At 35.8% G+C, this 141151-nt stretch overlaps 15 protein-coding genes and 2 pseudogenes across 19 annotated transcripts in view; 11 read left to right on the forward strand and 6 right to left on the reverse strand.

The window, feature by feature from the left end:
• Positions 1-10628: 10628 nt before the first annotated feature.
• LOC116110326 (protein FAR1-RELATED SEQUENCE 5-like) lies at positions 10629-14941 on the reverse strand. 2 transcript variants are annotated; one of them, XR_004124869.1, is made up of 5 exons: positions 14560-14941; positions 13928-14094; positions 11749-13801; positions 11539-11607; positions 10629-11004 (listed from the first exon to the last, which is right to left on the reverse strand). XR_004124869.1 is itself a non-coding variant. In XM_031396558.1 (4 exons), exons 2-3 carry the CDS (start codon positions 13985-13987, stop codon positions 11780-11782), a joined length of 2082 nt encoding a protein of 693 aa, XP_031252418.1. In that variant the 5' UTR covers positions 13988-14094; positions 14560-14941; the 3' UTR covers positions 10629-11607; positions 11749-11779. The 2 variants fall into 2 exon arrangements, 1 of the variants encoding a protein (XP_031252418.1); XM_031396558.1 differs by having other exon boundaries at positions 10629-11607.
• Positions 14540-18587, forward strand: LOC116110280 (annotated as a pseudogene).
• A 191-nt stretch (positions 18588-18778) lies between these two features.
• LOC116110304 lies at positions 18779-22099 on the reverse strand. Its single transcript, XM_031396522.1, has 5 exons — positions 21121-22099; positions 20881-20933; positions 19928-20094; positions 19709-19860; positions 18779-19596 (listed from the first exon to the last, which is right to left on the reverse strand). The coding sequence occupies exons 1-5, from the start codon at positions 21899-21901 to the stop codon at positions 19118-19120; spliced, it is 1632 nt and encodes a 543-aa protein (XP_031252382.1). The 5' UTR covers positions 21902-22099; the 3' UTR covers positions 18779-19117.
• A 92-nt stretch (positions 22100-22191) lies between these two features.
• On the forward strand, positions 22192-25271 carry LOC116110305. The gene is made up of 8 exons (XM_031396523.1): positions 22192-22281; positions 22391-22620; positions 22711-22821; positions 23091-23159; positions 23474-23605; positions 24666-24743; positions 24844-24972; positions 25063-25271. The coding sequence occupies exons 2-8, from the start codon at positions 22414-22416 to the stop codon at positions 25252-25254; spliced, it is 918 nt and encodes a 305-aa protein (XP_031252383.1). The 5' UTR covers positions 22192-22281; positions 22391-22413; the 3' UTR covers positions 25255-25271.
• A 2531-nt stretch (positions 25272-27802) lies between these two features.
• LOC116110281 (increased DNA methylation 1-like) lies at positions 27803-29499 on the forward strand. The gene is made up of 2 exons (XM_031396497.1): positions 27803-29258; positions 29309-29499. Exons 1-2 carry the CDS (start codon positions 27803-27805, stop codon positions 29497-29499), a joined length of 1647 nt encoding a protein of 548 aa, XP_031252357.1.
• A 3629-nt stretch (positions 29500-33128) lies between these two features.
• Positions 33129-34825, forward strand: LOC116110282 (increased DNA methylation 1-like). The gene is made up of 2 exons (XM_031396498.1): positions 33129-34584; positions 34635-34825. Exons 1-2 carry the CDS (start codon positions 33129-33131, stop codon positions 34823-34825), a joined length of 1647 nt encoding a protein of 548 aa, XP_031252358.1.
• Positions 34826-35984: 1159 nt separating this feature from the next.
• On the reverse strand, positions 35985-40049 carry LOC116110324 (probable protein arginine N-methyltransferase 1.2). The gene is made up of 9 exons (XM_031396555.1): positions 39649-40049; positions 39501-39511; positions 38676-38831; positions 38399-38462; positions 38168-38310; positions 37315-37402; positions 36999-37114; positions 36701-36851; positions 35985-36410 (listed from the first exon to the last, which is right to left on the reverse strand). The coding sequence occupies exons 1-9, from the start codon at positions 39887-39889 to the stop codon at positions 36205-36207; spliced, it is 1176 nt and encodes a 391-aa protein (XP_031252415.1). The 5' UTR covers positions 39890-40049; the 3' UTR covers positions 35985-36204.
• Positions 40050-43843: 3794 nt separating this feature from the next.
• LOC116110287 (xaa-Pro dipeptidase) lies at positions 43844-65879 on the reverse strand. The gene is made up of 16 exons (XM_031396502.1): positions 65712-65879; positions 65573-65622; positions 65357-65417; positions 63898-63993; positions 63663-63812; positions 63310-63441; positions 62723-62850; positions 61958-62000; positions 46392-46475; positions 46268-46309; positions 45978-46048; positions 45520-45573; positions 45316-45421; positions 45045-45113; positions 44304-44447; positions 43844-44158 (listed from the first exon to the last, which is right to left on the reverse strand). The coding sequence occupies exons 1-16, from the start codon at positions 65841-65843 to the stop codon at positions 44054-44056; spliced, it is 1467 nt and encodes a 488-aa protein (XP_031252362.1). The 5' UTR covers positions 65844-65879; the 3' UTR covers positions 43844-44053.
• On the reverse strand, positions 53175-57079 carry LOC116110288 (probable protein arginine N-methyltransferase 1.2). Its single transcript, XM_031396503.1, has 9 exons — positions 56751-57079; positions 56603-56613; positions 55778-55933; positions 55501-55564; positions 55270-55412; positions 54417-54504; positions 54101-54216; positions 53803-53953; positions 53175-53512 (listed from the first exon to the last, which is right to left on the reverse strand). The coding sequence occupies exons 1-9, from the start codon at positions 56989-56991 to the stop codon at positions 53307-53309; spliced, it is 1176 nt and encodes a 391-aa protein (XP_031252363.1). The 5' UTR covers positions 56992-57079; the 3' UTR covers positions 53175-53306.
• A 7979-nt stretch (positions 65880-73858) lies between the features above and the next one.
• On the forward strand, positions 73859-75739 carry LOC116110313 (1-aminocyclopropane-1-carboxylate synthase 7). The gene is made up of 3 exons (XM_031396539.1): positions 73859-74107; positions 74213-74502; positions 74620-75739. Exons 1-3 carry the CDS (start codon positions 73934-73936, stop codon positions 75494-75496), a joined length of 1341 nt encoding a protein of 446 aa, XP_031252399.1. The 5' UTR covers positions 73859-73933; the 3' UTR covers positions 75497-75739.
• Positions 75740-90407: 14668 nt separating this feature from the next.
• LOC116110283 (zinc finger BED domain-containing protein 6-like) lies at positions 90408-92661 on the forward strand. Its single transcript, XM_031396499.1, has 7 exons — positions 90408-90413; positions 90500-91174; positions 91279-91377; positions 91720-91903; positions 92290-92306; positions 92375-92513; positions 92597-92661. The coding sequence occupies exons 1-7, from the start codon at positions 90408-90410 to the stop codon at positions 92659-92661; spliced, it is 1185 nt and encodes a 394-aa protein (XP_031252359.1).
• A 14706-nt stretch (positions 92662-107367) lies between these two features.
• On the forward strand, positions 107368-109755 carry LOC116110316. The gene is made up of 3 exons (XM_031396543.1): positions 107368-107521; positions 107937-108134; positions 109189-109755. The coding sequence occupies exons 2-3, from the start codon at positions 107953-107955 to the stop codon at positions 109373-109375; spliced, it is 369 nt and encodes a 122-aa protein (XP_031252403.1). The 5' UTR covers positions 107368-107521; positions 107937-107952; the 3' UTR covers positions 109376-109755.
• An 83-nt stretch (positions 109756-109838) lies between these two features.
• LOC116110315 (probable phospholipase A2 homolog 1) lies at positions 109839-112094 on the forward strand. Its single transcript, XM_031396542.1, has 4 exons — positions 109839-110395; positions 110512-110551; positions 110636-110755; positions 111732-112094. The coding sequence occupies exons 1-4, from the start codon at positions 110288-110290 to the stop codon at positions 111908-111910; spliced, it is 447 nt and encodes a 148-aa protein (XP_031252402.1). The 5' UTR covers positions 109839-110287; the 3' UTR covers positions 111911-112094.
• A 9008-nt stretch (positions 112095-121102) lies between these two features.
• Positions 121103-133807, forward strand: LOC116110317. 4 transcript variants are annotated; one of them, XM_031396545.1, is made up of 8 exons: positions 121103-121358; positions 121496-121628; positions 122005-122108; positions 122590-122761; positions 122905-123045; positions 123205-123454; positions 123541-126024; positions 133666-133807. In XM_031396545.1, exons 1-8 carry the CDS (start codon positions 121327-121329, stop codon positions 133716-133718), a joined length of 3369 nt encoding a protein of 1122 aa, XP_031252405.1. In that variant the 5' UTR covers positions 121103-121326; the 3' UTR covers positions 133719-133807. The 4 variants fall into 4 exon arrangements, with proteins under 4 accessions (XP_031252405.1, XP_031252407.1, XP_031252404.1 ...); XM_031396547.1 differs by having other exon boundaries at positions 123544-126024; XM_031396544.1 differs by lacking the exons at positions 121103-121358; positions 121496-121628; positions 122005-122108; ... (2 more) ...; positions 123205-123454; positions 123541-126024 and adding exons at positions 128747-128999; positions 129137-129269; positions 129646-129749; ... (1 more) ...; positions 130546-130686; positions 130846-131095 and having other exon boundaries at positions 131182-133807.
• Positions 133808-135910: 2103 nt separating this feature from the next.
• On the forward strand, positions 135911-136964 carry LOC116110321 (annotated as a pseudogene).
• LOC116110320 (probable caffeoyl-CoA O-methyltransferase At4g26220) lies at positions 136965-139715 on the forward strand. Its single transcript, XM_031396552.1, has 6 exons — positions 136965-137063; positions 138261-138351; positions 138449-138528; positions 138899-139043; positions 139126-139257; positions 139335-139715. The coding sequence occupies exons 2-6, from the start codon at positions 138283-138285 to the stop codon at positions 139623-139625; spliced, it is 717 nt and encodes a 238-aa protein (XP_031252412.1). The 5' UTR covers positions 136965-137063; positions 138261-138282; the 3' UTR covers positions 139626-139715.
• Positions 139716-140023: 308 nt separating this feature from the next.
• Positions 140024-141151, reverse strand: part of LOC116110289 (deoxyhypusine synthase) — a 3499-nt gene continuing 2371 nt past the window's right edge. The window contains exons 5-7 of the mRNA XM_031396504.1: positions 140891-140996; positions 140557-140792; positions 140024-140379 (exon numbers count right to left, since the gene is read on the reverse strand). Of these exons, the coding sequence (XP_031252364.1) occupies positions 140290-140379; positions 140557-140792; positions 140891-140996 (432 nt within the window). The 3' untranslated portion in view covers positions 140024-140289. The remainder of the gene's footprint in view (positions 140380-140556; positions 140793-140890; positions 140997-141151) is intronic.

Raw genomic sequence — 141151 nt, forward strand, 5'->3', positions numbered from 1 at the left:
TTCCTTTGGAAGATTTCACTTTAGAGATCGACATATGTCCATTAGGTTGACTTTGCAAAAAATCAAATAAACCAAAAGTGTTTACCTCTTCGTTTCCTTCTCATTTGTCTCTAACTCTCTTAAAGAAGTTTTTGAACGAACCTATTGCCATTGTTTGGAGACTATCATCGACGACCAGTGAAACGGAAACCAACGACAGTGGAGGAGTTAAAACCAACGACAATGGTAGAGTAAGTTCACTGAACGGCAATGAATCCTAAACGAAGACGATAGATGACATCTAAGGGAGAGAATCGTGGAGTAACGACGATGGTGGAGGATGACTGAACTAAGGTCGACGACGGTATCACTTGAGCTTTTCACAAACTCTTGGCTTTTGGTCGCTCCAAACAAAATTTTCTGGTTTCTTTTATAATTTTTCTTGGTGTTGGTTAAAACAAAGAAAAACAGCTGCACAAGTGTCTGATCACCCTCGTCCATGCACCTTATCATATGTTTGGTTTAGGTGCTTAGCAAATACAAATACTGAAAAGACTACCAATAGGTGATAATTTTTGCCCATTTTAATCCGATGTCAGATCACAACCCATAAAATTAGAATTTGTTTTGTTTTCATGGGCGACCAGTTAAAGTGCTAATCGCTGTTGTGATTGCAGATAATAGATGGCTGCTGTGAAGCTGAGAAAGAGTTGCGTGATATTGTAGTGGATCATGCCTTAGTTTGCAAAATGGGGAAACCCCTTTCCCTCCTCTGGTCACCTTAGTTAATTCATTATATCTTTTGTTCATGAAGAGAACGTGAAATAGGTATTTCTCATGAGCTTTTTTCTCAAGTGTTTCTCTCTCTGCAGAGTCATTGATGCTAGTTTGCTACTACATTTTGCGATGTTAATGTTACGCAGCTAATAAGAACCTTTGTTTTACCAAGTCAAATATAAAGCGTCATAACACTTGCCAATATCAAATTTAAAGCCCAAACTAGTTGGTCCCCTGCTATTTGTCAATTATGTTTCTAGATTTTTCATTTCAATGAAGCTATGGCTACGTCTACTGGGTCACCTCCATTGACAATATATCCCACCTATTCATGAAATATATCACATTAATGGGATATATCAAAACCCAATAATTCTTATCTCATGTCAATTCTATTGGAAAATCCAAAACAAAACATTTCCATCTATAAAAAGTCCATGCCAACTGTAACGTTAACACCTCCAAATCAGGTAAAAAAATACAAATAAAAAGCTGCATTTCTTTTGGTTTTTTAATTGATTTGGTGACTGCTGAGTGCTGATGCTTTTTGAAGACTTCAACTCAGATTACATAATACTTCTACTGAACTCCAGATTTTGTTGTTAATCGTCTAAACCAAAGAAAAAGCATCAGCAAAATTCATTACATATGAGAATAAGATTGATTTTTTTTTTTTTTTTTTTTTTTTTTTTTTTTTTTTTAACAGAGTTGATTATATGATATCCTTCATTTGTGATGTTTGATATTACATTTTGTTAATGAGGTATGGTATATCGGCTGGAAAACTGGGTGTGCACTGCTATGGGCGGGAAAGAGTACTCTGTATGTACAGAGGCCTATAAGTTTAAAGGTTGACCACCCGGTTAACAACGCCACGTACCAATCTCATTGTATGTAGCAGTGTGTAATGAATGTTCTTGGTTTTGCATGTTTGGTTGTTTTAAGGTTTTTTGTTTGTTTGTTTGTTTGGTTTAGGGTTTGTTCTTAAAAGAGTTGATTATATGCTTGAGCGTGTAATGAATAAAATTCAGCCAAACAGTTGGGGTTGGTTTGCTTGAATTGATTATTGGGAGTGTGAATAGCCTGTCTTATATAGTTTGCGTTGCAGGATGAAGCCACAACTATTTAATTTGAAGGAGAGATTTTGAATGGGATAAAAAGGAGTTAGGGAGAATAGGGGAGGATATTCAGAAAAGTGAAGAGTGGAAAATAGGGGAGGATATTCGAAGTCTAGCATTGTTTTTATCTCTTTTTGTCTTAGTTTTGATTTGCTGCTCTTTATCTATGTCGTTGGGTTGCATTTTGTTTTTTATTATCCTTGTATTGGCTTGCTGGTTGGGTGATTTATTGGTTGCTATATTTTTCTAGGTTTCTTGGATGATTGCTCTGGTTTATTGGTTGCTAACTGCTATTATTGTGTGGGTTCTTGTCTAAAAGGGTTACTACTATTTCATTGTTTAGGGTTGAGTATTATAAGGGTATCACATCTGAATTTTTTTTTTAGTTTTTGTTTCTTTCAAAAAACATAAATTGTTGTCCTAAATCAAGAAGGTCTTCACCGTGAATACATGGAACTAAGGAAGGATTAGTCTCTCTATTCAGACCCTGCCATTGGTTTAACTGTGGTAGAATGCTGGAACATGATTTTATCTTTACCTAACTATTAGCCATCTTTGAAATAGGGGATGACTACTGGTTTCTTCAAATGATGAAAGCCCTCACAGGCCTGATGCATGCTCTTCTTTGATTTTTGATTTTATTTTGTTAGGTTTAATTCATATTTCATATGAGCATATTGTATACCTAATCAATAGAGTAAATCTAACTTCACATTTTCATTGATGGCTTGGAAAAATTTTCTGAAAATGTAAAATTTGTGCTTCATTATTCATTATAAATCAGTAGAACTACATCTAAGTTGATTCAAATATACATCTTGTGTTCCCTTTTCTTTTTCTATGTGTATAAAAATCAAGGATTGAGCAATCTTGGTTGAAATTTCCTTGAATAATTAGAAATATTATTGTTCTTAACAATGGTCCGCCCCTCAAAAGGTGTCTTCTGACAATTTTGTGCTTGTTTTTGTAGCTATAGATGTGCATTCGTGGATTTGCAGGATGGAGAAGAGGACAATTTTGTTTTGACGTTTCAGTTGTATATCACATTTTCATGTACTGAATTCATGGTTTCTGTTTAAACCATGAAGACTTAATTGATACTGCATATCATGTACTGAATTCATGTTAATTATGAATGCTTTCTTTTAAATTATGAAAAATTTCAATTTTCATGGTTTCTGTTTAAACTGCTTAAATCTTTTGTATGAATGGCTTCTTTTAAATTATGAAAAATTTCAATTTTCAGCCACAAATGAGTATGTTTATACCGCTTATACCAAAACATGGATAAATTGGTCACTTGTGTCTCATTTTTTACAAACTCATAAGGATAAAATGGTCATTTTACTAACTCATAATAACATGAGGGCATAATTTAAGTCACCATAATGATGTGGGTATTTATGTAATTGAATAAGTTGACTAGGGATAAATTAATAAAAAACTAAGATATCAAATTTCAAAGGGCATTCTAGTCATTTCACTATTACAAAACGAAAATCTATAACAGTATAGGACGGAAAGTATCTATTTGTCTTTCCCAAACCTTTTGGATACCAACTTGTCATTACGGAAAACCTTAGGTATGTCTAAGTCGTTCCCCCTTAAAAATAATAATAAAATATTTAACAAAACAAGAGAGTATATATTTTTAAAGGTCAACCAAATTTAACTAAATAATTTAACATTCAAAAATTCTTTTTTACTACATATTTAAATAATTGATAATTTACTCAATAACCCAACATTAATCGGATTAAATAATAAAATATATAATTTAATACAATATTTAAATGAACATGTCACATAAAGATCTTTTACTTAAGATTCAAGTTGGATCTTATGTTTTAATTTTTTTAATATGTAATTAATTAATAATACAAACTAATCAAAATTATATTAATTAAAATTTGTAGAGAGAATTTTGGGCTTATGAATTTGTATAATATAGTATTATATATTCTATAATATAGTTCAATTTAATATAATTCAATCTTGTTAATGTTTGATTTTGACACCAACCACTCGCACGTGTAAATGCTACAATGACTTAGAAGTCACACGTGATATGAGGAGATTGAATCAAATAAAAGGTGAAGAGCAATATTTAAAGTGGTTTGGATGCTCTAAAGCGAATCCTACGTCTACTACTATTGTATTAATAAGAGAGAGTGATCAGGTCGCGTTCAGGGAGCTGAGTTACAGTTTAGAGAGAGAGAGAGAGAGAGCTATTTCAACGCAAAATTAGCTAATCCCCACAAATGAGAGGGAAGTCCTCTATTTATAGTGGGAAAGTTCAAGGTAATGATTATGAAGGCTGTAAGTCTATACGTGCCGTGCAAATCCTTTATTTGCGTCCCATTGATCACCTGCTCGAGGGATTTCCTTGATTAAAGCAGCTTTGACACGTGGGCGATCTTCAGTCACTTGCTAGCCTAGCACTCACCTGCTGCACTAACAGAGGTCATGCCATTTGCGTTAGGCGCGATGTGGCCGCACCTGGACGGATCATAACACTTCTGAACTCTGACCATCCTTTACTGACGAGGCTCCACGTCAGCCCTACTTTTTCCGGCATAACAGAAGTCCCCCAGTTTTTAAGGTTTGAGGATTGAACCTTGAGAACTTCATAATTATGCTATGATTTGACATATCCAAATGACGTCTGGTCGAGCTAACCTGGCTACAAGGAGGTTGCAGAACATTTTTCTACGAGCGACCTGAGATGGTCTTCTTCCGCGAAGTCAACGAACTGGATTAGACCCTACTCAGTGTCGTACCATGCATCTCTTATCTTTTCGCTGATCATCATTAGCCTATCTGCGATCAACCTTTCTATCTTCCCCTCGGTTGGGAGCATTGCCTAACGGACCAAGGTCGTGGTGACTAAGAGCTACCATAGAACTTTCAATCTGGAGGTACTTTTCAGTAAGGTTGTAGAAGCAAGTGAGAGAAACATCATCCTCATATTGTAGTTCCTTCCATAAGTCTGTCTGTGGGTGAACTCCCGCAACGATGAGAATCCGAATAAACTCTTCGGGAGTATGAGCCACTTTGTGGAGCTCCCTGTGGAACCTGTCTATATAAGATTGGAGGGGTTCATCCCCTTCCTACCGTATATTGCTCAGGTAGCTTAGCGGCATTGAGAACTTCATGTTCATCTGGAAGTGCCTCAGAAATGTCGAGCTCATTTGAGGCCATGAGTCGATCGATCCTATTGGAAGCGACTTGAACCAGCGCTTGACATGGGCGGTAAGGGTTACTGCCAAGCAACGATATTTTGCCAAGTCAGAGACTTGGTGGAGTTCCATGAGGTCGTTGAACTCATATAAATGATCATGCAAATCAGAATTCTCATCGAATGCTCGAATGTCGGGCATTCTGAATCTCGATAGGAAAAAGGCAACTAACACTGCAGGAGAAAAAAGAGACGCTCCTGTGACCTGCCCTTGCTCATGCTGCTGAGCCTTAATCTGATCCAAAGCTCACTGTAGTTCCTCAATCTGAGGCAGCGGAGCTACCTGGGGATCACTTTCCACAACGTGGGTTCGACCCTCATAGTTGCGGTTAAGGAAAGACCACAAATCGGACTCTTTCTCACCTCGGCCAAAAGCTCTGGCCAATCTCGGCACACGCTGGCTAGAGCCATGTGATTGCATCTAGTGATTCGGGGAGTCTTCCCAACCTCTGTGGTAGTACGAACCGACCTGTGGATGATGGGAATCCCTTGCACGACGACAATCGAAGTCGTCATTTTGGCAATATTGGGAATCTCCCCGCCTTGCACTTTTGTGGGAGTGCCCGTGTGACGTGGCGCAGGACGGCTCATGCTACGACATGTCACCGATTGAAGCCCTTGGGTCTGTTGTGCGTCACTTGCTTTCCCTTTCTTTGACGCGCTGTAGTGCGCGCGGTATGGGCTTTCGCCTTTTCTGCACTTTTATGCGACCTGCAGGCGTTTTTGGCGGTGGCACTGCCTCATTAGATTCGGGTGGCATTACCCGATCCAATCGGTCTAGCCTTTGGCGAACCGTTTGAAGAGTATTATTGAACCTCTCTAGGTAACTCATGACGACTGGGTTGAGCCGCAAGCTTGAAGGAATATCCCTCGTGATATTCTACTAGACTGGCGGCATTTCGGGAGAAGTGTCTTCTTGGATCTGGAGGATTTCTTCATTGGCATGATTGGTTTGCTCATATTCAAAACCGCGAGCCATTTGCTGTTGTGGGACCAATTAGTTAGAGATTTTTCTAATGAAGAGTAGGTACTAAATCAAGCCCTTCTTCTAGCACCAAACTGTTGATGCTTGATTTTGACACCAACTACTCGCACGTGTAAAATGTTAAAATGACTTAGAAGTCACACGATGAGGGGATTGAATCAAATAAAAGGTGAAGAGCAATATTTAAAGTAGTTCAGATGCTCTAAAATGAATCCTACATCCACTGCTATTGTATTAATAAAAGAGAGTGATCAGGTTGCGTTCAGCGAGCTGAGTTACAATTTAGAGAGAGAGAGAGCTATTTCAGCGTAAAAGTAGCTAATCCTCACAAATGAGAGGGAAGTTCTCTATTTATAGTGGGAAAGTTTAAGGTAATGATTATGAGGGTTGCAAGTGGGTAGGTGTCATGCAAATCATTTCTTTACGTCCCATTGATCACTTGCCGGAGGGATTTCCCCGATTAAAGCAGGGCTTTGACATGTGGGCGATCTTCAGCCACTTGTTGGCTTTACACTCACCTGCTGCACTGACAGGGGTCATGCCACTTGCGCTAGGCACGACGTGGCCGCACCTGGACGACACATAACTCTTCTGAACTTTGACCATCTTTTACTGACGAGGCTCCACATCGACCCTACTTTTTCCGGCATAACAAATCTAATCCCAAATAATTAATACATTCAAGTATGATATACAAATACACCAATAATCAATTACTAATCAGCAAATTAAAAAAAAAAAAAAAACTAATAGTGCAGTATGCTGATAACTAAAATTAATAACGTAACATTATAATATACGACCTAATGTCTCAAATTTAAAATCATAATGAAAAAAAAAAGGACGTCGGTCTAATTAGAGAAATACACACACATATATATAAACCGACACAAAATAGAAAAATTCTTAAATTTAACTCTGTTACAAAAATATATACGAAAATTCACACAAAATATAGGCATCCTTAACTTGAGTGATGATTAATTGATTATTAACTTTTTAGTAACGTTTTGGTCCCTCAGACTTGTTAATGATAAGGACCAAAACATTACTGACACACAGTGACTAAAATGTTACTAAAAAAATGTACAAGACTAACATGTTATCTAAGCCAAACCCTAGGGATGAAACCAACTAGGAGTTAAACTTGGCCAAACCGTAAGGGTGAATTAAAATTTTCCCCTATTACAGAATTACGTAATACAAAAGTTCTAACCTAAGCCGGGTAGGGAGGTGACTGGGTTTTCTCTGAATATTAGGGTTTAATTGTTATTTCTTTAAACCTTTGGGAAGTCCGGAATTATACAAAAGGTATAGTTAATTTATGGCATGCATAATTGTTTCCATATTTATACTGATACATAGGTTAGTTTTATATGCATAATTTATTCGACGTTGAGGTTGTATTCCGGTATTTTGTACCGGTTCGATCTGAACTGCATGCTGTCGCTTCTCGTGGGTTGGCAATCATACGGTTTCCTGACTCAACTCATATTACGTGCTGGGGGTTGGTAGCGGTGTTCTATCGGCCGGTGCTTTGGCTTTTTGTCATTCCGCCTTGATTCATATCTAGAATGAGTTGCTCGGTTCATCTCATCTTCCTCCCATCTTATTTGGATCACTGCCCGGGCCAAAGTGTCCTCCATTGTGGTACAACCCAGCTTCGTAAGTTCTTTGTACAGTTCTCTGTCCGAGAGGAGGCCTTTCCTGAAGGCGTCCACAACTGTCTCGGGGTTACATGACGGGATAGAGATCTTTTCTTTGTTGAACCTGCTAACATACTCTCTCAGTGGCTCTCCCATTCTTTGGTATATTTGGCATAGGTCGGCCGACAATTTCTCTAGTTTCTTGTTGCTGGTGAATTGTTCCACGAAGGTGTCGGTAAGCTGGACGAATGAGTTGATGGATCCGTTCGGGAGGTTCTGTACCACTAGAGTGCCGGGCCGAATAAACTAGAACTGAAACTTTTGCACATGCAAGCTTCCCTAAGCGGTCGGGGTATTGAGACTGTGAACATCCGCTGCTTGTACGAGGCTATGTGGTCATCCAGGTCGGTGGTACCGTCGTATGGTTTCATGTTGGGGATGGTGAATTTCTGGGGCATGTCGGCCAGGGCGATCTCATCCACAAAGGGCGAATCTGCGTAACAGTGGGGCCTACTCTTCTTGGTTGGGACCGACATTCCTGGAATGCGCCTCATCACTGCCTCCACATCGGCCAGCCTCTTGGCCAGTACCTATTCCATAGGAGAAGGGGACGCCACTGGGTCATGCTGCATGACTAGGTCAGCCTTTGCAATTGTCTTTGATACATTCCGTTGGGTCATCCCTCGTGGGGTGGTCTGACGAGTTGTTCCTTCGTGCGTTCCCTGGTAGCATAGATCTTTGTTCATTCCTTCCGGTTGGATGACTCCCATGGTAACTGTTCTGGTGTTTCGCCCCACATGAATAGTTAGGGGAGTCCTTTGGTAGTCATTCAGTTGGTCAGGACAGATGGGCTCGGGTGTTGTGGTTTGTTTAGTTTGGCCGTTCATCCCGTGAGGATGAGCCGAGCCGAGTGGGGTATGTGTTGGGATGGTTGACTAGATGTAAGGTGGAATGGTCAGATTGGGCTGATCTTGTGGATGAGGGCTTTCTGCCACCGGATCGTCTTGATCTTGATGCTGGGATGAATTGGCTGAATGATGTTCTACAAACATATCTTTATCTCCATGAATCAAGACAGAATCGTCAACCGCATACGGGTTTAGCAGACGTGGCCTTTTTGTCGGAGATCGAGGGTCGGTGCTCTGGCGTAAGGAGAGGTTGCATGGACGAAACAGCGGTGCGGAACCAATTGGGGGGTGCCTGGCCAGGCAGGAACTTTAGATCGTAGAATTGACTAACCTTCTCCTTGAGAGACTGGTTTTCTGACCTGATGGATGCGTTTTCTGTCCGGATCGCATTGTTCTCAGCTTCCAATGTGGCTCCTTTTCCAAGTTTTGTTGCATGAGAGCGGTTAAAGCTTCCAGTTTGGCCTCGAGGCCGGGATTCGAGTTGTTAGCCATGGAAAGTTCCTCTATGTAGTAGGGTTCGTCGAGCCGAATGATTGCTAAAGGGCCCACGATGGGCGTCAAACTGTAGACATAAAAATCTACCTGTACGGAAGGGGGGTCTGATCCCGTGAGGTTGAGGCCACTAGCGATCCGCTGCACCTGCACACGTAGAGAAACAAACGCGTGAAACGAACGAGAAACACCAGGGTGGTGTTTGCCGTAGGCACTCCAACGCTCAAGTCAGCAAGGCTGAAAAGAGGCTAGTATAGTGAGGGCTAGGGAGTAAAGAGGTTACCGGAAGTCTAGTCGGGGACTGTGACTACGGCGGTGATGTGGAGCTCTCAAGTTAGAGCTTTCAGTGTGAAGGTGTAATGTAATCTCCCTTGTGAGAGGGCTAGCCTCTGCTTATATAGTGGCTGTCTGGTCTCTCCATCTTGGTAGAAGTAGGAGTCCTAGTGTGACTCTGATGCAAACTCTAGAAGAATTAGGGCCATGGTAAGCTGTCTTACCAGTGTCCGGATAGGAAGGTGATTCTGATTAGGAGAGTAACTTCGAGTAGGAAAGTGTTCTGAACAGGAAGGTGTCCTCGAATAGGAGATTGCTCAGGAATAGTAAAATATTCTGAGGGCCGTGGGCCTTGGATTCGCTCATGGACCTAGGAAATGGGTCGGGATTGGGAGACTTGTACCCAGGCGGTTTGGGCCGGCTGTATCTTGTCCCAAATGGACCTAATCCGGATTGGAATTGGGCTTGGCTTCTTCACTGTCAGACCCGTTTTCCTATTTGGGCCAACGACAATTTTTGACCCTAACATTGTGTTTGTCTGTGTATAGGAGGGATTTTATTTGAATTACATTTATTTTTTGATCTAACCAAATATAATATATTACAGATACTGAAAATACCAATCACATACATCCTTCACACAATACTTGTCTTTTACGTGGTGTTATGGGGAAAAGGCAGAGAGATGAAGAAGAAGACTGAAGAAGCTTTTGATTTAGGATTCAAAAGCTGCAGTTCCGGGGCATTTGAAATTCTGGACACTGTTAATATGACAGAGTTTAGTGATGATGATCATCAAGTTATTACTTGTAGTTCAGTGTTTGTGGTTCATAATGATCAAGGCGTTGAAGATAGGACGAGTTTTGAGGCTTCCATAGTTGCAGATAATAAATAATATTTAGAAGTGAGATTCAATTGTTCAATTTCACTTAACCGTGGAGCAATGATTCTGTAGTTAATTTTGGTAGCCTTATAATTGGAAAATGACCACCTGGTTATATTAATACTTAAATTTACATGGAAAATGACATGATTTTGTATTACCATTGAAAATTTTAAATTTTATGTTATGGGATCTACATGTTTAATCAACTCTTTTTTCTTTCTTTGGTTATGCTTTGTAATTTTCTGCCACATTTTGGCCATTCATTTCCAGAAAATTTTCTGCTGCAAATGCAATTTGGTGTGAGGCAAAGTTTGAAAAGACCAGAATTCAATTTGATGCTGCAAATGCAATTGTGTGTGTATTATAAGCAATCCAGTTGCAGCATATTGTTTATAAGCAATCCAATGGAAAAGAATAATACACATCTGGAAAATGTTTGTTGCTGATACATTAGATGATAATACACAAGCTTAATTAAGATCAAAGGCAGATTAACCCTCTCTGGTAGCTTACATCTTTCTGACATGAACTACAACTGACTCAACAACAATGAACAAAGAAAGAAAAAGTACTTTCTCCACAAAGCCAACTGATCCATACTAATCACTAGCTTATTTAATTTTTTCCGCAGATTGATCACAAATCTACTTCATTTCGTTGCATAGGAATAGTCCCACCAGCTTCCAGAATTTGTTTCTCAAGCTACAATCAACATAAGTAGAGAAATAAATCTAGAGAAGATGCAGTATTTTCAAAACAAAAACATACCCACAGGCTATAACCTGGAGCTGCTCAGAAACCACCCCCAAGCTAAAATATAAACACAAAATCAACTTGCAGCTGCCCAGAAACCACACCCAAGCAAAAATATACACAGTATCAACCTGCAGCTGCCCAGAAACTACCCCCAAGCAAAAATATAGACACAAATATCATCCTGCAGCTGCCCAAGAAACACACCCAAGCAAAAACACACACACAATATCAGCCTGCCGCTGCCAAGAAACCACCCCCAAGCAAAAATATACACACAATATCAACCTGCAGCTTCCCAGAAACCACCGCCAAGTAAAAATATACACACAATATCAACCTGCAGCTGTCCAGAAACCACCCCCAAGCAAAAATATAGCAAGCAGCAATGAAACCACACCCAAGCAGTTACATGATTTTGTGTGAGTTTCATGGGAAACAAATAAGGGTTAAAAGGAAAGAAAACTAAAGAACCATAAGCACCTGGAGCTGCTTCCCTTTAGCCGATGAACATGAGCATCCGACTTCCTGAAACTCATGTTCTTTCAATCCCTGTGCAAGATACAACAACTCAACCACATTAGTAGACTGAGAAATTTCCAAAATAGGGGTTAACAATCTAAAGCTGCATACATTTCAAGAATTCACATGTAAACATCAACTTAAACAAAGAAACATAAATAAATTACTTACCTGAGTTGCTAGATTAAATCCTACTCTGAGACTAGGATTCGACATCTTTGGAAGTACCAGCAATACTTTCACAATTCGTTCTACTATTAGCTGACATGTTTAGTCTTTTATCAATCCCACCAACACTTTCATTCGACATCAACTTGTTCTTCATATCATTCATCATTTCTATCACCATATTACAATCATCCTCATTGTTTGATGCCAAATTTGCTACAGTGCTGAATAAATTAGACAACTGATCAAATCGTTGTCCTTCAAGATTGGTGCTCCAACTATTATAACTTATCTTAACCTTGGTATAGCATCTGTTTATATTTTTCCTCCACCGCCTTAAAATATACTTTTCTGGTATGTTAGAAATTTGCTTACGAATCAACACTACAATTGCATGTCGACATAAAATTCCTCTAAACTCAAACAATCGACAATTGCAACGAACATCACAAGTTGCTTCATAAAAGCAAACCACAAAAGGAACACGACGATGAGTCTCTCCGACCATAACATCTTCTTCTATTATAAATTCCGTATAGGAATCAATTTCATTGAAAGAAGATAATTCACAATAGAGCTTAGCTGCAAGCTCTTGTTGAAACTCTTTGAATTTCGCAATGGTATATACATCTTGAAATTGTTTCTCAATAGCATAAGTGCTTATGCAAGGGATCCATGATTTGAAAGATTTAAAATCAGCCTCTCTTTCTTTTTCTACTTTATCACGCAATGCATTCTCATATTGTTCCATAAACTGTTTTATAGTGGTTTTTGAATTAACATATCCATCAAAAAATGCATGCATACTTTCACTGCGTTGAGTAGTAGACATACCTGCCCAAAAAGAATCTTTCACAAAAGCTGGCACCCAACGTTGTCTTTCATTATACAATCTAAGTAACCAATGATTGTCTTGAAGGTTGTGTTTATCACACAAACTATTCCAATGTTCTTCAAACTCCTCACGTGTCAATGAATCATACACGGCATTTTGCAAAGAAAACTTAATATATTCATATTCACTATAACCTCTTAACTTTTCAGGCAATTTCTTCATTATATGCCACAAACACCATCTGTGTCGTATACCAGGAAACACAATCTCGATTGCATTTTGCATTGTCTTATCTTGATCAGTGATTATTGCCTTAGGAGCACAATTCAACATACATGCAAGCCAAGATTGAAAAAGCCATACAAATGTCTCTGTGTCCTCATTGGAGATTAACCCACAACCAAACAATATTGAATGACCATGATGATCAACACCAACAAAAGCACAAAACGGCATATCATACTTGTTGGTCAAATATGTTGTGTCAAATGTTACAACGTCACCAAATTCTTTAAATGCGACCCTACTTCTTGCATCCACCCATAAAACATTCTTTAATAGGCCCTCTTCATCTAAATCCATTATGTAGAAGAAATTTGAATTCTCATTTTGCATTTTCAAAAAATATTTTTGGATTGCAGAAGCATCTCCAGCACCAAGTCGTAGCCTCCTGACTTTTTCAATGTAATTCTCACAATCTTTTTGTACTAAAGGCAAATCCTCAGCCTCAGCTGCTTCAACTAACAAGGAATTGAAATTTTTATTCGGTCTAGTCCTAGCCTTAGCCCTATCATTCACTTCAAACTTCCTTTTCAGGGACGGATGCATTATTCGATTACTCTTGAAATATCTAGTTTTGTCAGGACTGCAAAGCTCATGGTTATGATTAAAGACAACTGAACATATTTGCCATTTTCCATCAAAACGTACAGATGCACCAATCCGAGCCTTACAATCAGTTTTTGTCATTGGATGCATTTTAAAAGCATTTCTGGAGTTACTGCTCGACTTCCCAGTACAAGAACAAGTCAGTGTCGCGTATTTCACCTCTCCATCATCTCCTTTCTTTGAAGATCGTATAATAACTTCAAAACCCATTTTATTCCCATAGCTTCTGTAGAATTGGACGAGATTATCAAATGAATCAAAAACCATTCCAGTCTTAGGCTCCCATTCCTTCTTTGCACTTCTTGTATCTTCTATTTCTTCAAAATGATTATCCTAATTTATTGATATTATAATAGCCAAAATTAGAATATAATAATACAACAAAAACATAGAAACAATACCATAAAAAAATTAAAAATCATATTAATGAATAAAAAGATATTATAAACAAAAAATTACCTCCACAACATTGAAAGAAGAATAAGAGTCCTCTAATTTTTTTTTACTGCATTCTTCCATCCTTGGTACTTTGATGCAACACCAACTTCAAGTTCAGACTTACTGTATGTAGACTAATTAATACTGACAGTATCTTCCGTAACTACCCTCGCTAGTTAATTTGCTGCCTGAAAACAAAAAAACCTATATTAATAAATATCATGAACATCATTGAAAGATCCTAATTCTGCGCCAAAATTGCTTGCTGGTAGAGGACAGCCGGCAGTTCAGACGAAACGATGGATATTACTAACATAAATGGACAATAAACAATGTATATCTGCTAACATAAATGACTGTGAGTCTGTGACAATCGTATTGCCAAAGACACTAAACAATGTATATCTACTAACATAAATGGACAACAATATGAAAAGAGGAAACAATGAATAAGGAAAAAAGCCTCTATCTGTAAACCGCTGCTTCATACGTCATCATATTATACCTGAATTGGTTCGGTACGTATTACCATTTACCTCAAATAACATGCACACTAAGTAAACAAACAAAGTTCCACAAACCCAGCAAGCTTGTAGAGAATGTCTAAAGTACACAACTAATTCCAAATCATAAATGACACAAGAGTACCTCACCTGCCCATCGGATAGGAACCCGGCTACGGCAATCACTGGAGTGAATACTTCAAGAAGCAATTCTGGCTTGTTAACCCCAACTTTTGTCTTCAGGGTACAGTCTCATTGTTCAATATAACAATAACAAAAGCCTAAGGGAAGTAGACAGGCCAGTTGTAATAATACGCTTCTCCGAGCGCTTTGTACAGGATTGAACGGTGGTGGAAGAGGAAGAGCGATTGACGTTGAGTGGTGGTGCAAGACGATAGCCCGCGGTGGTGGAAGAGGAGTCGCGAATGACGGTGGCGAGTTCAATTTCAATTATAGGGTTTCAACTTGATTTGGGGAGAGAGAGCAATCTCAATTCTAGGGTTTCAATTTGATTTAGGGGAAAGAGATGCAGACTGATTTCTAGGATTTCAATTTCGGGGAGATTTTGAATTTTATTTTTAAGTTAGTGGGAACTGACGTGGCAGATATGTGACGTGGCAGATGAGGTGGCCTCTGTCATGTCGCCTCAGTTAGTACATGTAGTATTTTTGTTTGCAATGTCGCATTCAAGCAAGGAGATGCACCAAATAAGTGAGAACGTCGTGAGTACAGAAGGCGATAGAGAGCGGTTAGAGGGGAGGAAGAGAGCATGAAATTCTATATAAGTTTGGTCAGACGACAAGTGCTCTCTAATTACCATATATACATTTAGGCATGGAGATGTTGTGACTTCAATCTGTGAAGCCCGCATTTGTATAAATGAAACTACACTCAAACTCGCTGATGTTGAATTTCACTTACTTTTCTTCAATGCATCTTCACACCTTAACCCGAACCCCTTCTTTAAGCTTTCAAGAAATATGGAAAAGAAGCACCGCCTCCCTAAACCCACTAACAAATTTAGGTTCCCGTTACTGTTTTGGCCATATTACAGGTCTGGAAGTAGACCCAAATTTACCTGAACACCAGATTTTTGAAGCAAATGAGAAGCTAAGCTTATACTCTACTATCCTACGTGATTGTACTTCAAATGGGACTTTAAAAGAGGCCAGAGTGGTTCATGGGCACGTTATAAGAAATGGGATTGACCCTGATTTGCACTTGTGGAATTCGCTAGGGAATTTTTATGCAAAACGTGCGAGTTTTCGATGCGCACGTGCAGTTCTTGATAAAATGCCTAAAAGAGATGTCGTGTCGTGGCCTGCTTTGATTACGGGGTTAGTAGCTGAATGGTGTTAGCCCTAAGGGGCTTACATCGGTTACTGCTTTGAAAGCTTGTTCTACGCGCTTGGAGTTAGTTTTTGGGACAGAGTTGCAGGCAGAGCGGCAGAAGCGTTTAAATTGGGGGTGTTTTTGGATATATTTGTTGAGTCTGCTCTTGTTGACCTTTATGCTAAAAAGTAGTGTGATGGAACTTGCAGAGAGAGTGTTCTTTTACGTGCCTGTGAAGAATGCCGTGATGTAGAATGCATTGCTTCATGGATAAGTGCAGAATGGGGAGGGGGAAGAGGCACTGAAAATGCTTTCTGGAATGAAAGAAATAGAGTTGAACTTTAGTAAGTTCAATCTATCGACTCAAAAGTAGTGAGCTCCTGGGGAATTTGAGTGGAGGCAAGGTTGTGCATGCTCTTGCTGTTAAGATTGGTTATGAGCTTGATGAACTTTTCAGTTGTTGCCTTCTTGATATGTACTCTAATGATGCACTTAAAGTTTTCAGGAGGATGAAAGATCCCAATACTGTAGCTTGGAGTTGAATGATCAACTGCCTCCCTAAGCTTGGGAGAAGTCAAGAAGCAGCAGAGAGTTTTTGCTTAATGAGGTATAAAGGTGTAAGACCAAATCAGCATACTTTAGCTACTGTTGTTGGCACTACCACAAATCTGGGTGACTAAGGCTTCGTTTGGTTGCCAATTAGGAATACTATTTTTAGTATTCCCAAAAAAGTTACACATTAAAATACCCAAAAACTCACAATATTATTTAACTTTTTTTAAACCCCTAAATTTATTAATTTAATTAAATACCCTTAAATATTTTTTAAAAAATTGCAAAAACACCCCAATAATCCACATTTACCAGATTCCGGCCACCACCGCCAGAAAATGGCCGGAATCTAGTAGGATGACGCACTACCGGCTGAATCTGGCTGGTAGTGCACCGATCTAGTCTTTTCTGGTCAGATCTAAGGCCAAAGATCTGGTCGCTGACGACCAGATCTTTGGCCGTAACCAGTCGGTAACGATGACCAACAAACGGTCGTCGTTGACCATCAACGACGACCATTTGTTGGCCGTCATTGACGAGCAAATACGGCCAGATTTGGCCGTAGATCTGGCCTTTACCGACCAGATCCACCGTGAATCTGGTCGAAAAAGGCCATATTGGCACACGACCGGCAAGATCCAACCAGTCATGTGCCGATACGGCGACTCTGGCGACCCTCCGGCGGTGGTGGCCAGCTGTCCGTATTTGAGGGTGGGTTGGGGTGTTTTTGTTAACTTTTAATGTTTTATTATAGGGGGTATTTTGTAAAAAAAAACAAATATAGGAGGTATTTTATTAATTTGTAAATCCTACATCGTAATATCCGCCAAATTCAACTTTTTTTAAAATTTTTTTCTCAAAAACACAAAATTTCGAACAAAACGGAGGCTAACACTTCTGTGAAGGTATTCATTCTTGTGTATTTAAATATGGCTTTGACTCTGATAACTTTGTGTGCAATGCACTTATCACAATGTATATGTCTGTTCAAAATGGTCGGCGGGTGTTTAAGAGTATGAATTGTTTAAATTCAGCCGCTTGAAATGCCCTTTTGTTTGTAATTACATCTAACCAGGCACTGATAAAGTTCAATCAGATGCTTGTGGAAGGTTTCAAGCCTGACAATTACACATGTATTAGCATTCTAAGATCTTGTTCCAGCCTCTCCAATGTAGGTTTTGGTAGGCAAGTACATGCCCATATAGTGAAGAATGGCCTTGTAGATAATACTTTTGTAGGAACAGCTCTGATTGACTTGTTTGCCAAAAGCAGGTGCTTGGAAGATGCAGAAATACTTTTTAATAGATTTATGAAAGACTCCTCCACTAGGACTGTCATCATCACTGGTTATGCACAAAACTGTCAAGGGGAGAAGGCTGTTAAGTGCTTCAATGAGATGCTAAGGGAAGGTTTGAAACTCAATGAGTTCACACTCTCCGGTTTGAGTGGCTCCTCTGGTTTAATGACAGTAGAAACAGGGTGGCAGCTCCATTCCTTGACATTGAAGTCTAGACTGTTTAGTAATAATTATGTTGCTAGTGCACTTATGAGTTGTACATAAAATATCAGTGCGTAGAAGATGCCGGGGCTGTTTTCAAAGACATGGCTTCTCATAATAAAGCATCCTGGAACACAATCATATGTGGATACTTGCTGCATGGGTTAGGAAAGAAGGCTCTTGAAGCTTTTAGAAGTATGCTAAATGAAGGTGTCCTACCAAACGAGGTTACATTATAGGTGTTCTCTCTGCATGCAGCCATGAAGGTTTTATTGAAGAAGGTAAAAGGTATTTTAACCCATTGAGCGAAGTGTATGGAGTCAGTCCTACTATTGAACACTCTGCTTGTATGGTTAATATTCTTTGTCGAGCAGGGAAATTTAGCGAGGTTAAAACCTTTATTGAGGAGCAGAAGCTTATTGAGAATGCCTTGATATGGGAAACTGTTCTCTGGTCTTGTAAATTATATGGAAATATTGAACACAGTTTAAGGGCTGCAGAGAAGGTTTTTGAGCTAGAACCTGAAATCGATTACACTTATATATTGTTGTCTCATATTTTTGCAGTTAGAGGGAATTGTGATGATTTTGCTAAAGTTAGGGCATCAATGTTTGGTAGAGGAATTGAAAAGAGACCAGGTTGCAGCTGGTAGAATTGCATGATCACGTGGAAATGTTCTTTGCTCAAGATAATTCACGTCCACAGATCAAGGAGATCAATCTAGAGGTGGAGAGGCTGGCACGATGAAGGGTGAGGAAAAAAATTAAAAGTTTTAGTTCTAGGCTTTTTATCATGATTGGGTAATGTATTTGTGTATTATATGCCTTACAAAATCAATATTAATATTATATTTATTACATTCACATTATGGCCATATAATAAAATTACGATTCATGATCCATAATTTGGCTCAAGGCTGCATTATGTACCGATTGGAACTTTGTAAAGTGGACTTAAGCTGAGAGCTATGCCAGGCAATCATGTTTCAAACAACAGAAACTGCTTCTAAACCAAAATTTCCTTCATACGGATAAACTATCATACAACGAATTACCTGAATGGATCACTGAAAAGATTCATTACAGTGCTTTTCTCTAAATTACACAAAGATCACAGTATGGTCTATGCGAAGTTGCACTGAAGCAGTTTATCAGCTTCCTATTGATATCTCTAGAAGCCTTTTGGGTGTGGTTTCTCTCTCATAAGACAATTTTTACATATTGGTCAAACATTACTCGGAGAATCCATCAGATAGCAGCACGAGAAAGCCATAAAAATCACAGGTTGTGAAGGATAATGCAATCATCATAATTTACTACTATTAATCTATTGCTCATCTTTCTCCACATCTTCATCAGAACTCGTGGAAAGTTCGCGTACATCCACTTCACTACCATTACTCAAACCTTCCTTACTGACAGATGAGGTCCTCTCTTTAGTTGAATCAAAGTTGTCAGCGAGGTCAACTTTGAGATATTTAATCTTTTTGGTCTTGCCAGTAATTCCCTTTTCTTTCCGTTTTGTCCCTCCATTTTTGTTCATCTTCATTGAGTGAGCAGCAGCTACAAAAGCTGCACTCATGGAGTCGTTCATCTTGTTCTCTTCCTCTTCCTCATCGTCATCTTTCACTTCACCCTTATTATCAATGTAAAAGAGAAGATCAGAGTCTGCATCTTTACCTTCCAACTTTGATGGCTGAGGCTTATAGTCTGGTTTGGAATTATCAACAGCTAGTTTGGCACGAGACTTCAAGATTCTATCATCAAACACTCTTATCCCTTGATTCTCAAGACTTAGTAGCCACTCTGGAGAATGAAACCAAGTACAATTTAATATTGAAGAAAGTTATTCATAACCTACAAGATGCAAATATGCAATAGATGCTGCTATGGATGAATGATATCAGAGCAAACTTACTTAATAGAGTTTTAGGCGAAGATCCAAATGATCTAGTAGCTTTCTCATCCATGCAAATCTGAGTTGTGATCCATTTGATAATTTGAGAAGGTAATTTGGAACTAGAGAAGGCACTTGCATAAGATATAGCTCTTTTCTGATCTCCATTTTCCCTGTAGCGTCCCAATGAATTAAAATGAGGGCATTGCCAAAATAATTAACTTAAACATTCATTCATACCTTAAAAACTCTAAGGCTTCATGTGTAATTATCAATCTTGCCATGGCAAGACTTTTCATTTGTACAGCTGGTAGATGGACTGCTCTCTCAGGATTAAGGAAACAATACTCCACTAATATAACAGCATCATACAGAGCTTTCCTTAGCAATACTTCATCTTCAGAAGTCTGGCAAGCAATATTCCAACGATACTATTAGTTTTACATCCAAAAGCTTACTTCACATAATAAAGTAAATATTGGATCCATACAGCATTAACACAATGGTCTGAGTAAACACGTGACAAACAACTAAACAAGTGATCACTTTATCAGTTTAGATACTCAAAAAGCCTACAAAAGAACTAGTAAACTATATGCTGATTAAGAACCTGGCAAGTAGTTATTTCAGGGCTGAGTACAATCCCCAACAACTAACTTCAAATTATTAAGAGACAGATTCTATAATATATAAAACATTCAAACAAGGAACTTGCTAAGCCATGTTACAGTATGATGTCCCATGAGGATAATGTTTCATAATCCTTCCTGTGACAAACTATATCAACAGAAATTAGAATTAGAGTGAAAACCAAATTAATATAGATACAAATATGAACACGAATTTTCATTCCAAATTTCCAGAAAAAATCATCTATTTCATCCTGTTGATCATTTTATCAATCATTGGATTCTTTCATTGCCCAACATAATGGCTTCTGACATCACTCCCATCAACAGCACCTAATTAAAAAGTAGTTAATGATTGAAAGCCATGAACTGGGAGTGCATTTCTCTTGAATTTCTCCACAATCACACAGGTGCCTAAATCCTAATTGTTTTTATCTTGGAATGAAATCGTGGCTGTTCCTTTGTAAATTACATTCAAGAGAATTACAAAGTTTGGAGACATACTAGCAAACTAGATGCAATATTAATAATAACTAAACGCTCTAAGAAAATAGACACACTAACCAATAGAGAAGTCACAGGCAAAGTTGGCTCCAACAGCATCCTCACAAGGGTCTCTGGTCAGCACAAGGGAAAGATCAATCAGACTAAAAATCATACTAGAATCAATTTCACACTAAAAAGACAAAAATACAAATAAAGTTATCTCAGAAACTTAGTTGAACGGCCCGTCCAACAAAATATAAATATAAACTATGAAAATAAAAATAAAAATCACCATCAAAAACGAAAATTAACGCTAACCAAAGACGTATGCATTTCGAAACCCAGTTATGGAACTCACAACCCAACTCTTCAACTCTTTCTCCAACTGTGCTCCCGCAATCCCGACCCCAAAACTCAAGCACAATTTGATCAAAAACATCTCAAAAATAACCACCCCAGCCAGGCGATTCACGTCACACACTCCTTCACCAACCTCTCTACATATCTCAGCACTCACAAGCGGTAAAAATGACTCTAAACTACCATTCTTGTCCAACCACAAACTTACCAGATCCTTAAATGGCACAATTAAATTATCACATTGCTCTTCCAAATTCTTGATACAACACACACTTAGAAACCCAAGAATCACATCAACCAACGACCTGATCTCTCTAATCAGTTTCTGATTTCTCTTTGAAATCAAGTTTCTTCCTTTCGAATCAACAATCACTTTGTACAGCTCAAAAACAACCGGAGCTAGCAATGCGATACTTTTCAGAGAACTACAAGAAACTGAGCAAGCTGATATCAATTCAAAAAGGTCTTTTGTGACAGATAATCGATTTAAAGGTTCGTCGTTTGTGAAATTACGACTACGAACGGTCAAAGCAGAGTAGACCCAGATGGATTCCAGAGGTGGGTCAACCTTTGATTGCATTAATTCGTAGAATACATTCGTGTAATGGCTAAAATTTGGGGTTCCTTTTTGAGTTTCAGCTACAAGGTCTTGTATAGACTGGGCTAGCATGAGATTATAGTCGCCAATCAAAAGATTGATTTTTTGTTGGATTCTGGGTTCTGTTACAGTCAAAGACATGTTATTTATTGAAAAATCGGTGGTTTTGGGTGATTTAGTGAAAGAATCTGTAAAGAGAAACTACGCTAGAACTAAACCCTAATTTTGGAAGAGTTGAATGAAGGAGTCAACAACGTATATTAGGGTTTTAGGGGTTTGGTACAGTCAGCGTAATATATTTGCCACGTAAAGCATTACATGTCGGACTCTCTGTAACCATTACGGTCCGGTTCCGGTTCGCGCGGTTCCTAAGAATTTAAGTGAGGTTTTGTTTTGTTTTGTTTATTTATTTTTTATTGACCTTGCACAGATCCAATACGTGTTGTCTTGCTCCCTATTGGTTGGAAAAGTGGATCCATCTGAGGATCATCTACAACAACCAATCAGATCCTGCGAAACACGTAATGAAGCATCATTTTAACATCGATTATGTTAAAAGTAGTCCGTAATCCGTTTAACCGTTTCTATTAATATTTGGTATATAAAGCTTTGTATTCTTCAAATTTTCAGAGATCACTGACTCACTGAGAGAGATGGCGAAGACTCAGGCAGTATTGCTTGTTATAGCAACGATATTGGTGGTGTCATCATGGGTACCCCTCTCCTATTGTGCGAAGAAACCAGTTACAGTGGCCAGAAAAGAAGACATACCCTTCATCAAATGCCAAGTATGTGAAAAGCTGGCATCGCAGTTGTACCACCAAGTACAAAAGAAGCAGGCCCAGATCTCTCCCAAGAAGGTACTTTTATCATATGGGTTTCTGTTTGTCTCTAACGGGTTGATGAATTTTGACCTGGTGAGTTATACTTCTTTTTTGGGGGGGTTTCAGGTTTCAGAGTTTCAAATAATTGAGATTACGGAGAATGTTTGTAATTTGAAGAAGGAGGAAGCTGATTGGATTCTGCGGATTGATATTGTCGAAAAGGGAGATAAGTTGGAGGTAAGAGACTTTGTATTTTGGTTTCTTTTACATTTTAGATTTTGCGTTTTGTTGGATTTCATTGGTTGTATGAAGATATATTTATGTATCAGAGTCAGGGAGAGTTTGATTTCAATAGATGTGTTTTCTTCTTCTTCTTCTTCTTTTTCCTTAAATTATGGTAATAAACGAAGGTGAGTTCTTAATATATTTTTGTGCTAATGATAAATGCATCATTCTCTTTGTTCAACGCATGATCTGCTTACTCATTAAGTTTCATCTACTTTCAGCTGGTTGAGCAGGATGCTGAGGGACAATGCAATTCAGAATGCAAAACAATCGAGAAGGCTTGTCAGGAGGTGAATTTAGTTGCTTATTTGTACAATATTCTTTTGCTGCTAAGTAGTCTGGTTACTTGATCCATAAAGCCTACCTCCTTTTTTTTTTTTTTGAGTGTATTGTGTCCGGGAGTTGGACCATATGTGTTTAACATCATTTATGCATCCAGCTTTTGGATTGAATGGCTACTTAATGTTCCATGCTAAGATTGTGCTAGTACAAGAGTTGTCACTAAAAGTTTTTTTTTTTTTGTTTTAAGCTTTTTTTATTTTGGAGCATCGTTTTTGCAAGTATGAAGTATGTATAATTGGATCAATACTTGGGATTTTTGTAGGTCATGGGTTATTCTGATACCGATGTTGCTGAGTATGTATACACATCCAGGCCTGACATTGAATCATTGGTGAATTTTCTATGTAAAGACCTGACTAAAGCATGCAGCAGAAAGCCACCCCCAGTGCCCAAGGTAAATGCTTTCTGAATCTATCAATTGTGATTACCTCTTTATCTGTAATATATTCATTTCATTTGTTCTTACTCATTGTGATAACATATGGAACAAACTGAGAAGGCTATGTCTTTTCTTCTTGTTCTTTCTCTCCACAAGAATTGACATAGCACATTTTAGCCCTTGCAACAATATTCACATATTCTATCAATGTTCTCCTGGGTATTGTAGTATCTTGGTTTGGATATTAACAGATTTTTGCACCATCAGTATGAACTAAAACACCTTTCTTTGCTGGTGGTACCCTGCCACTTCAGGGTTTATGTTTGAAGCATTGCTTTTGGTTTGTTGATATCTGAATTTGCCGCTCTATTACTTTTTCTTTGCTGTTTCTCCTGGTTAAGCAATCTAGAATCTGGGGAAAGTCTAGATATTGATATGAGAAAGTTGAATATATGCCTTAGCTGGTAGGAAACTTAGTTGAGATCAGACTGTTTCTTCATTACCCAAAAACATTTTATGTGGATCATTTATTGAGACAACTACTCTGGCTTCTCAACTTTTTAAACTGCTTTAGCTTCAAGAACCTTCAACCATTAACCTTACAGTGTCAAGCTGTTTTTGTAAACAGTTCATCAGTCATCCTATAGTTACCTTTTCTTATACGGCATCTTTGATTCTGAAGGTTGTATTTTTTGTTTGTTTTTTGACTTTGAACTGGTGTGAGCAAAATAGTATCGTAGTCTTAATAATTGTCTTTGACTGTTATGAATATCTATTCTTTTTTTTTCTTTTTCCTTTCAGATGATAATGAATTTGATTTTTCTTTAAATATATGAGTCTACTTTTTCTTCATTTAATAGTTATCCGGTTTCTCTTACCTTAAAATAATCAGCTTCTTGTATACTTGCATTATATCAAAAGTATTGAGCCTGAGGTCCCCATATATCTGCATACAAGACTATCAAAATTTCTTGTTGGGCTTGACGATAGATGGCACTGATGAGATGCTTTGTTTATATGTTTGATAAGAGAAGTAGATAATTCAAGTCGCTAAACTGTCATTTTTGTGTATCAGAATAGGATACCAGGTGAACCTTTCGAGCCGAAACCTGCTAAAGAGGCTGAAATGGAAAGGATTATGAAATCCATGGAGGTACACATCCTTCCGATAGTTTTCACTGTATTTATTGGTACGATTTATATTGAATTCTGTTTTTGAGTATTTCTTTTGGGGGGCTGCAAATATGCTTCAGGGTATGCCAGGAGCACCTGGAATGAAAATGTACTCAAGAGAAGAGTTGATGAACATGAAAAATTTTGGTAATGAAGATGCTGATGATGACGAGGATGACGATGACGACAAAGACTTCCCCTCAAATTTGGTACGCACAACTTACTATCATCACAGATTAAAGTTCTTTTTCATGATAAATTTGGTTGTTTCATAACTGATTCAAATTCAACTAAAACAGGGCAAAGTTTTGAGAGGGAAAGAGAGTAAAAAAGTTGACTGGAAAGAAAAGATCAGCAAAGGAATAAAAAACAGTGGTGAGGTATTGAAGAGGCATGCAAACAAATACTCCAACCAGATACGACAGTGGTGGAGAAGAGCCAAAGCAGCTGCACGTTCTCAGAAATCAAAAGGTGGTAAGGCGGAGTTATAGGAAAGCCAAGACTAACTTTTTGGGTGTATGATTATGGTCTCAATTAGAGAAAAGTTTTGACAACGTTGGTAATTTGATGATAATACTATAGAGCTTTTACGAGGTTAGTTTGTGGAACCTGGTTGGGAAAATGTAATTTTGCTTCTCAGTAGCTTTTTCTCATCACGTGTTACTCTGTTTGCCTGAGGGATGGCAAATGCCCCCCGGATTTCGGTACTTGTAGGCATGGTTGTTAGTATCCTACGATACTCGATACGTATCATACGATACGATTCGATATAGGTCACTAACGATACGTATCAGAGAGTGTATCCTAAACTATTCGATACGTTGATATGTATCCTACGATACGATACGTATCCTTAAAAATATCGATATAAATCGATATGATTATATTAATTTGGGCCAAAGGTCCAAAAAAAAATTCGGGTCGAAACCGGGTTACCCAACCCGATTCACTAAAACCTGTCCAAATTTACCTATTTTACATGGAGAAAGTGAAGAGGAATATGTATTGCCCTATTTTACAGATAATAATATATAAGTGGAGATATAGATATTGACATTGATCTGGAATTTTGTGATTAATTTTGATATGTAATACCGTAATTTAAAGTCAATAATACCATAAAATTCTTTTATTAATTTTGGGGATTATATTAATTTTTAGAAAATTTTGATTATTTTATTAATTTTTTTGAAAAAAACGTACTTCGATACGATACGATACACGATACACATTAAAAAAATTAGGTTTTCGATACACGATACGATACACGATGATAACCATGCTGTAGGTAATTGTCTCTATTAGGATGGGGATGGGTTTAGTACTCCCCAACCCAAACCCGTTCAATTCCCCATCACAAAAATAAATATAAAATATTTTTATTATAGAAATATAAAAATTGTAATAAATTAAAATTAGTATATATTTTTTTATTACACATTTTATTGGAATGAAGTCTAATTGATTCTTAAGGAAGAGAAATGGAAAACACACTAGGAAATAAATGATGTTATGGCGTATTAGTCATTATTTTACAATTTAATTTAATTTTTTAAAGAAAAAATTGTTTTCGCTGACTTTTTTTTTTATTTCTTAATTTTTAATATTGTTACAATATTTTATGATTATTTTTATTTGAAACATTAATACTATATAGTATAATAGTAATGGTTTATTTATTTTTAATATGAGTATTTATATATAATAAATTGGGAAATGGAATGGATTTGGCATTTGGGGAAAACACTCCCCGTATGGGGATTCCCCATCCCTGTCCCACTTGATGGATATGCTGTAGTATTTTTAAAGCTCTAAAATTGGTGAATTTAGACCGGATGATTGTCCAATATGTGATTGGTGATGATGTGGAATTGGGATATTTGATTGCATGTGATTGGTGATGATGTGCGATAAGTGGATGAATATGATTTGTTGTTACATTGTTGCTTAATGTAATTGATGTTTGATATTTTTGGTATTAATAACGTTATTGATTGATGTTTGCTTAATGTGTTTAATCACATAAATACAAACATTTTACATTCACATTAAATGTTTTCATTTAGATAGAGAGAAATTTATGTATGTGTTTGATATTAATGTAAAAGGGTAGAGATATTCATGTGAATATAAATGGTTTAATAAGTTCTATTTTTTATATGTTGTATGTATTATCTAGTGCTATTTATGAGGGATTGATACATTGTATACTTCACGTTTAAATAATTTGGGGAGCGAGGTGGGGAATGGAGACCAAAATCCTAAATGGTGCGGGGAATGGAGGAGGTCTCCCAGTCCCCGCACTCGAGCCGTCTCATTGTCTTTGTGTCATACCTAGTTTGCCTAATTTTTTTCTTAAATACAATTTGTACCAAAAAAATAAAATACAATTACAACATTATTAGGGTCAATAATTAAGGGAAAGGGAAGTATATTTCCAATAATTCAGTAGGTATTCATTAATTTAAAATCAATATAGTTAATATTTGAAGTGAATGAATTATATTGTGAAGTGAATCTATAACTTAAATATATATTGATTGGATGAAATCCATTAAATATTGAATGAATTATTTAAACAAACTCTTTCAAAATATTATACTAGATCATTTGTTATCTACGAGAATTCGAATTTCAATAGAATATTTGCTCGGATCAACATTTATTTAGTGAAGTTTTAAAATTAGTGCAACTGGTTAAGTTTGGCAAATATTTAGGTCAAAAACATTAAAAAAGAAAATTAAATATATTTTATTTATAGTAAGTCTCACTTAATCATAATAAAAGACCATTTAAAATTAAATAATAAAAACTATAATTAATATTCTCATCAGGAAGTTACAATTAATAAGAGTGATTACACATGACTAATATTCTTAAAAAATTTTAATTACCTAATTTTAATTACTGATTAAATATAACTAACATTCTTATTTAAAATTTAACCTTTGATAAACTTCAACTACATTACAAATTTAAACTGCGGCAGAAGCCTCTGCAGGTAAAAGCCATTGTTAATTTCTCTAGTAATGTTTTGAGATGAATACGGCTAATCCATCTATTCCGGAAGCTATTCTGTACTGGTATGAACATGGAATTGAGATTAAACGCAGTGGGAAGAATAAAGATACATTAGAGGAAGTAAGAAATTATCTCAAGTCAGCGGGATGGACCTTTTGGTACAAAACAAAGGGATTAAGGGAAGAATTGCGATATACTTCTCCAACCGGAAGAAATTATCTCTCTCTTCGAATGGCCTGCAAAGGTTACATGGAGGAAAGAGGACTAGTTGTGGAAGACATCATAGCTGCAAGAAATAAAAAATTAAATCTTGCGTCTCAATCGCTTGACGGACCACCACCACCATTACACAGTAATGGAAACGACGCCATTGATGGAAAGACTTTGCTTTCAGATTCAAACAAAGTTAATAGCCGAAGTGTTGCTATTTCTTGGTTGATAGACAACAATTTGGTGTTGCCGAAGTCCAAGGCGCATTATTTAGGTGTGAATGGTCCATTGGCAAAAGGGCAGATAGATCGAGATGGGATCAAGTGTGATTGTTGTAATCAGGTGTTTACACTTTCGAAATTTGAAGCTCATGCAGGAAGCAAGAAACATAGACCGGCTGCCAACATTTTCTTGGATGATGGAAAATCTTTATCAGATTGTCAAAGGCAAATGTTCGAGAACAATGAGATCCGACGTTTTGAAAAGAAGCAACACAATGCTATTGAGAACGATAAGTTATGTTTTGAAAAGAAACAACACAAAGCTATGGAGAACGATAAGTTATGTTCGGTATGTCGTTCTGAAGGTGAGCTAATTTTCTGTTCTAATTGTCCTTCCTCATTTCACAAGAGGTGTCTTGGTTTGAAAGATATCGCAAATGGTAATTGGTTTTGTCCCTCCTGTTCTTGTGGGATCTGTAGCAAACGAAAATTTGAAGAAAACACTGGACATTCACATTCAAAGGGTGAAGAAATTATTTGCATTTGTGATCAATGTCAGCATAATTTTCACATGGGTTGCCTAAGGAAGAGCAGAGGAACAGTTAAGTCAAAAAATTCTCAAAATAAATGGTTTTGCAGTGATAGGTGTGAACGTGTTTCTTACCATCTTCATCAGCTTTTAGGGAGATTATTTCCACTGGGTAGAGATGGTTTAACTTGTAGATTGTTAAAACCCGGTTATCAAAATCCTAGTGATTCAGATAAGATGGGGTCTTTGATGGAGAATCAGAAAAAGTTGATTTTAGCTCTTAATGTGATGCATGAATGTTTTGAGCCTATTAAAGAAGCTTCAACAGGGAGAGATCTTTTTGAAGAAGTTATAATGAATCGAGGATCAGACCTGAAACGTCTGAATTTTCGAGGCTTCTATACGATGGTTTCAGAGAGAAACGAAGAAGTAATATCGGTGGCAAATTTCAGAGTTTCTGGAAAAGTGGCCGAGATACCAATTGTGGCTACAAGGCTTCAATATCGGAAAAATGGTATGTGTCGTCTTCTAATGAATGTGCTTGAAGGCTTCTGGTTGCATTAGGAGTGGAGAGGTTAGTGTTACCTGCAATTCCTGATAATCTAAACATGTGGATAAGTAAATTTGAGTTCTCGAAGATGACAGATTCTGAGAAATTACAGTACTTGAATTATGCTTTCCTGGATTTTCAAGATGCCATCATGTGTCAAAAATCGTTAATGAAGACCTCTCCAGTTAAATTCTGGAGTGTTTGATTTCATGGGAGCTCCCATCTATTATATCATTATATAGCTTGAGTTTGAATTTTTGTTGAGAGTATGAATATCTATCGTCTTTTATTTTACAGAATCTAATGAAATATTGTTTCTTTACTTTTTGTCATATATTTTTCTTTCCCAACTCTTATGACAATGTAATCCTATTCCTATGGTGGAGGGAGCTTTGTGAATTAAAACAAAAAGAGTAAACGACATTTTCCCACCAAAGGTTTGGCGAATCTACAGTTCCCACCCCTGGTTTCATAAATTGCAGATTCCCACCTATAAATTAACACCGTTATTTTTTTCTCAAAATAACCCCTATATCTCAAATTTCTCTCAAATAACCCCCAAAATGATCCCACCAAGCCAAGAATCTGGCCTGATTTCGGCACTATTGGACCTCCCCGATACCACCATCAACATCCCCTTATCCTCCTCACCAAAACTCCTAACTTTTTCACCCGATTGTACATCGGCGAGGTGTCGAAATTTGGCTGGAAAGGGGCAAAAAAATGTAAAAACCTAAGGGAGAGGTGGTGGCGATCGGCGGGCAATTGCAGTCGACAATGTTGGGGCTTTTGGTGGGGGGAAGCCGGCGATGCTATTGGTGGTCGTGGGGGTGGTTTTTGGTGTCGGGACTTGCCAGAATTTGAATGAAACACCGATTGACACTAAAAGCGACGACCGGTGATTAGGGGTTTTGATGTGAGGGTTGAGGGGATTATAATGGTAGTGTCAAGAGGGGTCGATTGTGACGAAAACAAGCCGAAATGGCCTGAAATCGCCGGTGGGGTGAATTAGAGAAGTGAAGGGTTATTTTGAAATTTTCATATTTGAAATGACCATTTTACCCTTTTAACTGTTAGATTAAACAGTGATCTGTTAATTTAAGGGTGGGAATCTGTAATTTATAAAACAAAGGGTGGGAACTTGTAGATTCGCCAAATCTTGGGTGAGAAAATGTCGTTTACTTATGCGAGGCAGAAGCCGGAGAAACTACTACAACCTTTAAAATAATAGATCAAATTCTTTTAATCACAAAACATGCATTTAAATCAAGACTTGGTCACTTGGATAGCCTCAGCTATCTTTATTGTATTATTAAGATTTCATAGGCCCGCAGTTAAATTAGAGAAAAGCTTTGATGGCAGGATGATCAGATCATCCTAAGCATTGTTTTAAAACCCAACCTTGGGTGAAACCTAGCAAAGTTGCTGGGTCCCGGGCTGGGTGAAAACTTTTAAAATTCAGCAAATACACCCCTAAAAATTAGGTAAGTCCTTATAAGTTTAAAATTTAGCAAACACACCCCAAATACAAATCGTCCGGCTACTAGTTGGTGGCGACGACACCCCAAATGCAATCTCAATCGTTTCTTGAGCCCATTTCCCTAAAAATCCTCCCAAAATCTAGTCGAAATCAGCATTCCAGGGCAAATCTCATTGACGCCGATGCTGACAATCATCCCCATCACCCAAAAAATACTCCCCTCTTCCTCCCGACCAAAACCCACCTCACCCCACCCTCGTTAGCCTCGCCAATCACCGGCAAAAGCTGATTGTTGCTGAGGCCAGTTTTTTCGATTTTCAATCGATTCACACATCGGAAATCAACTTTATCCCCATCATTGGACACACCAACACTTACTCTTCAAAAGCCCCAACATACCAATCTTCAATTGTTCGCCAATCATCATTCCAAATTCTCGGGTTTTGGAAATAGGAAAAATATCAATGTTTTAAAAGCCGGACAGGACTGGCTAGTCCAACTGGTTGGACCGTGAACCTGTCACGTGTCCGGTTCGAGTAAGCATAAAACCCGCCATTGCGCAATAAACCGTTTTAACCTGTCATTGGACCGCGTGAACAGTGTTGGACAGCCTATAAAAACCGGCCCAATCTGAAAAATGAAAAATTTCTCACTTTCTCCCTTTGTGTTGCGTAGTTTCTTCTTCCTCAGTTCCTTTACGCGCAAAAAAATCTGAAAAAAAATTTGAATGAAATCGTGAAAATCTGAAAAATATAACAAATCAAAACTCAATCTTGCTAAAATCGAAACCATCCATTGCTGAAATCACAACCATTCGTTGTTGAAATCGATCGCAACTCCAGTCTCTAAAATCGCGATGACGTGTTCCTCCCTCGCCGGAAATCGACGACGCGTTCCTCCCTCGTCGGAAATCGACGCATGAATGTCTTGACAATCCAATTTGATTCAAGGTGAGTTGTAATCTTCGGGACCTTTGCTGTGAAATCTGAAATGTGTGCTTTCTCTTTGTCCTTTTTTAATAGAGAGTAAGTTTGACTGTTTGAGCTACAATTTATTAACAAAATTTGCACCCCATTATCCGGGCAGTTCTGGATATTTTATTGTACAATTTTTAAGCTACCGTTTGTTTGGTGCTGTTGCTGTTTGGGTGGAAGTGATGTATGAGAAGTATATATTACAATCTTAGTACTTTCAGATTACCCTTTCTGAATGATGTGTTGTAGATAGTGGATTGTGTGTGAAATTTGAAACATGTGGAGAAGTAAATTTGAGTTCTCGAAGATGACAGATTTGAGAAATTACAGTACTTGAATTATGCTTTCCTGGATTTTCAAGATGCCATCATGTGTCAAAAATCGTTAATGAAGACCTCTCCAGTTAAATTCTGGAGTGTTTGATTTCATGGGAGCTCCCATCTATAAAGGGTAGAGATATTCATGTGAATATAAATGGTTTAATAAGTTCTATTTTTTATATGTTGTATGTATTATCTAGTGCTATTTATGAGGGATTGATACATTGTATACTTCACGTTTAAATAATTTGGGGAGCGAGGTGGGGAATGGAGACCAAAATCCTAAATGGTGCGGGGAATGGAGGAGGTCTCCCAGTCCCCGCACTCGAGCCGTCTCATTGTCTTTGTGTCATACCTAGTTTGCCTAATTTTTTTCTTAAATACAATTTGTACCAAAAAAATAAAATACAATTACAACATTATTAGGGTCAATAATTAAGGGAAAGGGAAGTATATTTCCAATAATTCAGTAGGTATTCATTAATTTAAAATCAATATAGTTAATATTTGAAGTGAATGAATTATATTGTGAAGTGAATCTATAACTTAAATATATATTGATTGGATGAAATCCATTAAATATTGAATGAATTATTTAAACAAACTCTTTCAAAATATTATACTAGATCATTTGTTATCTACGAGAATTCGAATTTCAATAGAATATTTGCTCGGATCAACATTTATTTAGTGAAGTTTTAAAATTAGTGCAACTGGTTAAGTTTGGCAAATATTTAGGTCAAAAACATTAAAAAAGAAAATTAAATATATTTTATTTATAGTAAGTCTCACTTAATCATAATAAAAGACCATTTAAAATTAAATAATAAAAACTATAATTAATATTCTCATCAGGAAGTTACAATTAATAAGAGTGATTACACATGACTAATATTCTTAAAAAATTTTAATTACCTAATTTTAATTACTGATTAAATATAACTAACATTCTTATTTAAAATTTAACCTTTGATAAACTTCAACTACATTACAAATTTAAACTGCGGCAGAAGCCTCTGCAGGTAAAAGCCATTGTTAATTTCTCTAGTAATGTTTTGAGATGAATACGGCTAATCCATCTATTCCGGAAGCTATTCTGTACTGGTATGAACATGGAATTGAGATTAAACGCAGTGGGAAGAATAAAGATACATTAGAGGAAGTAAGAAATTATCTCAAGTCAGCGGGATGGACCTTTTGGTACAAAACAAAGGGATTAAGGGAAGAATTGCGATATACTTCTCCAACCGGAAGAAATTATCTCTCTCTTCGAATGGCCTGCAAAGGTTACATGGAGGAAAGAGGACTAGTTGTGGAAGACATCATAGCTGCAAGAAATAAAAAATTAAATCTTGCGTCTCAATCGCTTGACGGACCACCACCACCATTACACAGTAATGGAAACGACGCCATTGATGGAAAGACTTTGCTTTCAGATTCAAACAAAGTTAATAGCCGAAGTGTTGCTATTTCTTGGTTGATAGACAACAATTTGGTGTTGCCGAAGTCCAAGGCGCATTATTTAGGTGTGAATGGTCCATTGGCAAAAGGGCAGATAGATCGAGATGGGATCAAGTGTGATTGTTGTAATCAGGTGTTTACACTTTCGAAATTTGAAGCTCATGCAGGAAGCAAGAAACATAGACCGGCTGCCAACATTTTCTTGGATGATGGAAAATCTTTATCAGATTGTCAAAGGCAAATGTTCGAGAACAATGAGATCCGACGTTTTGAAAAGAAGCAACACAATGCTATTGAGAACGATAAGTTATGTTTTGAAAAGAAACAACACAAAGCTATGGAGAACGATAAGTTATGTTCGGTATGTCGTTCTGAAGGTGAGCTAATTTTCTGTTCTAATTGTCCTTCCTCATTTCACAAGAGGTGTCTTGGTTTGAAAGATATCGCAAATGGTAATTGGTTTTGTCCCTCCTGTTCTTGTGGGATCTGTAGCAAACGAAAATTTGAAGAAAACACTGGACATTCACATTCAAAGGGTGAAAAAATTATTTGCATTTGTGATCAATGTCAGCATAATTTTCACATGGGTTGCCTAAGGAAGAGCAGAGGAACAGTTAAGTCCAAAAATTCTCAAAATAAATGGTTTTGCAGTGATAGGTGTGAACGTGTTTCTTACCATCTTCATCAGCTTTTAGGGAGATTATTTCCACTGGGAAGAGATGGTTTAACTTGTAGAATGTTAAAACCCGGTTATCAAAATCCTAGTGATTCAGATAAGATGGGGTCTTTGATGGAGAATCAGCAAAAGTTGATTGTAGCTCTTAATGTGATGCATGAATGTTTTGAGCCTATTAAAGAAGCTTCAACAGGGAGAGATCTTTTTGAAGAAGTTATAATGAATCGAGGATCAGACCTGAAACGTCTGAATTTTCGAGGCTTCTATACGATGGTTTCAGAGAGAAACGAAGAAGTAATATCGGTGGCAAATTTCAGAGTTTCTGGAAAAGTGGCCGAGATACCAATTGTGGCTACAAGGCTTCAATATCGGAAAAATGGTATGTGTCGTCTTCTAATGAATGTGCTTGAAGGCTTCTGGTTGCATTAGGAGTGGAGAGGTTAGTGTTACCTGCAATTCCTGATAATCTAAACATGTGGATAGGTAAATTTGAGTTCTCGAAGATGACAGATTCTGGGAAATTACAGTACTTGAATTATGCTTTCCTGGATTTTCAAGATGCCATCATGTGTCAAAAATGGTTAATGAAGACCTCTCCGGTTAAATTCTTGAGTGTTTGATTTCATGGGAGCTCCCATCTATTATATCATTATATAGCTTGAGTTCCAATTTTTGTTGAGAGTATGAATATCTATCGTCTTTTATTTTACAGAATCTAATGAAATATTTTTTCTCTACTTTTCGTCATATATTTTTCTTTCCCAACTCTTATGACAATGTAATCCTATGGTGGAGGGAGCTTTGTGAATTAAAACAAAAATCCCAATAATATGCGAGGCAGAAGCATCACTGGAGAAACTACTACAACCTTTAAAATAATAGATCAAATTCTTTTAATCACAAAACATGCATTTACATCAAGACTTGGATAGCCTTAGCTATCTTTACTGTATTATTATGATTTCACAGGCCCGCAGTTAATTAGAGAAAAGCTTTGACGGCAGGATGATCAGATCATCCTAATCAATGTTTTAAAACCCAACCCGAGTGAAACCCGGCAAAGTTGCTGGACCCCGGGACCGGGTGACAATTTTTAAAATTTAGCAAATACATCCTTAAAAATTGTTAAGTCCCTATACGTTTAAAATTTAGCAAACACACCCAAAATACAAATCGACCGGCGACTAATTGGCGGCGACGACACCCCAAATGCAACCTCAATCGTCCATTGAGCCCATTTCCCTAAAAATCTACCCAAGATCTAGTCGAAATCAACATTCCAGGCCAAATCTCATCGACAACCTTCCCCATCACCCCAAAAATACTCCCCTCTTCCTTCCGAACAAAACCCACCACACCCCACCCCCGTTAGTCTCGCCAATCGTCGACAAAAGCCGACTGTTGCCGAAGCCAGTTTTTTCGATTTTCGATCGATTCACTCATCGGAAATCAACTTTATCCCCATCAACCATCATTGGACGCACCAACACTTACTCTTCAAAAACCCCAACCTCCCAACCTTCAATTGTTCGCCGATCATCATTCCAAATTCTCGGGTTTGAGAATAGGAAAAATATAAACCCAGGCTGAGTTGGGTTTTAAAACAGTGATCCTAACGCTAAGATACAATCTAAATTGAGGTCGCCAAATAAGAAAAACCGAATAATGTAATTGATAATACAAGTTAATTAATAACCCACAAACAAATATTTATATTAATATATTTGAATTGATATTAAAGAATGTAATGATAAATGGATATAAAATACAACATCAAAATAAATATAAAAATGGTCAAACAAGCACAGCAAGGCTAGATTAAAAAGGCAAGTGAAGATATCAAAATTTGAAGCATTACATGTTATCAGCTGTTAAAAAGAATAAATAAGAAATACAGAATAAGTTACACTGATAAAAACCAACCAAGCTATTTGCCTATTTATCAGCGCCATAAGAATTACACTTGATAGCTTTGCTTTCTTAAATAGTGATTAACCAATCAGCGCATCTTGTAATTTTGAATCCTGGAGACTGAACAACGCCTACCATTCAACGAATATTTCAGCATTATATCAATATCTCGAGGATTCTTCTTGTTTGGTGCCACAGTCATGCTCCCAGTTATCTCCTCCCCTTCACATATTGTTAGCACGTCTTCTAAATATAGAACTGTTTGCTTCCAATGAGTAGCTCGTGATTTCGGCCCTGCATTATATTTCAATTTGTCAGAAACACTGTTGTAGCCCTGCCGAAGTTAACCTGGGCCAACTGGGTTTACGAAAACAACCACTATCAACAGAAATTCAATTGATTTTTGCCTTTAAAGTGATCCAGAAGTTGAAATGGCAAATAGCAAAGCTAACTGTCATCAATTTCACTGGCACAAGCATGGCCAAGAATATAAGAAAGGCTCAGCTTGACTTCTCATTTTGACTCATTGACCTTTATCAAGACAATATATAGGTGAACATATAGTAAAGAACATAGAGATTAACCTGTAGAGAAGCCCATCAGCTTATGACACTTGGTAAAAGACACATCAAAATGAGCTACAAGAGCATGGATGTAATCATTTCGTTGTGCCACAAGCTTAAAAGGAGCTGTAAAGGAAGCATCACCAGGAGTCATCTTAGAGATATCCATTATCTGTTGGAAAAAGAATTCACTTGTATAAGCCATAAGTAAATTGACAGCTAGGAAAGTTGGCTAAAAAAGACAGAGAAAAGAAGAGCTATATAGATCATATGAGAAAAAATATATATATATAAGTAGTTTTATGTTTATCACCATTACCTTAAGTAGCTGGCAGTTGGTAACAATTTGATTCTGATCGACTGTGTCAACAAGAGGTTCCATCATGGCTTGCTTCTTGATGCAGCTCATGTCAAAGCCATAAACATTATTCCAAACTGGTCTAGCAAGAAAATGACGGAAGGGAAAACATTTACGTAAGAACAAAAAAAAATTAGCTTGCATCAAAACAATGTATAATGATAAACACACTTCAAGAGCAGTTGAAACCTCAACCACACAATTGATACAAGTCAATGGGATCACATATGATCTTTGATTATCATTTCGTATTAACAGAATAGGTGAACAGGCTCACATTCAATCTTGTCGTCTTTGTACTCTGCATCCTCAATGGCTGTCAAAAAGAGAGAAGCTTTATCTGGTAGTACAACTCCATCATCAACCTGCAATCAACAAAAGCATAAGTATGAAATTGCCAAAGCTTGGTTGGGTAAGAACAAAACAATGCATTCCATAAATAAACCCGTTAAAAATACAACAAAGTCCACTAGTAGCAATAACAAAAGATAACTTGAGAGGAAGTAAGAATAAAGATATAGACTGTTGCTGGATCATGAGCCTCAGCATTAAAGTCCACAAACAACAAACTATAACTTGTCAAAGACGATGCAAGCATTGCAAAGACCAAAAACTCTTAGCCTTATAAAGGTTCCATAGATATAAAATAGCAAACTAAGGCTACATCTCGAGCTGAATATAACCCAGCTCAGTAAATGAATCCAATCCATCTAGGCAATGCAAAAATCATGCAAGTTGTAAGTCTAACTTTGTTCATAAATAAAAAACATCCTCTTCCAGATGAGTGACAGCCAGTCCTTGCTTTACAGGTCAAGTGACACAATTGATTTTGATAAAATCAGATTAAGTTTTCAATTAATAAATTGATGTTTACCACCTAAGATCTTAATATTAGCTCAGTCGCAGAGCTAAAGATCTGTGAACTTTAGAGTTCAAAGAGACTTTGATTACGTGGCTTGCATCCCCATAATAGCAACATGACTAAAGGACTTAGAGGCATACAATGAAATATTTTCATTATCCATGCACGAAGAAGATTAACCATGAGATTTTGGGTGGTCACTGCTCTACTTCAGTAGACCTAAAAATTTAAGTACATATAAGCAATGAGAGAGGCAAGTGCAACTTACAAGCCATTTATCACGGGCATATAAGACTGTATTTAGCATATTCTCAAACACCAGAAAATACCCCATCCACTCTGAAATAATTATATCCACTTTAGCAACTGGAAGCTCAATTTCCTCAATCTTTCCTTTCAAAACCGTTATAACTGTAACAAATCAAATTATAGTTAAGTAACCAGAAGGCTAAATTAACAAAGCCAAAAAAGAGAACATATGAAGGTAAAATAAAATCACCATCAGAAAATCCATTTGCTTCAACAATCTGTTTTGCCGTGTCGGCCATTTGGGAGCACTCGACCTGGAAATTTAAAAGTAACAACAATAATTAGCAAGCATAAAGAAACTCCTGACAATCTAGAGAAAATGCTAGATACTGTAAGCTATATATTGGCGTGAAAGATCTTAATAAAAAATAATATCAAAAGGAAAGCAAAGGAACTAGAGATTCTAGTTACAATAAGTAATAAACTGGTTGAGAAAGATATTAACAAAAGGAATGGAAAATACATACAGCATAAACATGGGCTGCCCCTGCTTTTGCACAAAACAAGGACAAGATTCCAGTCCCAGCTCCAACATCAAGAACTACTTTGTCCTTGAATAGAAACTTATTCTGATAAATAACATTTTGATATGTTTTAGTTCTCACAACATCCTTTAGCATTTCCTGCAATTTAAGAACAGTCAGAGAAATATCTAGTTAATATTTTAAGAAAAGATGAAATCAACTTTACTTCCACGAGGAAGTCAAACAAGCTAAGATTTGTATAAGACTTTATATCTTGACAACTTGTAAAAAATTACTAAACATAGGAAGACTAAAGTGAAGCGAACCTTGGCAGATAAGTATACAAGACTCAGACACACGAAGATGGAACCACACATATCACTCTAGTAAAATGTCAAATAGTCTAGCATGAATTCCAAAGACATATAAATAAGTAAATTTTCCAAAACACCAATAAATATACAGCAAGAAGATAATACTTAAGAGCACTAATACAGAAGTGGTTTCTGTGAGCTAAACAAAGCCACTAAAGCTAATTGATGTCTGATTTGTAGAATGGAGCTCACAACAGCTTTTTACATTGGAATTAAGGCCAATTGACATAAGCACATTGCACAAATGAAAAATAATAGAAGCTACCACCAGAAGCTTCTAATACAGAATAACAAATATAAACTGCCAACAAAATACAGCACATATAATCCGAGTCTTAAAACCATACTAAGTACAACGAAAAGATTCAAAACTGAACTGCTACAAACATATTAACAATCAAATGTTTCAAAACCAAACTTGACAGAGTTTAGCGTCCAAGTTCAGCACACTTACTTCATGAATACCTGCAAACACAAAAAATGAACAAAGCCAAGATTAGCTTGTGCAAGACAACGCTCACCAAAAAGCATAACTAATAATTAAAAAAAACTTAATAACAAAAATTTTCCAATTTTTTTCCCAAGTTATAAGAGAAAGATACCAAAGTGAGAATAAGAATCGAAATAGTAATCGGCACTGGTTTTATCATCTTCGCCGTCGACCAACGACACGCCAGCGTCACACATGGCCTCATCTTCGATGGCTATATCAGCCACAGAAACGGATTCTTCGAGATTGGAGCTCACAGTGGTCTCGACTTCTTCGTCTTCGAAGTGAACACTGGTGTTCTGCTGCTTCATTGAGTTCTGGTTGTCATTGTTCTTAACCTTGCGACGACCCATTGATTAGGGTTTTGGAGAAGAAGAGTGGAGACCTTTTATTAGGGTTTTACTGGGTGGCTTTTGATTTTAGCAGCTGAGCTTCTTGACGTGTGAATGTTTTGCCTTAAATAGTGGTGGGAGATTCTTAGAGTGAATCACACGATGCTCTCCATGGGTTATTTCCCTTGCATACTAAGGTTTGGACTTTGGAGTATATCACACTTATCTCTACAGTAATGCTAGGGATACCAAATTTGTGCACCGATATTTTTTATCGAACGATGTGGCATCCACTAAGACGTGGCCATATTGGATAGAAAATAATGATTTCGTGAATGGACGATCGTCCATCTTATACGGATGATCGTCTATATGTTATGGACGACTGTTCATCACAAATGGATGATTGTCCATGACAATATCAATAAACTCTCGTTCATATAATATGGACGGGTGTCCATATAAGATGAACATCTATCTAGAAAAGTTTAAAAACAAATAATGGACGGATGTCTATATACAATGAATGGCCATCCATATCCAAATTCTAGTTTAATAAAAAAATTTCTTCAAAATTTTCAATTAGAATGTTTAAAAATTTAGGGCTCCCAAACAAGTTTTAAAAAACAAAAGCCTTCTATCGCTGTTCTTCGTCTCCATTGCCACTATTCTTTGTCTTCTTTGTCTCCATATGTTTCTGTTCTTCGTTTTCATCGTTGCTATCCTGAACTCTGGCACTACATTATCAGTATTTTTTATCTAGTTCTTCATTTCTCTCTTTGCTTTGCATTTTTTTTTTTTATAAATGAAAAAAAAAATTGTAAAATGAAAAAAAAAAACATTTATTTGAGTATGGACACCAGTCCATCTCATTTGGACGACCGTCCTCATTAGATTGATTGGCATCCATACTTGTACTTTAGAAATCAAAGTTTTTTTTTTTTCCCTTTATTTCATCTAAAAATTTTGTGCATTAAAAATGAATATTTCATCTAAAAATTTTGACGCTTATTTGTAGAAGCGTCTTAGACAGGCTATAGGTTTTTATAAATGAAAAAAAAAAATTTGTAAAATTAAAAAAAAAAATTATTTGAGTATAAATTATATGGACGACTATCCATTTAATGTGGACGGGACGGGTAGACGGCTATCCATAGTAAAGAGACTCCCGTTCATATATTATGGACGAGAGTCCATTGATATATTTTGGAATCTCGTCCATTTGTGATGAACGGTCGTCTATAAGATATGGACGAACGTCCATAATTGTTGGACGATAGTTCATTCACTGAATATCTGTGTTGTGTCTTACATAGCCACGTCTGAGTCAGATGTCACATAGATCGGTGCAAAAATTTGATACCAATATTCAGTGTCCGTAGCATTTTTGCTTATTAGTCTCTAATATTAGTATATTACGAGTATCTGAGATAATAAATTTTACTTCAAACCGAAAGTGTAAATGACAAAGGGGCCCCCATTCTCTCCAAATTAGGTTAGAATTCATCCCGGACTTGGCACGGTGTCGTTTTGTTCCTTTTAATGGAAAGCTCCAACGTAATATAAGTTAAGCCACGTGAAGTATTTTGCCGTCTAGTGTCATGCTATACATTAAAATCAATTTCGATAATTTTGAAATTTGTAAAAATTTAAGGCCACGTAGTTATACAGAAATTATTAAGGATTTCCATGATATTAGAATATACAAAAAAATATGATGAGACAGATATCAAAATGGGCATTACCCATTTGGGTAATTACCTCACACTTTTTCAAAACTATATCCATATGGTTCTAACATATTACCATTATTTTAAAACTCGGATCGAAGAACAATCCGTTTTATTATCCAGATCACGGGTCAACCGGNATAAGAATCGAAATAGTAATCGGCACTGGTTTTATCATCTTCGCCGTCGACCAACGACACGCCAGCGTCACACATGGCCTCATCTTCGATGGCTATATCGGCCACAGTAACGGATTCTTCGAGATTGGAGCTCACAGTGGTCTCGACTTCTTCGTCTTCGAAGTGAACACTGGTGTTCTGCTGCTTCATTGAGTTGTGGTTGTCATTGTTCTTAACCTTGCGACGACCCATTGATTAGGGTTTTGGAGAAGAAGAGTGGAGACCTTTTATTAGGGTTTTACTGGGTGGCTTTTGATTTTAGCAGCTGAGCTTCTTGACGTGTGAATGTTTGGCCTTAAATAGTGGTGGGAGATTCTTAGAGTGAAAATATGAATCACACGATGCTCTCCATGGATTATTTCCCTTTCATCCTAAGGTTTGGACTTCGGAGTATATCACACTTATCTCTACAGTAATGCTAGGGATACCGAATTTGTGCACCGAAATTTTTTATCGAACGTTGTGACATCCACTAAGACGTGGCCATGTTAGATAGAAAATACTGATTCTGTGAATGGACGATCGTCCATCTTATACGGACAATCGTCCATATGTTATGGACGACCGTTCATCACAAATGGATGATCGTCCATGACAATATCAATAGACTTTCGTCCATATAATATAGACGGGCATCAATATAAGATGGACGTCCATCTAAAAAAGTTTAAAAACAAATAATGGACGGACGTCTATATACAATGGACGGCCGTCCATATCTAAATTCTAGTTTAATAAAAAAAATTTCTTTAAAATTTTCAATTAGAATGTTTAAAAATTTAGGGCTCCCAAAACAGGTTTTAAAAAACAAAAGCCTTCTGTTGCTGTTCTTTGTCTCCATCTGCCACCGTTCTTCGTCTTCTTCGTCTCCATCTGCCACTGTTGCACTACATTGTCAGTACTTTTTATCCAGTTCTTCATTTCTCTCTTACTTTGCATTTTTTTTATAAATGAAAAAAAATTGTAAATAAACAAAAAAAAAACATTTATTTGAGTATGGACGCCAGTCCATCTCATTTGGACGGTTGTCCTCATTAGATGGATTGACATCCATACTTTGTACTTTAAAAATCAAAGTTTATTTTTTATTTTTTATTTTTTTTCATCTAAAATTTTTGTGCTTTAAAAATGAATATTTCATTTAAAAATTTTGACGCTTATTTGTAGAAGCGTCTTAGACAAGCTATAGGTTTTTATAAATGAAAAAAAATATTTGTAAAATTAAAAAAAAAAATATTTGAGTATAAATTATATGAACGACCATCCATTTAATGTGGACGGATGTCCATAGTAAAGGGACTCCCGTCCATATATGATGGACGAGGGTCTATTGAGATTTTCTGAAATCTCGTCCATTCGTGATGAACGGTCGTCCATAAGATATGGACGAGCATCCATAATTATTGGACGACCGTTCATTCACTGAATACTTGTGTTGTGTCCTACATGGCCACGTCCGAGTCAGATGCAACATAGATCGGTGCAAAAATTCGATACCAATATTCGGTGTTCGTAGCATTTTTGCTTATGAGTCTCTAATATTAGTATATTACGAGTATTTGAGATAAATAAATTTTACTTCAAACCGAAAGTGTAAATGACAAAGGGGCCCCCATTCTCTCTAAATTAGGTTAGAATTCATCCCGGATTTGGCACGGTGTCGTTTTGCTCCTTTTAATGGAAAGCTCCAACGTAATATAAGTTAAGCCACGTGAAGTATTTTGTCGTCTAGTGTCATGCTATGTATTAAAATCAATTTCGATAATTTTGAAATTTGTAAAAATTTAAGGTCACGTTATTATACAGAAATTGGTAAGGATTTCCATGATATTAGAATATAAATTAAAAACATGATGAGACAGATATCAAAATGGGCATTACCCATTTGGGTACTTACCTCACACTTTTTCAAAACCATATCCATATGGTTCAACATATTAATATATTACCCTCTTCCTGCCCAAATTTATCCAGCGAAACACTTCATTTTTCCAATTTCTTATTCAATTCAATTGAGAGTAGAGAGAGCTCATTATCGAAATTCTTGACTCAGCTTATTTTCTTTATCAAGTTTCAAATGCAGTATGTAGAGACAAATTTACCCAGAATTGCATTTTGGTCAGAGTTTCATTTTTTGGAAAGGTTTTTAGAACTCAAATTTCAGAATTTTTATTCTAATTTATCAATAAACGCTAGTGTCCGGCGTATAATCCTTACTCTTCTAAATAATGTCTTTATTCTTAAAACTTAGTCAGAACTCTCAACTATTTGACAGATCACTTCTTGTTCAGCGGCCATGAAGCGCCTCCCATCACAGCTTCAATCTCTGAGGTTTCCCGAGGCACATTTGTCATGTTCTCGCAACCATTAGCAGTGACAATCTGCGTATATTAAAACGGAAAATCACTAAATAAGTGCTATAATGAAGTCAGATTCTTGGTATGCAACTATGCAAGTATAACTGCTAAAATGAGGAAGAAATGCTCTTCGTTCAGGCGTAAATGTAAGGATGAAAAAATAATTTACCACGTCACTTTCAATGCGAACACCACCAAAATCTTTAAATCTATCAATTACTTCACGATTAAAGAACTTTGAAGTGTGAGCATTTTCCATGGCTGGAACCAATAGAGCATCAATGAAATAACATCCAGGCTCCACTGTTATTACCTGTAAGTGAGCATCAAAGTTTCAAAGTTAGTAAGTTTCACATACAGGACGTAGTTGTCCAATAAACTAACCCTCTAACATTCAGCGGATGCCTATCATGTAAATATTTTGTCCGATTGACGATGTTCCTCTTTCCAAGATATCAAAAATCACAGTAAAGACACAGAATGTCTTGATTTTTATGAGACATCCAAACATGCCCATGTCATATCATCAGAAGCCTTAACAAATATGCTCCCTCCATTTAAATAAATAAAAACAAAGTTAAAAGCACAATTTGAACACAAATGTTTTTATACTGGTATGCCATACATTTGAACACAATTTATTTCTATACTAAAAGTTAACCCACAAAATAGAAAATTTCGGTTCATATAGAAGCACAAAATTACATTCATCACATTAACTTCCAACTAGAATCTCTGGTATATTATAAGTTATAAATCCAGATCAAATCTGGTAAAAGAAATAGCATATACAGTGAAAAATCTGATGAAAATCCTTCAATTTTCAGACTAAACAAATAAATAAGTAAAGTATCAGTAATCAATACATAATCAAACATAAATCACGTAGCAATAAGAACCCATTACTTACCATTCCCTGCTGGAGATCTCTACTAGTACGCAAAGACTTCAAGCCAGGTTCTTTCGGTCTTTCTGTTCCCTGCAAATAATTTAAATTTCTACAAGTCCATCAAAGAAATACAAGTGCTACTAATATCTAATTGTACAGTTAATAATACATATGACAAAAGTCCTGTCAAGAGTAACAAAAATGTGCACACGCACACACATACACATATGTACAAGAAAATAAATGAGTAATGGAACTAAAGTTCATAAGCCGATGACTTAATCAGAAAGACCTTTGGGTAGCCACCAGGATCATGGGTGTCAATACCCAATAAATGCCCCAGACCATGAGGCATGAAAACAGCGCCCAATCGTTCAACCATCATATCATCAACATTCCTACATAAAAAAAGTTCCCATTATCTAGATATTGTTTTTTAACTTCTGAAATGGTGAGAAGTTGGAAGAATACAGAGCATGTGAAAATAGAAAATTACCCAACAAGGACAGAACCCTTCTTCAATGACTCCAGAATAACTTTCTCAGCTAACCTACAATTATAAATAACAATTAACATCAAGATGCATGTTACAAAGACAAGAAAAGCTTTAAGCAAAACAAACTGCCATCAGAGACCTTCGATATTTGCAAACTATTCTTTCAACTGAAGATTGTTTCAGTGAATCTTGAAATACAATGTGTACCATGTGATAATTGAAGCAAACTTTTTGCAACTTCAGATATCTACCCTGGCTTTTTTTTATTTTTTTATTATTGATAGAAACATATCTACCCGATCTATGGCTTCTGATATATCACAAGTCATTAACTAAACAACAAAAGTCTCGTTCTATGATGCAACAGGTTAAACAAACTGTCATCTATAAATCACAATCAAGCACCACAAACATGTGTGTGTGTAAACATATTGGACATTTTCACTTTTTAGCCTTACTTGTGCATGTCCACCCAGTTCACTCCCGGTTTCATTGCTTTTATGACGGCATTGTGAGCTTCAAGAACAGCCTGCGTAAGATGTTCATCAACAACTGAAATCTCTAACAGCGACAACTTTTTTTTTTTTTTTTTTTTTTCTGGTAAGTATTTTTAATAAATTTCAAGTATGCCTGTGTGGAAGCCAGTTCAATCATTTAGAAGATAGATATAAGTGGTTTGAAAGTGTGCCATCAGACTTCAACATCATATGATCAACACTGCTTTAAAATTGAAATTAGAAGCACTTACATTATATATAAGACTTTGATCACTTGTGAACTTCCCATTCACCTAAAGACACAATTAGATGTATTTAAAAACTGCAATAGACAAATAGAGAATTTGGGGGAAACCTAGCAGCAAAAGGACTCACAGGGAATGAACATGTTATGTCAGATGCATAAAAATTGTATTCAGCTCCCATATCAAGCAAAGCCATATCTCCATCTTTGAAGGTCTGCAAAAAAATTGGGTTATAAAGATTTCAAAAAACTTAAAATTAATTACATAATGTAGATGAACAGCTCTTGTAAATAATAAAACATTAAATAGATCAGGTATTCAACCCTAAGATCTCACAATCAAAATGTTATAGGGATCTTAACCAAAAGTAAACCAAAAGCAGGATCCAAGTTAAATGAAATTTTCACTACACGAGAAAGAGAGTTAGAATCAATATTCCAGTTACATAATGCCAATATCTAACTTCAACTCCATCTGTAATGAGTCCTAACTAATTTGATTTCTCAATGTTAGCAACAGAGGGAACCGTCTACTTTTGGCATAAAACAGCAAAAAAGTATCTGAACAGCACACATTCTCAATATTCAGCCCTTCTTTTCCTTTTTCTCAACCTGCAATCAACAAAAGCATAAGTATGAAATTGCAAAGCTTGGTTGGGTAAGAACAAAACAATGCATTCCAAATAAACTCATTAAAAACAACAAAGTCCACTAGTAGCATTAACCAAAAGATAAAATTGCGAGGAAGTAGAATTTTCACCCCTATATCTAAGAGTTTGATATGTACATGTCTGGTTTTCGTTAGACAGTCGCCTCTAGACATAAATGTCTGACGAATGATTCATATAGTAACACCTATTACTAAAGAGCAGTGTCACAGATCAGACCGATGCATTAGCATTTGCTACATACAGACACACCAAAAACATCGTAGCACCATATAAAGGTTCAAAGATAATGAAAGATACATGTCCAGAAAACTATACGGACGTGCCCTACCATCTCCGAGCTCGATATAATACTCAGCTCAATAGCTACGAATCCCAAGTCCTACGATGGCAATGCATTATTATATTGTTCATGTGCACAGTTGTTGTACGTCTGACAAGTGTGGGTCATAATGCTATCTAATAGCGTAGCCACCTTCACATGAGTGGAAGTAGGCCAGCGCTGCTTTGCACTTTAAGGTCTGGCAGTTTGTGATCGACACTGTATTTTGATAAATGCCAGATTATCTAGTTTGCAACTTACATTACATTTGATGTCACACGTACCTTAAGATCAAATATCTTGAGCCGACGCAGAGCCTAAAGATATTGTTCGAATTCGGTTCATGAGCCTTCAATCAGAGCTCTCTTATTCTCGTGGCTTGCCAGTCCCCTATAATTCAGTTGCACCATTACTAAAGGACCTTAGAGGCCTAATGTATACCGTATTTTCAATTATCCATGCAGACAGACGTGAGTTACACACATGATGAACTTTCTCGGGTGGTCACTGCTCTTTACGTCACAGTACCTTTCTCTAAAAAGGTGATCTAGTTCTCATATAAGCAAATGAGGGGTCAAGAGCACACTTGAGCAATGCTACCAGTTTATCTATAGCGCATGGTTATAAGCGTGTCATCTGTGATGCGACCCCGCCTAAAACCGGTGTGTGATAGAAAGATCAACCAAAACACATACACATTAACACAAACCTTCTACGCTCCGCTCCCCACACCCCCCCCCTAATCAAACAAAAACACATCATTCCAAATATAAAAAGAAAACATTAACACAGGGATGTCTGAAATACAATGACTATCCCTTTAGCAACTGAGCGCAGAATATTTGATCGATCGTAATTCCTCTTCATCACGTTATATATAGCCGAAGCGTAGATCATATATTTCAGAAAAGTGGAAGGCTATAGGGTAAGACATAATAGGCTCATATTGGAGTCCCCCAAATAGGTCCGCACACAACATCTCACGAGACCATATCCTAGGAGGTAAAATAAAATCACCATCAGGAAATACATTGCTTCAACAATCTGTTTTGCCGTGACGCATTGGGAGCACTCGACCTGGAAATTAAAAGTAACAACAATAATTAGCAAGCAAAAGAAACTCCTGACAATCTAGAGAAAATGCTAGATACTGTAAGCTATAGATTGCGGGAAAGATCTTATAAAAAAATAATACAAAAGGAAAGAAAAGAACTAGAGATTCTAGTTACAATAAGTAATAAACTGGTTGAGAAAGATATTACAAAAAGAATGGAAAATACATACAGCATAAACAGGGCTGCCCTGCTTTGCACAAAAAAGGACAAGATTCCAGTCCCAGCTCCAACATCAAGAACACTTTGTCCTTGAATAGAAACTATCTGATAAAAACATTTTGATATGTTTTAGTTCTCACACAATCCTTTAGCATTTCCTGCCATTTAAGAACAGTCAGAGAATATCTAGTTAATATTTTAAGAAAGATGAATCAACTTTACTTCCACGAGGGATCAAACAAGCTAAGAATTGTATAGACTTTAATCTTGACAACTTGTAAAAATACTAAACATAGGAAGACTAAAGTGAAGCGAACCTTGGCAGATAAGATACAAGACTCAGACACACGAGAGGAACCACACATATCACCTAGTAAAATGGAAATAGTCTAGCATGAATTCCAAAGACATATAAATAAGTAAATTTTCCAAAACACCAATAATATACAGCAAGAAGATAATACTTAAGAGCACTAATACAGAAGTTGTTTCTGTGAGCTAAACAAAGCCACTAAAGCTAATTGATGTTGATTTAGATGGAGCTCACAACAGCTTTTTACATTGGAATTAAGGCCATTGACATAAGCACATTGCACAAATGAAAAATAATAGAAGCTACCACCAGAAGCTTCTAATACAGAATAAAAAATAAAACTGCACAACAAATATAGCACATATAATCGAGTCTTAAAACCATAATAAGTACAAGAAAAGATTCAAAACTGAACTGCAACCAAATATTAACAATCAAAGTTTCAAAACCAAACTTGACAAGAGTTTAGCGTCCAATTCAGCACACTTACTTCATGAATACCTGCAAACACAAAAAATGAACAAAGCCAAGATTAGCTTGTGCAGAGACGCTCACCAAAAAGCATAACTAATTATAAAAAAACTAAATACCAAAATTTTCTTTTTTCTCCAAGTTAAAGAGAAAGATACCAAAGTGAGAATAAGAATCGAAATAGTAATCGGCACTGGTTTATCATCTTCGGCGTCGACCAACGACACGCCAGCGTCACACATGGCCTCATCTTCGATGGCTATATCGGCCACAGAACGGTTCTCGAGATTGGAGCTCACAGTGGTCTCGACTTCTTCGTCTTCGAAGCGAACACTGGTGTTCTGTGCTTCATTGAGTTGTGGTTGTCATGTTCTTAACCTTGCGACGACCCATTGAAGGGTTTTGAGAAGAAGAGAGTAGACCTTTTATTAGGGTTTTACGGGTGCTTTTGATTTTAGTAGCAGCTGAGCTTCTTGACGTGTGAATGTTTGGCTTAAATAGTGGTGGGAGATTCTTAGAGGTGAATCACACGATGCCTCCATGGTTATTTCCCTTTCATCTAAGGTTTGGACTTGAGTATATCACACTTATCTCTACAGTAATGCTAGGGATACCATTTGTGCAACGAAATTTTTTATCGAACGTGTGGCATCACTAAGACGTGGCCATGTTGATAGAAAATATGATTGTGAATGGACGATCGTCCATCTTATACGGAATCGTCATATGTTATGGACGACCGTTCATCACAAATGGATGATGTCCATGACAATATCAATAACTTCGTCATATATATAGACGGGCATCATAAAGATGGACTCCATCTAAAAAAGTAAAAAACAAATAATGGAGGACGTCTATATACAATGGGGCCATCCATATCAAATTCTAGTTAATAAAAAAAATTTCTTAAAATTTCAATTAGAATGTTTAAAAATTTAGGGCTCCCAAAACAGTTTAAAAAACAAAAGCCTTTTGCTGTTCTTTGTCTCCATCTGCCACCGTTCTTCGTCTTTATTCGTCTCATCTGCCACTGTTGCAACATTGTCAGTATTTTATCCAGTTCTTCATTTCTCTCTTCTTTGCATTTTTTTTATAAATGAAAAAAAATTGTAAATAAAAAAAAAAAAAACATTTATTTGAGTATGGACCCAGTCCATCTCATTGGACGGGTCGTCCATTAGATTGATTGCATCCATACTTTGTACTTTAAAATCAAAGTTTTTTTTTTTTTTTATTTTTTTCATCTAAAATTTTGTGCATTAAAAATGAATATTTCATCTTAAAAATTTGACGCTTATTTGTAGAAGGTCTTAGACAAGCTATAGGTTTTAAAAATGAAAAAAAAAATTTGAAAATTAAAAAAAAAATATTTGAGTATAAATTATATGAACGACATCCATTATGTGGACGGGATGTCCATAGTAAAGGGACTCCCGTCCATATATGATGCGAGGGTCTATTGAGTTTTTGAAATCTCGTCCATTGTGATGAACGGTCGTCCATAAGATATGGACGAGCATCCATAATTTTGGACGACGTATTCACTGAATACGTGTTGTGTCTACATGCCACGTGAGTCAGATGCACATAGATCGGTGCAAAAATTGATACCAATATTCGTGTTCGTAGCATTTTTGCTTATTAGTCTCTAATATTAGTATATTACGAGTATTGAGATAATAAATTTTACTTCAAACCGAAAGTGTAAATGACAAGGGGCCCCATTCTCTCTAAATTAGGTTAGAATTCATCCCGGATTTGGCACGGTGTCGTTTTGCCTCTTTTAATGGAAGCTCCAACGTAATATAAGTTAAGCACGTGAAGTATTTTGTCGTCTAGTGTCATGCTATGTATTAAAATCAATTCGATAATTTTGAAATTTGTAAAAATTTAAGGTCCACGTTATTATACAGAAATTGTAAGGATTTCCATGATATTAGAATATAAATTACAAAAAAATGATGAGACAGATATCAAATGGGCATTACCCTTTGGGTACTTACCTCACACTTTTCAAAACCAATCCATATGGTTCAACATATTAATATATTACCCTCTTCCTGCACCAAATTTATCCAGCGAAACACTTCTTTTTCCAATTCTTATTCAATTCAAAATGAGAGTAGAGAGAGCTCATTATCGAAATTCTTGACTCAGCTTATTTTCTTTATCAAGTTTCAAATGCAGTAGTAGAGACAAATTTACCCAGAATTGCAATTTGGTCAGAGTTTCTTTTTGGAAAGGTTTTAGAACTCAAATTTCAGAATTTTATTCTAATTATCAATAAACGCTAGTGTCCAGCGTCATAATCCTACTCTTCTAAAAAATGTCTTTATTCTTAAAAACTTAGTCGAACTCTCAACTATTTGACAGATCACATTCTTGTTCAGCGGCCATGGAGCGCCCCCATCACAGCTTCACCATCTCTGAGGTTATCCCGAGGTACATTTGTCATGTTCTTGCAACCATTAGCAGTGACAATCTGCGTATATTAAACGAGCAGAGAAATCACTTGAATGTGCTATATGAAGTCAGATTCTTGGTATGCAACTATGCAAGTACAAACTGCTTAAATGAGGAAGAAATGTTCTCGGTCGGGCCGTAAATGTAAGGATGAAAAAATATTTACCACGTCACGCACTTTCAGATGCGAACACCACCAAAATCTTTAAACCTATCAATTACTTCCGATTAAAGATACTTTGATTCTGAATGATGTGTTGTAGATAGTGGATTGTGTGTGAAATTTGGTAACATTTTGCCATATGGATTCAATCAGTTGAAGGTGTCTCTTCGGATGTCCTTCAAGCTCTGTGATTTCCAGACTTTTGAATTATTTTTGCCTTGGTTGTCATATAATTGGCCTGATATATCCACTCCTAAAGAAAACGGTGATTGAATATGGTAATGTTCTAAGTGCCCTGGATGTTGTAAGGTTTCACCATTAATTTTGCAATAATAGATTGTGGATGATCAGCAAAGCAAAATGCAAGAAAACCTTTCCGAATGTTTCAACAAGCCAGTTGTAATGGTTGGGAGGCCAACTTTTAATTACTTAACTTATTGGAAGAGGAATTCGAAATGTTAGGTTAGCACTTAGTATATAACAGTATGATTTATAAAACTCTTTTAAGTGTTAGCTTTTTAGAAATGGTTAGGCTATAAAAGTTCATTATTGACGTTTTGTTGCTTTGATTTATCTCTTCTGTTTGGGCTTGAATTCAAGATTCAATGTTTCCTTTAAAGTGTATTAGTCTTTCATTTATAGTGAGATTTGGATTTTGAATTATTGTTAAATATTTAAATTATATTGGGATTGTTGTTGAATTTGAACTTTGAATCATGTTGGATAATAATTAAGTTATTATTGTCTTATTAAAAAATAGAAATTAAAAAAAAAAAATTAAAAATATATTGACATCATCATGATGTTTGATGACGTCACCGATCCAACCAATTGGACCGATTGAACCGTGACCTGGCTAACAGAGCAAATTACCCTCTAGTCCGGTTTTTAAAACAATGAAAAATATAAACCCAACCCATTGAAACTTCTGAGTCTCAATTAAACCAACCGGCCTTAGTTGGGTTTTTAAACAGTGATCCTAAGGCTAAGATACAACCTAAATTGAGGTCGCCAAATAAGAAAAAACCAATAATGTAATTGATAATACAAGTTGTTAATTAATAACCCACTAACAAATATTTATGTTAATATATTTGAATTGATATTAAAGAATGTAATGATAAATGAATATATAATACAACATCAAAATAAATATATAAATGGTCAAACAAGCACAGCAAGGCTAGATTAAAAAGGCAAGTGAAGATATCAAAATTTGAAGCATTACATTTTATCAGCTGTTAAAAAGAATAAATAAGAAATACAGAATAAGTTACACTGATAAAAACCAACCAAGCTATTTGCCTATTTATCAGCGCCATAAGAATTACACTTGATAGCTTTGCTTTCTTAAATAGTGATTAACCAATCAGCGCATCTTGTAATTTTGAATCCTGGAGACTGAACAACGCCTACCATTCAACGAATATTTCAGCATTATATCAATATCTCGAGGATTCTTCTTGTTTGGTGCCACAGTCATGCTCCCAGTTATCTCCTCCCCTTCACATATTGTTAGCACGTCTTCTAAATATAGAACTGTTTGCTTCCAATGAGTAGCTCGTGATTTCGGCCCTGCATTATATTTCAATTTGTCAGAAACACTGTTGTAGCCCTGCCGAAGTTAACCTGGGCCAACTGGGTTTACGAAAACAACCACTATCAACAGAAATTCAATTGATTTTTGCCTTTAAAGTGATCCAGAAGTTGAAATGGCAAATAGCAAAGCTAACTGTCATCAATTTCACTGGCACAAGCATGGCCAAGAATATAAGAAAGGCTCAGCTTGACTTCTCATTTTGACTCATTGACCTTTATCAAGACAATATATAGGTGAACATATAGTAAAGAACATAGAGATTAACCTGTAGAGAAGCCCATCAGCTTATGACACTTGGTAAAAGACACATCAAAATGAGCTACAAGAGCATGGATGTAATCATTTCGTTGTGCCACAAGCTTAAAAGGAGCTGTAAAGGAAGCATCACCAGGAGTCATCTTAGAGATATCCATTATCTGTTGGAAAAAGAATTCACTTGTATAAGCCATAAGTAAATTGACAGCTAGGAAAGTTGGCTAAAAAAGACAGAGAAAAGAAGAGCTATATAGATCATATGAGAAAAAATATATATATATAAGTAGTTTTATGTTTATCACCATTACCTTAAGTAGCTGGCAGTTGGTAACAATTTGATTCTGATCGACTGTGTCAACAAGAGGTTCCATCATGGCTTGCTTCTTGATGCAGCTCATGTCAAAGCCATAAACATTATTCCAAACTGGTCTAGCAAGAAAATGACGGAAGGGAAAACATTTACGTAAGAACAAAAAAAAATTAGCTTGCATCAAAACAATGTATAATGATAAACACACTTCAAGAGCAGTTGAAACCTCAACCACACAATTGATACAAGTCAATGGGATCACATATGATCTTTGATTATCATTTCGTATTAACAGAATAGGTGAACAGGCTCACATTCAATCTTGTCGTCTTTGTACTCTGCATCCTCAATGGCTGTCAAAAAGAGAGAAGCTTTATCTGGTAGTACAACTCCATCATCAACCTGCAATCAACAAAAGCATAAGTATGAAATTGCCAAAGCTTGGTTGGGTAAGAACAAAACAATGCATTCCATAAATAAACCCGTTAAAAATACAACAAAGTCCACTAGTAGCAATAACAAAAGATAACTTGAGAGGAAGTAAGAATAAAGATATAGACTGTTGCTGGATCATGAGCCTCAGCATTAAAGTCCACAAACAACAAACTATAACTTGTCAAAGACGATGCAAGCATTGCAAAGACCAAAAACTCTTAGCCTTATAAAGGTTCCATAGATATAAAATAGCAAACTAAGGCTACATCTCGAGCTGAATATAACCCAGCTCAGTAAATGAATCCAATCCATCTAGGCAATGCAAAAATCATGCAAGTTGTAAGTCTAACTTTGTTCATAAATAAAAAACATCCTCTTCCAGATGAGTGACAGCCAGTCCTTGCTTTACAGGTCAAGTGACACAATTGATTTTGATAAAATCAGATTAAGTTTTCAATTAATAAATTGATGTTTACCACCTAAGATCTTAATATTAGCTCAGTCGCAGAGCTAAAGATCTGTGAACTTTAGAGTTCAAAGAGACTTTGATTACGTGGCTTGCATCCCCATAATAGCAACATGACTAAAGGACTTAGAGGCATACAATGAAATATTTTCATTATCCATGCACGAAGAAGATTAACCATGAGATTTTGGGTGGTCACTGCTCTACTTCAGTAGACCTAAAAATTTAAGTACATATAAGCAATGAGAGAGGCAAGTGCAACTTACAAGCCATTTATCACGGGCATATAAGACTGTATTTAGCATATTCTCAAACACCAGAAAATACCCCATCCACTCTGAAATAATTATATCCACTTTAGCAACTGGAAGCTCAATTTCCTCGATCTTTCCTTTCAAAACCGTTATAACTGTAACAAATCAAATTATAGCTAAGTAACCAAAAGGCTAAATTAACAAAGCCAAAAAAGAGAACATATGAAGGTAAAATAAAATCACCATCAGAAAATCCATTTGCTTCAACAATCTGTTTTGCCGTGACAGCCATTTGGGAGCACTCGACCTGGAAATTTAAAAGTAACAACAATAATTAGCAAGCAGAAAGAAACTCCTGACAATCTAGAGAAAATGCTAGATACTGTAAGCTATAGATTAGCGGGAAAGATCTTAATAAAAAATAATATCAAAAGGAAAGCAAAGGAACTAGAGATTCTAGTTACAATAAGTAATAAACTGGTTGAGAAAGATATTAACAAAAAGAATGGAAAATACATACAGCATAAACATGGGCTGCCCCTGCTTTTGCACAAAACAAGGACAAGATTCCAGTCCCAGCTCCAACATCAAGAACTACTTTGTCCTTGAATAGAAACTTATTCTGATAAATAACATTTTGATATGTTTTAGTTCTCACAACATCCTTTAGCATTTCCTGCAATTTAAGAACAGTCAGAGAAATATCTAGTTAATATTTTAAGAAAAGATGAAATCAACTTTACTTCCACGAGGAAGTCAAACAAGCTAAGATTTGTATAAGACTTTATATCTTGACAACTTGTAAAAAATTACTAAACATAGGAAGACTAAAGTGAAGTGAACCTTGGCAGATAAGTATACAAGACTCAGACACACGAAGATGGAACCACACATATCACTCTAGTAAAATGTCAAATAGTCTAGCATGAATTCCAAAGACATATAAATAAGTAAATTTTCCAAAACACCAATAAATATACAGCAAGAAGATAATACTTAAGAGCACTAATACAGAAGTGGTTTCTGTGAGCTAAACAAAGCCACTAAAGCTAATTGATGTCTGATTTGTAGAATGGAGCTCACAACAGCTTTTTACATTGGAATTAAGGCCAATTGACATAAGCACATTGCACAAATGAAAAATAATAGAAGCTACCACCAGAAGCTTCTAATACAGAATAACAAATATAAACTGCCAACAAAATACAGCACATATAATCCGAGTCTTAAAACCATACTAAGTACAACGAAAAGATTCAAAACTGAACTGCTACAAACATATTAACAATCAAATGTTTCAAAACCAAACTTGACAGAGTTTAGCGTCCAAGTTCAGCACACTTACTTCATGAATACCTGCAAACACAAAAAATGAACAAAGCCAAGATTAGCTTGTGCAAGACAACGCTCACCAAAAAGCATAACTAATAATTAAAAAAAACTTAATAACAAAAATTTTCCAATTTTTTTCCCAAGTTATAAGAGAAAGATACCAAAGTGAGAATAAGAATCGAAATAGTAATCGGCACTGGTTTTATCATCTTCGCCGTCGACCAACGACACGCCAGCGTCACACATGGCCTCATCTTCGATGGCTATATCGGCCACAGTAACGGATTCTTCGAGATTGGAGCTCACAGTGGTCTCGACTTCTTCGTCTTCGAAGTGAACACTGGTGTTCTGCTGCTTCATTGAGTTGTGGTTGTCATTGTTCTTAACCTTGCGACGACCCATTGATTAGGGTTTTGGAGAAGAAGAGTGGAGACCTTTTATTAGGGTTTTACTGGGTGGCTTTTGATTTTAGCAGCTGAGCTTCTTGACGTGTGAATGTTTGGCCTTAAATAGTGGTGGGAGATTCTTAGAGTGAAAATATGAATCACACGATGCTCTCCATGGATTATTTCCCTTTCATCCTAAGGTTTGGACTTCGGAGTATATCACACTTATCTCTACAGTAATGCTAGGGATACCGAATTTGTGCACCGAAATTTTTTATCGAACGTTGTGACATCCACTAAGACGTGGCCATGTTAGATAGAAAATACTGATTCTGTGAATGGACGATCGTCCATCTTATACGGACAATCGTCCATATGTTATGGACGACCGTTCATCACAAATGGATGATCGTCCATGACAATATCAATAGACTTTCGTCCATATAATATAGACGGGCATCAATATAAGATGGACGTCCATCTAAAAAAGTTTAAAAACAAATAATGGACGGACGTCTATATACAATGGACGGCCGTCCATATCTAAATTCTAGTTTAATAAAAAAAATTTCTTTAAAATTTTCAATTAGAATGTTTAAAAATTTAGGGCTCCCAAAACAGGTTTTAAAAAACAAAAGCCTTCTGTTGCTGTTCTTTGTCTCCATCTGCCACCGTTCTTCGTCTTCTTCGTCTCCATCTGCCACTGTTGCACTACATTGTCAGTACTTTTTATCCAGTTCTTCATTTCTCTCTTACTTTGCATTTTTTTTATAAATGAAAAAAAATTGTAAATAAACAAAAAAAAAACATTTATTTGAGTATGGACGCCAGTCCATCTCATTTGGACGGTTGTCCTCATTAGATGGATTGACATCCATACTTTGTACTTTAAAAATCAAAGTTTATTTTTTATTTTTTATTTTTTTTCATCTAAAATTTTTGTGCTTTAAAAATGAATATTTCATTTAAAAATTTTGACGCTTATTTGTAGAAGCGTCTTAGACAAGCTATAGGTTTTTATAAATGAAAAAAAATATTTGTAAAATTAAAAAAAAAAATATTTGAGTATAAATTATATGAACGACCATCCATTTAATGTGGACGGATGTCCATAGTAAAGGGACTCCCGTCCATATATGATGGACGAGGGTCTATTGAGATTTTCTGAAATCTCGTCCATTCGTGATGAACGGTCGTCCATAAGATATGGACGAGCATCCATAATTATTGGACGACCGTTCATTCACTGAATACTTGTGTTGTGTCCTACATGGCCACGTCCGAGTCAGATGCAACATAGATCGGTGCAAAAAATTCGATACACAAATTTCGTGTTCGTAGCATTTTTGCTATGAGTCTCTAATATTAGTATATTACGAGTATTTGAGATAATAAATTTTACTTCAAACCGAAAGTGTAAATGACAAGGGGCCCCCATTCTCTCTAAATTAGGTTAGAATTCATCCGGATTTGGCACGGTGTCGTTTGGCTCCTTTTAATGGAAAGCTCCAACGTAATATAAGTAAGCACCGTGAAGTATTTTGTCGTCTAGTGTCATGCTATGTATTAAAATCAATTTCGATAATTTTGAAATTGTAAAAATTTAAGGTCACGTTATTATACAGAAATGGTAAGGATTTCCATGATATTAGAATAAAATTAAAAACATGATGAGACAGATATCAAAAGGGCATTACCCATTTGGGTACTTACCTCAACATTTTTCAAAACCAATCCATATGGTTCAACATATTATATATTACCTCTTCGCCCAAATTTATCCAGCGAAACACTTCATTCCAATTCTATTCAATTCAATGGAGTAGAGAGAGCTCATTATCGAAATTCTTGACTCAGCTTATTTTCTTTATCAAGTTTCAAATGCAGTATGTAGAGACAAATTTACCCAGAATTGCATTTTGGTCAGAGTTTCATTTTTTGGAAAGGTTTTAGAACTCAAATTTAGATTTTTATTCTAATTTTCATAAAACGCTAGTGGCAGCGGCATAATCCTTACTTCTCTAAATATGTCTTTATTCTAAAACTTAGTCAGAACTCTCAACTATTTGACAGATCACTTTGTTCAGCGGCCATGGAGCGCCTCCCATCACAGCTTCATCTCGAGGTTTCCGAGGTACATTTGTCATGTTCTTGCAACCATTAGCAGTGACAATCTGCGTATATTAAACGGAAAATCACTGAATAGTGCTATAATGAAGTCAGATTCTTGGTATGCAACTATGCAAGTAAACTGCTAAAATGAGGAAGAAATTTTCTCGGTCGGCGTAAATGTAAGGATGAAAAAATAATTTACCACGTCACTTTCAATGCGAACACCACCAAAATCTTTAAACTATCAATTACTTCACGATTAAAGAACTTTGAAGTGTGAGCATTTCCATGGCTGGAACCAATAGAGCACCATGAAATAACATCCAGGCTCCACTGTTATTACCTGTAAGTGAGCATCAAAGTTAGTAAGTTTCACACAGGAGCTAGTTGTCCAATAAACTAACCCTCTTAACATTCAGAGGATGCTATATGTAAATATTTGTCTGATTGACGAGTTCTCTTTCCAAGATATCAAAAATCACAGTAAAGACACGAATGTCTTGATTTTTATGAGACATCAAACATGCCCATGTCTATCACAGAAGCCTTAACAAATATGCCCTCCATTTAAATAAATAAAAATTAGTAAAGCACAATTTGAACACAAATGTTTTTATACTGGTATGCCATACATTTGAACACAATTATTTCTATACTAAAAGTTAACCCACAAAATAGAAAATTCGGTTCATATAGAAGCACAAAATTACATTCATCACATTAATTCACTAGATCTCTGGTATATATAATTATAAATCCAGATCAAATCTGGTAAAGAAATAGCTATACAGTGAAAAATCTGATGAAATCCCCAATTTTCAGACTAAACAAATAATAAGGTATCAGAATCAAACTAATCAAACATAAATCACTACAATAAGAACCCACTTACCATCCCTGCTGGAGATCTCTACTAGTACGCAAAGACTTCAAGCCAGGTTTTCGGTCTTTCTGTTCCCTGCAAATAATTAAATTTCTACAAGTCATCAAAGAAATACAAGTGCTACTAATACTAATTGTACAGTTAATAATACAATGACAAAGTCCTGTCAAGAGTAACAAAAATGTGCACACGCACATATATGTACAAGAAAAAAGAGTAATAGAACTAAAGTTCATAGCCGTAACTTAATCAGAAAGACCTTTGGGTAGCCACCAGGATCATGGGTGTCATACCCAATAAAGCCCCAGACCATGAGGCATGAAAACAGCGCCCAATCGTTCAACCATCATATATCAACATTCCACTAAAAAAAAGTTTCCATTACTGATTGTTTTTTAACTTCTGAAATGGTGAGAAGTTGGAAGAATCAGAGCATGTGAAAATAGAAAATTACCCAACAAGGACAGAACCCTTCTTCAATGACTCCAGAATAACTTTCTCAGCTAACCTACAATTATAAATAACAATTAACATCCAGATGCATGTTACAAAGACAGAAAAGCTTAAGCAAAACAAACTGCCATCAGAGACCTTCGATATTTGCAAACTATCTTTCAACTGAAGATTGTTTCAGTGAATCTTGAAATACAATGTGTACCATGTGAAATGAAGCAAACTTTTGCAACTTCAGAATACTACCGGCTTTTTTTATTTTTTATTATTGATAGAAACATATCTACCCGATCTATGGCTTCGATTATCACAAGTCATTAACTAAACAACAAAAGTCTCGTTCTATGATGCAACAGGTTAAACAACTGTCATCTATAAATCACAATCAAGCACCACAAACATGTGTGTGTGTAACATTTGGACATTTTCACTTTTTAGCCTTACTTGTGCATGTCCAACCAGTTCACTCCCGGTTTCATTGCTTTTATGCGGCATTGTGAGCTTCAAGAAAGCTGCGTAAGATGTTCATCAAAAACTGAAATTCTAACAGCGACAACTTTTTTTTTTTTTTTTTTTTTTTCGGTAAGTATTTTTAATAAATTTCAATATGCCTGTGTGGAAGCCAGTTCAATCATTTAGAAGATAGATATAAGTGGTTTGAAAGTGTGCCTCAGATTCAAATCATATGATCAACACTGCTTTAAAATTGAAATTAGAAGACTTACATTATATATAAGACTTTGATCCTTGTGAACTTCCCATTCACCTAAGACACAATGATGTATTTAAAAAATGCAATAGAAATAGAGAATTTGGGGGAAACCTAGCAGCAAAAGGACTCACAGGGAAGAACATGTTATGTCAGATGCATAAAATTGTATTCAGCCCCATATCAAGCAAAGCCATATCTCCATCTTTGAAGGTCTGCAAAAAAATTGGGTTATAAAGATTTCAAAAAACTTAAATTAATTACATAATGTAGATGAACACTCTTTAATAATAAAACATTAAATAGATCAGGTATTCAACCCAAGTCTCACACAAAATGTTATAGGGATCTAACCAAAAGTAAACCAAAAGCAGATCCAAGTTAAATGAAATTTTCACTACGAGAGAAAGAGAGTTAAAATCAATATTCCAGTTACATAATGCCAATATCTAACTTCAACTCCATCTGTAAGAGTCCTAACTAATTTGATTTCTCAATGTTAGAACAGAGGGAACCGTCTACTTTTGGCATAAAACAGCAAAAAAGTATCTGAACAGCACATTCTCAATATTCAGCCCTTCTTTTCTTGAACAAGAGTCATCAAACTAAAAGGAAATATGTAACTGAACAGCACACATTCTCAAAATTCAGCCCTTCTTTTCCTTTTGAACAGAGTTCATCAAACTAAAATGGAAAATGCGTAATCTGGTTAGGATTCAAAGAAATCCAAATTAAATGCATGACAATTATATTTTCCTGGGCACAGACTCCACTGTGATATATAAAAAAAGAAATTAAAATAGAAAGATGTGAAGTCTACTGTACCCTGTCATTTGGAGCTGCTGCATGCCCATAATGTAGAACAGCACTAAAGCATCAAATATAAATACTGTTAGCCATTTGAGATAGAGTAAACTTAACATCAATGCATTAATACCCAAACATTAAAAAGTGATCAAATTCTAATACATATGAGTGGTTATGGCAGGATCTTTTATTAATAAAATAAAATATAAAAATGCAAAGATTTCAAGGAAGATAATTGCTCATAAAATGTCCAAAATTTCAATCTTGTACTTGTAAACTAGAATTGGGAACTGGTCAGCATAGAATTCTGTTTACAGTATTCAGAACTTGTAATAAAGTGGTCTAGCAGATTCCCTATTCAATCTAAAATGAAATATGAATTATCCCCCACTTTATCTATTAAAAGTGCTTGCCCCAATTTTCTTGACCAGTTGAGTTCAAAGAAGTATGGCCTTGAATTTATCCTTTACGAGACTGTTTAATCTATCAAATCAACATAATGTAACTTGTAACTTGTAGCTACCCTACTTCAATCTCTAATTGAGTAAAACAATTTACAAAAAAACTAGAGGAAAACTATAAGATAAGAAATATATCTGAATGCTTAGACATTTTTGGTAATCTCAAAAATCAAAGAACACAAATTCGGCTATATGAAATCATCTTTTTCCTGTGAAATATATGCCTCCTTAATACATATGCATCAAAACCTCACTAACATGCTGCTATTAAGCATCACTTACCTAGAAAAATGAAAAATTAGCAAGTAAAGAATATCCTCACCTATTTTCACCAGTAGCACAAATACATGTGTATGAACAATGCCTACAGCCACCATACATGTATGTATGGTGAAGAAACATGCTCTCCAACTGATACTCTTTCATGCCCACTCTAACTTTTCTCATGACCTAGTTGGAATGCAAAAAGAACAGACACTTCAAAAATATGAAACCATTTGATTTCAAGACAACCCAATATTCATTAAAGTTAAAAATGTTTCCAAATGATCACAAAGTTTCTAGACCTCTTTGTTTCTTACTTCCTTATGAAGGATAAGTGAAACCAGTTACCCATTACAAACAATGAGGCAATATTTAATAAATACATAGCATTCATATAATGATACCAGAAACTATTGCCTAGTTCTTTAAATTCTACAAGATAGAATACCTGCTGAAAGAAGGTCAGGTAAAAAATTTAAGAAGAAATAAGTAAAACCCTTTAAAAAATATATAGAAGTATTATGAATTACAAGATCATCTATGGCCAAAGATTTAAAAAAAAAAAAAAAGAGGTGTTCATTTATTCACCTACATATTCACTTGTTGTTAACAACCTAAAACACCCAACACGACATTCCTACTTACCTCAATATGAGCTTCAGAGCTTATATCATTTGCAAATTGGATAAGAGCAAGCTCAAGGTCTGACTTCAAAACTCGGCACTCAGTCAAAATGGGATGCAGCGTACTCAACTCGGTCTCAAACTTTTCCATCCCCTAAGTAGAGAGATGTATAATTTAATAAATGATGTAAATCAAAAAGGACTTCAGAACTTGGCCAAAAATATACATGACCTAATGCAGTAACGCTGACTGTAATCACACAACAAAAATGAGAACAAAACTTGAGAACATAGTTATCACTCTTTTGCAAAGTAATAAACAAGAAAAGATGGGAAGAAAAAGAAGGGACAAAGGAAAAGTGAGAAATTAAGAACCTCAAACTCGGCTGGTTTTGAAAAATTATTGCTATCAGTATTAAGCCCATGCAAGAGAAATAGTAAAGGTTTTCCTGACCCCTTGTACTGGTCAAGCAAAACTCCAGCAATCTCATCAGTGTAGCAGGCCATGCTAACCTTGTATTTTTCCTGCAAGATATGAATGTAAGTAAGATATGACAAAAATTCATCCCAAGTTGACAAAGCAGATGAAGACCACAGAATACCTAGTCACCTGAAAGTAGGATAATGGCTTTACTTCTCCCAACCAAACAGTATATTCAGCAGGTAGTCTAGGAGCAAAAAGAATAGATTTCCCAGTTGCAATATCCTCAAGAAAGAATGAAGAGAAAAAAATAAGAGCAATTTCAACAATCCATACATTAAACAAGCTCTACATAGGATCCAACTCTTACACAAGCATCACTGGTATATACCAATGATATTAATACAAATATAGTTCAAGCACAACAGAAACAAATATAATCCGCTGTTTTAAAACCAGTTCTAAATCTTCTGGAATGCAAAGAACTCTTTTATTTCCTGGGTTGGGTGTCAAGATCACAGTATTCTAGCTCAATAAACTGACCCAGCTGAGCACAAGTGAAATGTTTCATTACCATCAGATACATGTGTAAGCTGAATCTTGTACTAATATACACTCGGATCAAACAAAATTGATGGGCAAGATTGATTCACCAACTCATTAGCATGATTTCAGGTACAATACAGTTAGCCAAATCTATAATGATTATATAGAAGTTTACAAGAACATAAAATGGCACAAGTACACTACACAAGAGTAAGACATTTATATAAAACTCCACAATCATGTAATTATGAGACAATCATAAGAAGCATTATGAACATTAATAATATAGCATGTCCATGTCAGTATCTACCCATATGCATGATTGATGGGATGGAAGAGAGAGGGAAAGAAGAGGATTGGCACTTTCTACCATTGGGATCCCCCAACATTTCATTTGATGGAAAGGAAATAGAAGGAAACAAAAAGGATACAGGGATGGCTAATTATTTATCTATTTAGAAAACAATGAGAGGCAAAGAAGGGGGAGTAATGCCTAATAACTCTAAACCCACCAAACTAAATCCTTCAGTATATAGATGGATGAAAGAAGGAAAAAGAAAAGCCCGTTGAAGGAGATAATATTTATGTCTCACCATTTTCCCACATAAAAACTAGAAATACAAATCAATATATCCATTTACAACATATAGTAGTGTGATGGTTAAATAACATATATCAATTCTCTACTCTTCCTCCTTGATATAGACCAAACAATCAAAAGTAAGAAAACAAAAAAAAAAAAAAGAAATCTAACTCCTTCACTTCTTTCCTTTTTCCTCCTTCCTCCCCTTTTTCTTTCCTATTACCAAGCATTGGCATAAAAGAGAAAGGAAGAAAATGCATTATACATTACATAGACCATTTTATTTCCATCTAAGACCAGGATAAACTTATAAACTAGTTTTATTTTTAACTGGTAGGACAAAGTACTGAGGGGATACAAGATGCTTCCTTTTCCTTTTCCCTTTCACATTTCTTCCAAGCAAACAAGGGAAGTGACCTCTTCTGAATCCTTTTCCTTTACAATACTACTATCTCCATCATAACAAGTGTAAAAGATCAACAATGTAAAGCATTAACAGATGAAAAGGAAATAACTCACAATAGCTCCGTAGAAGCCAGGCTCTATAACTCCGAAGAGATATGCAAAATAACTCTCCTGCCTATTAATCCAATCACAAATTGTGAATACTCAGATTCTAACCTTATAACAGAAATTCAAAAAGCGTCACGTATTCCCGACATAAATGAATAAATTCTAGCATTCTAACAAGAAATTATAAAAATATGGACACAGAATACGTGATCAATAAGATACCTGAAGAGTTCGATGTGATCGGTGCAGTAACGAGTCTGCTCGTCGCCTCCCTGTGAACCGATTGATCAAAAAAGTTAAAATCAATAAAGAAAAGATAAAAGAAAATTGATTAGCTCATCATGAAGATGAATAAGATTGCCTGAAGAAAGACGAAGCCATTTAAGGGACGAGACGTGTCGGTGAGATGCTGGCGTATTGATTTAAGGAGCTTTTCTCGGTTGAGGACGTGGAGCTCCATTGGTACTGGAGCAGGTGACAGTGAGGAAGCCATTGAATTGGCTTCTTCTTACCCAGTGCTTCAGTTTTAGTGATCCCGTTTACTTGCTTTATGCTTAAGTTCTTTATACGTTTCTAAACGACAGCGTTGTATTCCCTGAACGAACAGGGAAAAGTTATGACAGTCCAGCAATACAGCATGATAACTATTGTAATTTACCATACCATTCCTAATTTCGTATATATATATATATATACACAGACTAATACTATACATAAATCAGTTTTATATAAAATTTCTCACACAACATTAGATAACAAGATATGATTAGCTAATTTAAAGTTAAAATTAAACTTTCATCCAATCATATCATGCCACATAATGTTATATGAGAAATGTTGTATGAAAATTATATATGTGTAGTATTATTCACACACACACACACATATATATATATATATAGAAAATGTTATCCTTACAAAGACTCATACAAAGAGAGCTACAAAGTGATATCAGCAAGAAGAAAAAAACAAAGAAAAAACGGAAGAAGAGAGAGAGAAAAATCATGAAAATCAAGGGTGGAGATTGTCTTTGTATACTTCCTTTGTATGTGTCTTTGTAAAACTAGCATTACTCACACACACACACACACATATATATATATATATATATGAAGATTTTTAACGAGAGATATATCAAATTACAAGCAATATAAAATTGTAAGTTTTTAATTACTTTATATATAAATTTATTATTTTTTTCTCTTCAAAATATTGATAATTATTTTAATTTATATATATATATATGTGTGTGTGTGTGTTTTTAAACTATACTATGTTTTAAGAATTATTTGCGGGTACTTTTTTTAGCTTTTTTAATTATCTAATTTTTATTTTAAGAATAATGATGGTGGGATGTATAGAATAAGTGAAGAAATATAATGTTAATTCTTTTAAATATTAAAAAAAATGGAAGGAAGGACATTTGTGAAATTCATGGAGTGTCATAAGAAAAAAAATAATATTAAAACTTTGAAATTAGATGTCTTAATTAAAAGGAATTTTTTAATCCATTAGTTGAGGTGTCAATAGCTCAACTCAACTCTTAAATTATTCAACCTATTAGCTAAACAGCCTCCACTTTTATTTCAAGTTAAGTTGAATTATAATGTTAAATCTTTCATTTATGAAATTAAAAAAAAAAAAGGGTAAATTTAAAAAAAAATATTGTGCTTTATTATGAAAAAGATTTTTTGCTGTTAAAAATTATCATCAAACAATTTTGCTCAGTTTGGTTCACATATCCCAAAAGTTTTCCCAAAAAAAGTTAACTTTATTTCACCTATTTTCAAAATAGTTTTTTAAATTATTCAATTTCCTTTAATTCCTTTAAATTTATTAATTTAACTAAACAACTCCAATTTTTTTTTTTAAAAAATTGACAAAACACCCCAGCAACCCAAATTTACCAGATTCTGGCCAATACTACCAGAATCTGGCCGTAATCTAGTGTAATGGAGCACTACCAGCTGAATCTTGTCGATAGTGTGTCAATCTAACTTTTTTCGACCAGATTCACGTTGGATCTGGCCGGAAAAGGTCAGATTTACGGTGAATAGCCAGATCTTTGCTTGTAGATAGTCGTCAACGACGGCCACGATATGGTCGTCATTGACCATTAACGACGGTCGTATCTTTGGCCGTCGTTGATAACCAAATGCGGCCAGATCTGGCCGTAGATTTGACATTTATCGGCCAGATCAACAGTGGATCTGGCCGGAAAAGGTCATATCGAAGTACGACTGGCAATATCGAGTCGATCATATGTTGATACAGCAACTCCGATCACCCTCCGGCGGTGGTGGCCAACTGTTCTTATTTATGAGTGGATTGGGGGTGTTTTGTTAATTTTGAATATTATATTTAGGGCTGTTTAGTAAATAAATAAATATAGGGGGTATTTATATTAATTTTTAAAATTCTACATCATAATACCCACCCAATTTAACTTTTTTCAAAAAAATATTCTCAAAACTACCCAATAATAAACCAAAGGGAGCTACATCTCCATATTTATTACGTAATTGGTAGAAAAGCAGGCATTTTTGGCATAAATAGAAGTTGCCAGACAGCCATCACATTCCTATAAAGCTAAAAATAATTCATGAAAATGGAAGGGGAATGAGACTGGGCTGGGAATGATTCATAGTTTTGCTTAGGTGGTTGTGTAGGCCTAGTCACATGGGTTTGGGTTTGGGCTTGGTTTTGGTCTAGGCATGAGCCTAGGCTTGGGCTTGAGGCTTTATAAAATGTGAAAGAGATTGGCGAGAGCTGCTTAAGGAGGAAGGATAAAAATGAGTAGTAGTGCTATTTAAGTCGCCCTAAATCTCTTTCTAAGTTTGTATATGGATATTTAAAATAAAAAATATATGTAAAATTAAGACTACCAAAAAGATATATTTACTACCTTTGAAGTAGAGAATGTAATTATACATCAAAACAACTCTCCATCATCACAAATTATAATCACATAATCTCGGCTATCAAATGGTTAATTGGTACATAATATCTGACAAATAAGAGGCAGTCTTAAGCTTATTAGATCAGTAGTTCACTTTTTTGTTTATCATCAAGGGTATTCAAGCCAGTTTACGCGCACTTTAACTAATCCTCCGAAGTTTTGGAACTGTTGACCGGATAAGAGCCACAATGGTTACCCCTACTAGTATCTGGGGGATTCGAACTTAGAAACTCATGAACCTCCTTTTGTTATTTTACCATCAAATCATCTAGTGATGATTTATGTAGTTCACTTCACAGCAATTGTTTGTAGGGTGAGTACTGTTGTATTTGCCCCTACAATAAAATTGATTCTCCTGGGAAAGGAATGTCAAGCCATTGTAGTTCTAGGACTAAAAACACATTTGTATTAGAAAACCAAAATCGCAAGCAAAATCCTTTCTTCAACTATAATGGAACATAGATGAGTACAACTTGAGAATAATAGATAGAAGAAGATAAAGAGTTTCAGAAGATTTAGAAAGATGGTATTTTAGATTAATATTATTTAAACATCTTTTATTATTGGGGTTTAAAAAGAGATTTAGTGGGGCTCAAATAACACTATTAAAAATTTGGATAATTGTAGGCTTTTGATATTCGTTTACAATGAGAATAAGAAGATAACTGAATAATGTACAAATCTTAGAACTTTTTGGTGCAAATACAAGTCTAATAACGTGCATCTTTTACTCTATTTTAAGAAGACATGAATTCTGAATACCTCTAATTACTAGAGAAAGTCTGATATCCACTGATTTTGTTTCCAAATTATTGGTGAATCAGGGATTCAGGAGTACGGATTTCTACGCAGGATGCTAGGGACACTTCTTACAAACACTGATAATGAAGAATGATCAGAAGTTTTGGTAAAAAATAACTTTAATGGACATATTATAAACTCTGCATGCTCGACATCGTTGTTACAATTTGCCAGTAAATTATGTTTCTCAGTCAGCTCTATCAAATAAGATTCATGTCTCCCTGCTTTTCAAATACGCAAAATTTCGCGAGTCTAAGATAAAAAAAATAAAAAATAAATGGTCAATTTGTTTGCTTGGAATCGGTATAAGTAGATTAATATATATGTGAAAGTTTGAAAGGTAAGAAGGTGCATGTGATGAAGAGGAAAAGGGCACATGGTAGCTTGTTGGATTGGATCAATCAATGAGGCATTAAACCAGGGTTTTGAGGAGATTGTCTAAGATTCCAAACCTAGATTACAGTAATCATCATATATTCCTTATTGGATATTTATTAATTGTGGTAGTAGGAGGAATGTTACTGTTCCATTAAACAGTATTTAGTATTAAATTGAGGTTTTGGTCCTTTTGGATATATAGGTTGCGGTAATAGGAGCATGTTATTTCCTTTAAGAATGACATTGTTAGCAACACTAATAATAAAAATTAGGGTTTTGTCTCCTGTGACTAGTCAAATTAGAATCTTGACAGTCATGGTGGCCTTGGCAAACGGCACCGTCCGACCTAGCCATAGGGTTGCAGATAATTAAGTTAATTGTTAATATTCTGGTGGGAGATTGCATGATGCAGGCCGCCTATATATTATATATTGACGAAGATTAGCTTGACGGTACTCAACATTTAATTAATTATTATTCCCGAATATATCATGAGGTAATTACATATACGTTTTGATATCAAAATTCGTGTTCATATTTTGTAATTAATATTGATTAATCAGCTTATTCCTGAGATCTGATGGCATTGACGTCGTCCTTATTGTCTTTATGTCTTGGGGTTTGAATTTAATATCTAATAAAAAAAAAACATATAACACACTAAGGTGAAGTCATCATCCTTCTAAAATCAGACTATGTACCATTGGGGGCTTTTCTCTGATACAAATAATGGCTATTACATAGTAAGAATACTTTGTGAATAAAAACCTTTAATTGTATGGACGTATTGTCGTGAGTGGAAAGCAGAACTAAAAGAAATAATATTAAACCCAGAACATGCAAATAGCTGAGTAGTTCCAAGTGAATCTCTGTTGTCAAGATTTTTCGGTGTTGTCCAAGCCGCTGGTTTTGGAGGAGAAGGATGGAGGCCAGCCAGTGATCGTGCAATTACTTTCTAAATTCTAATGGTCCTGAAAGCATCAATTTACGAGGCCTTTTATCAGATCTCTTTTATAAACTAGTAGTTTTCAAGAGTTCCAATGTAAGCTAGCTAAGCTATCTATAATGCATGGATGATTAATGTAACACTTCTGCGCTTGCGTGGTTGGCCTGGTTGGCAAAGAGCTGGACTATACTCATAAAATACCAATCAAGAATTGAAATAAACCCCGAGTCCAAGTTGGTGAAAAAAAAATTATAGAAGAATGCGAGTACGTACAAACAAACAAAGTGTAGCCATTTACAATTCTGTAGCAAAGAAAATAAATGAATGATTGGATGTTTTTATAATAGTTATCTTATCCTTAAGCCTCTGTGGATGTTCTTGGATCACAACTTAGGGAGTAGAGTACAATCAATTATTTCAATGTTTCTCTCTTATCAATTATATATATATATATAAAACCATTCTTCCAATAATGAAATTTTACTTGCATTTATAGAAAGAGTGAGAGAGATCGGCACATGGTTGATGACTTCTCCACAAAAAGCTTTTTCTTGACTTATTTGTACTGCATATAGCTGCCTGCCTCTTCCTTTATTCTATTCAATTTCAATATACTTATTCATTCATCAAAGTATGGGAGGTAGGAATATATATATGTATAATACAACATTGAGGAACAAAATGGTATGATTAATTGTCAAAGGCTATAATATTGTAGAATTTATGGGAGCAGAAAGGAGAAATTAAGCATGCAAAAATATATTTAAGATCACAATATACCTATTAATGTGTTATTGAAGGATGACCTACCCAATATTCTAAATTTATCTTTCATTGACATGATCTTGGCATGATTAGAATCAAGATTCCCATGTGGCATGTCGTTATTGGGGAAAAGTCTCCCTAGACGATTCATGCCCTATATTGGGATACAAAAAACACTAATACCTTTTTCCTCCAATCATATGAAACCCCACTCAAAATCATCTTCCCTCATTGGACAAAACTTAGGCAAGTCCTTTAATTTGCAGGCCCCCACCACTCCATATATCTTCTCTCTCTCTCTCTCTCTCTCAATTTAGCTGAATCTGATCAAGTTTCACAAACCCTCAAGGGATTAAACATTAATCACTGTAGTCGTAATAACAAAACCTCTTTATAATATATATATATACATATTATTGGACATATTGAAGCAGTCCCTTTCACGAACTTATAAATTTGTAGTCCACATGCACAACATCAATTGACAAACATGGCCCTTTATTGCTTAGAAGATGTTGAGACAGTGAGCTGTTTGGCAATTAAGAAAATCCATCCCATCTTATGTACGTATGTTCATATTCTTTAATTAATTAACAGTGAGACTAATGTTGAAACATAACAGTAGTTAGCCCCAGTTGTAAGTTAATTTACTATGGAGATCAGCCAAGGCATGCCCTTTTCCCTTTTCCTTGTAAATCCTAATTTCTGGGATGCTTCTCTCTGCGTCTAAGTTGGAATCCACTTGAGGAAGAAATGCAAACACTTGCCTTTTGGATTACCTAACACACCCAACACTTTATTTATTTATTTATTTATTTATTTATTTTTTATTTTTTATTTTTTTATCTTTTCATGGTAGGTTTTGGTGATTCCCAAGCATAAATTAGTAAATTAAGGCACTGAAATTAATTATTAGTGTTATATATATATATACACATATATCAAATAACTACTTCTTACCTCAGTGTGCACTAACCAATGTCAATAAACAATCCATGTTGAAGTAATTTGGTTAATTATTAAGTAACAAAATTCCAAGCCTCAAGTGATCTTATCTATCTCAACTCTGTCTTATACAATTGTCCTGAAGTTGCAGTAAGTTGAAGCTCCGGGAAGATGAGGGTTAATATTTTATGAATTAACTCCATGCTTTCCAGCCAGTTATATGGGTTTCTAGGTTATAAAAAGTAAATTAAAAGGGACAATCGAGTAAAAACTTAAGACTTTAACTGACAAACAAGAATAATTTAATTATATTGTCACTGCATAAATAAAAAAATTTGGATATCTGTCGAAGACTATTGTTTGATACCTGTCTCTCTCTTTAAGGTCGAAGTCGCCACACAGTCGTCACCTACCACTCCTTTCACGTTCTCTTTTTAGCAAAAAGGGATGCAATCTAGCTATTAATTGCAAATCTTATATGTTTGAGTTCTTGCACATGGATATTCAGCATCTCGAGCCCCACGTCGATGATTTAAAGAGGCATATTCTCTGCTTAATCAATATTTGTTTTTCTTATTGCCCTTCTTTTTGATCTTGGGATGTTGTTTATTATGTAAGTAGGTTAGTTGAAACTATTCTAGCAACACAATCTTGACAAATATCCTAACTCTTACATCTAGGCATGCATATACCAAACTTATTTATGCCAATTCATATAAATGCATGCATCTTTTTTATGGATGAACAATAAATCTGTGTCACTAATTTAGAAAGTAATACACATTTAACGTTTAGAAATCATATAGATAAATATATATATAGAACAAGAACGCCACATATATGGATATAAGCAGCCTTTATATACATATATAACATCAACATGAAAGGCATTTTAATTAACTTCATGGGCACATAAATAAGAACTGGAAATGATTATACTGTTAAAGAGATTACAAGCCATAAATTCTGTTGCTTGAAGAAATGCTATATATGGTGGGGTCATAAGATCTTCTTGGAGCTTCTGGTTTGTCTGAGCTTTGGTTGCATATCAGAATCTTAATCTTGGGTTAAATTGGTATCTTTATAATGTCATCAAAACTTAACTACTCTTAGATCTCTTGGAATATCTGAATATGTAATATGTAGTCTTCTCATGCATGGTTTGGTTCCCAGTATAGGGAATTTAGATCAGTTTATATTAGGCGCAAAGATTTGATTAGTCATAGGTTGCAAGGTGGGGATCTTGTTGCGAGAGAACTCAACCACCATTATTTAAAATGAGAAATACTAATAAGAAAATCAAGATGTAATTATATGAAGATTGTCCACAAAGCAGAAAAAGAAAACTTTATAATTGTGTATTAATGATCTAAATGAAATTTAAGAAGCATAAAGAAAATACCCACTCCCTATCAACCACCATATACGCTCTAAATCTTAGAAGAGATTGAGATAGAGAAAACTTGGAACAAGATGACAGAAGCCAAACAGTTGTCATTGAGAGATAAAAACTATATCTGTAAAAGGGCGTTGATCTCCTTGCCCTAGAGAATCAATAATTGATATTTTTTCATTATTTTTTTTCTCTGAGAGAACCGCTAGCGGAGGGACCAGTACTTTTTGTGTCAAACCCCTCCTCTATATAAAGGGTCTTTGACAAATGTTTCATTCAACACAACCATCTTTCAACTATCAATCCATCTCTCTCTCTCTCTCTCTCTCTCTCTTCCACATAACAGCTTTCGACAGGGGAAACGCCTCATATATATCATTTTCCAGAAAGCTAGTTATGGCTATAGAGATTGAGCAACCTTCTTCTGTTGAGCTGTCAAAAGTTGCAGTTTCTGAAACTCATGGAGAAGACTCTCCATATTTTGCTGGCTGGAAAGCTTACGATGAAGACCCTTATCAAGAATCAAATAACCCATCAGGAGTCATACAGATGGGACTGGCTGAAAATCAAGTAAGTATCTGAACAATTAAAATTATGTCCAGTCGACTAAAGAGAAGACTCTAACTTCATTGTAGTTTACATGTACTTAACATATCTTCTTATTTTCTTGAACAGGTTTCATTCGATTTGCTAGAAGAGTACTCGGAACAACATTCAGAAGCATTCACATGGGGGAAGGGAGCACCTGGCTTTAGAGAAAATGCCTTGTTTCAAGATTATCATGGACTTCAATCTTTCAGGGAGGCGATGGCAAGTTTCATGGAACAAATAAGAGGCGGAAGGGCAAAATTTGATTCTGATAGAGTTGTCCTAACCGCCGGTGCTACTGCGGCCAATGAGCTATTAACCTTCATTTTAGCTGATCCTGGTGATGCCTTGCTGGTTCCAACTCCATACTATCCAGGGTAAGAAATAGTCCTCATTAACACTAATCATGTTGAAAATTCATTCAACAAGTGATTTCATGTCTATATATTCATAAAGATCATCCAATTAATATCGATTTTATTTCTGTTTTCCAGATTTGACAGAGATTTAAGGTGGAGGACTGGTGTGAAAATTGTCCCAATCCATTGTGACAGCTCAAACAATTTCCAAATTACTCCTCAAGCATTAGAAGCTGCGTATAAAGAAGCAGAAGCCATGAACAAAAAAGTTAGAGCTGTTCTGATAACCAACCCATCAAACCCGTTAGGTGCGACGATCCAAAGGTCAGTTCTAGAAGAGATTCTTGATTTTGTAACCCACAAAAACATCCATCTCGTCTCAGATGAAATCTACTCCGGATCAGCTTTTTCCTCGTCCGAATTCATAAGCATTGCGGAAATTCTTGAATCACGTAAATACAAAAATTCTGAAAGAGTTCATATTGTTTATAGTCTTTCTAAAGATCTTGGCCTCCCAGGTTTTAGAGTTGGAACGATATATTCGTACAACGATAAAGTTGTTACTACAGCAAGGAGGATGTCGAGCTTCACTCTTATTTCCTCTCAAACACAACATCTCTTAGCTTCAATGTTGTCTAACAAGAAATTCACAGAGAATTATATCAAGACAAACAGGGAGAGACTGAGGAAGAGATACGAAATGATCATTCAAGGATTGAAGAACGCCGGGATTGAGTGTTTGAAAGGTAATGCTGGGCTATTTTGCTGGATGAATTTAAGCCCATTGTTGGAGGAACAAACAAGAGAAGGTGAATTGGCTCTTTGGGATTCTATGCTGCATGAAGTGAAGCTAAATATATCACCAGGATCTTCTTGCCATTGTTCTGAACCAGGATGGTTCAGGGTGTGCTTTGCGAACATGAGTGAGCAGACACTGGAAATTGCTTTGAAAAGAATACATGATTTCATGCAACAAAGAGAGAGACAAAGAAAGCCAATATCTTCTCAGTAAAATATATATGTATCTTTTACTTCCTACTTTTTTTGGGTTTATTCACCCATTTTGATTCTTTGCAACCCATCTGATAAAAATAGGGTTTGTATCAATATACTGTAAATCAGATTGAATCAAAAAAATATTTTTGTTTGCTTACTTCTGGTTAAGCAAGTTCCTAGAAATTCCATTTGTGAAAGTGAAGTACAATTGCTTGTAGTTTTCTTCGTGACAATTAATTAAAGTATTTTATTATGTCTTTGACTTAGTCATTATTCAATTCAAGCAAGTAATGTGTTTGCTTTTGAATCCTCAGTTAATCGCAGTCAAATCAACTTAAAATATTATTATATATATATATATATTTTAGTAATCGGAGTGTCTAGACTAGTTTGCATACACCTCAACTAATCTTTTGGGCCCTTGAAGTTAGCAGTTGGGTAATACTCTAATAATCACTCATATTAATAATCGAGGAGAATCAAACTTAAGATCTTTTGAGTGATATACCTAAGAGTCTCTATTGACGTTTTCATCATCCAGGTGTTACTTAACTTAAAATATTATTGCCAATTTTGGAACGAAGTTTTTAGTCTAGAAAGCTTTTCGCTAGTAACTCTTGATCACAACAGTATTCTTCATTTTCAGTATTCTTGAATCTTGAATCATAATCTAGAGATTTGCATGGATGGTAATTGTCTATAACATGATACAACATTCGAGTTTGAAGTGCATTGATGAATTATGTGGAATATTTAGTTTGAGTTGAGAATACAACTACAATATGCTTCAGTCAATTAATACACCGATGTGTGGACTCTTTCCCTCCCTCAAAGAAACGTTCTCTTAGGATTAAAAGAATTAAAAATTAAAAATTAAATTAAAAATATGCATAAACATGTAATGTAATACGCTATTTTCGTGAGAGTCAAAGTCGAAGGTGAAGTATACAACCTGAAATAAATAAAGCCAAATAACCAAAGAGGGGGAACATAATCCAGGTCAAGGGTTTATGAGTGTGTTTAAGTAACATTATTAATTAATTAATTAATTAATGTCAAGTACTAGTAGCACTAGTTGGCGTTCGATTGACACAATAATATTATAGGAATTAGTATGAAATAATAATGTAGGTTTGAAAGATTACACAAATATTCATAATAAAGAAACAAGTTAGAGCAGTTGGGGACCAAAGCCGTAGTCTCATGGCTAGGTTGGAAAGTTTTGGAGTTCTCGAAACTTTGACGTTTGAATTTCATTTTTATAATTTTTTCTTCCGGCTCTGGGCCTATACACATTGAGTTGATGCTGATCAAGTGATCATGCTGTCATACACTCTCAGGTATCATGCTCAATAACACACTGCAGGCTTTCTTGTTTAAGATTAAATAATATTTCAATAATATATAGATGCATGGTTTGATTAATTAGCAAGTGATTATATATTAAACAAGATATGCTAATTATATGCATAAATTCTATAACACTTGCGTGTGATCTTTGCTCATTACCAAACCATTAACATTAATGGTCCACACACGAGGATACTATTCAATCGGGAAATCAAATTACTACTCTGGCTCACTTAATTATATATACACCTTGCAAATCCTTGACAACTAACATTAATGTGCCTCAATATGCAATAATAAAATACGGTAACGTATATAATTTGGTAATTAGCTAGATGATTAACAAAATGAGCTAAGGCATCTATATAATTAATCATCTAGTGGGATTTCATATACATTTTCAAGCACTTTCGGCTCTACGCAGTCGACGCTTGGATGTCTTAGAACTATGGATTATCTTATTCCTATACTTGGAGAAGAAGAATATACCCCATTTAATATTATAAAGTTGTGAATTTTTAAGCATTTACTTCTNTGCTTTTGAATCCTCAGTTAATCGCAGTCAAATCAACTTAAAATATTATTATATATATATATATATTTTAGTAATCGGAGTGTCTAGACTAGTTTGCATACACCTCAACTAATCTTTTGGGCCCTTGAAGTTAGCAGTTGGGTAATACTCTAATAATCACTCATATTAATAATCGAGGAGAATCAAACTTAAGATCTTTTGAGTGATATACCTAAGAGTCTCTATTGACGTTTTCATCATCCAGGTGTTACTTAACTTAAAATATTATTGCCAATTTTGGAACGAAGTTTTTAGTCTAGAAAGCTTTTCGCTAGTAACTCTTGATCACAACAGCATTCTTCATTTTCAGTATTCTTGAATCTTGAATCATAATCTAGAGATTTGCATGGATGGTAATTGTCTATAACATGATACAACATTCGAGTTTGAAGTGCATTGATGAATTATGTGGAATATTTAGTTTGAGTTGAGAATACAACTACAATATGCTTCAGTCAATTAATACACCGATGTGTGGACTCTTTCCCTCCCTCAAAGAAACGTTCTCTTAGGATTAAAAGAATTAAAAATTAAAAATTAAATTAAAAATATGCATAAACATGTAATGTAATACGCTATTTTCGTGAGAGTCAAAGTCGAAGGTGAAGTATACAACCTGAAATAAATAAAGCCAAATAACCAAAGAGGGGGAACATAATCTAGGTCAAGGGTTTATGAGTGTGTTTAAGTAACATTATTATTTAATTAATTAATGTCAAGTACTAGTAGCACTAGTTGGCGTTCGATTGACACAATAATATTATAGGAATTAGTATCAAATAATAATGTAGGTTTGAAAGATTACACAAATATTCATAATAAAGAAACAAGTTCGAGCAGTTGGGGACCAAAGCCGTAGTCTCATGGCTAGGTTGGAAAGTTTTGGAGTTCTCGAAACTTTGACGTTTGAATTTCATTTTTATAATTTTTTCTTCCGGCTCTGGGCCTATACACATTGAGTTGATGCTGATCAAGTGATCATGCTGTCATACACGCTCAGGTATCATGCTCAATAACACACTGCAGGCTTTCTTGTTTAAGATTAAATAATATTTCAATAATATATAGATGCATGGTTTGATTAATTAGCAAGTGATTATATATTAAACAAGATATGCTAATTATATGCATAAATTCTATAACACTTGCGTGTGATCTTTGCTCATTACCAAACCATTAACATTAATGGTCCAGACAAGAGGATACTATTCAATCTGGAAATCAAATTACTACTCTGGCTCACTTAATTATATATACACCTTGCAAATCCTTGACAACTAACATTAATGTGCCTCAATATGCAATAATAAAATACGATAACGTATATAATTTGGTAATTAGCTAGATGATTAACAAAATGAGCTAAGGCATATATATAATTAATCATCTAGTGGGATTTCATATACATTTTCAAGCACTTTCGGCTCTACGCAGTCGACGCTTGGATGTCTTAGAACTATGGATTATCTTATTCCTATACTTGGAGAAGAAGAATATACCCCATTTAATATTATAAAGTTGTGAATTTTTAAGCATTTACTTCTCATTATAGTACTATTAATCTGACTTTTGAGAGTTTGATAACTTCCAATTCTAAACCGAACTAATTAACAATTAGTTTTTCGTATGATAGATATGACTTTGATGATAGATTTTTAATCATCTTTGCCTAAGAAACTATGAAACTTTTTTTTTTTTTTTTAATGATCGGGGTGTTCGAGTCAATTTACGCATACCTCAATTAATCATTTGGAACCTTAAAACTACCAGTTGGATAAAAACTCTTTTAGTGGCTACCTCCAATAGCAACAAAAAAATTGACTCGAATTCATGATCTTTTGAGTAATACATCCAAAAGTCCTTATCAAACAACTCGGCCGCCGAGAGGTAGTTAAAACTATGAAACTTTCTTCATCATTTAAGTTAATAATCTAATCCTATTAATATATTCTTGAACATGATTTTGGTTAGAAACTTTTATTTTATTTTTCTATCCTTTTCTAGAATATTAATGTTAAACTTTGTTTTATATATAGTAAACTAATTAATTGTTTATTGAATTCAATAATCATAAATTCACAGATGTTAAAGAAATTAATGTTTATTAGTTCACTATCCAATACTAGTTTTCAACAAAATTATAGTCACCATTTGAAATTATAGGATACAGTCTCAAGAAAAGCAAAGAAAGAGACTTTAATAATTTTTTTAAAGAATATATATAAGTGAAAATTTGTTTGAGAAAACACTCCAATAAAGGCATTTTATTAAATCAATTTGCTGATGCATCTCTCTTATATATTTTGACCGACACAACATATAGTATATATAAAATTAAAAAAAAAAAAATCAAATTAAAGAGTGAAAAAAAAAAAAAAATTGCTTCCTCACGTGTGAGCGTGGTTGCTAGGATTCTGATTTCTCCGTGTAAGAGCTTCTCATTGACAAATTTTTAACACATACAGCAATACCAACTCTCTGTATCGTCTAGTTTTGTGAGTCAAAAGTCAACTAATACAGGCAAACGGTTCAATCTGGGCTGTCAAAAGCCCCCATGTGGCTCACGATGCTAACCATAATCTGCCACAGAGGCATATGCTATGACGAAAAATACACCCTGGCAGCTGACCAATTGGTTAAAAAAGTCTATAAAGTGTAAAGATCGGCAGCTCTTTTAGTTGCGTGATACTGGGTGCCATCGAGCCATTGGTCCACATTTTAATTCGATCCTATAAATCATACATCAATATTCAACCTGATCTGATCACGTTGTTTAATTTTGATGAATAGCTAGTGTACGTGTATAAAAATGGCCCATGCAGCTCCATGCTCTCCATGCTGCATGATTGTAGTCATAGAAAAAAGAGAGTTTTTCAAAGGAAATGATCAGAGCAATTAAACTACTGGGGAACTGGTCCACATTTGATCACAATCTCGATCACGTTACGTGATCTGTATAAAAATGGTGAGTCCAGATATATATATAATTGTGGGGAATTCAATTCGCAGGAAAATAATGGATTGTAATGGAGATAATTGGTCCACAATTGATCGCAATCTGATATTTTTAGCATGTTGATTACTTGTTTGATGAAGCTAGCTGTGCTGTATATGAAAATGGCCAAAGTGCAGGGTGCAGGTGGCTGGCTAGAATTAATAATGATATGTTCATATATAGAAAAGATGGATTGGTGGGCAGCTGTAGCTGAGCAAGAGATCCAGAAAATTAATTTGTAAAAGGGATAGCGTGTGAGGATAGATATATACTTAAAATATAAAGAAGAGATTCATTTCAAACCATAAGATCTAGGAAATTAGAAAGAAGATAAGATCAAAGATAAGAAAATACCAGGGAAGTCTGTGTATATATAAATAGCACATGCAGAAACAGTTTCAATAATGAAGCCAGATATGTAAGTGATGAGAACCTTTGACTTATGTTTAGTACAATGTTTGATGTTTATCTAAATTGCAGTTTTCATCAAACTCAATTCAATTCATACATGTTTTTGTTATACAAAGGATCGATTTCGAAAGCTATGTTCTTAACTTTTCTAGTTAGTAATATGACCGAGGACAAAATTTTCTTTGTTATGTATATTACTAATATCAGAAAATTGAAAGAACCGAAAATTCCAAAACACTACATTAAAAAATATTATGCCAAAAATGCCATTGGCTTTTAACATTCCATGCATCTTCGATTGTATTTTATCTTCTTAACAAAAAGGAAGCACTAGAGAATATTAACATGTTGATCTTGTTCTATTGATTGACTCTGCTATTCCATGCATCTCCAACATGTTTTCTCCTTGAGTTTTAACAGGGGTAGTCATTGAAGTTTTTACTCGACCGGTTAGTTCTAAGGTTCCAAGAGATTAGTTGAAGTGCGTGTAAATTGACCTAAACATCCCTGGTCATAAAAAAAAATAAAAATAAAATAAAGATCAACAAGTTAAACACACCAAAGATGCCATTGGCTTTCAATATTCCATACATCTTCAATTGTATTTTATCTTCTGAATCAAAAGGAAGCTCTAGAGAATATTATACCAAAAAACTTCAAGGAGTTGGCCTAGCGGTTAAGAAGGTTTATTCTCTTTATTAACTTTTTTGGTTTGAACATTAGGGCGACCTATCACATTTGTGACTTACCTTGGAACATTGAGTTTGTAAGGTATTCAATAAGCCCATGNTGATCTTGTTCTATTGATTGACTCTGCTATTCCATGCATCTCCAACATGTTTTCTCCTTGAGTTTTAACAGGGGTAGTCATTGAAGTTTTTACTCAACCGATAGTTCTAAGGTTCCAAGAGATTAGTTGAAGTGTATGTAAGTTGACCTAAACATCCTTGGTCATAAAAAAAAAAAAAAAAAAAAAAAAGGATCAACAAGTTAAACATACCAAAAATGCCATTGGCTTTTAATATTCTATACACCTTCAATTGTATTTTATCTTCTAAATCAAAAGGAAGCTCTAGAGAATATTATACCAAAAAACTTTAAGGAGTTGGCCTGGCGGTTAAGAAGGTTTGCTCTTTTCATTAACTTTTTGGGTTTGAACATTAGGGCGACCTATCATATTTGTGACTTACCTTGGAACATTGAGTTTGTAGGATATTCAATAAGCCCCTGAAATTAGTCGAGGTATACGTAAATTGACTCAGACACCTCGATCATCAATATATATATACCAAAAATGCCATAGCAGGGTCAATCAATCGAATGTTACATTACAATCATTATAAATATATACTTATAGTTCTAATAAATTTAATTATTAGTTATTTTTACAAAATATTAGAATGTTGGTAGTGTTGGGAGTCTGTTCAACAGCAGTTATCAAAGCTTAAGAGGAAGGTAACAAGGCTGGAGGCTTGGATTCTTTTAGCCCTTGGCTGGGCCATAAAACAACATAGGGAAGTGGTTTTTTTTATCCCTGCCTAATTGATCTGTAGCCCCTATGCTCAATACACCTATTTTGTATTTAAAAACATTTTTTTATACCCTATTTAATAACTAAAATACTCTTTTAACCTTAATTAGGTTTTTCCTTTACACCCATTTTCCCGATTTCAATTTTAGATTCAAAACTCCACTCTTAAAATTTGTAAAAGAAATGGCAGTTGAGTGGGCTAGGATTTTAGGGTGTGGGTTTATGGTAGTTTTAGAAGTATATTTTCATTAAACAAACAATTTTAATAATTATAATAATTTAGATTTAGGGATTATGCAAAGAATTAAAGATTTAACAGTAAAATAAAAGTATAAAATAGTGTGGATGTACTTAGAAATCATAATGTTTTTTCTTGTAATTGTATTTAAGGATAAACTTGTCAAATACTAAAATCAGTTACAAATAAATAAATTTTAATTTATTCCAAAATTACCCTTTTGCTAATCTCTTTTAACTTCTTCACTTTCCTAATCTTTTTTAATTTATCTAATTTTCTAATCTTTTTTAACTTTTTGCTTTCTTAAAAACTCATGATTTATAAATAGTTATAGAAAACTCATTGTTGATACTTGATTTTGACACCAACTATTCGCACCTGCAAAGTGATATGCTGACTAAGAAATTACACGTGAATGAGAAATGAAGAAAATAAAATGGGAGATGATTTTTAAAGTGGTTCGGATGCTCTAAGCAAATCCTACATCCACTGCTTTTTTTATAAATGAGAGATTACAATCAGGTTGCGTATAGTGATCAGAGAATAGAAATACAGAGAGGGAGAGTGAGTGTTTTTGTTATCAGAATCTCGAAAATGAGAGGAGAGCCCTCTATTTATAGTAAGAGGTTTATGGGTAATGATTACAAGTCTGTAAGCGGGCAAGTGTAGTACAATTCCTACCCTGCTTCCCATTGGCTTATTGTATAGGAGATATCCTTAAATCGCGCAAGGCTTGGGCAGGTGGGCGACTCCCAGCCACTCACTAGCCAAATCTTTACCTGCCAAGTTGATGACAACCTTACTCCTTCCGTCCTTGGACTACGTGGCAGCGCCTGGGCGACACAAAGCCTTCCTGAACTCTAATTGGTCCTTGCTAACGTAAGCTTGTGTCAACCTTGATTTCTTAGGCATAATAGAAGCCCCCCCAGTTCTGAAGGTTCAAGGCTTGAACCTTGAGAACTTCATGATTATGTCATGATTTGACCTGTCCTGAGGAACACTTGCTCGAACTGCAAGTGGAGAACAACTGATATAACATAAAGTTCACGGTCTAACTCGACCAGCAAATTGAGAGGAGGTCGCGACATGAATCTTCAGGAATTTGCACAAGCGACCTGAGGTGATCGTCCCCTAAAGGTTTAGCAACCTGAGGTCGGACCCTGCTCAATGCTATACCAACGTGCTTTGAACTTTATCCATCGCTTGCGACCTAAAAACACTTAGAATATTTTCGTTGAAAACTGGAAGTCACTTCGCTTCAAGCTCAATACACGGAGAAGAGTGTTTCATTCGAACGACCTCTTTAGATGTTATTTGTTGCGCTTAACATCTAGCTTGGTCAATAAAGAAAGATGTATCTGACAGACGTGTCTTTGCACAATAAGTGTCAGTCATGAGCATTAAATGCAAGCCATGATGAAACGACATTCTCTTTTAAAGCATTAAATGTGGATGAGGGCGCATTTAATGTGATAGAGATAACCACACTGATGTTTGGTATCTTTAATGGAGGGAAACGTCAATTGATATCCACGAAGCGTGAAGGTTACTCTTCATGAGGATTGGCGACAAGTGGTCACATCTAATGGCTAGGAACGCATCCCGCCCAAACGTCGCTTGCAAGGAAAGCCAAACGTCACCTTTTTCCCTACAAAACCCTAAGCCCGATTCAAGCCTTTTACAGAGCTCGAATCTTTAGAGAGAAAAATAGAGTTTTTGCACTCAGGAAACCAATTCATCCTTCTTCCAGTTGATGCGCACTCGTCGTTATGACAAAGTGTTCATCCCCAGCAACCAAGAGGTAAGGAAAATTCTTCCCTTTCTTCTTTTCATCTCTGTTAAAGACTCAGTCTTTTACAACAATGGTGGGTATGAATGTCTGGTAAACTTTACATGATGCATACTCTTGGATAGTGTTAAAAAATGAACACTCTTAAAAGTTAAAAACCTAGGGCACAAATCGTTGGGAACCTATTCTCAAGGATGTTTAGGGGTTTTAAGGGTTAAGAAAGGAAAATTAGGGTTTCTTTTATTCTTTCAAGTCATCATACGAAACACTGTGTACGGAGATTGAGTCACCTCTACGTTTCGTACCTTTTCAAACTTTAGGAGCAATAGACGTTTGGGAGATGAAAGCAGTCGACGGAACAAGCTTGTAGCCCTCGAGCACCTCGACAGGTCCCGGACAGGCAGTACTATCAGCAGCCACTGCAGACGAAATTTAAAAGGTGGTAGACCAGTTCGCGATGAACTTAATTGTCTACCAGCACAGGTCGCATACCACTCAAGACCCTCCAAAGGGAATGGCTGTGATCTCGGAAGCAATCTTCAAATGAGAGGTGATGATAACCTTTCACCCCTCTATCAGGTCGATTCTCGACCACTTCGAGCTCGTGCCATTTCAATTGACACCCAATGTGTATATGATAGCAATTGCTATGTATATCGCATGCCGCAAAAACAGATTTGGCGAGTTAACAGTGCTGGAACTCGCATGCACTTACTATCTAAAGAAAAGCAAGGACAATGATTCTTTTTATCCATTGAAGCGATCTACGATCGTGGGGGGATATTTGGTTACCCAGCAACATTGGGCCTTATGACACCAAATATTTCTTCTTCGAGTACGATGACATTTGTAAATTTAAGGAGCTGAGTAGGTTTTTCCTTTTTAATTTCCAAACCGACTATCATTTCCTTTAACTCTCTTTTGGTAGTTAAGACTAATGAAGTTTTTGCTTTTTTGTAGAGAACAAAATGATTGGGTTGTCAACTTTAGCGGATTTCAACTGTACTGAGGCGTTTGGCCGTTTACCCTATCAGAGTCGCGACGCAAGACCGCTCGTGACCATTGCCAACCTGCGCAAGTAAGATTTTTCTAACCCCAAGACATCTTTGGAAGCTCCAGCCCGTAAGTATCTTCTTATCTAGAAGAACGTTTAGCCTTGTACCAAAGATGACTTTTTCGCTAACACATTTTTATGGTGTGCAACGACCATGCCACCAAGGGTTCTGAAGCCATCAACAAAGGCTGAGGGGTTCATATTCCCTTAGGTCAACCCAACTGAGCCAGCCGAAGCGACCCCCGGTGCCATCCCTACAGGAGAGATACAGATTGGTGCCAAAAAGTGACCATCCATGGAGCGACGCGAAGAAGCTCCTTAGCCCGTGGTTGCTCATGCTGCGAAACAGAAAACCATGGGCCAGAAGACCAAGAAAAGGAAACAACTGACCATCGAGGAGGAAATGGAGTCGGAGCTAGAGCGCCTCAAGGTGCTACTGGAAAGGACTAAGTCATACCATGCCATTTGCTAGGGAATACCCCAAAGGGATCCCCTAACACTTCGATGGCCCTCGGAAGTTCGCACAAGGGAGAGGGAGCGGCCACGGCTGTCCAGAGGAGAGCAAGCAAGCAACAGGTCGAAGATGTTCCTACCCCCTCGGGGCTAGATCCATTTGTGTTGGATTCTCTAGGGCAACTGTCAGAGCACTTGCAGCCTGTAATATACACCCTGTTGGAATGGTAACTTGCTAAGGCCTTCGAGGAGTTCGTGGCTTCCTGACCTACCGATCTAGTGGCTACCGTGCTCTAGCTGCATAGTCAGGTAAAACATCTTATTCTCTTTGAGAACCTTCTAACACCAGCCAATTTCTCAGCGCTTTTTTTTTTTTTTAATGATTTTGAGAAAAGGAAACTAACTTTTGTCTCTTTTCCAATGCAGTCTCTGCTTGCCCTGACCGTAGTCTAGTAAAAGATTGACATGTACTCTGCCGGCAGACTCAAAGAGCTAAAGAAGGAGAACGTCAAGCTGAAGTAGGACCTCATGGCCATGGATGCAGAGTCAAAAGTAGCTCACATCCAAGCAGATCAGTACCTGGCAAAGAGAGATTATGCTCTTTAGGCTGTAGACTTTCAGAATGTTGAGCTCGAAAAGAGAGATTGGGCAATAAAGAGCTCCAATGGATGGTGGCCAGACTCACCAAAGAGCTGAGCGAAAGGAAAAAAGAGCTAAGGGTGAGCACCAATCACACGAAGGCGACGAAGGAGGAGAATCGGGCTCAGTTGTGGGAGAACTCTAAGAAACAAAAGAGGGGAATGGAGACGGTCCTCGAGTTGCTTCAGGGGCGAGTCGTTTCATTGACTGAGCAGATGAAGCAACAAAACCTCGAGCTCGAAAGGAAAATTGCTCACTGGGCAATACAAGCTATTTATAGCTTGCGACCGAGAAACCTAGAGATGGACATCTCCGAACTTCCAAACAAATACCAGTCCATTCTTGTTTCTATGCTTCAAGCTGAGGAGGCCAAGCAGCAAAAGGAACAAGAACCTCCTCCAGGAGATGATCAGTTGGAAACGAACATTCCTGAAGATCGAGCGAACGATCCAGAGGCTGACGATCATCCAGAGGATCGAGAGGTCGCACCCAGGGGGCCTGGAAATGAAGACTAATAATCGCTCTCTTTTCTGTTCTTATAGTCTCTCAGCTTAACTTTTGTAGCTCCTCATTGTCTCTTGTACTTACTTGCTCAATATATAAAAGAAATTTTTTTGCCACTTGTGATAGTACTTTTATACCTTAAGCACTACACAAAATAAATATAACTTATTTGATCATTGAACTTGTAAAATATTATAAAGAACAAGATTATTTAAAAAGACTTGAGATCACGACACAAGTTTTTCTTCGAGAGGAAGTGGAGCAATCTTATTCATAATACTTACAAGAAGGAAAATTTTACAAGTAAAAGGAAATGATCAAAGCTACAAGCGAGTTCAGAATTATTGATAATAAGGGCGAAGATGCTCAGCATTCCAGGCTCGCGGCACTTCGAAACTGTTAAGCCTTTTGAGGTGATACGTCCTAGGTCATATCACCTTAGCGATGCGGTATGAACCTTCTCAGTTCGGTCCCAATACCCCCGCACTTGGTTCCCTTGTGCCAAGAAGAACTTTTTTCAGAACTAGGTTGCCAACTTGAAAGTCCTTTCTCCTAACTTTAGAGTCGAAGAATCTTTTTGCCCGCTACTAGTAGGAAGCTATCCTTAACCGAGCCTTTTTGCATTGTTCTTCAACCAAGTCCAGACTTGCACATAAGAGTGTTTTGTTGTCTACCTCATTAAAAAAATTGCTTCAAAGTAAACCAGTTTCTACTTCCATTGGAATCATTGCCTCGCAGCCAATGTTCTAAAACCAAGACTGGATTGGGATGTCGAACCGGTCCGATTGGGTTTCGGTGAGATTACCAGTTCAAAAGAAGTAAAAAATCAGGATTTAACGTTAGACCGCTTTAAACCGTTATTGGACTGTTTTACTATAGCAAACTGACGATCCAACTGGTGCAACACCCAAATCCAGTCCAACGCCCAATCCGATCCACTAACAAAACCCTAAAGTCCTAAACTAAACCCAATTTTTTTAACCTATTTTTATTTTCTTTTGGCAATTCAGGATTGTGTTTGGTTATTTGCTTTTTGGTTTGCCTCCTCCTCCAGTCTAGTTCTCCTCCTCCATTTGCGATCTCTTTCAGGCTTCAGCTTCAGCTTCAAGTCTTCAAGTCTTCAACCTCTTCAATCATCAATGTTACCATCTAAAAGTCTGCTACTCTGCTTCTTCCTTTTCATGGCCGGTCTACTACACTATAGTTTTGTCACTCGTCAGTCGTGACTTTAACTTCAGTTCAGAGTCTTCAAGTATTCAACCTCTTTAATCATCGCCTTCGGCATCTAAAAGTATGCTTCTTCCTTGTCGTGGCTAGTCTGCTAGATTCGTGAGTCATGACTTCAACTTTAGTTCAGACTTCAGCCTTCACATCTGCCATCGACCAAGTAAGAAACTGTTGTAAGAGTCATCCTATCTTTCTCTGTCTTCTATTTCATATCATGATATTGTATTATTATGATATGAATCTGTCAATTGAATTTTTGAAACTCTTAAAACTGATTTCTTATTGTGAATCTATTATTTGTCAATTGAATTTTTTAAACTCTAAAAAGTAATTTCTCATGGGAAATTAGAATTTGATGGTGAAAGTTTCACCATGAAACTTCATTATAGTAACAGAGTAACTGAAAAGGGGAATTTTTACATCAAGAAGATGCGATGTAAAATGCAAAATATTCATCAAATTAAGAGTCCATTAATTATTCATCATGCCAGTAGATTAATCTAGCAATGAAATTGAGAACTTAGAAATAGAGATTTTGCTGCTCCATAATTTTCATTTCTAGTGAGTTGAAATGCCAGAAATAGAGATTTTGCTGCTCCATAATTTTCATTTCTAGTGAGTTGAAATGCCGCAGCCCNTGACTTTAACTTCAGTTCAGAGTCTTCAAGTATTCAACCTCTTTAATCATCGCCTTCGGCATCTAAAAGTATGCTTCTTCCTTGTCGTGGCTAGTGTGCCAGATTCGTGAGTCATGACTTCAACTTCAGTTCAGACTTAGCTTTCACATCTGCCATCGACCAAGTAACAAACTGTTGTAAGAGTCATCCTATCTTTCTCTGTCTTCTATTTCATATCATGATATTGTATTATTGTGATGTGAATCTGTCAATTGAATTTTTGAAACTCTTAAAACTGATTTCTTATTGTGAATCATTATTTGTCAATTGAATTTTTGAAACTCTAAAAAGTAATTTCTCATGGGAAATTAGAAATTAATGGCGAAAGTTTCACCATGAAACTTCATTACAGTAATAGAGTAACTGAAAGGGGGAATTTTTACATCAAGAAGATGCGATGTAAAATGCAAAATATTCATCAAATTAAGAGTCCATTAATTATTCGTCATGCCAGTAGATTAATCAAGCGATGAAATTGAGAACTTAGAAATAGAGATTTTGCTGCTCCATAATTTTCATTTCCAGTGAGTTGAAATGGCCCCCGCCCGTATTAGAACTTGCCTGGAACACATGGATACTCTTTTTTGCTCTCATTGCAATAGCTTTTTTCCCTGTTACCCTCTTCTATGGAGTACATACCTGCAAAGACAAGTGATAAATATTGAAACATAAAATTTTACAGTTCTTAATTTGAAAAAGTTAACTAATTATTTTTGTCTTTCAGTGTTAAATTCATCCAGAAAGTGTTTGCTATTGAGATTTATATTTAAACATTTCAATTGTAAAAGTCAACTGTAACAGAGAATCCAACATGAGTAACATGATGAGTACATAAATTTTCTCATTTACATGCTGCCATAAAGTAAAATGCTATTAGATTATCTGTGAACTGTGATCACTAAATTAACTTAATAAAATTTCTGATTTTTCTCCTAGTACTTAGTATGTTTATTCATAATTGTTTCTATATATATATAATATGAATTGATTTTTATATTAATTTAAAGTTATATCTTATAAATTACAACAAATTGATTATTAGTTGCCACTTGCCAGGGGAGAGAATGTCATCATCTTCGTCTACACATAACTCATCAGTCGCGTCCATTTCCTCGCAATCCTTTCGAGGAAAGACCGATATAGCATGGGGACATGTTCTTGAGAGTGTTGATAAAGATGGAAAGAAAATATTATCTTGTCTTCATTGTGGCAAGGTTACTAGAGGTGTTGGTATTTTCCGAATGAAGCAGCACCTAGTAGGAGTAAAAGGGGATATTAGAAAGTGCCCAAAGGTTCCATTTGATGTTAAATTCAATATGAATGAATAACTAAAAGAAATAGGAGTAAAGAATAAAGAAAAAGAATATTTCCGGAAGCATGCAACTCTTTATGGTGCTATAGTACATGAATTTGAGGGTGATAAGTTAGATGAAGAAAATGAAGAGGTTGTCCCATCACAAATGACCATGAATGAAGGTGGTAGTAATGGCGGTAAAAAATAATATACGAGCCGTAAGAGAAAGAAACCTACGGGGGTTAGTAATTATTTTGCTCCACAAACTACTTTTGGGTCTCAGCCTTCAATGAGGAGTGTTTTGGCTGGAAAAGATGCAAAGTGGAGAGCAAACATGTCTGTTGCACAATTCTTTTATGATGCTTGCATCCCGATGAATGCTTTAAACTCAATTTATTTTCAACCTATGTTGGATGTTGCAGCTGCAATTGGCCCTGGGTATAAACAACCTACTTACGATGCTATGCGTGTGAATTTATTGAGAGATGCTAAGAAGGAAGTCCCATTACTTGTTGACAATTATAAGAGTATTTGGGAAGAGGTTGGATGTACATTAATGGCTGATGGTTGGATTGATACTTCCGATAGGTCATTAATTAATTTTCTCGTATACTGTCCTAAAGGTGTTTGCTTTATAAAATCAGTGGATGCTTCAGATGTTGTAAAAGATGTCTTTACATTATTCAAGTTGTTTGAGGAAATGACTTTATGGGTTGGACCAAACAATATTGTCCATGTTGTCATGGATAATGGAGCAAATTTTAAAGCTGTTGGAAGAATGTTGTCTGAGAAGTATGAGAATATTACTTGGTCGCCCTGTGTAGCACATTGCATAAATTTAATTTTGAAAGATATATCTGAGTTGGACCACATAGTGCATCTTGCAAAACGTGCTTCTAAAGTAACCAAGTTTGTGTATAATCACACCATTTTGATACCTTGGTTAAGGAAAAGAGAGGTAACAGCTTATAAACCTTTAACTCATGTTTTTGTCAATTTATTAGATAATAAACATTTTGTAATAATTTACTAACATCTATTATATATGTATCACTTGAACAGGGTTGGAAAGAAATCATACGATCGGGTGCACCTCAGTTTGCTACTACTTTCATTGCATTAAGAAGTCTACATGAGCACAAACATGACTTGCAAGCTATGGTAAATGATAGATTTTTTGTGGACTCACGATATGCCAGAAGTAGTAAAGGCAAGAATGTTATTCCCATGATTCTAGATAATGAATTTTGGGATGACATGGGTTACGTTTCCAAAATTGTGGCTCCTTTGATGCGTTTGTTGTGGATTGTAGACTCAGATGAGAGACCTGCAATAGGATATGTGTATCATGGCCTATATAGAGCCAAAAAAGAGATCAAGAAGTTCTTTAAAAAGAAAAAGACATTGTACAAGCCCTATACCGAAATTATTAAGCTGCGGTGGGATAGGCTTTTACGCCGCGACATTCATGCTGCTGCTTATTATTTGAATCCAATTTTTTAGTATGACCGTGCAACTGTCTGCAAGAAACCAGAGGTTAAACATTTCCTTGATGTTGTCGACAATATAGCAAGTGCATTCAAGTTGAACAAGACAAAGTTAGTTGACGAAAGTAAATTATATCGAGACCGCAAGAAAAGCTTTTCTCATGAGCTTGCCTTTCAAACTTGCAAAACCACACGACCTGGTATGTGATACTTATTAAATTTCTCAATTTTAAGTCCAATTTCTAAGTTATGAATTTATGTTTATTTTATTATTTCATATGGTTAACACTTTAACTTTCAATTAGATGAATGGTGAAAGACATATGGGTATAGTACTCCATAGTTACAGAAGTTTGAAATTAAAATTCTGAGTCAAACTTCAACCTCTTCGGGATGTGAGCGAAATTGGAGTATTTTCGAACGCATCCATTCAAAAAGAAGGAATAGATTGGAGCATCAACGGTTGAATGATCTTGTTTTTATCCATTATAACTTGCGTTTGAAAAATAGGTATAAAGCATTGGCAATTTTAATATTTTTATTATCTCATATTTTTATTGATATTTTTATTTGGTGTGTCTTTCAGGATGTGTTATAAGAAAAGTAGTTGTGATTCTATCGATAATGAAAGCATTGACAAAACAGAATTTTGGATTGCTAATGATGAATAGGAGGGTGATGAATTAAATTTAGATGAATTGGAGCAAGCACTTTACGAAGAAGGATCTATTCCTATTGGTGTTGGTGATCAACCCTATTATGATTTAGCAGGTGGTTCACAAGATTGTTTTCCAACTTTTAACCAACTTGGTAGCTATTTTAAATTATAATATCAAAAAACAATGTACATCATAAGTTTTAACTTACTTTTTTAATTTTTGCTAAATTTGTAGCTGATGGTGATTATAATGATGATGACTCAGATGATGATGTGGATAATCAATTTAGGATAGGTTGAACCGTTGAAGATCATCGGAAGGATAAAGTAAGTTTTTGTTTTAAATTTATGCTATGAATTGGGAGTCTAGTTTTTTTTCTATTGTGTTGGGTAATGAGTCCCTTGGCTATTGGCTATTGGCTATTGGCAAATGGCAGCAGTTCGGTTTTGGCTTCTGTGGGAATTGGTTTTCTTTTTATGTTGTGATGGGTGATGTGTTCCATGGTTGCTGGCAGATTGAATCTATTTGGTTTCTCCTTCTTCCCTTCACTTACCGTGAGCTGCTACTGAATTTGTTTGTGGTTGGGTTGGGTTTTCACTTTTCACTTGCTGCTGCTGCCTAGTTAGTAAAAACGTGTATTATACGCGAATTGTACGAACAGCAGTATAATTCGCATATAAAACACACGTATACGTATTTTGTAAAAGCTACCATATAATTCGCGTATAATAAGGCTTCCTGTATAATTCGCGAACTATTTGCGAATTATTGAAAAAAACAAAAAAACAAAATCTCACCCGCAAAACGACGTCGTTTAGTGGGTTTTTACTAAAATTAAAACATATATCTCTTCTTTGGTTCTTCTTCAATTCTTCATTTCTTCTTCCTCAGTTCTTCTTTAGTTTTTCTTCCTCAGTTCTTCACAAATTTCCACAAGCAATCAACTTCCACAATCAACACACAACAATCAACTCCAGCAAACAAGTTATCAACTCCCACAGCCGACTCCAACAAACAAATTTCCATAAGATAGTTGCTCGGGCAATAGAGCGGCGAGGTTGAGGACATCAGCAGACCCAATCATGTGAAACAATCACAAGCACAAAACCCAAGAACGGTGTGAGGGGGCGCAGATCTTGGCCACACGTAGTGGCCAACTGTGGTCAGTTGTCGGTCAGCAAGAAATGCAGAAGGAGAATAGAACAGAAGAAAAGGGAGAGAAGAGAAGGGAACATAAACAAAATATACATAAGTTTATACAAAAGAGACGAAGGTTTAAGAAAGAAGTGAAGAGAATGTGGAGAAAACAAAGAGAAAGAAGAGAAGAAACTTACAGAAGAAAGTTTTGAAAAGAACGAGAAAATGAAAGAGAAGAGACTGTGTTTAATAAAATATATAGTTTTACATGGTACATTTGTAATTTTTGTAAACTGATTGCACGGTGTATTTGTAATTTTTGTAAACAATTGGTTTTGTTATGACTGTGTTTGATTTGACACTATAGTTGAATCTTGGCTAAATATTGTGTTTGAGTTTGGAGACTATAATTTGAATATCAGTTATATTTATATATTGTGTATTTGTGTTATTGGTTAATTGAATACTTTGCATTTGAAATGTTATATTGATTTTAACCAGGTAGTCCATAAAAATGTTAAAACTAAGATTGATATTGCCGTATTTTTCAAAACGTATTATTGACAATGCACCGTATTAAACCCGTATACACCCGTACCGTATTTTTCCTATATCTGAATTTTATTGTTGAATTTTTATAAACGTATTTTTCACTGTTTGCCGTATTATACTTGTAAAATTCCCGTACCCTTTTTTTTGCCGTACCCATATTTACTAACTAGGGCTGCTACTGAATTTGTTTGTGGCTGGTTGGGTTTTCACTTTTCACTTGCTGTTGCTATTGATGGATGGTGGTTTGGTTGGTGGAATGGATTGATATTGTGTAATTTTGTATGTTGGTTGGTGGATTGGTAATTTGATATTTTGTAATTTTGTTTGTTTGTTGGTTGGTGGATTCATATTTTATATTACTTTGTAATGCCTTTGATGATGTTTGAAACTTTAGACCTAGGGATTGAATTTGTAAACATTAACTATCAAACTTTGATGGTTTTATTATTATAGGGTTTGTTTGATGGTTTTTAGTTACATAAAAAATTTGGAGTTTTTTTCTTTTTTGCTGATGTCATTATGATGACATCATTGATCCGACCGATTGGTCGGATTGGTCCAACCATGAAAATCGAAAACCGGGCCGCCAAGTTGAGTCCCGATCCGGTTTTCAAAACATTGCTCGCAGCCATATGCTAGCGAGAAGAGTATTTCTGAAGTAGAGGTTCTCAGAGTTGTCTTAGATGCCCATAGGACTTCTGGGAGATCATCGGCTCAATTGTCTTGGTTGCACCAAGCTTGGCCTTCAATGTGTGCTTAATAGTCTTATTGACAGCTTCAACCTGACCATTGGCTTGCAGTCTTGCTAATGAGGTAAATTTCTCATGAATCCCCAGCTTGTCGCAAAATTGCTTGAATTCCTCATTGTCGAACTATTTCCCATTATCAGAGATGAGCGTATGAGGAATCCCGTAGCGGCACACTATATTCTTGAAGACAAAGTCTTTAAGCTTCTTGGTAGTGATCGCGGCCAAAAGCTCAGCTTCGACTCACTTATTAAAATAATCCTCAGTCAACATGGGCCTGATGAGATCAATTTTCCACATAGAGAATGGCCAAGAACTGGTCATTGTTGTCAGCTGATGGGAAGAAGCTCGTGAGACATTCGCGAATCTCTAACACTTATCACACTTCTTCACAAAGTTAAAGGTGTCCTCGTGAACTAGAGGCTAATAATATCCTTGACGAACAATTTTGTTGGTGAGAGATCGTGCAGCAGTGTGATTACCACAGATCCTTTCATGTATCTCCTTCATGATGTAGTCTACTTCATCATCGGTTACACATCGGAGGAAATGAGTGTTAAACCCTTGCTTGTATAGCTGATTCTCGACAAGTGTGTAACGAGCAGCTCTAGTTCGTAGGATTCTCGCCTTAATCTTATCACTAGGTATAGTCTCATCTTGGAGATACTGAATAATTGGAGTCATCCAGAAAGTAGATTCGGTTATGGCTATGACTTACTCAGGCGAGTTGATGTTGGGGACCTCGACGTGCCAAACTGGAATATTGTCCGGGACATCAGAATCCAATAAGGAGGCTATTTTTGCCACAACATCCGCGACAGAGTTACTGTCTCTCAGGATTTGATTGATTATATAATGCTTGAAAGGCTTGAGCGCGGCCTTAGCTTTCGTCAGATAGTTGATCATGTTCTCTTCTTTGGCTTGATATTCTCCTAGGATCTGATTAACAACCAGCTAGGAGTTGCTATAGATGTCGATCATTTCCGACCCCATTTCTCTTGCTAGTCGTAAACCAGTAAGTAGCGCTTCATATTCGGCTTCATTATTCATAGCTTTGAATCTGAACCGAAAGATTTCATGAATCCGAGTCCCTTCGGGACTGATGAGTAGAAGACCAGCCCCGACTCTTCTTCTGTTAGAAGACCCATCAACATAGAGGCTCCAGGTTGACAAGTTCTGAATAGTTTCCTGGATGACCGCTTGAGTTCTTGATCTAGTTGATAAGAGAAATCCAAAATAAAATCAATAACAGTCTACCCTTTGATTGTTGTCTTCGGTCTGTAATGCAAATCGAACTGATTTAATTCTATAGCCCATTTGAGCAACTTACTAGAAGCCTTTGGCTTCTAAAGAACTTGTTTGAGTAGGTAGTTGGTCAAAACATGGATGGTATGACCATGAAAATAAGGTCGCAGCTTCCTGGAAGTGATCAACAGGGCATAGGCTAATTGTTCCATCTCTGGATACAAAATCTCGACATCCAATAGTCACTTGCTCATATAATACGTCGGCCACTAAACTCTGCCCTCTTCTCAGATGAGAGTTATGCTGACCGCATATTGAGAGACGGACAGGTAGATAAATAAGATTTCCTTAAGAAGAGGCTTGGATAGAAGATGTGGTTTTTCAAGATGTTCTTTTATGCTCTGGAAGGCTTGCTCATATTCTGGAGTCCATTCAAACTTCTTGTTGGCCTTGAGTATATTAAAGAACGGCAAGCAACGATCTGTTCTCTTGATATGAAGCGATTGAGAGCCAATATCTTCCCATTCAAGCTCTAAACTTACTTTCAATTGGTGAGACTTTTCATATCTATGAGAGCTTAGATCTTTTCGGGGTTGATTTCAATCCCCTGGTGGTTAACCATATACCCTAGGAATTTTCCTGAGGATTAAGCTTCATTATATATCTTCGGAGTACGTCGAACATTTCAGCGAGATGTGTTATATGATTTGAAGCGACATGCAACTTAACTAGCATGTCATCGACATAGACTTCCATTGATTTTCTGATATACTCAGAAAATATACGGTTAACCAAACGCTGGTAGGTTGCCCCAACATTCTTCAAACTGAAGGGAATGACCTTATAACATTACAGTCCCCGATCTGTGATGAACGAGATATGCTTCTTGTCAGGCTTATACATAGAGATCTGATTATATCCCAAGTAGGCATCCATAAAGCTTAACAGCTCATGCCCAAAGGTGGCGTCGACGAGCTGATCAATCCTGGGCAAAGGGAAACTATCCTTCGAACAAGATTTATTGAGATCAGAGAAATTAACGCAAGTTCGCCACTTGCCATTGGGTTTCTTCACCAAAATCAGATTGACAACCCAACTCAGGTAATAAGCTTCCTGAATGAACCCGTTTGAGAGGAGCTTATCCACCTCAACTTTAAGAGCAGCATAGCGCTCTGGATCCATGACTTTTCTCTTCCAGCGAATTGGCTTGATTGCGCTGTTAATGTTGAGTGCATGACATATTATGTTCGAGCTGATCCAGACCATCAGCATGAGTCCATGCAAAAACATCGATATTCTGTCTAAGGAAGCTCGTCAAATCTTCAGCAAGCTGAGGGCTAAAATTACTCCTAATTCTCAATACTCATGTCGGCTCACTTTGGTAGACAGATACCTCAGACAGAGACTCAACCAGTCTGTGGAAATATTCCTCCTGAACACGAGGATCTATGCTATCTTCCACTAGACCCAGCTGTGGTTCGATCCTGCTGATCGTCATAGCCTGCTCGAGAAGGCCCACCAACCTCCATTTCCCTATGCATTCCATTTGCACTGCTCTCACATAGTAGTTACGAGATTCGCTCTGAGACCGTTTTACTTCTTCGCACCCCGTCGGAGTATGGAATTTTATCTTCAGATGATAGATGAAGGTGATAGCCTTGAAACTTCATAGTAGAGGTCATCCTAGAATGCCATTAAAAGTGGATGGACAGTCTACCACTAAGAATTTCGTCATTTTGGTTACTTCATTGGTCTTGCGCAAAGTGACAGGAAGTGTGATCGTACCATTGGGAATTAGATGATCCCTAGTAAAACCATAGATAGGGATAGAGGTAGGCTTTAAATCTACCTCGTCCAATTGTATTTCCTCAAAAGCTCACTGAAATAAGATGTTCACAGTGCTACCATTGTTCACCAACATCCTGTGGACTTTGCACCAACCTATTTTAGGTGCGATGACGAGTGCATCCTCATAGGGATGATGCAATCGCACTGTGTCTTTTTTTAAGAAGGTAATCTCTTCTTCTTTGCGAACCTTAGTAGGTCGCGACGCCGTGTTCATCACACTCACGAGGTCATGGAAAACTTCTCGAGCATACTTTTCCTAAACACCTTGAGAATTCCCCGCAAGGTACAGTCCTTCAAAGATGATCCCCACGAAGTAAAGATCCTTACGACCATGGCGTTTCTTCCCTTGGTCCTTTTGATCTTTCTCCCAAACAAGAGTCGGACCATCAACATACTCCTTGAAGTGTCTCTGCTTAATGAGGTCTTCAATTGCTTGCTTGAGAGCCCGACACTCATCTGTGTGATGCCTATTATCTTGATGATAACGGCAATATTTCTTACCAAAGGGGGATTGTTCATGGGTGCCGGCTCTCTGAGCAGGCCCTCTTTTGACTTATCCAGAATAGCCGATATTAATACGTTCAGAGGAGTATACTGAGTCTTGTCTCAATCGCGATGAGGAACCTGGGCATAAGATTTCTTGGGTTCAAACAATTGTTTCTTTCCCTTCCACTAATCGTCATTAGCCCATCTGCGATCATCTCTTCTACTACCCTCTCCCCGGTCAGGAGCACTGGTTGAAGGACCGGGGTCATGGCAATTAAGAGTGGCCATAAAATTCTTTATTCAGAGGTACTTCTCAGTAAGATCGTAGAAGCGGGTGAGGGAAATGTTGTCCTCATATTGTGGCTTTTTCAACAGGTCGGTCTGTGGGTGACTCCTACAATAATGAGAGTTCGAACAGATTCTTCAAGTGTGTAGCCACCTTGTGTAGCTCCCTGTGAAACCTGTCAATGTAAGACTAGAGGGATTCATTCTTTTCCTATCTTATGTTGCTTAGATAGCTTAACGGCATTAAGAACTTCCTATTCACCTGGAAGTGTCTCAAGAACAACGAGCTCATCTGCTACCATTAGCTAATAAATCTTGGTGGAAGCGATCTAAACCAACACTTGGCGTGGGCAGTTAGAGTCATTGTCAGATAGCGACATTTGACCAAGTTGGAAACTTGGTGAAGCTCTATAAGGTCGTTAAACTTATAGGGGTAATCCTGCAGATAAGAATTTCCATCGAATGCTCGCATATCGGGCATTTTAAACCTTGACGGGAGAGGAGCAACTAACATTGCTGGAGAAAAGGGAGACGCCTTAGCGACCTGCCCACGCTTATTTTGTTGAGCTTTAGGCTGATCCAGAGCTCCTTATAACTCATCAATCTGAGGCAGCGGAGCTACCTGAAGATCTCTCTCCGTAATGTGGGTTCAACCCTCATGATTGCGGTTGAGGAAATACCGTAGATCAAACTTTTCCTCACCTTAGTCAGAAGCTCCAACATACCTTGACACAGACTAACTGGAGTCGTGTGAAAGCAATGAATGGTTCAGGGAGCTATTCCGACCTTCACGGTGGTCAGAATTGACCTGTGGTTGGTGGGGGTTTCCCTCATGATGATGGTCGAGGCCATCTTTCCGGCGACAGTGGGAATTTCCCTGCCTTGCATTCTTATGGGGGTGCCCATGCGATATGGCGTGGGACGGTTCATGATGCGACATATTGCCAAGTCGCAAAGCCACAAGTATTCTACCTGCTTCATGACCGGTATTCGCTGGTCCCTTGAAGCCTTTTAGCCCATTACCTGCCACCTGTTTTCCCTTGTCTTTACGCGTTGTAGTGCACGTGGCATGGGCCTTTGCCCGTTTTTGTGCTTTAGCACGACCTACGGTGTCTTCGGCGGTGGCACCACCTTGTCGGACTCGGGTGGTACGACCTGATCCAAACGGTCTAACCTTCGGTTAACTGTTTGAAGAGTATTATTGAACCTCTCCAGGTAATCCATCATAGCTGCGTCGAGCTATGAGCTCGAAGGAATGTCCGCCATGGTACTTTGCTGAGTCGTGGGCACTTTAAGAGAAGTGTCATCTTGTACCCGGGAGACCTCCTCGTTGCTGGGGCTAGCTCGCTTAGTTTCGAAACCATGAGTCATTTGCTAGCGAACAGAACCGATTGATTAGATCAAGCCCTCCTTCTAGCACCAAACTGTTGATGCTTAATTTTGACACCAACTATTCGCATGTGCAAAGTGCTAAGCTGACTTAGAAATTACATGTAAATGGGAAATGAAGGAAATAAAATGGGAGATGATTTTTAAAGTGGTTCGGATGCTCTAAGCAAATCCTACGTCCACTGCTTTTCATAAATGAGAGATTATAATCAGGTCACATATAATGATCAGAGAATAGAAATACAGAGAGGGAGAGTAAGTGTTTTTGTTATCAGAATCCCGAAAATAAAAGGGGAGCCCTCTATTTATAGAAAGAGGTTTCTAGGTAATGATTACATGTCTGTAAGCGGGCAGGTGTCGTATAGTTCCTACCTTGCTTCCCATTGGCTGATTGTACAGGAGATATCTTTAAATCGCGCAGGGTTTTGGCAGGTGGGCGACTCCTAACCACTCACTAGCCAAATCTTTACCTGCCAAGTTGATGACAACCTTACTCATTCCGTCCTTGGATGATGTGGCAGCGCCTGGGCTGCACAAAGCCTTCCTAAACTCTTATTGGTCCTTGCTAGACCTAGCAAAATGGGTCCAGACCCACGAGTCGGCTCACACCCAAGTAAAAAATATAGGGCATGGGTTTAATATGTTAGACCCGTTTATTTCCTACCTGTACCCAGCTTGACCTGAATTATTGACAGGTTATATGGGTAAACCCGCGGGTACCCGTTTTTTTTCAAATCCGAACCCTAACCCAATAAGTTAGTAACCCTAAGCTAAGTCCCCGACTCTAAAACAAACTAACATTCTCTTCTCTCTCGCCTCTGAATCTCTCATCACTTATTCATTCTCTCAATCTCTCATCTCATCACTCTGTTCAGTACACTCTCATTACGCATCACTCTATCAGTCATCACTTTAGTGTTCTCATCCGTGAACCGTGATCCCATTCCAAACCCACCGTCACCGATCGCCGTCACTCATCCTCATCGACTCATCATCTCCTCTCCCTGTCAACGTCAAGCGTCGGCTCATCATTCCCTGTCTCTCTCCATCGCAAGACTCGTAGCTCTCCTCCACACCATTGTAGTTGCAGATCAGTGAGTTGGGTTCCCCTGATTTGTTTTTCTTAATGTTACCTTAAATATTTTCTTGGAATGATTATCTGATCTAGACAGTTAGATTTTCTTGGAACGATTATCTGATAGTGATTATAAATCTTTAAGTCTAATGTTTTGGCTGTTTAATGAATTGCTTTATACTCCATCATTTACATAAATCTTCTTTGAAGATAAAAGAGTCTTCAATAGATTGCATCATGTATATTAGTTGGGTTTGAAGAGTTGAAAAGTTTGAAGGTTGTTCTATGTACCTGGTTGATGGGTTTTGCTAGTGGGGTTTACTTAAATGTATAAGAGATGAATGTTGTGGTTGAATAATAAGCTTACGGCGAGGGATGTATGTAATAGATGGGTATAAGGCTCCCTGGTGTTATGATTTCAAAGAACATGCCAACCTTCAAAATTGGATTTCGGTGAAGAGGCAAAAAGATTTTGTTGGTAAAGTTTGGCAAAATCTGTATTGTCAATTCATTTATATTTACCAAACTTATATTAGAGAATTGGGTTCTTTGAATGTTCGAGAATTTGAATAAGTCAAGACCAGTCTTCTAATTCTTAACACATATTAAGTTTTTTGTTAAAGACCGAGTGAAGAATTTGGCATGAATTTTTGTCTCAAAAATTTTATGTTTGGCAAATTTATTTAACCTCTAATTTTCCACCTTTATCAGGGCTTTCTAAGCTGAAGGAGTTACAAATTTCCAACTGTAACATTACAGATTTCGAAATTTCTTATTTAAGAGGTATTTTGCAGTTTGCTTTGTTTAATTATTTTTTAGTTTTATTTTCATCTTTGAAGATCATGAGCATTAGTGTTTGTAAGGGTATTTTAGAAAGTTTATTTCTTATAAATAATATGTACTGAGATCAGGGAAAGTTTGTGGTTTATACACTACTTTTTGCATACCTCTCCTTGTAATCTAAATCCTAACATGATATCCATGCTAAGTTGACTAGTAATCTTTTGTTCAAGTTCCTTCATTATTGAGATGGCAAAGCCTAATCCTAACAGTGTGTTGATAGGTTAATAAATGCTTTTTTTATTCAGCTTTTGTGTAATTATTTTTTTTATTTTTTTTAAATTAAAAAATGGTTGCAATTTGGTATGAGGTTGCAATTTATTGTTAATGATTATAGAAAATGACCAGAGGAGAAAACCTTGCCAATTGGTGTCCCTAACCACACTATGATTGTTGTGGTTCAATAATAAGCTTACGGCGAGGGATGTATGTAAAAGATGGGTATAAGGTTCACTGGTGTTATGATTTCAAAGAACATGCCAACCTTCAAAACTGGATTTTGGTGAAAAGGCAAAAAGATTTTGCTGGTAAAGTTTGGCAAAATCTGTATTGTCAATTCATTTATATTTACCAAACTTATATTAGAGAATTGGGTTCTTTGTATGTTGTAGAATTTGAATAAGTCAAGACTAGTCTTCTCTTCTTTTTCCCTTTGTTCACATGGTGATTGGGCCAACATGACTACCTGTTAAATCTCATTGAAATGAGTATCTGAATTTAGCAATCCATTTAAGGGAATGAATGACTGAAATTGGAAAGTGGAAAAGATTATGATAATTGGAGTCCTTATATTGTTAAAGTATAACATATCTTAGCTTTAATGAGTATGTTAAATTTAAAAAATTCAATCATAAACTCCATTAATTAATGAAAAAAATTAAATAATATTTCATATATTTTATTATTTACATTTATTAATATTTGTAGTTGATCATTGTTTTGTAGATGATGAGGTGAATGATGATTCGGATGATGATCTTGATGTGCCATTAACTAATCTCGGGACTATGGAATCAAGAGACTCTATCACCCCTACTGTGGGATGAACATTTGTTGCCCTAAGAATGTTTTTAGTTGAATATTGGATTATGTATTTGTTTATTTTAGTTGGTATTTATAGTTTATTGACTTATTTTGTTTGTTTATATGTAATTGTGTATCAGTGATTATGTATTTGTTTATTTTGGTTGGTATTTGTAGTTTTGTATTATATGTTATTGTTTGTTTATTTGTTATTTGTTTATTTTGGTTCCTATTTATTTATATTCTAAATTGAATTGAATTTAGAGTAGTTGATTTAGGGGGTGTAAATGTAAAAAATTAAAACTACAGGAATTTTGGGGGTGTAACTATCATAATTGAAAACTGTTAGGGGTGAAACTGTAAAAACTAAAACCACGGGTCCACCCGTACCCGTATAGGGTTGGGTACGGATCCAATATTTTGGACGCGTATACTTCGACCCGTATTGGGCCCGTACTTGTTTGGTTCGTACCCGTAAAGACCCAACCCGTACCCGGTCTACCCACCTGTTTTGTCAGGTCTAGTCCTTGTTGACGTAAGTTTGCATCAACCTTAATTTCTTAGGCATAACACTCATAAAAGAAAAAAAAAAAAAAGATTGGAAAGAATATATCTTGTCATGATTTTGCACAGGAAATATTTTGTCCAGCCTTTGTTTTGTTTGTTTTTATAGTTCCCATAACTATTTCTAAATCACAATTATATTTGAGTAAAATCTCATTTACTTTCAAATAAAAAACGATTAAAAAAGGAAATAAAATCAAGGATTTGATTTTTGAACAAATTTGTAGTTTATTTTGTTATTTATTAATCATGATTAAATAAATGATAAGTTAAAAAATTAAGATGGAAGATAAATTAAAACTACTAGATAAATAAAAAAGTTAATTTTGAAAAAAAAAACTAAAATTTATTTAAATTTAATTGATTTTGGGCTTAAAAAAATTACTGAGACTTAAACAACACTACTCTCATTAATATCTCCCCACTACTTAATACACAAAATTAATATTTTAGAATAATTTTTAAGCCCTATTTAATACCAAAAACATCCTTAGAGACTAAAAATGATTGGACTGCTAAGTTAGTGTTTTAAAAGATATATATTTTCACTTAATAAACTTTTTTTTTTTTTTTATTGGTTGGTGATTGAGGTGTCCGAACTAACTTTCTTGTTTGATTCTTTATTAAAGAACGTGTTAGTGTCGTTGGGTTTTAATTTTTTTTAACATCTGTTATTTTATTCTTTCTCAATCTTGGTTTTTAATCACGTATTCTAGACATAACTAATTACTACTTCGCCAACTATCATCATGGATAATAAATTTATTCAAGGATAAAATTATATATACACATATACTAGGAGATACTAATAAATTTTTGGTGGAGGCGAAAAATCAACCTTAGGTTCAGATTCAGCTTCAGCTAGTTTCTAAAGCGGGTGTGTTCAGAAGTTTGTACGATGTATTTAACAACTACTAATTTCTAATGAGTGGACACAATTGGGCTTTGTTGCTAGTGGACTTTGGTCATAGGCCCAAGACACTGACATTTGTGTTATAGTTTCATTTCATAATCATCTTTTCTTTATATTTTCTTCTTAAGCTTATTGTTATATTATATTTTTCAAGTTTTTAATAATGAGAAATAATATTCACCCCAATTACTTATCCCAAATTTTAAGTGGATTTTGTCATTATTTTGTTTACATCTTAAAATTTCTATATATTATTTTTTCATGTAAAAGCCTGAAACTATGATTTATTTCTTTTATCTTGTTTGATGTTTTGCTAATTACAAAATGTATGAAATAAAGAGATGTATGATCCATGACATTAATTATGATTCTAAAGTCATAACAATTTTTGGTATTCAATATAGAGACAAATTATGTAAAATAGGTGTCAAAAGATATGTTAAAGTAAAGATTATAAAAACAAACTAATTTAAGGTTCCAGGAAATTTGATGGAAGTTATTAATAAGTCACAATCCAATGATGTTAGGTAGTTTAAAATGAGTCAAATTATATTAAAGTTTTTTGTTGATTCAATAAGATACAAGTATTGTCCACAATATAATTGAAAGTAAGAGAGCAAACCACATATTCCATATGAAGTTTGACGAAATCCTAAGTTGGTATCTTTAGTTGCATTTATTCTAGATTAATACTCTTAGAGTAACAGTAAATTGTTTAATGTAATGGTCAAAGGGTAAAGTGATCATTTTGTAGGAGGTGGCGCATTATAATAGGAGGCAGTGCACTTTAGCGACGTCACCCTCGGCATTTTTCACCATTTTCCAGTGATTCTTCCACTCAAAATCATCTTTGTCACCATCATTCGAACCTCTATCATCTGCTCTACAAAACCTTACCCTTTACCCCATCACCAAACCCCCCCCCCCCCCCCCCCCCCCCCCCCCCCCCCCCCCCCCCCACTTGCCAATTGCCAATTGCCGGCCACGGTAGCTATGTCATGTGACTGTTTTTTGCAAGTTTTCGGTCGTTTTGAGTAGCGACAACCCCAACCACCACCATTTGACTCCTTGTCCCTCCCCCTACAAAACCCATAACCTTCCCAGCCACGATAGCTCACCTTTTTTTGTCCACCACTTCACCAAAAACCATGATGAAACAAACCTCTCAATCGGCGAGCAATGACTAACCGGTTGCTAGGGATAGAGAGGTTTTGTATAGTTGGAGACACTGGTTGCAGTGGTGGTGTTCAACTAGATTTTGACTATCGAAATCACCTAGCAATGCCGGCGATCGGAGGGGTCAATGAGTCAGGAAACGGGGGGGTTTTGGAGTATGGACTATGGGGAATATGATGGAGGTGACAAAGGGGTTCAACGCCGTTGGAAACAACCCATATTGGGCAGAAACTGAGAAGGTGCACAATCGTTGAAGGTGTTATTGAAATAAATTTTGAGGTAAACTGGTTAATTATAATTCAAATAATTTGGGGGTTAAAAAGTAATTTATTTGTTTATTTGTTAAGGGCATTATGGTAATAATACCTTCTACAACCTAAAAATCGCTAATAATGTTACTTTATGGGTGAGAATTTGGAATAAATGTAACCAAATGTATAAACTTAGGATCTCCCCAAATCTAGGGTAGGAACATGTCGTTTGCTCAACGTAAAAACTAAAACAATACAGTAAAACTTCTCTATAGTCATAATTGTAGGATTAATTTATTTTATTACTATGAGGATGTTATAACTTAATAGAGATGTGGTAACATTTTTTTTTTTTTTTAATTCATGTTTTAGTAGTACAATATTAGGATTTCAATTGATGTTTTAATACTATTAAGATTTCAATTCAGTGTTTCAATTGCCTACTTTTGAAACGGATAGAAGACCGTATCTTGAAACCAACAAAGATAAGTGTCTTTGATGGAATTGTAAATGCAGTTGCTGGTCAAATTGATGTGAAGCCACAAACTATTGTCAATTGTTTTAATCATTACAAAATTATGCAGCAAATTGATGTGAAGCCACATAATATTGCCAATTGTTTTAATCATTACAAAATCATGCAACAAATTGATGTGAAGTCATATAATATTGTCAATTGTTTTAATCATTACTAAATTAAGATCCTTAATGTTGATGAATTACAAGTTACAAATAAAGTGGATGAGGAGAATCAAAGAGTCATTATAGAATTTAGTGATTAGATTCGACAACTTCATTACACTAATTGAATAGATATTAATGTCTTTCTCAATCATCCAAATTAGTAATAAGTCATATATGTTTTAACTAAAAAAGAAATCATTACTATAATTAGACAAGAAGATAAAGAAAATAATCATAAGGATGATAGTACGAAAATACAAAAAGTTTTGTGCCAAGAAGCTCTAAACATACTTGAAAAACTAGAGATATTTGGTTTCAACAAAAAGATGCTCATGCTAGTGAGTAATCTATCCACAAATTAAAAGATGTAGTAACAACTCTAAAACGTAAATCATTATTTCAAACAATTTTAGATAAATATTTTATTTCATCTTAAACCTTTAATTTAACATAACATATATTTTTTTGCAATATACTGATAATTATTACTATGTAAAGATAATTTTTCTTAAAACGGAAATTATAAAAATTATAATTTATTATAATATAGAGTTTATTTTTATTTATAACTATCTCAAATTAAGAATTAAATCTTTTATAACTATATAAAATTTATTATTATATAGAATATCACTATGCAAAAATTTTATTGTACAATAAAATGCTTCTAGCCTTCAATTATAACCATCATCCTTTTCGTGTGATACTGCGAAAACAGAGTTTGCAATTTAATCCCTCATATTTCTTGCTTTATTTTTGGCCCATAGTCAAAATATAAATTAACTTAAGACACTCAAATAAAACCCCAAACCCGAAGGCAGAACCACTGATACCAATACGCTTGAGCCCCATCACTCTCGTTATTCAGAAGCCAAGCGGCGACCGAAGTGCCGAGCCGTTACTTCGCGTATTCGTCGTACATTTCCTCTTCAACAAGCATCCAAGGTAAATCGAATTTCTTTTATCAGATTCATAATTTTTTTAATTTCATATAGAAACAATTGCGGTTCATTCATTATCTCTTGTATTGTCTTGTTTTTATCAGATCTGTTCTTGTTACCGGTACCTGATACCCTGATCTTTGAATTATTGTAGTAAGCTTGTATTTATTGCAGTTTTCCATTGATATAGAACTCCAGTTTGTCTCGTGTGGATGAATATGAATTGTACAAGTGAATTGATAAAAATGTTGCTGTTCTGGAGTAATTAACGGCGTGGGTCTTTTTTTTATTTTTGGTGAAATTTATATTGATTTTTTCCTAACTGGGTTACGCTGAATGTTTTTCTCTATCTAAAGCATGAAGTTTTTATGATTAAAAAAGTTGGTTTTTAATGGTTTGATTTGTGGGTGTGGTTTTAGGTTTAAGTTGGAGTTTATGGCATCGAAGTTGCAACAGTTGCAATCCAAGGCATGCCAAGCGACGAAGTTTCTGTCGCAGCATGGGAATGCCTATTATAAGCAGTTGTTGGAGCAGAACAAGCAATATGTTCAGGAGCCCCCCACAGTGGAGAAATGTAACTTGTTGGCGAAACAATTGTTTTACACTCGTCTAGCTAGGTACTTTTTTTTTCTATACCTTTGTTTTTATTGCTTTTGATGTAAATTTTATGTGGATCTTGCAGCAGTTTTGATGATCTTGAAATGGTTCATTTGTATGGGCAGCATTCGTATTAGGATATAGCTATATGATTTCCTCTGATTTAATTTTATAAGACTATTTGGTAATATACAGAATGTGATATGCCCAGCTCGTGATTAATTTTAATTTACTTAGTTGATTGGCAATGTTTAGAAGTGATAGCTTGTACAGTTCCTGATTATTTCATACTTATCATGTGGGCTTTTTACTTTTACTTTCATAATAAAATTTCATTCAGAACTCATCTAGGTGTTTAAATATTTTTGTGCATTAATTTTTCATTCTTTGCTTCTAGCTTTTTATTGTGGCACAGAGGTATGTGTATGCATGTGTCATTTTTGCTTAGTTATGTATAGCTTGACTTCATTTTAAAGCTTCAGTCAGCTTGGATTGTGTTACTGTGTTTTGTCAACATATTAAACACCTACCAATTTGTTTCTGTTAGCACATGTTTGCTAAAGTAATGAAGTGGTGTTTAAACCCGGTTGAAGGAATTTATAAAAGGTGTCTTATCAAAACACAGAGAGAGAGAGAGAGAGAGAGAGAGAGAGAGAGAGTAAGTCTGTTTGGACAAGACTTTGAACTTAAGTTCAAGGAAATATGAAGTGAATAGGATTGTAGCTAATTTGCTTGTGGGAAGAGCAAAAGAAGTAAAACATGCATGTAAATCAATTCCAGAACAAAAAGGTTAGTTTCACATATGTGAGGGTTTTTTTTTTTTTTTTTTTTTTCTTCGTGTTTCATGAGAATTGGATGATGATAAGTATGTGATTCTGTTGGTCAATCTGAAATTGTTTTTTATTATGCTATGTAAAACTATTATTGACATTTTGCTTAATAAGATCTTCAGTGTTCTAGGTTTAGAAATTAGCATACCAAGCACAACTGATTATATTGTATCTGTGTTTGAAACTCTGCCTTTTGATTTGCATATATCTCATACATGCTTCCTGGCTCATTTTAACTTGATAGTATTCCTGGACGTCGTGAGGCATTCTGGAAGGAAGTTGATTATATGAAGAATTTATGGAAGAACAGGCAGGATGTGAAGGTTGAGGATGCCGGCATTGCTGCTTTATTTGGACTGGAGTGCTTTGCATGGTTTTGTGCTGGTGAGATTGTTGGAAGGGGATTCACTTTCACTGGTTACTATGTCTGAGGTCAATTAGTTGGTAAAATGTTTTTCAAGGAAAAGAATATGTAAGCTTCGCATACCATTCGTGATTGAATCACTGCTACTCTACATGCAATTTTTGTTGTTTCTTCAAAATTTTTGAAGCTGAGAAATCAGTGGGTAACTTTGGTAGCGTCAATAATTTTGTATTTGAAGTGACTTGCGTTAACAAACCTTGCTGTTGTTTTATCTTCATCAGAAACTGCTACGACTACCCATGATTGATGATAAAGGGTGCAAGTTGTTGAGGAGTTTCCTCTTTCACTCCAATCACTTGACTAATCATCTATTTCTCTTTAATACAATTGGCTTGATCAAAGTCGATGTAGATTTACGTAGCTTATATTATAACATTTTTATTTGAATTTGCCTTCCGCTTCAATGGATGAGAGCTTCAGAGTAACAGAGGACAATCATTGTTCGATTTGTATAAATTCAGGCACAGGAGTTGCAGATACTTCTGCAAAGAAGATGAATAACACTAACATTCTTTCAGGGTCATATTGCTCTGTGATTCTAATTAAGATTAAAGAAAGAATCACTTTAACTCATCTTTGGTTCTGTTAAGAGCCCACTAAGCACGCTATTCATTAAAACTACTGATTGCCTTTCCTATCCTAAATTTGAGGCACTATTCTTTGTGCGCTTTGCCCTCAATTTTGTTTTAAAATTGTAAGACGTGTCATTTCTTGTTCCCTAGTCCAATTCCATCTGGGCCGTCCATAGAGGCTCCGAAACTCCCAATCCAAAGGAAGGGCTCTTTAGTAATTCCATTTCCATCGTTGGCCAATCAGAACAGACGGAATACGGACGCGACGCGAAATCATATGGTATCCGCAGTCGTTTCATATCAGAGAGACTTTGGCACTTGGCTGGAGTAAATTGAGGGACGGAAGAATGCTGCGTGGTGCGGTCCGCCCCGTTCTGACGCGTGTCGTCGCAGTATTCGCTTTCATCTTCATCTTCTCCGTTGTCTTATCCGAGTGTGCCAAAAATGATTCGCAGGTAACTCAAAATTCTCCGTCTTCCAGTTTGGTTGCCAAGAAAACATAGGAAACAAAATAAAGATCAAAATCACATTTGTTGGATCCACAATCTAAATTTGAACTATTGGCTGACAGGTGAAATGCAGCAGAACTTGCGTTGCACAGAATTGTAATTGTAAGCCTTATTTTATTTTCGTTGTAATTGTTTATGTATTTGTGGCTAATATTTTCTAATACATCTTTTTCCCATAAATTATAGCGGTTGGGATTCGGTACGGGAAGTACTGTGGTGTAGGGTGGACGGGGTGTCCTGGAGAGAAACCATGTGACGATCTGGATGCTTGTTGCAAGATCCACGATGAGTGCGTCGAGAAAAAAGGTACTATTACATCTACATGCATAGGCTATTAAGCAATTCGTGATCATGGTCTTGTGTGGCTTTAATGAGCCTCTAAATCAGTTAAGTGCTTCCTTTCAATTAATATGTATTGTCTTCAGCTGTTTTCAGGATAGGGACTAGTGATTTCAAATTGGGCTGGTTAATTATATTCTGCAATAATTTTTTTTTTTTTTTTATATAGCTTCTAGATGTGAAAAACAAATTAAATTGCGTTTGATGATGTTGATTCACAGCTGTCGAAACTGACCAACAAAACAGCATTGGACTTTCATTTCAGAAGTTCTTTGGATCATTTTGTTTTTTCTACTCTTAAGCCAAAAGTATATAGATAAAACTTGGCAGTTGTCAGTTATGCAAATAATGTAGAAATGTGACAGTGTGGGTGAATTATATTGTCAATCATGTTCATATACTATGTATACAAAAACATTGATTACAATGGATTAAATCATTCAACATTTGACTATAGACAACCGATATAAATATATATATATATATATATTTTTTTTTTTTTTGTAGAATGTATTTGGGAGTACTTTTGTAGGAGGGTTTTGAAAAGCACCCATCTTTTTTCTTTTCTTTTTTTTCTTTAAATCCGAGCATTTTCTCTGAAAGTACAAATAAGTTTCTTCTTCAAAAAGGATTTGAAAGTCTTTTTGGTCATGAAAAACATTTTTATCTATATTAGCTGAAATTACAAGACGGACTAAAATAGGCTTTTTTTTAATATTGAAATTTAATGTTTGTCATATGGCAAAAGTACTCCCAAACACACATTTATTGTCGATATATTATTTTTTTCATTAGAATTCAATTTTTCCGTCATCTTGACTTGATGAATGACTATGGCTGGATACTATCAAAAAACAAAGAACTATGGCTAGAAAGATCACACTTCTGATGATTCTGTTGTTTCTTTTACAAGTTCTCTGACTAGTATTATTGGTAATCTTAGGTATGACTAACATTAAATGCCATCAGAAGTTCAAGACATGCATAAAGAAAGTACAGAAATCTGGGAACACCGGATTTTCTCGGGATTGTCCCTACGACACAGCAGTGCCCACTATGGTACAGGGTATGGATATGGCCATTTTACTGAGCCAATTAGGTAACTCAAGGTTTGAGCTGTAACTAGTGAATTTTAGAAAGATTGTTGAAACATGGTTCCTGTATCATTCATCGTTTATGTCATGCATTCATTTGCATGGAAATGGATTGTTGCACAATTTTATATAGGTGCAGGCATCCTCTATAATATTGTATTGTTTACTTAGCTTTGAAATAAATCAATATCAGTTCTTATTTGTATTCAGAATTCTGGAATTGGAATTCTTTTAAAGCATAAGTGTTTATTCTGTATGAGCAAGAGCTAATGATTTCGTACATCACTCATCAGTAATCAATGTTCCTCCATGGAAAGCTTTTTCTGTTGATCTTAATGCAGAAAGCAAGTAGAACGCTTGCTTCTTTAGTGGATCCCTGAGATATTTTTACTCAAAATCTAGGAACTGAAATGATACAATAAATAGGAGGCCCTTTTTTTCAACAGTTGGCAACCCCAAATGAAATTGCCTTATACTGTTGGTTTTGATGCCGACCAGTTGTTTTCTTGAGAAGACCTTGTTTGCTGCCGGATGCTTCTTGGTATCTCATATTTTTCTTCTGGGTTAAGTCATTCTAATCTAGTTTGTAAATTCTGCCATTTATCTAAACATTGCACTGATGACGTTGACAGAATTTTGTGTTATAAATTTAAATAAAGAATTAATATTATAGCAGCCTAATCTTTTTATTTTCGTTAGGTTATAAAGCAGTTCAACTTAATGATTCCTTTTTTAACACAGCAGTCCAACCTAATGCTTCCTTTTTTTAACATGGAATTTTTTTTTTTTCATTTGTGCGAGGATGATGATTGTATTAGGAATTTCCAGTTTCCTCCCTCTTGAAAACCATTGGTATGAACCAAAAGAAATAAAGGTCTCCCATTTTGTTCGTTACGTGGCAGACTTGAAATTGCAGCAATTCCTGGAAAAAGAAAATTACCTCACCAGTCGGACCATCATGGCAATATGTCGAATATTTCTTTTGATTTAGTAAATATATTTTGTAGTCATTTAAATTGATCCCTTTCTAGAATAAGAAGTAAAGTTGACACGTAAGCGTTTTCTACACCTGGCAATCGATCTTTCTTTACAAAATTAACACGTGCAAATATGTAATACAGACGCGTGGAAAACTTTGGTTAAACTACAAAAAGAATATGTATGAAAACTATTATCATGGTAGAAGAGAATTCAGATTTTAGGATGTTGCAATGGGATAAAGTCAATATCTTAATGTGAAGGTTCACCAACCATAAACTGAAGCACGTCCAATTCTATCATCATTGACGTAACGGTTAATTGCTCAGCATTACCCATTGAATTGAAATGTGATGATTCCTCTTCAAAAGTAGAAACATAAGTGAATAGAACAATAAAAATGAAATGAACCTTAAAAATGGAGAGTTAGAGAAACATCTGTGTTTAAACTTTAAATAAATAAAAAAAATGGAAACTTTAAATTAATAAATATATATACACACACACGTAATAATTTATGTATAAACAAATTAAATTATTTTATAAAAAACCTAAATCTTAAAATTACATTTCACGCGCAAATCTTAAAATCAGTTTTAATTGTTACTTATGATGATTAAAGCATTATAATTGTGATAATAATATTATACTTTCAATTTTATATTTTGATTTTTGTTATTAACAATTGAATTTTTATTTATTGTATTATATCATCGTTTATATAGTAATTTAAAATTGTTGGCATATGATTTCAGAACAGTCTTATTCTAATCTCTCATGTTTATAAATAAGTTTTCAAGTTATTTCTTATAAATTAAACCTAAAATCTCTCATGCCATGTTTACTTCACTGATTGGCAAGGGAATGGGCGGTGGAATGTCCATTCCCTTGTTTACTTATACATTTCTTTGGGGGAATACAATTTCTCCCAAATTTAGGAGGAATCGACATTCCATTGGTGGGGGAATGAGAAAATTACTTCCTTGCCCTTGTTTTAATGTTTTATTTTAATTTATTTTTTCCAATTTTATACTTAAAGTAATTTATTTAAATTTTAATTATTTTATAATTTAATAATGATTTAAATTATAGTATTAATAATAAAAATAGTAAAATACGTTTTGACCCACCACTTCAACCAAAATAGGTAAGCGAAGGCTATCGTTGTCACCGCCAACATGACATTGTCAAAATCACGTTGAATCATCACTGCTAACTTGTACGGAATCGGTTGCTAATGATTTGTCAATTTGGGCAAGTTCCGGCTGCCGAAGATAGCTAGATTAGCGTTAAGTACATGACTATTTCTACCTACAAGTACACATGACATCAATCTAGCAACATTCGGCGGCCGATACTTGCCCAAATAGGTAGATCGTTGGCCATTGGTCTTGCACGTGCCGATGGTGTTGCTTCCGACGTGAAGGAAAGTCGTTGGCCAACGTTATATATATTTTTTAAATATGGTAATTGTAGACGTAAAAATCTACCTGTACAGAAGGGGGGGTCTGATCCCGTGAGGTTGAGGCCACCATCGATCCGCTGCACCTGCACATGTAGAGAAACACATGCGTGAAGCGAACGGGAAACATCGGGGTGGTGTTTGCCGTAGGCACTCCGACGCTCAAGTCAGCAAGGCTGAGAGAGGCTAATATAGTGAGGGCTAGGGAGTAGAGATTACCGGAAGTCTAGTCGGGGACTGTGACTACGGCGGTGATGTGAAGCTCTCAAGCTTTCAGTGTGAAGGTGTAATGTAATCTGTCTTGTGAGAGGGCTGGCCTTTGCTTATATAATGACTGTCTGGTCTCCCAATCCTGGCAGAAGTAGGAGTCCTAGTGTGAACTCTGATGCAAACCCTAGAAGAATTAGGGCCGTGGTAAGCTGTCTTACCAGTGTCTGGATAAGAAGGTGATTCTGATTAGAAGAGTAACTCTGAGTAGGAAAGTGATCAGGAATAGGAAGATGACCTTGAATGGGAGATTGATCAGGAGTAGGAAAGTATTCTGATGGGGCTATGGGCTCTGGATTCGCCCATGGACCTAGGAAATGGACTGGGATTAGGAGGCTCGTGCCCACGTGGTTTGGGTCGGCTATATCTTGTACCGAAAGGGCCTAATCCGGTTGGGTCATATAGGGATTGGGCTTGGTTTCTTCTTCAGTATCGGGCCCGTTTTCCTATTTGGGCCAAGGAAGATTTTTGGCCTAACAGTAATCGTCCACCGTTTAGTATAACTCGAATTTAAGATTGGGGAGACACTTTTAACCATGTGTCCCTCTTGTAAGAAAACATAGATTAAAGAAATTGCACAAATAGAATATTGGAGGAAATCATCTCAATATTGAATAACAAACTTTGCTGTTAAATAGCCTTACAGAGAACTAAAATAAAAACTGAACTCAATAAAATAGCCCACGTTTCATAACTGCTATAACGTGTTAGAAAGACTAAATCAACAAGCAATAGACATCCCGACATAAAAGGAAAATACATACGTGGTTATAAGTAACCACTTAGATAATACACTAAACATAAATCAACATTTCCTCCCTTAAACTGAATGCTGCAAGCTTCAGTTTACATCAGTTTCAGAACAGGTTCCCAACTGTTCTCGCAGCTTGACAAAAGTGTTTTGCTTAAGTGGTTTTGTCATTATGTCAGCCAACTGGTCTTGTGTATCACAGTGTATCAATTCCACAGTTCCATCCTTTGTAATATCTCGAAGAAAATGAAAATGCACATCAATGTGTTTGCTTCGATCATGCATCACTGGATTCTTTGAGAGCTTGATAGCAGAGCTGCTATCACACTGAATAATACATGTCTTGCCTTGATTTTGATCCAGCTTTCTTAGCACCCTTTTTAACCAAACTGCCTGACATGCACATGAGGTTGCAGCGATGAACTCTGCCTCTGTGGTGGATAAACTCACTACAGGTTGTTTTTTGGATGACCAAGAAATTGCCCCTAAACTCAATGGGAAAACATAACCTGAAGTGCTCTTTCGATCTTCTAAATCTCCAGCATAATCACTGTCAGTATAGCCAATAAGTTCATCATCTCCTCCCTTCCTATAGAAGATCCCAAAATCAAAAGTTCCTCTTAGATATCGCATCACTCTTTTTGTTGTCTGCATGTGTAATACAGTAGGATTCTCCATATGCCTACTAATCATACTTACTACAAACATTAAGTCTGGTCGTGTAGTAGTGAGATACATGAGACTCCCTATAATCTGCTTATAGTAAGTCTTATCAACTTTAACTCATTCTTCATCTTTCCCAAGTTTACAGCCAAGAACAATAGGATTGAAAACAAAATTGCTCTTATCGATCCCAAACTTGTGCAGTATTTCCAAAGCATATTTCTTTTGACAAATAAAAATACCATTAGACTTTTGCAACACCTCAAGGCCAAGGAAATACCTCATCTTGCCAAGATCAGTCATATCAAACTCATGCTTCATTGAACGTTTAAACTCTTCAAACATTGATTCATCATTTCCAGTAAAGACTAGATCATCCACATACAAGCTTACAATCAAGACTTTACCTTCCTTGTTGACTTTGATGAACAAAGTGTGCTCATAATCACATTTTTCAAAGACTTTTTTCATGAAGTAAGCTTCTATATGACTGTACCAAGCACGGGGTGCTTGTTTAAGTCCATAAAGTGCTTTCTTAGCTTGTAAACTTTTTGCTCACTTCCTTTCTGTACATAACCGCAAGGCTATTCTAAAAAACTTCTTCATTCAATTCACCATGTAGAAAGGTAGATTTCATTTCTAGTTGATAAATAGACCACCCTCTTTGAGCTGCAAGTGCTACTACCAAACAAGTTGTCTCCATTCGTGCCACAGGTGCAAAAACTTCAGTATAGTCTACTCCATATTGCTGTGTAGATCCCTTTGCGACAAGCCGAGCTTTGTGATTTTCTATTTCGCCATTTTCATTCAACTTAGTCTTATACACCCAGTTTACTCCAATTGTCTTTCCTCCCTTAGGTAGTTCTGTTAATTCCCAAGTCTCATTTCTGTTTATTGCTTCCATTTCAACATCCATGGCTATCCTCCTTTTTTCACTCTTTACAGCTTCTTTAAAATGAATGGGATCAGTAGCATTAAACATGGCAAGTTCCCCTTCATTTTCTTCATCAGAAAGTCCCTTTCCTGTTTCATAATTTCTCACCCAAACAGGTGTTCTTTGATTTCTAGTTGCACTTGAGTTTTTAGGGCTCTCTATGTTCTGAATTAAAGAACCTATCCCAGTAACTGTAGCATTAGCATCAACTGCACTGTCTAGTGAATTGCCTTCTACATCAGGATCAGAATAAGTTTCACTTCTTTCCTCATTCTCGGTTACTTCTTCTTCACAATCACCCCATTCTAAATCACATGTAGTGACTTCCTCATACTTCTTATCCTAATCCCAGTTCTTGTCTTCCTCAAATACAACATCCCTACTGATTATGACTTTTTGTGAAACAGGATCATACAATCTATAAGCCTTTGATTCTTCACTAACTCCCAATAAAACACAACTGAAATGCTTATTATCGAGTTTAGTTCTTTTATTGTCAGGTACATGGACATGAGAAATACATCGAAACACTCCAAAATAATCAACTGGAGGCTTAATTTTACTCTAAGTTTCTTTTGGAGTCTTGTTTAACATTGAAAAAGTGGGACTTCGATTCAAAACATGTACAGTCCAATTAACTGCTTCAGGCCAGAAGGACTTCGGAATTCTCTTTTTTGAAAGCATACTTCTAACCATGTTCATAATTGTTCTATTCTTCCGTTCCAAAACTCCATTATGTTGTGGTGTATATGCAGCTGTTAACTGTCTCCGTATACCATTTTTATCACAAAAATTGGTAAATTCGTGGGATGTAAACTCGCCTCCTCGATCAGTGTGTAGACTTCTCAACGAAAAACAAGAAACCATAACTTTATGGTGACAAAAAAATCAGGGAGAAATTAGCTAGATGCCAGAGTGAGAGGGGTTATGTAGAGGGAAATGGAGATACCAGAGGTTCAAATGATGGTGACAGATATAATTTTTGTCACTATAATTGACTTTGTGTAGTAACAAAATATTAACTTTGGGTAGAAAAGTGGTATTTTGAAACTTTTTGGGTGGAAAAGTGTTATTAAGGAAAACCTTGGGTGGAAAAAAGTGGTTTACTCTTTAAAACATCTTATAAAGGACAGGTTCCACCCAAGGTTTGGCATATTTACAAGTTCCTACCACAGTTTCATAAATTCCAAATTTCCACTCTTAAATTAACAGAAAATCATTTAATGTAATGGTTAAAGAGTAAATTGGTCATTTCTACCGCATTAAATATGAAATAAAAATTTCAAAAATAACCTTTCATATCTCAAAATCGACAAAGTGCCACCATTGTCGACAACGGTGGTAGCTGTTTGGAGTTGATTCTGGTCGATTTTCTCACCAAAGTCGACAAAAATCATCACTTTATCATTTCCTAAATATTTCCTAGCCTTGATAGCCCTCGATTCAACCGATTTTTGTCAATTTTCGCAACCCAACTCCATCACACGTGATAGCCTTGGTCTATACCTGGTGTCATTGACTTTCCCTGACACCACCATCTTCCTCCCTCAGCCCTTAGACCAAAACCCCTATGACATCTCACCAGTTTACTCTGTCAATCACTGGTCACTACTGCCTTTTGGTCTGCGACTTCTCAAGCTTTTTCTAGTCAATCATGGCATCGGAAATAACCCCCGTCACTACCCATCGTTTCTCCGGCATCTGCTCTCCAAAACTACCCACCAACCTGACCTTGTTAGCTTGCCAATCACTATCCACCTCTCCCCAGGGTTTCATTTTTTAATAAAAATTGAAGATGAGCGTATTGTTGAAAATTATTTGAAATAAGATGATTTTTCTAATTCTACTAATTTGGGGGTTAAATAGTAATTCATTAATTTATTTGTTAAAGGTAGTATGGTAATAGCACTTTATATACTATGTTGAAACCCAAAAATCACTAACGGTGTTAATTTAAGGGTGAGAATCTAAAATTTATGAAACTATAGGTGGGAACTGTAGATTCACCAAACCTTGGGAATGTTATAATATTACATAGTAGACATACTGAATGCCTTCGTAGAATATCATGTGATGGTATTAGTGTGGGTGATTATAAAAGTTATATTACTAGGGCATTAGAATGGATAAGCGGTTAGTGAACTGTTTATCGAATATGGTCATTTATGATGAATCACATGGATATTTAAAATGTAGTCAATGATACATCATAAAATCGTACTAGTGTATTATTAATCCTTAAACCTAAGATATCACGGTTGGATTCTGCATAAAAGCATATAGTTCATTTGGTGTATAAACACGAGACTAATCATGTTATGTGTTAATAAGCAGATTTGGCCATGTGTTGATTATGTGTGAGGACAAGTGATAGTCAAGATGGGATTTGTTGACTTGGTATAGATTGATATCAAGTTCCTAGACAAATGTCAACATATATTAGTAAAGGGAAATCTCCGGCTGGGATATATAAAATGTTACCTGAAAGGTTGTTTCATGGTGACACATTTCATATGTATTGATTGTCAATTTGATATAAAATTAAAATAAGGATTTTGACATACCATGAATCCATTTTTAATTGGGATTAGACAACGGAAGGATTTGATTATACAGCGCTTATGATTATAAAAGAGTTCGTTGAAGTATATTTTCATTGTGACTTAGGGGTTATGAAGCATTGCTAGATGCCTACCATAATTAGTGGGAGTTTTGTTCATAAAGAGTTATGACAAAACATATCGGAATAAACTATGATATTGGACCTACAGCTAGGCCACAGTGAACCTAAGAGGTTACATATAAAAACTAAGGAGAATGAAGAAATAGCCAAAAAGAGTTGATTATCCAAAGTTGGCTAGCACTAATCAAGAGTAATAAAATTATTTATATTATTATCATTGAATTAGATTCAATGGAAGGTTATATTAGTTATTATGAATAATTTAAGAGTTAAAATACTAATTGGAATTAAATGGAATTCTAATTCATAATTAATTATTTTCTTTATATTAAATTGAATTTAACAATGGGTTGTAATTGTAAATATATGAACAATTTAAGAGTTAAATTGTTAAGTAAACAATTTAAAAGTTAAATTGTTAATTGTGATTAAATGTTAATCCAATGTTATTATTTAAAGAAGTTTAACAACTTAATAATAATTATGGAATTATTTACAACTTCAAATCAATTATGAAATTATTTAAGGAAGCCCAAAACAATTATTGAATTATTTACAAAGCTACATATATAAAGAAAATGATATATCAATTTTGAGATAGAGATCAAAATTTCTAGGAACCCTAAATGTCTTTCTTGGCCTAATTCTTCTTTTACCTTAGTGTGGATATTCTTTTGTTTAATTTCTCTTGAAATTTAAAGTCTCCAAGGTTGCTAAAGACTTAAGGTAACAAGTTATACCTTACTTGTTTTCAATTTGATTTTTTTTTTTTTGGGCAAAATAGGAATATATATGTTATAGTATCATATGCATCATTCTCCATGCATTCCATCTTTCACACCTCTCGTTAGGGTTTCATTTTTTAATAAAAATTGAAGAAGAGCGTATTGCTGAAAAATATTTGAAAGTAAGATGATTTTTCTAATTCTACTAATTTGGGGGTTAAAAGTAATTTATTAATTAATTTATTAAAGGTAGTATGGTAATAGCACTTTATATACTGTGTCAAAACCAAAAAATACTAACTATGTTAATTTAAGGGTGTGAACAGAATTTATAAAACTATAGGTGGGAACTTGTAATTCATCAAACCTTGGGTATGCTATATTATTTATATATTTATATTATGAAATTGACAAGATAGTACTACCGCTTTGACAATTACAAGGAGACATGATTTAAATGTTTAAAATGACAGGTGGATAGAAACTTCCAATGGTAGACCACACGTGTCGACAGGGGCGACCAATAACGGTAAGACAGAAAGCAGAAACAACGAAGAGGACAAAGACGGAAGGAAGGAAGGGGGTAATTTGGTCATCACAATGTATCGAAAAGTCAGTCTATGATTTAATTAATTAATTTATGTCCATGTAGCTTCACGAATCAGACTTTGACTTATACCCGTTTTACAATGTTAATGTAAATAAGTCCCTCTTCCTATTTTGGAATTGGATTCGTGGGTTTCCTGGATAATGTTAAATTACATCACATGATTTAACCATTACTTCGCTTGTAAGATCCCTTTTTATTTTATTTTTATCGATCACTCAATCGGACAAATCTATATCACATCTTCATATTAGATTTTTATTTTTCTTTCACGAAATAGAAAGCTCAAGACTTTTTCTTCACGGTTACCTCATACTTCAAGTATTAGCGAAGAGAGTGATCGGAATTTTTGCGTTAGTTTGTTGTGAAGCGCAATGCTTCACCGGAGTTTCAAGCCTGCCAAATGGTAATTCTATTGTTCATTTATCGGGTTTAATAGGAAATTCAAATTCTCCTGTTCGATTCATGAATTTGGGACTTCTGTGTGATAATAGCTTGATTTTCGATTTTTTTTTTTTGATAAATTTTGATTTGGTTATGCAGCAAAACAGCTTTGAAGCTTGCGGCATCACGTATAAGGCTATTGAAGAATAAAAGAGGAGCGCAGGTGAAGCAGCTGAAGAGAGAATTGGCTCAATTGCTGGAGTCTGGCCAGGACCAGACTGCCAGAATTCGGGTACTTATTCTTTATTATTATTTTTGGATCTTTCTTTTAATCTCATTAAGTGTTTGGTTTATTTATTCAAATGGATTTTTAATACAATTAATTGTCTTTTTTTTTCTTGTTTTGGTTGATTATTCCAATAATTGGGCCAATTAGTCTATAATCCTGTTACGAGAATTCAGTTTTGGTTTTAACTTGAAGCAAGTGAATGCATCACATATCATTTGCTTTTATGAGGCTTAGACACTGTTTCTTTACTGTGATGAGGAAATTTGAATATAATTCTTTGGCTTTTTATTGGTTGTCTTTGTTAATATGTTCTTGGTGGTCAGATAAAGAGTACTGACTATTTGGCTGATATTTTTTTTTATCCAATTTTGTGTCTCAGGTAGAACATGTGGTGAGAGAAGAGAAAACAATGGCAGCATATGATCTCCTTGAGATTTACTGTGAACTTATTGTGGCCCGCTTGCCGATCATTGAGTCACAGAAGTATGTAATAGTGTCTGATTTTTTGTTGTTCAATGTTAATTTTCACATACAAACACATATGGGTCAGGGAGAAATTGTACCATATTTGCTGAATTTTGAACAAATAGAAGAGGTTGCATATTTGACATTGGAGCTGAATGGTATGGTTCATGTCTGATGCAAAGGAAAACTTCATGTGTAATGTGATCATGTGACTGACCATTCTCACAGATGTACACCCGCATTATTCAGCTTTACTCTTTCAAATGGAGAATTAAGTTATACTCTCTAAATTTAGATATCTGGCATAAAGTTGACTTGGAAAGCTATGAGATGAGAGATTTATCTTTGGGGTGTACTGGCAGGATTTGTCATAAAAAAATGCCCCTAAGCTTTTGTTTGGGAATTTATTTGGTGCTGCAGACAAACTAGTCCATTTTGATATAAAGTTTTATTTGTCATAAGAAATTCACAATTTTTGACCTGCCTCTTATTTTTTCAGAAACTGCCCCATTGACTTGAAGGAAGCAATTTCAAGTGTAATGTTTGCATCTCCAAGATGTGCTGACTTACCTGAACTCATGGATGTACGTAAGCATTTTACAGCCAAATATGGAAAAGAGTTTGTCGCTACTTCTGTTGAACTACGTCCAGATTGTGGTGTAAGTCGCCTGGTAAGTTTTCACAGGATGCATAGCTCGATGATAGCTGAAATTAATAAAATCAATTTGTGCCATTTCCAGAAGTATGCTAGTTAGATGTTATTAAAGACAGCACTTTATCATTAGTCATTAGTTTTATCTTATTATTTTTGCAGTTGGTTGAGAAATTGTCTGCGAAATCACCTGATGGTCCAACGAAGATTAAAATTTTAAGTGCAATTGCGGAGGAACATAACATTAAATGGAATCCTGAATCATTTGGAGAGAAAGATTCAAAACCTGCTGAAGACTTGCTGGTAAAAATAAATTCAGTCCACGTCTTTATTGCTTGACATTAGTTTTGAGGAGACCTCTAGAGTTAGTGAACATTAAATTGCAAAGTGGCCATATTTTGATTTTAATGCATATATTTGTTTCTTAACAAGTATCCTTCTTGAATGAATTTATTTGAGCAGAATGGGCCAAATACTTTTGACAAGGTCAGTAAAATGCCAATGGATCCTTATGTTCAAGCTCCACATAGTCATGATGAAAAAGGACCCTCAAATGTCCATGTTCCACCTAAGAGCAATGAAAATCATGACGTGCCTGGAAACTTTCAAGAGTACAATGCAAGGTCATCGGGTCACTCCCATTACCATACAGATAGTGATGCCACTAAGGCAAAGTGGTCTGCTGCTTCTCATCCGGAACTGAGGCCTACAGGTTAGTGAAGTACTTTTTTAATACGCCATGTTTAAATTTATCCATTTTCTTGTCCATAATCATTAACTATGGTCTTTTCTAAGTAACAGGATCTAGTAATCAAGGGATGGAATTTAGGCAGCCGTATTCTGGAAATGGAAATATTTTTTCCCCTGGTAGCCAAAATTGGAATATGGAATTCAAGGACGCTACTGCTGCTGCACAGGCAGCTGCTGAATCTGCAGAAAGAGCAAGTATGGCTGCCAGAGCAGCTGCAGAACTTTCAAGCCGTGGGCATGACTCATGGCACTACTCAGCAGAGTCACAAAGAGATAAAGAGCCTCGAACATTTTATCACTCAACTAGTGAACATCATGCAAAAGGTCCCATAAATAATGCCCTTGATAGAAGAAATTCTAGGGCAGATTATGAACAAATGCCCAGCAATCAGCAAGATGATATGGCAGGAATTGCTGATAAATTTCACAAAGACAGTTTCAAGAGCATCAATAAATCTAGCCAATCTGCTTCATTGAAGTCCAGTGCAGCCTCTGTTGATGGTAACCCATTGGTGAATAATCTCCAAATGGCTGATCGATATTCTCGAAAAAACTCATCTGAAATTGAGCAGAGTGACCTTTTAGGTCAAGTTAGCTTAGAGAAACAGTCTAGCAATTCGGAGGTAGAATTAATGAATAAATTACAAGACAATGTGAATTTTAAGAGTGTTGATGAGTTTGAAGAAATAAAGGTCAGAAAGCAATCTAGCCGTGCCTCCTCTCATTCTCGTTCAAGCACATTTAGTGATGATCATGATGTTGTATCAAGTTTAGGGGGTGATGCTGACGAGAACCCTTTTGCTATTAATGACAAAGGAGTTGCTCAAAGAAACTCTAATAAAATAAGTTCTGATGAAAATGCTGCTGTGGTCTTTGATGATTATGATTCAGATGAGATTGAATACAAAATTGATTTAGATGGTGAGCGCAAGGGAGATGAACATAGTTTGAATTTCTCATCTCCCAGTAAAACAATGCCTACTCATGTGTTTTCAAATACGAATGCTTGGAGTGATAGGGAAAATATTGATGAGCCCTGGAGGAAATCTACTCCACAATCCCGTTTCTCAATGGAGCACCACTCTGATTCTGTGTTTTCTGAGAGTATGACTAGTACAACAGTTCCTTCACAACCAGATAACGTGTTGTCTGCAACTTTTGATGATTCAGATGGTCCAACTTCAGAAAGTGAAGAGGATCTTGATAAGTCTAAGCTTGTTAGGAACACAGATACAAGTAAACATAATGTTTTCACCAGAACTTCTGAGGTGACCCTCAATGAGAGTCCTGGGTTTATGGATTCTTCTTTTGCAGATAAGGGAGAGGTGGAGTCTGGCCACCCATGGGTAAAGCCATCTTTTGATGTGACACCAGTGGAAGTTCACTCTGGTAGAAACCAAGGAATCAGACTCAATGCTGAATCGGCAAGGAAGTCTGGTTATGGTGATGTGTCCACCAGTCAGTCATCTCCCAGAGTGGCAACATCCCAAGTGGATTTTAATGATAGGGGTGATGATTCATACAACCACTCATTTGATGAGGGGAAGCACCAGCAATCTCAACGACCTTCAAGATTTTCAATAGGACAAGAAGTCAAGGACAATGCTCCCATACCACAGCGAGCCAAACCCATGGAACCTACTGAACCTTCAAATGAGTCTAGTCTGGAAAGTCAAAACGAGTTGAAGCTTGAAAATTTGACTGGTGGTTTGAGAAATAAGGGTTATAAGCGTCCGCCATATATAATGAGCTCATCAGGCAATGCTTCATCACCTAAACAGACAGCCAAGGATACTTCCACAATTAAGGAATCACTTTCTGCAACTGTCAGGGGTTCAATTAATCCTGAAGGCATCAAACGAGATCCATACAATAGGGAAGTGAATGAAGAAGCAGCTGAAAAACCGAGCACTAGATCACATTTTGGTTCTCGTGGTGATGATTCAGATGATGAGCTACCGCAGCACACTTCTGCAAGCAGTAAAGAGCGATACAATAATAAAGCTGGGATTGGAGAAAATAAAAAGTCAAGCTCAAGGAACCAGGTTAGATATTTTGATACTGATGATAGTGATTCTGATGATGATACTCCTAATCAAGCTTTGACGAGCAAAACTCGTATAAACACTGGACTTTCTCAAAGGACAAAAGCCTCTCCTTTAAACTCTGAGAAAACTACAGTTACTTCAGTGGCATCGGTAACTCTGGACTATGGTGAAGAAAGGAATTCTCCTTCATGGAATTTGTATAGTAATGAAACCAGACAAAAGCCCCCATCTCAGAACAAGAGCTCAGGTCGCTTAGGAAGTTCTGAGCGGACTAGGTTGGCAGAACAAGAAGCTTATAAACCAATTCCAGAATCAAAGAGAACATCATCTGAGGAAAGTTTGAGGTCATCAGCAAAGGAACAGCCATCATATTCTCTTCCAAAGAAGGTAACAACAGGTACCGCTGAAAGTTTGAAGACCTCAAGTTCTAGTGTGGAGAGTCCATCTAAGGAGAAAGCTAGTCATGTTCACCCAAAGCTTCCAGATTATGAAATTTGAACAAATAGAAGAGGTGCATATTGACATTGGAGCTGAATGGTATGGTTCATGTCTGATGCAAAGGAAAACTTCATGTGTAATGATCATGTGACTGACCATTCTCACAGATGTACACCCGTATTATTCAGCTTTACTCTTTCAAATGGAGAATTAAGATATACTCTCTAAATTTAGATATCTGGCATAAGTTGACTTGGAAAGCTATGAATGAGAGACTTATCTTTGGGGTGTACTGGCAGGATTTGTCATAAAAAAATGCCCCTAAGCTTTTGTTTGGAATTTATTTGGTGCTGCAGACAAACTAGTCCATTCCATTTTGATGTAAAGTTTTATTTGTCATAAGAAATTCACAATTTTTGACCTGCCTCTTATTTTTTCAGAAACTGCCCCATTGACGAAGGAAGCAATTTCAAGTGTAATGTTTGCATCTCCAAGATGTGCTGACTTACCTGAACTCATGGATGTACGTAAGCATTTTACAGCCAAATATGGAAAAGAGTTTGTCGCTACTGCGTTGAACTACGTCCAGATTGTGGTGTAAGTCGCCTGGTAAGTTTCCAGGATGCATAGCGTGATAGCTGAAATTAATAAAATCAATTTGTGCCTTTCCAGAAGTATGCTAGTTAGATGTTATAAAGACAGCACTTATCATAGTCATTAGTTTTATCTTATTTATTTTGCAGTTGGTTGAGAAATTGTCTGCGAAATCACTGATGGTCCAACGAAGATTAAAATTTTAAGTGCAATTGCGGAGGAACATAACATTAAATGGAATCCTGAATCATTTGGAGAGAAAGATTCAAAACCTGCTGAAGACTTGCTGGTAAAATAATAGTCCACGTCTTTATTGCTTGACATTAGTTTTGAGGAGACCTCTAGAGTTAGTGAACATTAAATTGCAAAGTGGCCATATTTTGATTTTAATGCATATATTTGTTTCTTAACAAGTATCCTTCTTGAATGAATTTATTTGAGCAGAATGGGCCAAATACTTTTGACAAGGTCAGTAAATGCCAATGGACCTTATGTTCAAGCTCCACATAGTCATGATGAAAAAGGACCCTCAAATGTCCATGTTCCACCTAAGAGCAATGAAAATCATGACGTGCCTGGAAACTTTCAAGAGTACAATGCAAGGTCATCGGGTCACTCCCATTACCATAACAGATAGTGATGCCACTAAGGCAAAGTGGTCTGCTGCTTCTCATCAGAACCGAGGCCTACAGGTTAGTGAATTACTTTTCTAGTACACCATGTTTAAATTTATCCATTTTCTTGTCCATATCATTAACTATGGTCTTTTTATAACAATTATTTTATAGGATGCACAGGAATAAAAATAGAGACGAGAATGAGAATAAAAATATGTGGACCTCAGTTATTTACGGTCACCTAAATTAAAAATGTCTTATAAAGGACATGTTCTCGACCAAGGTTTGGCAGATTTACAAGTCCCCACCCATGGTCTCATAAATTCTAGAATCTCACCTTTAAATTAACAAAAAATTATTTAACATAATGGCCAAAGAGTAAATTAATCATTTATACCGCGTTAAATTTGAAATAAAAATTAACATTTTAAAATAACCTTTCATATCTCAAAATTGACAAAGTGTCACTATCGCCACCAGCGGTGGTGGTGACAGGTTGGAGCTGATTTTGGTCAATTTTCTCTATCAAAACTAACAAAAATAATCAGCTTATCATTTTCCAAGTGTTTCACAACTTTGATAGCCCTTGATTTGACTAATTTTTGCCGATTCTTGCCACCCAACTCCACCACGCGCGACAACTATTTTCGGCCTATACCTGATGTCGTTGGCCTTCCTCAACACCACCATCTTCCTCCCTCAGTCCTTAGACCAAAACCTCTATGACACCTCACTTGTTTACTTTGTCAATCATCGGCCACTACCACCTTTGTCTGTGACTTCTCAAGCTTTTTCCAGTCAATCCTAACATTGGAAATAACCCTCGTCACCACCTATCACTTCTTCGACATCTACTCTCCAAAACCACCCACCAACCTGACCTTGTTAGCCCATCAGTCGTTGTCCACCTCTCCTTAGGGTTTCGGTTTTTTTTATAAGAATTGAAGAAAATAGTGTTATTGAAAAATATTTGAAAGTAAGATGATTTTTTCTAATTCTATTAATTTGAAGGTTAAAAAAATAATTTATTTGTTAAGGGCAACATGGTAATAGTAGTTTATATACTGTGTTAGAATCCAAAAATTACTAACATTATTAATTTAAGGGTGAGAATATAAAATTTGTGAAACTAGAGGTAGGAAACGTAGATTCACCCAAGTATCGGTAGATGTCGTTACTCTATGAAACTATGGGTATGAAATTGACAATATAAATATACTGCCGCTGTAACTATTACAAGGAGGCACGATTTTAATGTTTAAAATGACAGGTGGATAGAAACTTCCAATCGTAGACCACACGTGTCGACAGGGCTGACCAATAACCGCAAGACAGAAAGCAGAGACAACGAAAAGGACAAAGACGGAAGGAAGGAAGGGGGTAATTTAGTCATCACAATGTATCGAAAAGTCAGTCTATGATTTAATTAATTAATTTATGTCCATGTAGCTTCACGAATCAGACTTTGACTTATACCCGTTTTACAATGTTAATGTAAATAAGTCCCTCTTCCTATTTTGGAATTGGATTCGTGGGTTTCCTGGATAATGTTAAATTACATCACATGATTTAACCATTACTTCGCTTGTAAGATCCCTTTTTATTTTATTTTTATCGATCACTCAATCGGACAAATCTATATCACATCTTCATATTAGATTTTTATTTTTCTTTCACGAAATAGAAAGCTCAAGACTTTTTCTTCACGGTTACCTCATACTTCAAGTATTAGCGAAGAGAGTGATCGGAATTTTTGCGTTAGTTTGTTGTGAAGCGCAATGCTTCACCGGAGTTTCAAGCCTGCCAAATGGTAATTCTATTGTTCATTTATCGGGTTTAATAGGAAATTCAAATTCTCCTGTTCGATTCATGAATTTGGGACTTCTGTGTGATAATAGCTTGATTTTCGATTTTTTTTTTTTGATAAATTTTGATTTGGTTATGCAGCAAAACAGCTTTGAAGCTTGCGGCATCACGTATAAGGCTATTGAAGAATAAAAGAGGAGCGCAGGTGAAGCAGCTGAAGAGAGAATTGGCTCAATTGCTGGAGTCTGGCCAGGACCAGACTGCCAGAATTCGGGTACTTATTCCTTATTATTATTTTTGGATCTTTCTTTTAATCTCATTAAGTGTTTGGTTTATTTATTCAAATGGATTTTTAATACAATTAATTGTCTTTTTTTTTCTTGTTTTGGTTGATTATTCCAATAATTGGGCCAATTAGTCTATAATCCTGTTACGAGCATTCAGTTTTGGTTTTAACTTGAAGCAAGTGAATGCATCACATATCATTTGCTTTTATGAGGCTTAGACACTGTTTCTTTACTGTGATGAGGAAATTTGAATATCATTCTTTGGCTTTTTATTGGTTGTCTTTGTTAATATGTTCTTGGTGGTCAGATAAAGAGTACTGACTATTTGGCTGATATTTTTTTTTATCCAATTTTGTGTCTCAGGTAGAACATGTGGTGAGAGAAGAGAAAACAATGGCAGCATATGATCTCCTTGAGATTTACTGTGAACTTATTGTGGCCCGCTTGCCGATCATTGAGTCACAGAAGTATGTAATAGTGTCTGATTTTTTGTTGTTCAATGTTAATTTTCACATACAAACACATATGGGTCAGGGAGAAATTGTACCATATTTGCTGAATTTTGAACAAATAGAAGAGGTTGCATATTTGACATTGGAGCTGAATGGTATGGTTCATGTCTGATGCAAAGGAAAACTTCATGTGTAATGTGATCATGTGACTGACCATTCTCACAGATGTACACCCGCATTATTCAGCTTTACTCTTTCAAATGGAGAATTAAGTTATACTCTCTAAATTTAGATATCTGGCATAAAGTTGACTTGGAAAGCTATGAGATGAGAGATTTATCTTTGGGGTGTACTGGCAGGATTTGTCATAAAAAAATGCCCCTAAGCTTTTGTTTGGGAATTTATTTGGTGCTGCAGACAAACTAGTCCATTTTGATATAAAGTTTTATTTGTCATAAGAAATTCACAATTTTTGACCTGCCTCTTATTTTTTCAGAAACTGCCCCATTGACTTGAAGGAAGCAATTTCAAGTGTAATGTTTGCATCTCCAAGATGTGCTGACTTACCTGAACTCATGGATGTACGTAAGCATTTTACAGCCAAATATGGAAAAGAGTTTGTCGCTACTTCTGTTGAACTACGTCCAGATTGTGGTGTAAGTCGCCTGGTAAGTTTTCACAGGATGCATAGCTCGATGATAGCTGAAATTAATAAAATCAATTTGTGCCATTTCCAGAAGTATGCTAGTTAGATGTTATTAAAGACAGCACTTTATCATTAGTCATTAGTTTTATCTTATTATTTTTGCAGTTGGTTGAGAAATTGTCTGCGAAATCACCTGATGGTCCAACGAAGATTAAAATTTTAAGTGCAATTGCGGAGGAACATAACATTAAATGGAATCCTGAATCATTTGGAGAGAAAGATTCAAAACCTGCTGAAGACTTGCTGGTAAAAATAAATTCAGTCCACGTCTTTATTGCTTGACATTAGTTTTGAGGAGACCTCTAGAGTTAGTGAACATTAAATTGCAAAGTGGCCATATTTTGATTTTAATGCATATATTTGTTTCTTAACAAGTATCCTTCTTGAATGAATTTATTTGAGCAGAATGGGCCAAATACTTTTGACAAGGTCAGTAAAATGCCAATGGATCCTTATGTTCAAGCTCCACATAGTCATGATGAAAAAGGACCCTCAAATGTCCATGTTCCACCTAAGAGCAATGAAAATCATGACGTGCCTGGAAACTTTCAAGAGTACAATGCAAGGTCATCGGGTCACTCCCATTACCATACAGATAGTGATGCCACTAAGGCAAAGTGGTCTGCTGCTTCTCATCCGGAACTGAGGCCTACAGGTTAGTGAAGTACTTTTTTAATACGCCATGTTTAAATTTATCCATTTTCTTGTCCATAATCATTAACTATGGTCTTTTCTAAGTAACAGGATCTAGTAATCAAGGGATGGAATTTAGGCAGCCGTATTCTGGAAATGGAAATATTTTTTCCCCTGGTAGCCAAAATTGGAATATGGAATTCAAGGACGCTACTGCTGCTGCACAGGCAGCTGCTGAATCTGCAGAAAGAGCAAGTATGGCTGCCAGAGCAGCTGCAGAACTTTCAAGCCGTGGGCATGACTCATGGCACTACTCAGCAGAGTCACAAAGAGATAAAGAGCCTCGAACATTTTATCACTCAACTAGTGAACATCATGCAAAAGGTCCCATAAATAATGCCCTTGATAGAAGAAATTCTAGGGCAGATTATGAACAAATGCCCAGCAATCAGCAAGATGATATGGCAGGAATTGCTGATAAATTTCACAAAGACAGTTTCAAGAGCATCAATAAATCTAGCCAATCTGCTTCATTGAAGTCCAGTGCAGCCTCTGTTGATGGTAACCCATTGGTGAATAATCTCCAAATGGCTGATCGATATTCTCGAAAAAACTCATCTGAAATTGAGCAGAGTGACCTTTTAGGTCAAGTTAGCTTAGAGAAACAGTCTAGCAATTCGGAGGTAGAATTAATGAATAAATTACAAGACAATGTGAATTTTAAGAGTGTTGATGAGTTTGAAGAAATAAAGGTCAGAAAGCAATCTAGCCGTGCCTCCTCTCATTCTCGTTCAAGCACATTTAGTGATGATCATGATGTTGTATCAAGTTTAGGGGGTGATGCTGACGAGAACCCTTTTGCTATTAATGACAAAGGAGTTGCTCAAAGAAACTCTAATAAAATAAGTTCTGATGAAAATGCTGCTGTGGTCTTTGATGATTATGATTCAGATGAGATTGAATACAAAATTGATTTAGATGGTGAGCGCAAGGGAGATGAACATAGTTTGAATTTCTCATCTCCCAGTAAAACAATGCCTACTCATGTGTTTTCAAATACGAATGCTTGGAGTGATAGGGAAAATATTGATGAGCCCTGGAGGAAATCTACTCCACAATCCCGTTTCTCAATGGAGCACCACTCTGATTCTGTGTTTTCTGAGAGTATGACTAGTACAACAGTTCCTTCACAACCAGATAACGTGTTGTCTGCAACTTTTGATGATTCAGATGGTCCAACTTCAGAAAGTGAAGAGGATCTTGATAAGTCTAAGCTTGTTAGGAACACAGATACAAGTAAACATAATGTTTTCACCAGAACTTCTGAGGTGACCCTCAATGAGAGTCCTGGGTTTATGGATTCTTCTTTTGCAGATAAGGGAGAGGTGGAGTCTGGCCACCCATGGGTAAAGCCATCTTTTGATGTGACACCAGTGGAAGTTCACTCTGGTAGAAACCAAGGAATCAGACTCAATGCTGAATCGGCAAGGAAGTCTGGTTATGGTGATGTGTCCACCAGTCAGTCATCTCCCAGAGTGGCAACATCCCAAGTGGATTTTAATGATAGGGGTGATGATTCATACAACCACTCATTTGATGAGGGGAAGCACCAGCAATCTCAACGACCTTCAAGATTTTCAATAGGACAAGAAGTCAAGGACAATGCTCCCATACCACAGCGAGCCAAACCCATGGAACCTACTGAACCTTCAAATGAGTCTAGTCTGGAAAGTCAAAACGAGTTGAAGCTTGAAAATTTGACTGGTGGTTTGAGAAATAAGGGTTATAAGCGTCCGCCATATATAATGAGCTCATCAGGCAATGCTTCATCACCTAAACAGACAGCCAAGGATACTTCCACAATTAAGGAATCACTTTCTGCAACTGTCAGGGGTTCAATTAATCCTGAAGGCATCAAACGAGATCCATACAATAGGGAAGTGAATGAAGAAGCAGCTGAAAAACCGAGCACTAGATCACATTTTGGTTCTCGTGGTGATGATTCAGATGATGAGCTACCGCAGCACACTTCTGCAAGCAGTAAAGAGCGATACAATAATAAAGCTGGGATTGGAGAAAATAAAAAGTCAAGCTCAAGGAACCAGGTTAGATATTTTGATACTGATGATAGTGATTCTGATGATGATACTCCTAATCAAGCTTTGACGAGCAAAACTCGTATAAACACTGGACTTTCTCAAAGGACAAAAGCCTCTCCTTTAAACTCTGAGAAAACTACAGTTACTTCAGTGGCATCGGTAACTCTGGACTATGGTGAAGAAAGGAATTCTCCTTCATGGAATTTGTATAGTAATGAAACCAGACAAAAGCCCCCATCTCAGAACAAGAGCTCAGGTCGCTTAGGAAGTTCTGAGCGGACTAGGTTGGCAGAACAAGCAGCTTATAAACCAATTCCAGAATCTAAGAGACCATCATCTGAGGAAAGTTTGAGGTCATCAGCAAAGGAACAGCCATCATATTCTCTTCCAAAGAAGGTAACAACAGGTACCGCTGAAAGTTTGAAGACCTCAAGTTCTAGTGTGGAGAGTCCATCTAAGGAGAAAGCTAGTCATGTTCACCCAAAGCTTCCAGATTATGAAACATTAACTGCACACTTACAGTCTCTCCGAAAAAATCGCCAGTAAATGTACTTATGTTCTTATAAAAATATAGGTTATTTTGATATGATGTTCATGTTGGTTTTTTCATTTTATACTGTATACATTATATAATTTGACTGATGGATGATGATGCAAGAGGCGAATAACGTTTGATTGGAATCTGTAATTTATCTGTCTTTCCGAATCGAGTCTATTTGTTCTATGTGCCTGTAAAGCCAAAATTGAGGTAATGTTTGTTACAACATTTGCTACAATGAAATAAACAAGCTTGTTTGGGGACATCGGAGATTGAAGCTATGGAATAGGCTGCTTTACCTGATGTTCTGTCGCTTTTCTGGCTTAAGTTGTTCAGGGTAAAGTATCTTTCTGTTATTATGATACTATGAAGAGAATAAGAAAATAAATTCTGGCGTTCAACATGAATTGACTGTCGTTGAGTGCATCAGAATGAGGTCATTACACGGGAAAAAACTTGTGGATGCACGTACAACCAATTGATAGTGTGCATGTCCATCACAACCAATGACATAAATCACTTTTATTGGTCGGTAGTATGTGTATCTATTGTATTTATTAGTTGATAGTATGTATATCTGTTGCATGAAAAGATTATCTGGGGGAGATATATTCTCTATTGCGGCACAGTTAGAGGTTTGAGGAGTCTTTTTGAACGATGCGGTAGCAGTTGTGTAATTTGTAATTGGATTGATGCGGCTGGCTAAAAACTGGTAATGTAGGATCCCATGGTATAACTCCAAGACTTTCGATCATTCTTCTAAATGATTATGATCGTGCTTAGGAAAATGCTAAGCAATTTTCTTTTTTAAATTGTGAAAAATGATGAGAATTATTCATTGTATTTTGTGTAACTCGGTATTAAAAAAGAAAAAACTAAATTATCAAACTAACTGCTGCTTAAATCAAAGTGCAAGCTTTATTCATTCAAAGGGTTTCTATTGAAGTACATAAACATTAAGAATTCTACAATGATAAGTGACAAAAGTAATTTTACTGAAATGAGAGATTAAATAATTTATCAAAATATTTGATTAGATAAACACTGAAAACACCTTATATTATATACCAATTTGACCTGTTTAACATATTTCCTCAGACTTACAATAACATCATCCATTAGATATATATAGTATCAATAATAAAGTACAGAAGAAACGGAAAGAAAAGTGAGTAGTTTGACNTTTTAAATTGTGAAAAATGATGAGAATTATTCATTGTATTTTGTGTAACTCGGTATTAAAAAAGAAATAACTAAATTATCAAACTAACTGCTGCTTAAATCAAAGTGCAAGCTTTATTCATTCAAGGGTTTTTATTGAAGTATAGAAACATTAAGAATTCTACAATGATAAGTGACAAAAGTAATTTTACTGAAATGAGAGATTAATTAATATATCAAAATATTTGGTTAGATAAACACTGAAAACACCTTATATTATATACCAATTTGACCTGTTTAACATATTTCCTCAGACTTACAATAACATCATCCATTAGATATATATAGTATCAATAATAAAGTACAGAAGAAACGGAAAGAAAAGTGAGTAGTTTTACAGAATTGCTTAGAGGAGGTATTTATATTTTACAGAGCAAAATCCGTAGACTAACCTCCCTGTTGCACCAATCGCATTTGTCACCGTTAACACAAATGAAGTGTACTTCTTCCCTTGTGGTCGGATGACAAATCTTTTAATCACTGGAGTTAATTATATAAGACGATTTTAATCACTGGAGTTAATTATATAAGACGAGCCAAAAAAAAAAAAAAAAGATTGTATGACATTTTATTATTGACAAAAATACATTTTTTTTATGAGTTTCATATTAATTGTTGCAAATACTAGTTCCATTTACTATGTACCGCTCCTATGAGAGACATTAATTAATTAATGTGGTGAATTAAATAAAAAGTAATTTCATGAGTTTCATATTAATTGTTGCAAATACTAATTCCATTTTATAACTGCCATTAATGCTTTAAATTTGCGTTCTTGATTATAAATGTGTAAGGTGATCATAAATTACAGCTTTAATTTTCTTGGAGGTAACTGTTTGTCTGCATCTTAACCTTAAATCACTTCATAAAAATGGTTTTAATTAAACTCTGAGAGAGAGTCTATGATACAAATGCTCTATAAGAGCCTCTGTCAGCAAATGTTAATCAAGAAAAAAATCCAGCTGATTGAGATTGAGAGATGGAGAAAGTTAAAAAGCACGCACCAAGTCCTTGTAAAGGATTACTGCAAACTGAAGAGCTATACCGAGTATCATCAAATTCTCTTGGTTTTTTTTTTGAGTTTTACCATTTTTCTAATATTGTGGCAGTATATTCTGGAAACGAGTGTGTACCCACGAGAACCGAACCAGAGCCGGTGAAGGAGATTAGAGATGTAACTGCTGGCCATCCAATGTATTTCTTCTTTTTATATTTACTGTAATAATAATGCCACTAAATATTAGCAATTAATGGAGACTTTTTTAATGCATTCTTATACACATCATTGTGCTTGGTTAATTAATTTGCAGGGCTATGATGAGTACTGCACCGGATGCAGGTCAGCTCATAGCCATACTCTTGAAGCTAGTTAATCCCAAGAAAACAATCGAAATTAGGGTTTTCACTGGATATTCTCTTCTTTACACTTCTCTCAACATTCCTGACGAGGCTAAGGTAAGTAATCTATGTACTTTGTATGGAAAATGAAATCTAACTCTATATGAATGGCACGCATAAATAATTGCAGATCATCGCCATTGATCCAGATCGTGAAGCATATGAGATAGGTTTAACGGTGATTCAAAAAGCCAGAGTTGATCACAAGATAGAGTTCATGGAACCAGAGGGTCTGGCAGCGCTTGATCAGTTACTAGAAAATGTAATAAAACAAGAAAGAAGTTATTAATGTTTTTGCCAAAATAAAACACTGATCATGCTGTAGAATTAATGGAAGTGCAGATTGAAAATGAAGGGAAATTTGATTATGCATACGTGGATGCGGACAAGGCTAATTACTGGAATTACCATGAGAAGTTGATGAAATTGTTGAAGGTGGGTGGGGTATGCCTTTATGACAACACGCTGAGGGCCGGAACAGTTGCAATGGCGGAAGAGGAGGCTCCCAAGTTACTAAAAGCAGAGAGAAAAACAACTTTCGAATTCAACAAATCACTGGCGGGTGATCCTCGGGTTCAACTTTCTCATGTCATCTCAATCTGCAGGCGTATTTACTGAAACTTCCCAACATCTTAATGATAAGGCTCTGTTCAACTTCCCTACATTGTTCCATTGCCATCATCAACTCAACTGAGATTGGAAATTGGAAACAAAATAATACCAGTGATAATAAGGTTGGTTTACACTTCTGTTGAAAGTTTCATTAAACCACGCCATTGTCTTTGTCCATGACAATCTCAGATTGGCTAGGATTTCTTATAATTAATAAATACATAAATTACAAGGTTGTACTGAAATTCAGATCTTCAAATTTTGTTTTGGGATTGATTTTTAAAATTTCAAGTGTTGTTTTTTTTTTTGTGAATTAAACTTTATACCAATTTTACATGATTTTGTATCTAATTCTGTCGATATTGTAACTAGACAAATAAATGCATTAAATGCTTGAAATAAAAGGGAAACATAAGAATAATTTTCTATAATGTTAGTTCAAGAAATAAAACCAATGGTAGTCCCCAAAAAAAAAAAAAAAAACATACAAAGTATTATCAGTATCTCTAATGTGAGGACCAATTAATTAATAAATAATAATTAATAATTTTTTCTTTTTTTTTTTTTTTTGTTATCAGGGGTGTCTGAGCCAATTGTGCGCACTTCAATAATTTCGGAACCCTAAAGTTAACAGCTTGGTAAATCCCTTTATTAGTGTTGGGAGATTATAACTCAAAAACCCATGTTAGATCTCTTTGTCTTTTACCATAAAGCACCCAATGGTGGTTAGTTAGAGTATATGCATAGGAAGAAGTAATAGAGTTGCTCTTATCTAGTTGATAGTTCAGGATAGTCATTAAAGCTCTTACTGGTCGATAGTTCAAGGTTTCGGAGATTAGTTGATATGATATAAGTTGGTTCAGACACCCCAACATTAAAAAAAAAAAAAAAAAAAAAAGCTAAAAAAACAATAATTTTTTATATTAAGTAGATTACTTACTGTGGTGCTATTCATAGGAAGAAGTAATAGAAGCTTATGGAAATTGGCTTGCCGCCGATAAATCTAGTCACATCACATGGTCTTGCATTATTTATCGTTTCCTTGTTTACGTAAATTTCGGAGTTGGGTTTTGATATTATTGGTGATTTTGACCATAATTGGATTTGGAATTATGAACAAGAAGATATTCATTGAATGTTTCTAAGATTCTGCAAATATGATTTCCCTTATATTCCCTAACGATAATCTTATATTAAATTGGAATCTGAATGGTGATAAGAAAGTAACTCTCAACTTGGTCAAACGCTATACATAAAAGCAAAGTTCATATTCTTGATTGTAATTAAGCTCTTTTCTCTCTGAAAATTTTTGTGTCAAGTTCAAGTAGATTGAGAACGGAGATGGAGAAAGCCACAAACTCCCAATCATATATTCGTCAATATTTGCTGCAAAGTGAAGAGTTATACAAGGTATCATCCAACTCTCCATTTTTAATACATATTTTTTTCTCATTTTCTTGGTTGAACTTGTTCATCTGATCATTTTCTAACATTGTGGGTGTGGCAGTATATCCTAGAGACCAGCGTTTACCCTCGAGAACCAGAGCCTCTCAAGGAGATAAGGGATGTTACGGCCAGCCATCCATAGTATTTATTCTTTTCTATATACACTCTCTCATCATTAAAAAACAAAAAAAAAATGATGATCAAAATCTATGTAAATAAATTAGAATAGAATCTTTACAGATAGGCCTATAAGAAATAGTCTGTAATCATGGATGGAGCCACTTGTACCCGTCTAATATCTGTTCCAACATTAGCACCCAATTATTTTATTTTCCTAAGTAGCCTAAAACCCTAACATTGTCACCGCTTTTGTTTTTTTTTTGTATTCTCAAATCTCAAATATATTTAAATTTTGTTTCTTTTAACGTATTAAAAAGTCGATCAGGTAAGAAGAATAGTTTTCAAAATTTGCAATTAAGATTTTTATATGTTTACAATTGTTAATTTGCAGTGCTAGGATGGGTACTACACCAGATTCAGGTCAGTTAATAGCCTTGCTCTTGAAGCTAATTGATCCCAAGAAAACAATCGAAATTGGGGTTTTTACAGGATATTCTCTTCTCCTCACTGCTCTTACCATTTCGGAGAATAGTAAGGCAAGTAATCTGTCTACACAAAAAAGGTTGTACTATTGAATGAAAAACTAAATGCATAGTATTTTTGTTGTTGTAATTGCAGATTGTGGCCATTGATATGGATCGTAAAGCATATGAGATAGGATTGCCCGTGATTAAAAAAGCTGGAGTTGATCACAAGATAGAGTTCATAGAATCGGAGGCTCTTCCATTTCTTGATCAGTTACTACAAGATGTAAAGACTAAAACATTTCATTTTATAAACTCAGTGCGGTGTGTTTCATCTAATTCCAGAATCTATTGCTATTGCAGAGTAGAAATGAAGGGAGTTTTGAGTACGCTTACGTGGATGCGGACAAGGATAATTACTGGAAATACCATGAGAAGTTAATGAAATTGTTGAAGATTGGAGGGGTAGCCGTATACGATAATACGCTCTGGAAAGCAACAGTTGCAATGGCTGAGGAGCAGGTTCCAGAGCGGCTAAGACCAGCCAGGCAGGCTGCTTTGGAGACCAACAAATTACTTGCGGCTGATCCTCGTGTCCAACTTTCTCATGTCCCTGTAGGTGATGGCCTCACTATTTGCAGGCGTATTTCCTGAACTCCACGTCTTTGCTTAGTCGGTGGCCTAGAATAAAACTTCGATGATATCTCAATGTATTACATAAAAATTTTATATTTATATTAATTGTCTCATAAATAAATTACACACAGTGTGCTTTTATGTGCAAAAACCTGTTGTAATTCCACATGTTATTTCATTATAAATTGTTAAGGTCTGCAAAACTTCCTAGTAATATAGCATAGGAATGAAAGAAGAGTGCATGGTTGTAAACTAGCTAGGAATTCTAGTATTTTAAAGCCATATCAATTAAAATAACTGGACTGCGATGCTACTTATTTTGTATTTTGATATAACATTAGTGGCTCAAAGCTTCTGCATCCAACTACAGAATAGGTGTTGTGAAATTTGAACATAAGAAAATAGAGGCAAGATAGTTGATGAAAAGAAAATGTTTAGCATGTATAAAGAAGCTACGAGTACTCTTGTAAGTTACAACATCTGAAACTGCAATAAAATAAATGGTATGCAAGAATATCAATTTCCTTTTTCAAGAGTGGCATCCTCCTTAAATTTAGCCCCTTAAAATAATTTTAAGTTAATTATAGAGTTATAAGACAAGCAATTAGCCAAATAATAGCTTCATGAGGATTAGTAATGGTGCAGTATGATATATAAATCTTCATTCAGACGAAACTTCAAATTAACACCCAGTGTTACCGCACTGCATCATCCTTGAGGCAAAAGTTTCAGCGACCAGCAGAGGAAAAGCAATAGTTGCATCACAATGCACCTGGTTAATGGTTAAATTCAGTAAGTGTTGGAAAAGAATCAGTATCATATATTTGGTTTTGTTGCAAATCCTATTAAACACTAGTAGAAGAACTTGTATTAGCAAGATAAAATAACATGCAACTGTGGACTGGACGTTGCATATAGTATGCTGCAAGCTATCCGATTAAAGTAATACCTTCACTGTCTTAGCAGAGCCCCGAATTTTTCCCCATGAAACAGCCTCATCAGGATGAGCTCCAGAATCACTACCATCAAACTCTTGAGCTGTATTGATGAAGACAGCATAATCAGCACCATTACGCATCATATTGGCATTGCAAATATGATGCTTAGGCAGTCCACCTCCTAAAATTATCATCCCTGTTTTCCTAGGACTTGCATGGACAGCTTCACCATTCATGGCCCTGATATCTGTTTGAAATAGGTAGTTGTTTATAGATAAAAAAAACCCAAAACTGTTAATTATCAGCATGGAATGACATTGCAACACTGAAGTAGAAAGCACCTACCTTGCACGACATCAATAATCAAGCCTGGGCTCTGGAAGGAATGGAAGTACAACATATCCCCCAGTGAGCCATCAGTTAAACCTGGACAAAAGACTGGAATGTTGTTCTGGAAAATATACAACAATTATATTGAATCATATTGGAAAAGTATTACATGACACTAATTTTTTGGCAGTAAATGCACTGCAGCTTAAGTAGCATTATATAAGATTAAACTCAAATTTTGTATAGATTGCAGACTTACATTCATGATATTCTATG

The sequence above is a fragment of the Pistacia vera genome, unplaced genomic scaffold (genome assembly GCF_008641045.1).
Source record: "Pistacia vera cultivar Batoury unplaced genomic scaffold, PisVer_v2 Contig60, whole genome shotgun sequence".
Classification (NCBI taxonomy): Eukaryota; Viridiplantae; Streptophyta; class Magnoliopsida; order Sapindales; family Anacardiaceae; genus Pistacia; species Pistacia vera.

Excerpts from the sequence above, each read along its gene's own strand:
- LOC116110281 (XM_031396497.1), top strand. The coding sequence starts at position 27,803 with ATGAATACGGCTAATCCATCTATTCCGGAAGCTATTCTGTACTGGTAT. Across the intron at positions 29,259-29,308 it reads GCTTCAATATCGGAAAAATG|GAGTGGAGAGGTTAGTGTTA; the intron begins GTATGTGTCGTC and ends TGGTTGCATTAG.
- LOC116110313 (XM_031396539.1), top strand. The coding sequence starts at position 73,934 with ATGGCTATAGAGATTGAGCAACCTTCTTCTGTTGAGCTGTCAAAAGTT. Across the intron at positions 74,108-74,212 it reads TGGGACTGGCTGAAAATCAA|GTTTCATTCGATTTGCTAGA; the intron begins GTAAGTATCTGA and ends TTTCTTGAACAG. Across the intron at positions 74,503-74,619 it reads CCAACTCCATACTATCCAGG|ATTTGACAGAGATTTAAGGT; the intron begins GTAAGAAATAGT and ends TCTGTTTTCCAG.
- LOC116110326 (XM_031396558.1), bottom strand. The coding sequence starts at position 13,987 with ATGGAAGAATGCAGTAAAAAAAAATTAGAGGACTCTTATTCTTCTTTC. Across the intron at positions 13,802-13,927 it reads CTTCTTTCAATGTTGTGGAG|GATAATCATTTTGAAGAAAT; the intron begins GTAATTTTTTGT and ends TCAATAAATTAG.
- LOC116110324 (XM_031396555.1), bottom strand. The coding sequence starts at position 39,889 with ATGGGTCGTCGCAAGGTTAAGAACAATGACAACCAGAACTCAATGAAG. Across the intron at positions 37,115-37,314 it reads CAAAGACGACAAGATTGAAT|TTTGGAATAATGTTTATGGC; the intron begins GTGAGCCTGTTC and ends TTGCTAGACCAG. Across the intron at positions 36,852-36,998 it reads CCAACTGCCAGCTACTTAAG|ATAATGGATATCTCTAAGAT; the intron begins GTAATGGTGATA and ends TTTTTCCAACAG.
- LOC116110316 (XM_031396543.1), top strand. The coding sequence starts at position 107,953 with ATGGCATCGAAGTTGCAACAGTTGCAATCCAAGGCATGCCAAGCGACG. Across the intron at positions 108,135-109,188 it reads TTTTACACTCGTCTAGCTAG|TATTCCTGGACGTCGTGAGG; the intron begins GTACTTTTTTTT and ends TTAACTTGATAG.
- LOC116110304 (XM_031396522.1), bottom strand. The coding sequence starts at position 21,901 with ATGTCTTTGACTGTAACAGAACCCAGAATCCAACAAAAAATCAATCTT. Across the intron at positions 20,095-20,880 it reads TGCCTGTGACTTCTCTATTG|ACTTCTGAAGATGAAGTATT; the intron begins GTTAGTGTGTCT and ends ATTGCTTGCCAG. Across the intron at positions 19,597-19,708 it reads TTCGCCTAAAACTCTATTAA|AGTGGCTACTAAGTCTTGAG; the intron begins GTAAGTTTGCTC and ends TTCATTCTCCAG.
- LOC116110315 (XM_031396542.1), top strand. The coding sequence starts at position 110,288 with ATGCTGCGTGGTGCGGTCCGCCCCGTTCTGACGCGTGTCGTCGCAGTA. Across the intron at positions 110,552-110,635 it reads CGTTGCACAGAATTGTAATT|CGGTTGGGATTCGGTACGGG; the intron begins GTAAGCCTTATT and ends CATAAATTATAG. Across the intron at positions 110,756-111,731 it reads TGAGTGCGTCGAGAAAAAAG|GTATGACTAACATTAAATGC; the intron begins GTACTATTACAT and ends TGGTAATCTTAG.
- LOC116110287 (XM_031396502.1), bottom strand. The coding sequence starts at position 65,843 with ATGGCTTCCTCACTGTCACCTGCTCCAGTACCAATGGAGCTCCACGTC. Across the intron at positions 63,994-65,356 it reads CTGGCTTCTACGGAGCTATT|GATATTGCAACTGGGAAATC; the intron begins GTGAGTTATTTC and ends TTCTTTCTTGAG. Across the intron at positions 46,476-61,957 it reads CAGCAGCTCCAAATGACAGG|ACCTTCAAAGATGGAGATAT; the intron begins GTACAGTAGACT and ends ATTTTTTTGCAG.
- LOC116110317 (XM_031396545.1), top strand. The coding sequence starts at position 121,327 with ATGCTTCACCGGAGTTTCAAGCCTGCCAAATG. Across the intron at positions 121,359-121,495 it reads AGTTTCAAGCCTGCCAAATG|CAAAACAGCTTTGAAGCTTG; the intron begins GTAATTCTATTG and ends TTGGTTATGCAG. Across the intron at positions 123,455-123,540 it reads TCCGGAACTGAGGCCTACAG|CAGGATCTAGTAATCAAGGG; the intron begins GTTAGTGAAGTA and ends TTTTCTAAGTAA.
- LOC116110282 (XM_031396498.1), top strand. The coding sequence starts at position 33,129 with ATGAATACGGCTAATCCATCTATTCCGGAAGCTATTCTGTACTGGTAT. Across the intron at positions 34,585-34,634 it reads GCTTCAATATCGGAAAAATG|GAGTGGAGAGGTTAGTGTTA; the intron begins GTATGTGTCGTC and ends TGGTTGCATTAG.
- LOC116110320 (XM_031396552.1), top strand. The coding sequence starts at position 138,283 with ATGGAGAAAGCCACAAACTCCCAATCATATATTCGTCAATATTTGCTG. Across the intron at positions 138,529-138,898 it reads GTTACGGCCAGCCATCCATA|TGCTAGGATGGGTACTACAC; the intron begins GTATTTATTCTT and ends GTTAATTTGCAG. Across the intron at positions 139,044-139,125 it reads CCATTTCGGAGAATAGTAAG|ATTGTGGCCATTGATATGGA; the intron begins GCAAGTAATCTG and ends TTGTAATTGCAG.
- LOC116110288 (XM_031396503.1), bottom strand. The coding sequence starts at position 56,991 with ATGGGTCGTCGCAAGGTTAAGAACAATGACAACCACAACTCAATGAAG. Across the intron at positions 54,505-55,269 it reads ATGCCCGTGATAAATGGCTT|GTTGATGATGGAGTTGTACT; the intron begins GTAAGTTGCACT and ends TGTTGATTGCAG. Across the intron at positions 53,513-53,802 it reads GCTGATGGGCTTCTCTACAG|GGCCGAAATCACGAGCTACT; the intron begins GTTAATCTCTAT and ends AATATAATGCAG.
- LOC116110283 (XM_031396499.1), top strand. Across the intron at positions 91,175-91,278 it reads CTTGGTTAAGGAAAAGAGAG|GGTTGGAAAGAAATCATACG; the intron begins GTAACAGCTTAT and ends TCACTTGAACAG. Across the intron at positions 92,514-92,596 it reads TCCAACTTTTAACCAACTTG|CTGATGGTGATTATAATGAT; the intron begins GTAGCTATTTTA and ends CTAAATTTGTAG.
- LOC116110305 (XM_031396523.1), top strand. The coding sequence starts at position 22,414 with ATGGCGAAGACTCAGGCAGTATTGCTTGTTATAGCAACGATATTGGTG. Across the intron at positions 22,621-22,710 it reads CCCAGATCTCTCCCAAGAAG|GTTTCAGAGTTTCAAATAAT; the intron begins GTACTTTTATCA and ends GGGGGGTTTCAG. Across the intron at positions 24,973-25,062 it reads AAGACTTCCCCTCAAATTTG|GGCAAAGTTTTGAGAGGGAA; the intron begins GTACGCACAACT and ends CAACTAAAACAG.